Raw genomic sequence first — 144,179 nt, 5'->3', positions numbered from 1 at the left:
CTTCTGCAGTAGAGAATTCCACCCTCTGAGTGAAGAAATTTTCCTCATCTCAGTCCTAAATGGCCTGCCCCATATCCTGCGACTGTGGCCCCTGGTTCTAGACTCCCCAACCAAAGGAAACACCCTCCCTGCATCCAGTCTGTCTAACCATGTTAGAATTTTATGCGTTTCAATCAGATCCCCTCTCATTCTTCTAAACTCCGGTGAATACAGGCCCAGTTGAACCAATCTCAACTCATACGACAGTCCTGCCACCCCCAGTGTCAGCCTAGTGAACCTTCGTTGCATTCCTTCTATGGCAAGTATATCCTTTCTTAGGTAGGGAGACCAAAACTGCACCCAATACTCCAGGTGTGGTCTCACCAAGGCCTTGTAAAACTGCAGTAAGACATCCCTACTTCTAAACTCAAATTCTCTTGCAATGAAGGCAAACATACCATTTGCCTTCCTAATTGCTTGCTGCACCTGCCTATTTACTTTAATTGACTGGTGTAAAAGGACACCCAGATCCCTTTGTACATCCACATTTCCCAATATATTACCATTTAAATAATACTCTACCTTTCTGTTTTTCACACCGAAGCATGTAACTTCACATTTATCCACATTATACTGCATCTGCCATGTGTTTGCCCACACACACAACTTGTCTAAATTGCCCTGAAGCCTCCTTGCATCCTCCTCACAACTCAAAACCCCACCCAGTTTTGTGTCATCAGCAAACTTGGAAATATTGCATTTGGTTTCCTCATCCAAGTCATTTATATATATCTTGAATAGCTGGGGCCCAAGCACTGATCCCTGTGTTACACCACTAGTCACTGCCTGCCATCCGGAAAAAGACCCATTTATTCCCACTCTCTGTTTCCGGTCTGTCAACTAATTCTCAATCCATGCCAGTATATTACCCCTGATCCCATGTGTTTTAATTTTGCCTACTAGCCTCTTATGTGGGATCTTATCAAAAGCTTTCTTAAAATCCAAATATACCACATCCACTGGTTCTCCCTTATCTATTCTACTCATTACATTCTCAAAAAGCTCCAGTAGATTAGTTAAGCACGATTTCGCTTTCAGAAACCCATACTGACTTTGTCTACCCTCGTTAATGCTTTCCAAGTGTTCTGTTGCCACGTCTTTTATAATAGACTCTATCATTTTCCCCACTACTGATGTAGGGCTAACTGGTCTGTAATTCTCTGTTTTTTCTCTCCCTCCTTTTTTAAGGAGTGGGGTTACATTTGCCGCCCTCCAATCTATAGGAACTATTCCAGAGTCTATAGAATTTTGGAAGATGACCACCAATGCATGCAATATTTACAGGGCTACTTCCTTTAATACTCTGGGATGTAGATTATCAGGCCCTGGGGATTTTTCAGCCTTTAACCCCATTAATTTCTCTAGCACCATTTTTTTACTAATACTGATTTTCTTCAATTCCTCCCTCTCACTATATCGTTGGTTCCCTAACATTTCTGGGAAATTATTTGTGTCCTTTTTTGTGAAGACAGAACCAAAATATGTGTTCAATTCTTCTGCCATTTCTTTGTTCCCCATTATAATTTCCACCGTTTCTGACTGTAAGGGACCCACATTTGTCTTTGCTAATCTTTTTCTCTTCACATATTTATAGAAGCTTTTATAGTCAGTTTTTATGTTCCCTGCAAATTTACTCTCATACTCCATTTTCCCCATTTGATTCATCTTTTTGTCCACTTTTGCTGAATTCTAAACTGCTCCTAATCCTCAGGCTTGCTGCTTTTCCTGGCAATTTTACACGCCTCCTCTTTGGATCTAATACTATCCCTAATTTCTTTTGTAATCCATGGTTGAGCCACCTTTTTTGTTTTACTTTTGCGCCAGACAGGAATGAATAATTATTGTAATTCATGCAGATGTTCCTTAAATATTAGCCATTGCCTATCCACTGTCAACCCTTTTAGTAAGGTTCCCCAATTCATCATTGCCAACTCGCACCTCATACTTTCATAGTTCCCTTTATTTAGACTCAGGACCCTAGTTTCAGATTCAACTTCTTCACTCTCTATCTTAATGGACAATTCTGTTATTTTATGACCGCTCTTCCCCAAGGGACCCCGTATAACAAGGTTGTTAATTAATCCTTTCTCATTGCACAATACCTAATCTAAGATAGCCTGCTCTCTAGTTGGTTCCTCAACGCATTGGTCTAAAAAACCATAACGTACACACTCCAGGAAATCCTCCTGCACAGTATTATTGCTAGTTTAGTTTGTCCAATCTATATGTAGATTAAAGTCACCCATGATTACAGTTGTACCCTTATTGCATGTGTCTCTAATTTCCTGTTTAATGCCTTCCCTTACATCTCCATTACTGTTTGGGTTCCCCACCAATGTTTTCTGCCCCTTGGTGTTTCTTATCTCCACCCAAACAGATCCCACTTCATGATTTTCCGAGCCAATATCCTTCCTCACTATTGCATTGATTTCCTCCTTTACTAACAATGCTACCCCACCTCCTTTCCCTATTTTCTGTCCTTCCTAAATATTGAATACCTCTGGATGTTCAGTTTCCATCATTGGTCACCTTGCAGCCATGTCTCTGTAATTGCAACTATATCATAACCGTTTATATCTATTTGCGCTGTTAATTCATCTACCTTATTGTGAATGCTCCACGCATTAAGATACAATTCCTTTAGACTTGTCTTTTTAACCTTGTTAGTCATCTTAGCTTTATTTTGCACTATGACCCCATTGGTTTTTTGCCCTTGTTTTTTCTGCCTTCCACTTTTGCTTCTTACTTTTCTGTCTTTCGTTTCTATCCTTGTTTCCTACTCCTCTGTCTCCCTGCTCAGGTTCCCATCCCCCTGCCATTCTAGTTTAAGTAAAATAGAGGATATCAGAGCCTCGCCGACTCCTCAAGATAAGGATGATCTTCAAAGATGTCTAGGTGTCTTTCATTTTTTATCTCCATGCATTCCCAATTTTGCTCAAAAATCTTCATCGCAAAGGGAATTGTTCCTGTGGCATGAAAACCACCAATACCTCTTCACAGCACTGAAACAGTCATTATCAGAAGCATCAACATTACAATTTTACGATCCAAGGGAGACACCTACCCTGGAGATAAGTGCCTCACAGAAAGGCCTGGGAACATGCATAATCCAAAAAGGCAAACCGGTTACATTTGCTTCAAAATCTCTGTAATGCAATCCAACTACTCCAACATTGAGCAGGAAACATTAGCTTTAGTGTTTGAAATCATGTGTTATCATACCTATCTTTTTGGCAAAAAGCTTTGTGGTAGAGACTGACTACAAGCTACTGGAGATGATTTGGCAAAAACCGTTGACCAGTGCATCGCCAAGATTGCAACAACTCTTGATAAAGATTCAAAGTTACGACTGTGAGATTAGGTACAAGCCAGGTAACTTGATGTAACTTGATCAGATACACTTAGCAGATTGCCTAAACCAGCGAAAACATAAGATGTATCCTTGGATCTACAAATTGACTTAATTGACATCAAACTTAAAGATGTTCTCCAAATTGATCTGGTACATTTTGTGCAACACAAATACCAATAGCTATAAGAAGAAGAGGCAACAAATTCCATACTACAGAAACTGTGGAAAACCATCATTGAAGGATCGCCTGATTCAATTCAGCATGTCCACAAACACGTGAGACATTGTGGCCTCATGGGAGGAGCTAGGCATCTCCCAGGAAGTAATTTTTAAAGGCAGGCAGATCATCATACTGGAATCTTTGCAGCCCGATATTCTTCAACAACTTCATCACTCACACATGAGCGTAGATCAGATCAGAAGACTCACAAGGTAAACAGTCTGTTGGCCGGGTATGAACAATGACATTGAAGTTGTCATCAAGAAATGCGAAGCACATCAAAAGCATGTGCCAAGTTAGTATACAGAACTACTGACTCCACATGAAGTTCCTACCCATCCTTGGTCCAAAATCACATCTAACCCCTTTCATATCCATGGCGCCGACTTCATTGTCATTGTCAACCACTTTACCACGTACCCCGTTATTTGACAAATGCACAAGGCATCAAGCACAACTGTTGTGCACTCTCTACGTGCTATTTTCACTTTATTTGGTGCACCTAGAGAGATCATTACAGATAATGGCCTGCAATTTATTGGCAAACCGTTTTGAGTATGTGTGAGTTGTGGAATATTGATCACAATACTCCTTCTGCTCATTAACTTAGATCTAGAAGCCTATATGAATGAATGATTTGCACAGCGAAAATCCTTAATTCTCAAATGTAGTATGATCTACACATTACAATGTCACATCTGAGAGCAACACTTTTAAGTACAACTATTCAATCACAGGCAGAACTCATGTTCGGCAAACCAATTTACCTACTCTTAGCCATTTTACCCTCTTAGAAGCTCAGAGTAACTTTTAAAATTGCAAGAGAAGATGGATAAAGTGCACGATAAAAATGCGGGTACAGAATTGCCAAGTTTAGAGTTGGGACAATAAATTCACATCCAGGATCCCACAGAAGGTATGTGGCAACCCGTCGAGGTGACAAGGATTTATTTGGAATCAAGGTCCTATGAAGTCATTACACACAAAGGTGCAATGGTGAGATGTAACTGAGGACAAATCAGATCCATTCCAGATCCTCAAACACTGTGCAGTCCGATTGCATTGAGGATTAGATTCCAAATGCAACCAGGGACAACATCCAAGAGTGACAACTTCACAGGTCACTGTGAACAACTAAAGAAACCTCCAGACAAGGCTAACATTACAAGATCTGAGTATACTAGCAGATTATTTTATGCTTTAGAGACTCGTAGTTTCATCAGTTCTGTACACTTCTGTAATGGTAACTAAACATGAACATGCATTGTAAATAGTTATACCTCCTTGGAAGGGGGGGGAATATCTTTAAAAAGAAAAGGGGGATGTTGCAATATGCCTTTAAGGGATTTTAGCATGATATCACTAGAAAGGAAGCGTGCCATGCAATCCAGTTTTAGTTTCACTTCTGCTTTTCAGCAGCACGCAGCTCTGCTGGTGATGTGTCTGCAAGCTTTATACCTCTGTATAAATGTTCACATGCACCTAATCTTAATAAATGAATCCACAATATGTTTACCTAATTCCTTATGAGTGATTGCTGCCTTTATATCATTATAAAAACATGACATTCACCTGCACCTTGGAATGTGGACTTGCATTTTTTTAAGCAGTTTGCTCTGTCTCAGTTCAAATTGCAAAATTTCCAGTCAATTGTAAGTTGAATATTTTCAAAAATGAGGGGATATAGCCTTGTAACAATGCAGAAAGGTGCCACATTGGGTCTGAAAAATATATAATCTTGCTTCTATTTGATTGTGCACATGAGGAAAGCTGACAAGTTCTCATGACTTATTTTCACGTGAAAAAATGAGCTTTCTACTTACCTTTCAGTTATGTTTATTTATTCATTTTTTGGAAGACCAGGTATCTTCAACTTAGTGCTATACTTACAATAGACTATCAGATCTTTACTCTGGCATTCTCTCATTCTTTGGTCATCTCTGCTTTACCCCAGAATTAGCAAACAGGAACATGCACCCCAATGTGCCCAACCTTGAGCAGTACAATTTCAACTTCGTGCCTGGCTGTAATATTGGCATTGCAATTGCTTGTTACTGAATAGACCATTCAATACAAGTTAAAGCCAAGTTGTCTCTGTATATTGAATTGACAGCACAGTAATTGGCCATTTAGCCCAACTGGTCTGTGCCAGCATTTGTGCTGCACACATGCATCCTCCGACCCTTCTTCTTTTAACCCAAAAAGATGTGGTCAATCCATAATGTTAGTTTTATGTCTAGGCGACAAGATGAAAATGTACACCATAGTGTCTAAATATGCTGGATGGCTGAACACTTTGGGTAGTACTGAGCAAGTTGCTCCTGTTGGACTGCTAGTCTTCAGCTATCATTTCAAATGCCATCATGGTAAGGATTTTCTTCAAGTTAACTCAATTTAATTCACAATGCATCAGATGTAGGTGCAACTAATATGATGGTAACTGTCTGATGCACTGGAGTGTCTCAGGTGCCTGCTCCCAAGTAAATCAGGTATGAAGCTTTGAGACCTACGACACACCCAAAGTGCTCAGCGTGACCCAATGGGAGCAGTGAGCAAAACGTTGGCAGGGATCTGGGGCACAAATTGTGCAGTTAGCTCATTAGTCTCAAATAAATAAGGAACCCATCCATACTGTAGTTGAATCATCTGAGCAGTTCCTTAGTGTACAAATATCTCTATCATTTTTAGAAACAATAATCTGGGATAAAATTAACAGTCACTTGGACAACAGTCACAATACTTCCAAGCTTTATGTCATCCACAAATGTTGAAATTGTAACCCAAATGTAGGTCATTATTATGTTAGGGAGCCGCTATCTTTGCCCCACCAGCAAGGTAAATTTATTCAGTCAAACTTATTGCCAGTTTAAATCGTCAATTAAAAGAGATTTTAAATCATCATAACAGCTTAAGTCAACTATGCTAACTATTGACTTGGTCTTAAGATAAAGTATCCTCTCTCCCAGGAATAACTAGACTAAACAAAGATATCTCAGAATAAAACATGCACTTTACAGGTACATAATAACAGAAATATCTCCCTTAAAGAGTTTACCTCTCCCAGAACTTGGATTATATTCTAATAATTTTGTAAATGCAAGATAAACTAATCCATCCATGTATAAATGCAAGGTCCAAATTAAAAGTAAATGGAAGATTCAAATCTACTTAGAAGATAAAAATAGGATATTTAAACAAAAAACAACTAGTCCTTTTTATACCCACAATCAAAAGTATAACGTGTAGTTTCTGCCATCCCTGTCTCAGCCTGAGAGAAACCGCATTAGGTCTCGACTCTCTGATGGCTGTGCAAAGCCAGCTGACTTGTTTGCCTAAGTTTCTAATTTAAAGAAAATCTGTTGCCTTTAGAATAATCTAACTATTGTCTGTCCTTTTGTTAGACCCGTTTGTTTTCCAGTATGGAAAAGCCTTTTTCAAGATCTTTGCGTCTGCATGTGTGTGTCAAATTAATGTTGCCTCTCTCTGCTTTTTGCAAAGGGTTTTTAGCTGCTTTTAGCTGAGTTAAATTTTAAGCCTTTCATTGACTGGGTCAAATGGGTTAAATCCTTAACAAGTATAGGTCAAGAAAAGTAGTGGTCCTAGTACTGAACCCTGAGGTTCCCCGCTATAAAACTTCCCAGTCCAAAAAAAAGCTCACCACTACTCTGTTTTCTGTCACTCAGCCAACCTTATATCCATGCTGCCATGCTCCCTTTTATTCCATGGGCTTTAACTTTGCTGACAAACCCTTTGTGCGGCACTTTATCAAATGCTTTTTGGAAGCTCATGTACACCACATCAACTACTCTAAACTCATCTACCCTCTCTGTTACCTGATCAAAAAACTTAATCGAAACTTAATCACCATTTCCCTTTGACAAATCATAGTTGGCTTTGATTAATTTGTCCACTACGCGTTATACTTTTGATTGTGAGTATAAAAAGGACTAGTTGTTTTTTGTTTAAATATCCTATTTTTATCTTCTAAGTAGATTTGAATCTTCCATTTACTTTTAATTTGGTCCTTGCATTTATACATGGATGGATTAGTTTATCTTGCATTTACAAAATTATTAGAATATAATCCAAGTTCTGGGAGAGGTAAACTCTTTAAGGGAGATATTTCTGTTATTATGTACCTGTAAAGTGCATGTTTTATTCTGAGATATCTTTGTTTAGTCTAGTTATTCCTGGGAGAGAGGATACTTTATCTTAAGACCAAGTCAATAGTTAGCATAGTTGACTTAAGCTGTTATGATGATTTAAAATCTCTTTTAATTGACGATTTAAACTGGCAATAAGTTTGACTGAATAAATTTACCTTGCTGGTGGGGCAAAGAAAGCGGCTCACTAACATAATAATGACCTACATTTGGGTTACAATTTCAACATTTGTGGATGACATAAAGCTTGGAAGTATTGTGAACTGTGAGGAGGATGGTGATAGACTTCAGAAGGATATAGACAGGCTCGTAGAATGAGTGGACATATGGAAGATGAAATTTAAAGCAGAGAAGTGTGAAGTGATACATTTTGGTAGGAAGAGCAAGGACAGGCCCTATAAAATAAAGGGTACAAATGACTTCTTCAGTTGTGCTATGAATGGGAAAACATGAATTGGTGCTGAGCAACAGGAGGCTGTGAAAGGGAGACTTGGTTGTTTCCAGGACTGCTTTGAGTTGGTAACATTGGGGGAAGAGAGGATCATGTTGGATGTTACATGTGTGTGTTAAATGGCACCTCAGTGAACTTCACTGTAGATAGGTATCCTAGACATCTGGAGGAGAAACTTTCACTTCTGGCGGTGCGTTGCCTGCATCGTAATCCTTCTCCTCTTCTTCTTCCCCTCCTCCTTCTCTCCTCCTTATCTTCCTCTTCCTCCTTGAAAATGTCTAAACAGGCTTTGTATTCTTCACCTTGTTTCTTCCTGCAGGTGCAAAACTCAACTGCCATGCAATATTGTGCAGAACGCTGCACACCATGACCATCTGGGGACCCTGGCTAGTGATACTGAAAGGTACTTCCATGTCCAAGAATCTGAAGCAGATTTCTAGCATGCCAATGGCTTGCTCAGTGACACATCATGTGGCATTGATTGTATCACTACTGAGCCTCTTTCCTCCGGTCTCTGAGAGGTATAATCAGTCACATTTTTAAGTGTGTATTTCTTGTGTCATGACCACAGATAATAGCCCCGGATTACTTATGGACATATTGAACTTTTAAATAAGACATGTTTTTTTTTAAAACAAGGGCATACAAGCAAAAGCTGCTGAGACTGTAAAGTAACCACTTTCTGGAAAATTCCTATGTGGATTACACTTGATCAATTCATCCAGAGAACAGAATGTCGGGCCTAAAAAGGTGTCAAGGACTTCAGACAGAGACACTTTAAAGGAAAAGATGCAATGCAAATACTGAACTATAATCCCTTGCGGTTGCGGAGATAGTGAAGGCCCATTACCATCTTAGCAGAAACCATCTGCTGTGAGTTATATCTCAGACTGCGGACATGATCTGAATGGAAAACAAAGCAGATCTAGGCAAAAGCCATCTTTGTTTTTCCCTTCCAGGAACACGCAAGAAAAGGGGTTAATAAGCCAATTGCAACCCTAATTCTGTGTGCTAATCTTGGTGTTCTAGGCCTGATGTTCGAGAGTGTGCTGTCAAGGTCACAGCTGATGAACATCAACTGGACATCCCTGCACTTGCAGGTAAAAGGTCCTCTCTCTCTGATCGCTGGAAGCAAGTCACAAGTGAGCAAAGCCACAGTCGAAAAGGAAAGAGGGCAAATCCTTTCAGCTAACCTGCAGGACCAAGGATTTCCAAACCAACTGCTCAACTTGCCAAAGTCAGCTCTAACGGAATCATCCAACTTAACAGCCATAATATTTCATCATCCACTCCTCACGGACCAGCCAAAGACTGATTCGTATATCTTTTTAACTTTTATTTCTGGTCTCACTTCTCATTTCTAATCTGTGTGTATGTGTGTTACATCTTTATTATATTTTTCTCACATTTTATTAAGTAATAAACTCACTCTTTCTTTAATTCAAGAAAGCCTGATTAAGTTGGATCCTTTTAAAACATAAATACATTTGGACTGGGAAAAGGTATCCACGAGGGGAGGGATCCTTTTTATATTAACCTTGTTGTGACCAACCCTGGGGGGTTAAATAAAGAAGGGGAGCCAGTTCACCCCTCCTCACCTGGGAGCATAACAATTATAACAATTACCTTGTCCGGGATCTTAACAAATTGGGGGATCTCGCCAGGGGGCCAGTCATGACAAATGTCTCCAAGCAGGCAGCCAATAAGTCTACTTCAAGGTGTGAAGAGATCAGGAAGTGTGGTCTGCCGCAAGAGGAAAACATCATGGCAGCCCCCTGGGGATCTTGCTCACACCTACATAAACATCTGTTTGGGGCTGCCCACTAGCTGCACATCGATGGAATGGACAACCTTGTGGTTGTCTGCAGCTGATGACCCCCTGGACCTGTCCGAAGCCAGTCAGAGCTACAAACATGAGCATCCATTTATTCTGACTGGCATCAACACAGGCAAACTTGACATAATTGGTGGCCCTGGCAAAGGAGCTGTCAATCACCTATCTCACGCATTTGTGTGCTGCTGACTGTGAAATCCTACAAATGTTTCCAGAAGTGCCTTAGAAGGATCCAGAGCCGTAGAAGTTGAGGCTGTTTGTGACTTTGACAACCACCAGCGATCCCTGTCCACCAGGTCCACTAGCAGCAGGTCTTGTTCCAGCAAGCTGCAAATATCTGCCAGCACCTGACACAACACCCTGAGCCTCCTAAGACTCTGGAATTCTGACATGTAAAGAAAGCTTATCCTCTGTCTGTTGACCCTGTGTGCCAGGTATGTCCTCCCACAAGCTGCACCTCTCAGCTGACCCCTCTCTGCTGTAGAGCTGCAGGTCTGTGAGCAGCAGGCTTTCACTGGTGTAGCTCTTTCTGCTGCTCCTGCTGCTACTGCTGGTGCTGCTGCTCCTGCTGGCATTGATGCTGCCCCTCCTGCTACTGATGGTACCTCCCGTGAAGTAACCTCAACACAAGTAATGTGAACAAAACCTTTTACACAATCAGGTAGGAAAACAGCTGTGAGTACTGAGTACTTGTTAGGAAGTATTTCCCTGTCATGTCTTCAAAACCCTACATCGCTGCTGCCCTCGCCCTGTTTTCACTGGTGAGCTCCACAGTGAAAGCCTAGAAAATGCATGGGCCTAAAGTTAAACAGTAATATTGCTGTAATTGAGCCATTAACAGAAAGAAATTGACCACCTGCTTTTCCTATGGGGATTGTGCATACATAGCTTAATACACTGGGGGGAAATATGCAAGGCGATGTGTTGGAATCGGCTTCCTGATGCACTCGTCTTTTTCTAGGATTTCAACCCCACCCACAACCAATCCTATGCACTCACCGGCATTTTAAATTTCCCCCTTAGTTTCAGCGTATTTTTACTCTTGGCTTCATTTAACAGCTGCTGGTTCACTCCCCATCCTGGATGGGCAGGAAGATGGTGCAGGCCAGCTGCTGGCAGGGGTATTTGACCACCCACTAGCTTGCAACTAAATGGTAGGGAAGGGGTTTTGGGAGGGTTTCATGAGTGAGAAAAGGAGATGTTCAGGACATTGGAGGTCACAACTTTCCTTTTAGGGTGTGGAGAAGCACGTGTAAAGATGCAATGGATTCTGCGGGTCAAAGTGACAAGCTGTCATGTCTCGTTCATGCTTTGAAATTTGGTCCTCCTTGACCTCTTCAAGGAACAAAGTCATGTCAATGGATGGTGAGGCCCATCTTCTGCAGATTTTGGCTTAGCTTCTGCTGAGAACATTATATTTCCTCACCAACTCCTCCAGCTCCCTCATGATCTCTGTGTTACATCCTGACCAACACAATGTATTAGGAAATAGAGATAGCTTAAGTAAGTTATATTTGTATTTTTTGAGCGTTAGGAATTATTTTTAGCTTTATAGTTTCAGTTTGATTTGTATGTCTGTATCTGTGTGTTATGAAAGATCAAATGGAGTTTTAGATTCAATTTAAAAAGGGTGCTTGCATTTCTAATGAGGAGTTTTACAACTCCTAAAGAGAAGGTAAACATACACAGGTAGAGGCGTTGGACTGTTGCCTAGCAACAGGGGCCCAGAAAGGCAGGTCCCTCCCACAGACACACACAGAAGAAGAGGAACGATGGTTTGTTTTGGAAGCTATTGGAGTTCAGTTGGTGTGAAGACAGCTGTGAAGCAGAAGCAACCTAGAAGGGGCATATAGCCAGCTCCAAGCTAAAATTGGTTGAAAGTAGCTTCCAGGGCAAGACTGGAGCCTAGAAGGGACAGATAGCCAGTCCCAAACTAAGGAAAAGCCCAAAGTCCAGGGAAGTGGAAGAGGGAAAAAGCCCAAAGACCTTCTAGCCAAAGGAAGGACAGGAACCTAGAAAAGGTCCTGTTAATGAAGTTAAGAGTGAGGATCAAAGAGAAAGGCTCCAAGCTTGATATTTAAAGAGACAAAAGCTGCAGAAAGCAGATTTAAAGTGAGAACAGCTTGCAAGAAGGTCCAAGGAGGCAAGTGAAGGTCTGTAACTCTTTGCTATGGGCATGTGAAGCAGTGGTACTGTTGACGGCTGAGTCGATGAGAGAGAGTGTGTGCAAGACGGCTTGAATGCATGTGGTTGGGAGAAGATTCCAAGGCTGGGTTTTGGAGAGTGGAGATTTGAAATCCTCGTATGAAAGATGGAGTGCAGTAAGACCAGTTGGCTCACGGTGTGACAAGCATCTGGGGGAGTTGAGGAGAGATCCATAGCATCTGTTTGAGGTGGCATCTGTCACTTAGTTTCAGAGTGTGGTGTGTCTGACCACAGGGTGCCTATTGGTTTACATGGACTGTGTACTTACCGTGGACAATAAAGTATAAGATAGTTTTTATAACTTGTGTTATCCTTACAAATCATTATACGCCTGTAAAGGTATTGTTGTGGGTGAAGGAGTATTGTAATATAATTCATCTTCTCTTGTTTAATAAATGTTTTATTCTTTTGTTAAAAATTTATCAGCTGCCTCTGGTGACTCTGTTCAGTGGCTACTCTCCATGTATCTAAACAAACAAATAAAATTTAGGATCTGTCAAGCTGGGTTCCACTCTGGGATCAGGCTTGTCAAGGGGTAACCTCAGCTGGGGATCATAATAAATGCAATTCCCCCAGATTAAGGTATTTTAGCTATTGCATGCTAGTGAAAATGCAAGAAGCACAGAGGATGAGATCAAGAGCATTGGGGCAAAGAAACATGGGTAGGAAGTAATTGCAGGAATTCTTTGTTGAGCTTGTCCCTGAAAGTCTCTCCATCTACATCATCATCTTCTTCACCTTTATCATGCTTAAAATCTATGAGGAAGAATTTCCATTTGTCCTCACTCTGGATTCTGGAAAGGTTCCAGTGGATTGGAAAAATGCTAATATAACGCCCTTATTCAAAAAGGGGGGGAGGCAGAAAGTAGGAAACTATAGACCAGTTAGTTTAACGTCTGTCTTTGGGAAATTGTTGGAATCCATTTTTAAGGAAGTAGTAATGGGGCATTTGGAAAGTCAAAATGCAATCCATCAGAGTCAATATGATTTTATGAGGAGTAAATCATGTTTGACAAATTTGCTAGAGTTCTTTGAAGATGTGACAAGCAAAGTGGATAATGGGGATCCTGTAGATATAGTATATCTGGACGTCCAGCAAACCTTTGATAAGGTGCCGCACAAAAGATTAATACACAAGATAAGATCACACGGAGTTAGGGGTAATATACTAGCTTGGATAGAGGATTGGCTAACCAACAGAAAGCAGTAATTCTTCCATCTCCATAGAGTCGGGATAAATGGGTCTTTTTCTGGATGGCAAGCTGTAACTAATGAGATGCCACAGGGTTTGGTCCTTGGGCCACAACTATTTACAACCTATATTAATGACTTGGATTCAGGGATAGAAGGTACTATAGCTAAATTTGCAGATGACACCAAAATAGGTGGGAAAGTAAGTTGCAATTGAGAAATAAGAAATTTACAAATGGATATGGACAGGTTAGGTGAATGGGCCAAAATTTGACAGATGGAGTTTAACGTGGATAACTGTGAGGTTATCCATTTTGGTCGGAAGAATAAAAAGGCGACTTATTATTTAAATGGAGAGAAACTTCAGAATGCTTCAGTGCAGAGGGATCTGGGTGTCCTCATGCATGAATCGCTGAAAGCTAGTATGCAGGTACAGCAGGTAATAAGGAAGGCAAATGGAACTTTGGCATTTATTGTAAAAATAGGGAAGTGTTGTTGCAACTGTACAAGACATTGGTGAGACCGCACCTGGAGTACTGTGCACAGTTTTGGTCCCCTTACTTGAGGAAGGATATAGTTGCACTGAAGGCAGTTCAGAAGAGATTCACTAGATTGATTCCAGAGATGTGGGGCTTGTCTTATGAGGAGAGATCGAACAGTTTAGGCCTATACTTGCTAGAGTTTAGAAGGATGAGAGGAGATCTAATTGAGGTATATAAGATGCTAAAGGCGATAGACAAAGTAGACGTGGAGCGAATGTTTCCCCTTGTGGGGCATTCTAGAACGAGAGGCCATAGTTTTAGGCTAAGGGGTGGTAGATATAAGTCAGAAATGGAGGAATTACTTTTCTCAAAGGGTCGTGAATCTGTGGAATTCACTACCTCAGATTGCAGTGGATGGCAGGATGCTGAATAAATTCAAGGAGGAGATAGACAGATTTTTAATTAGCAACGGGTTGAAAGGTTATGGGAGAGGGCGGGAAATTGGAGTTGAAGCCAAAATGAGATCAGCCGAGATTGTAATGAATGGCGGGGCAGGCTCGAGGGGCGGAATTGCCCATGCCTGCTCCTAGTTCTTATGTTCTTATGTTCATCATCATCTTTCTCTTCCCTATCCTCTGTGTTACGATCCCCGTAGAGATGAGTAACTTTTAAAATAATATTGAATTTCCAGGTAATAGCTGAATGGATGACACAACAAGATTTCACATTTTGAGACATTTACTGTAACACAGACTAAAACACTGTTGACTAAATGCGATTTAGGTAGGCAACTTCTATTTTAAACTATAGAACATAACTTTTAACATTACTGAAAATCCACTATCAGGTAATAGTCACACTGTCTTTCAAGTGGACATTCAATTCTCCCAGAATCAGTCCAAAATTATTCTAGGCTTGAAATTTTCCCGTATTGGGCGGGCTTGGCGGGCTCGGCTGGGGGTGGTCGGGAAGCTAACCGCCACCTGTGATCGGCTCTGCACCGTGATTTCACACGGGCGGGCCAATTAAGGCTCACCCTGCGCGGATCTTGAGTGGTAGCAATGCTACCTGTGCGGGCGGGGGGAGGAGGGCCAGTGGGCCTGGCATGCAGCTCACACATGCGCACGGAAGAGCGCTTCAATCTACCTGAAGCACGGAACTGCCTCAGGGAGATTGAAGCACTTTTTGAAAAAATTAATAAATACAAGAAAAATTCAATGAAACATGTCCCCTCATGTGACTGTGTCACATGAGATGGGACATATTTTTAATTTCAAAACAAAGTTTTTATTTAATTTGCAATATCTTTATGAAACCTCACCCCGCTTGTGGATGAGGTTTCCTAAAAAATGTAAAGGCCGTTTGGCCTATTCGCCTGTTAGGTTGGACGGGCAGTGTAAACTTCAACTTAATTACCTTCTTAATGGCCTTAATAGGCCTTTCAATTATCGGTGGGCACACAGCCAACTCTGGTGCGCGGTGACGTTGGGACGCACAGCCGACATTATTGTGCGTCATTTTACGTTGCAGCATGTCAGGCGCACACCCGCACGCCAAAGGTAAAATTCTGGCCTTAGCTCTCAGCACTTTACTTCCAATCTTCTTCTTTCCCAGCCTGGAAACTTTCAACTCCAGAGCTGTCTTTCACAGTGTGGATTTTCCTGGAGACTTCTCTCTCTAGCTAAAACTGGGCAAATCTTTCAGCCTTGTTTTAACTCCCTAAAAATTTGATCTTTTCAATCTGAGCGGGAGTTCCACCTGCATTCCTGTGTGGTGAACCACAGCATCTTGCTGCCTAAAGCTGCTCTCTCTCTCTCCCTGATCCTGGCAGACCAACCTTGTCTGTAATATTCAGTGATATTTTAGGAAAGCCTGTAACCTGATATCACAATGACTTACCCAGTAACCTTCCCATCATCATGGCAATGTGAACCACATGGTCCTTGTATCCAGGTAGAGATGCTGATTATTTGTCCTTGAGAGTCCAACTCTCTTTTATCTTCAAACTAAGTGGACAGTTTAAAGCGCAATTATTTACAACCTGACATTCTCAACACTTTTATTGGACTTTGGAGACTCACAGTATAGCATACAGGCTGCTTTCATTGTCTCCATGTGTAAAAACTTTGCATCTTCTCCCCAGTAAAACAATCTGGGCCGCCTTTAATCCCTAACAATCAATCCACCCAGGCTTGCTGTGAGGCAGATTCCAAATAGAGTACATGGCCCCCTTCATTTTACCTTAAATTAAAGATACAGTCCCAAAACATAATATATATATTATAAACCTCATAATTGTAACAATTATCACCTTTTGTTTTGCTGGATCTGGATGTAAAGAGGCTACAAGCTAAGAAAGGCAAGCATTAACTCCTTGGATTGAGATAAAGAAAGGGGTTGAACCCTGTGACTGAGTTGCTTCACAGAAATGCCAACCTGACTGTGGTGGAATGTCATCACTAATCAGGTGCCACGATTATGCCTCAGACCTCACCACCTTCATAGCAAAAGCAGATTGCCTACCCATCGGTCAATTCTGCATGCATTTTTTGGTAGGCTTTCCCTCACATTTGCCCAGCCGTCTGTTCGTCCTCTATCTTATCGAGAAGGTTATAAGGCCCAATGCATCAAAGAGTGGGCTTTAGTTTTACACCTGTGTCATGTCCCTTCTCCCAGCTGCTCCTGTGATACTCATTATGTGACACTAAAGCACACGTTAAACATCCAGCCAAACTACATGTCAGCCTCAGCTAAAAACTTTGAGCATGTTTGGTGGTCACCATAGTGCCTGCCCACCCCAATCTGACTCCCAGTCGAAATTTGTTTTCCAAAAGAAGCACATAATACAGTAAAAATGTGAATTGAGAAGGAGAAGCAGAAATATGAAAAGCAAATAGGCAGAGAAGGATGATGGAAAGTAGAGAGTAGTTAAATGAAAATTTAAATTCTGTCAACTGAAATGGGTAAACAGGCATGAAAGTTACACTGTGGTAGCAATGCATCTTTGTGTATAATGTATTTTAACCTGGAATAAAATGGTCATCTGGTGTAAAATGGCATTTAGAGAAAAAAACTCCCATGTACAAGCATGAAACTGGGTGGGTGAATCTTTCAAAATGTTTGGCTTTCTGTTGAGTTATGAATTGCTATGTGATCTCTTTCACCTCATCTCTTCTTCATTATCATATACTTATTCATTGTCACAAACAGCATTTATGTTTTCCTTTTTACTGCCTGTGCTCAGTAAGTTGGTATGTAACAGGTGTGTGTTTTCTTAACCTTGGAGTGTGTTCCAATTAAGTAATACAGCAGCATGCTTTTGGAGTTTAAAATTAAAGCAGATTATTGAATATCACACACTTACTGCAAAATGATGCAATGTTTCACTCACTCATTCCTCACACACTCTCACACACACACAAAGACTGGATATAGATGAAGGTGAAATACTGTTATAGGTTATAATTATCTCAGTCTCTTTTGTGGCAGGCCGGTAGTTTCTTTGTAGTTGAAGTGACGGTCTTGTGGAGCGAAGGGTTAGCAGCAGGCTGTGAGGTCTCCTGTAGTTGAATTTCTAGGAAGTTGGTTCTCAAGTGAACTTTAAATGGAACAAGTATGGGGAGTCCTTCCCTCTCTGTTGAGATCTCCCACCTTCAAGATAATTGTTGTGAATTACCTTGGCTGCTTGATGGCTTGTAGTTAGTTCAAAGGCTTTGTGTGGAACTCTCCCTCTGCAAGCAGCTTTTGCTGATTTAAAAGCAGACAGAAAACATGGCTGTTTCATCACATGACCTTTTGCAAGTTCAAAGTCCTTTTCCAAATAAGGTGTTGTCGTTTGACACTTTGAGAGTTTGAGACAGTCAATGTCTTTGTATCTGAATGGCCCATTCAATTTGAAATTACCTTTTTGAATTATTTCAGGAAAGGGCAACATCAGTCTGGAAGATTTCTTTTGTTCCCTCTTGAGAAAGGGGTGTGGTTTCAACCCACAAAAGAGATCCTCAGGTGGCCATTTTTGCAGCCTTTTGTGGTCAGTTTTACAGTATAAAAAATAGTTTGAAGTTCAGAATATACTAGGGCATGACATTATAGAGAGAAGCCCATAACAGAATATATGTATTTCTAAAGCCAATTGTAACAGTCTAAAGTCCTTACTTGGACTGGCCAGCATAACAACAATTAAAGTAAATTATCAGGTTAATTGGACAATAATAAACAGACATACACATATCATAAGAGTTATTCTGCTGGGATTATCTTGGCACAAGGCAAAGCCAAGGCAGGCATGAAAGCAATGACTGGAATGATAAAATGACCTGACATTCAAATTCTTTCTCACTCAATATTAGCACTGCATTTTGTACAGCTTTTAAAATACTGGTCTGCATTTGTTAGCAGGCAATGATATATTCAGGGTTTGACAGATTGTCATTAAGTGTAAGAACGAAGGTCAAGGAGTTAATTAAATTCATCTCGACCCTGAGCTGTATTATTGCATTGATTACACTTCAAAATATGTTATTGTGTATAATATAGAGAAATATAGACCACAAAATCACAACATGAGCATGAAAAAGCCTTTAAAAATTGCTTTCAACTTAGGTACTGACGTGTTTAAAATAAGTGGGTCCACACTTCCATTAATCTAGGGGATAGTGGAATTTCATCTAAATACATTAAGTGTTCAAACACTAAAATCACAAAGCAACATCTTAAAGCACCGTAATTGACTGTACCTAAATATTACTTTATTTTTGATATTGCTGGCCAGGGTATCATGTCAGACAGCAATGATGACCATCTCTCACAACTGAACCATGTAACCTCACAAATGGCAGCATTGTTTGATTTGACAACAAACTTAGGCAATAGGATTTATGATTAACAGGAGAATACCATGGATACTATATATCGCAAAAGGGATTGAATTTTAAATCAAATAAATCTGATCTATTGACAAACTTTAAATCTGCTTCAGCTCTGGACAGGATGAGAGCACGACCACGAGAATGTAAAGACGATCTTCTCGGTGAATTAATGTATTTTAGAATGCCTTTACTTAAAGCATAAAATATTTTAATGCTTGCTCAGCTCTTACAGTCCAAATTTAGAAACGGTGGAAGCTGCTTCTCCGAGTTCCCTCCTGAAGAGGACGTCCAACACACTTGATGAACCCCCTTGCTTTTTTAAGCAGTGAGTGCAGAATTAGGAGTCATGAACTCTTTATGGTAACTTACAGAACAATATCTAAGAAAAATGTTGTCATTTACTCCAAATGAGAGAATGTATGAGTGTAAACCTGCATCAAAGGACTAATCAAAACAAGACAAAATACACAATGAATTTCAATGAAAATGGTGAGTTTAGAAAGTAAAAGGTGAAGATTGCCAGCAGCATAAGTAACTGCTAATAAACTGTTCAGCGAGGTAAAGGAACACTCCATGCATCTCACAATGATGATGAATTGTGCAAGTCCCAGTCAGCAAACAAAGATAGTAGCCCGCATGATAACTCCCAGCTGGAGTCCTGAGGGCAGTGGCCGATGCAGGCAGAAAACCATCTGGTCCTCTGCAGCTTGATGCCTGGGAGATTTTAGTTCCCAGGCCTCATCTGCGTTAGCCCCAACAGTCTCCGCCTGAACCTGATGTGGAGTGTTATCTGGGCTGGAGTGGGTTCTTGGACAACTGCTGGCATGAGCCCGATAGCACTTGGCTAAATGCTTCAGGGGAATCTGGAAGAGGGTCAAGGACACCTAGATCAAGTGAAGCCCACAGTTTCTTTTGCTGTGTCCATAATTCACTGAGACCCCTCTGGTCCTGGATTCGCTTGCCATCAGGTTTAACTGGTGAGTCCAGGGATGGGTGAGACTGCCACCATTTTTAATTAAAATTGTGTTGGATCATAATAGCATCATAGGACCCCGATTTTAATAAATTTGTAAGTTCCCTGTAGTTGGTCCCATGACCACTTCCAAAATGTAGGAATTGTTTGAGGGGCAAATCAGGAATGCAGATTGCTTTTCAAGCTCTATTTTAACTATCTATTAACTCTGTACCTGTCAGATGGAGGAATTAAAACCCTGTTTCTACCACATATAGAAAGTGGACAAACTTAACTCTTTCCTGCTAGGAATTTTCAGAACTATGTTGTAGGTTCAAGGAGTTTTTAGAATTTCTTAGATAATTCCTAAATTTTGCATTTATATTATGAATAAAAGAACTAAATCATGTATGTAGGCAAGCCAGTTTCAAATGAGCATTGGCAATTAGCATTTTGCACTTTCCGCCTGCATTTGTAATTCTGGCTTGAATTAAATCCTCAATATGTGTCACTGAGAATGCCACTGGGATCCAGTATCATGTTTTCTCCCTGTGTCAAGTTCCAACACTCTGCATCTTATATCAGTAATTAAATCACCACTAATATCTCCAGAGAAATGCCTTACATCCCTCATAATGGTGAGCAAATCCTTAGAATTCCACACTGGCTTCTTTTGGTTCTCGAGGTCAGTCCAGTTTGAACAAAACATCTGCAGGAACACACGACCCACGGCAATGAAACCAGCTGACAACTCCAAAGATATTTTTATTTCGTGTATTGAGAACGCCCTTCTCTTGTTGGACACTGAATAGTGCAATGGGCTAAACTGCCTGGAAATAATTTTCAGCTAATGGTGTAAAGTAAATGATGTCTGAAATATTAACATCTAATGCTAATTCTGTCTGAATTTAAATATGTTCCGAGCGCTCCTGGATAAATTTACTTGCAAAGCTATTCACAGATTCTAGTGCAGGTTTGGTCCAGTGTTGGGACATGCAAGTTTCGGTGGGTGGGGGTGATTTAGGGTGGGCAGTGGGGGTTGGGGAGCAGAAAACTGTGTGTAGATTAAACTTAAATGGATGGCAACAATTAACATGTGTGCAGAGGGAAGCAAAATTTTGAAAGGCTCAAAGGGGATTACGGCCAAGACTTTGCCAAGGCTGAAAGGGCATGGGATTAAGAAGTAGTATCCAAACGTGAAGAGAAAGGAAACCTCATGTACAGACTTGAGGTTCTGTCACTTGTGCCAGTCCTATCACACATGTTAGTAGCAGATGTCCTTAAAGTAGATGGCATAACCCTGTATTTGGCTCTATGCTGACTCAGGCCCTGTGGAGATACTTCATCACAGTTGTTGCTCCATAAGAGTAACAGTATGGGAGGAATTTCCTGGACCCCCAGCGGTGGGCATTGTGGCAGACGGGATGGGAACATTTGGAGTGCGGCCAAAAGTCAGTTTCCGACTGGCATGAAAATAGTTTGAAATTTCCCGCCTCCGACTTTCATGGCGGGTTGAGCAGCCTGCCGGACCGTGCTGGGAACTGCAATTGCGTGCATTTGAATATCATGAATACGCATTAAAAACCTAGCTCGCCGGAATCACACCTCTCCCTTCCAGGTGAAATGGCCACACTGAGGGGCAAATTAGACCAGCGTGAATCATACCTTGATATAAGTGATGTGCACCTAGCAAACTGCACTTCGCTCGAGACCTCAAGGTTTGAGTGCACAGTGCTAACCTACCTTTCACTGTGCTGTGCTCACCGCTGCTCCGAATCCATACCAAGGCTGCTCAGGCAAGACCAAGACCAGCGGAGGGGGTGGGGGGCTCTGGTAAGCAGACTGGTGGCGGGGTGATACAAGACAGAGGCAAGGGAAGGGGCTGGAAGGCAAAGGATTGCTGGGGATGGGGGAGTGTTGACTGGACCCTGGGGGAGAAGGGTGGACAGAGGTACATGACTGGGGGTAGGGGAGGGGTGGTGTGAGAGTTAATCATAGCCAGATAGCATATACTTTCCTGGGCAATTTGTGCCCAATTTAGAGGGCTCTGCTTGGCAAGCCTGTCCTGGGCCCACTCCAGGGAGGATAAGGGCCTGGCCTGTGTCATTTGTGCTCAGCATGATGTTCAGGGTGTGGTCAGTTCCTTAAACATGTCAGTCCTGGGGGTTTCTGGATTGATATTGGGCTGTAGGTGGCACAATCACAGTCAGGGGAGGCATCTGCAGCCTGTAGATGGGGAACAGGTAATATATAGAAACATAGAAACTTAGAAAATAGGAGCAGGAGTAGGCCATTCGGCCCTTTGAGCCTGCTCCACCATTCATTATGATCATGGCTGATCATCCAACTCAATAGCCTGCTCCCGCTTTCTCTCCATATCCTTTGATTCCTTTTGCCCCCAAGCGCTACATCTAACTCCTTCTTGAAAACATACAATGTTTTGGCCTCAATTACTTTCTGTGGTAGTGAATTCCACAGGCTCACCACTCTCTGGGTGAAGAAATTTCTCCTTATCTCAGCCCTAAATGGTCTACCCCATATCCTCAGACTGTGACCCCTGGTTCTGGACTCCACCACCATCAGGAACATCCTTCCTGCATCTACCCTGTCTAGTCCTGTTAGAATATATAGGTTTCTAAAAGATCCCCCTCATTCTTCTGAACTCCAGCAAATATAATCCTAACCGACTCAATCTCTCCTCATACGTCAGTCCCGCCATCCCAGGAATCAGTCTGGTAAACCTTCACTGCACTCCCTTTATAGCAAGAACATCCTTCCTCAGATAAGGAGACCAAAACTGCACACAATATTCCAAGTGTGATTTCACCAAGGGCCTCTATAATTGCAGCAAGACATCCCTGCTGCTGTACTCGAATCCTCTCGCTATGAAGGCCTACATACCATTTGCTTTCTTTCCCGCCTGCTGCACCTGCATGCTTACCTTCAGCGACTGGTGTATAAGGACACCCAGGTCTCGTTGCACATTCCCCTCTCTCAATTTATAGCCATTCAGATAATAATCTGCCTTCCTGTTTTTGCTACCAAAGTGGATAACCTCACATTTATCCACATTATATTGCATCTGCCGTGCATTTGCCCACTCACTCAGCTTGTCCAAATCACACTGAAGCAATTCTGCATCCTCCTCACAGCTCACCCTCCCACCCAGCTTTGTGTCATCTGCAAATTTGGAGATATTACATTTAGCTCCCTCATCTAAATCATTAATATATATTGTGAATAGCTGGGGTCCCAGCACCGATCCCTGCGGTACCCCACTAGTCACTGCCTGCCATTTGGAAAAAGACCCATTTATTCCTACTCTTTGTTTCCTGTCTGCCAACCAGTTTTGTATCCATCTCAATACACTACCCCCAATCCCATGTGCTTTAATTTTACAAACTAATCTCTTATGTGGGACTTTGTCAAAAGCCTCCTGAAAGTCCAAATAAACCACATCCACTGGCTCCCCCTCATCAACCCTACTAATTACGTTCTCGAAAAATTCCAGTAGATTTGTCAAGCATGATTTCCTTTTTGTAAATCTATGCTGACTCTGTCCGATTCTGCCACTGTTTTCCATATAGTGGGGGGCACTCAATTGTCTCATGGCGGGTTCTCAATACGTCACTGTGAATTGGGCCTCCAGATCAGGAGGGGCCAGGTCAACATGGGGCATTGGGGTATCAACATCAAATAGTTCATGGGGGAGGACAGGGATATCAACCACGATAATGATGGGATCCAGGATTAGAGGGGGAGGAAGGAGAAGTGATCGGATGGAGGGAAACCTGCATATTATGCTCTTCCAGCCCGATTGGAGGGGCTTCAATAGTGACGGCAGGGGTGAGGGTTGGAAGCTGGTCTCATAGGGCGATTTTCCAACCCCGTTGGTGTTGGGCATCATGGAGGGCATGGGCAGACGATATGACAGTCAAAAATCAGTTTCACTATGTCGTAAAACCAGTTTGCGATCATCCACTCTGCCCATCAATAGCAGGCCACATTTCCCTCTGCCAGACACTGGGAACATAATTGCAATACATCTGCAAGCAATTATAATTATAAGCCCTGCTTGCCAGGATCAGCCCCCCACGGTGCCTGTTTCACAGCTGTACATAAGTGACGTGTACCTGGGGAGCTGTGCTTTGCTCTGGACCTCGAGGTTTGTTTGTCATCTTGCTTCAGGCAGCACTCACAATCATCAGTGCCAGACTTCACAGGCAGAATCACATCACTTTTATGGGGGCTTACGGGCAGGTCTCTTTAAAGCTAGAAGGCTCTGAATTCTCAGAAGAGCTGTCGGAAAACCCAACTACTGAGCTCATTCAGGTTCACCTCGCGCCTGAGTCTAGTCCCACCAACAATGAAATTAAAGAGAAGACAGAGAAACGGGTCAGTGCTCCCAAGAAAAGGACGTGCAGGAAGAAAAAGAGAAATTATTGACAGTCCTCGGAAAGAAAAACAAAAAGAAATTTTCTTTTCCTTTTCCTCTTTCTCCTCATGCATCATATAGCTCATCGTATTGTTTTGTGCTTGTTGCCCTTTATCTGTTTCAGCATGGAGGGGAAGGGCAGCAGGAGTGAATGTGACTGCACCCAGAAGATGGTGAAATCATCCACTGAGGGACATCGTGGGCAACTGACTCTGAAAAGGCAGTCTCAGAAACACCAGCCGAGATTGTTGGGATACGACGCTAAACCTGTCAAAGAAGGCCTCCTGAGAGACTTGACCTGTAAGTAGTTATTGTGTAAATAGTTAATGTGTTTTAAGCTTGTTAGCTGTACTTTTAAGTAAAGGGGGAGGGATGTGGTAAAGTGAGGTACCCTGTCCGTTTAAGAGAATGCCAGTGTACTGATCATGTGACAGCACTGACGAATCATTGTACAGCGTGGGCAACTGGGAACTGTAAGTCTAGCTCTGGAGGTTTCTGAGTGAGCACGTATGATCTGATGCTCTGCCCTATGTCTCAATAAACCATTACTGTTTATTCTTACATCAGTCTTTCCCCATTACTGACTGCAAGATTGCAATTGATGAGAACATAGGAAGGCATGCAGTTAAAGTTCGGCTGGCCAACGAACTCATTTACCCAAGACATAAAATACCGTGAGACTAATAGCATAAGAGGGCAAGTTCTTGCCAGTTCAGTGATTTTTAACTAATTGCACTCTGGGAGACTTCAACAATGCACCCTATGGAGAAACGTAGAATCAATGACAGAACCGATGGTTTTCCACATTGAACTGTGTACATGGGGGCTCCAGAAGCTTCTATCAGTTTCAGAGAAACAATGATGGCAAACGCTGACAGTTTTGTCATCATTATTATCACAACATTTGGGCTCACCTTAACTGTTTTCAAACGTGACAGGGTTTGTGGGCAGTTTCACCCCAAGGTGAGTCCCCCCGCCCACCGCTGGTTGAATACCAGTGGCAATCGAATGGAGCCACTTAATTGGCACACAGGTGGGAATGCCGCCCACAAGCTTTCCCGCCCTGGACTTAATCGAAGGGAGGGAGGGAAGGTAGCAAGATCTCCTACACCCTCCCACCCGACCACATGGCCTCCCTGCCTCTGAACTCGCCCGGGGAGGGGGGCATTAAATTCTACCCAATGTGCATTAAGTACTGCCTTCATGCAAATTTGCAATTGCAAAATTTAGCCTCTCTGTTTGCTGTAGATATATCACAGAAGAAGGCAATTGTGATTGTGATCCTGGAATTCCCTTCTGATGGTATTCTTACACCACATGGACTGCAGTGGTTCAAGAAGGCACCTTCTCAAGGGCAGTTGAGGATGGGTAATAAAAATGTTGGCCTAGCCAGCACATCGCATGAGCAAATAGAACAAAAATATTGCTGAAACAGGACAGAAATGCAGAGAGTTTAAATTACATCCCTCCAAGTTGGTGCTGACGTGAAACCCATTCAGAAGTAGTTTCATTTTATGGCAGAATGATTTGGAGCACTGACTTTAATGAATTTATCCATATCATTGGAGATTAGACTTCAGCAGGTGTAGAGCTCATTGTGACCGCTCATGAACATTGCCAGTGAGATATGTGATAGTTGGATTGGTGTAAAGCAGATCCAGCCCAGAGTCAGGCCACTTTTATAGTCCTGTAGAAACATAGTTTTGATAAATGTTCCATGAGTCATGTGATAAAACCACATTGCAGATTTTTCTCCCCATAACAGCCCATGCGTGCTTAGCTAGGAATTGGATAGAAGATTCATGCAGCATTTTTAAGGCAGTTTTTAGCCTCTTTTCCCTTTTCCTTTCCCTCTTGACCATTAGGTTTACATGAACCATTGTGCCAGTTATATAATTTATGTTTTGTCAGGAGCACCATAAATAGCAATAGCATTTCCTAGATGCAAAGGAGACAAAAGCCAGACAAACTGTACTGCTCTGTGCCAAACCCACCAATTTCCACATACTCCCAATTGTAGCCAAAGGTCACCAGAACCCACTTCGGAGATTATCAGGTAGGTATGTGCAGAGGCTCCAACGTTTAAGGTCAGCTGTGACTGTAAACTGCATGGCATAGATTTATATATGTATGTAGACCTGACTAAAACATGTGCTGGATAGTTTCATTCCAAAGAATGAAACCTTGTGAATGCCTGATGGCCTTATGCGAGTGTGAATTGAGAGTGAAGAGAAGGTTGGCTTACCCTGGCAGAGCGAATGAGAGCATTCACCCTCTTCCTGCACTGGATGGCAGTCTTCTTCTGCACCACGTTGGTGCTGAGCGCACTGGCAACCTCCTGCCAGGCCTTTGTGATGAGATTGGTGGACCCCTGGCTTCCATCACGGTGAAAAAGTATCTCCCTCTGATCCTCACCAGGGTTGCCTGTTGGACTTCGAGGTTAAGCTCATTGCAGGGGCAGTGGGGGGTGGGGGGTGTTAGCAAAGGCTTCCCTACGGTTGAGGCAACTTGGGGATGGGGGAAAGGGCTGCCCTGTGGTTGATGGTAATAAACAAGCATGTGCGGAGTGGAGGGGTTGGTGGGCGAGGGAAGCAGCCACCCATTAAGGAAACCTTGTATAAAGTGACCATTCCTCTGCAGCTGAGACAGTTCAGACGCAGCCACATTGGCATGCTTGGAGTCGGGCCTCCAGCTTATCTGCCCACTCAAGCAATGCAGAGGCATGAAAGTGCCACCAAGCACTCCAGAGCTTTTCACCCCTCGGGCACAGACTGCAAATTCAGGAGCGTTTTAGTGGACTGCAGAACAGTTGGATACCTGGGAACTTTGTATAATCTCCTTGCTAAAGCTGGCCATGGAGCAGTTACTGGTGGAGGTGCTCACAGCCTCTTGCAATGTCAGCATCCCGGTTTGGACCAGTCTCCCCAATGGTTCAGGCCAACAGTACAGCTTTGCAGATCGGTTTAAGAGAATGCCTGCACCTGAGCTGAGAGCACAGCATGCAGTCCAGTGAGCAAAGCTGCTGCCAATTGGTCAGGTTGAGTGGGGTGGAGGTGGGTGGAGTTTCGGGCAGCCATGCAGCGCACTAATCTCTGGCCATCCAAGTGGTAGCCAGTTCTCTCCAGGATGCATTCAGGGGCCTTCAGACTTAACCAACAGAGGTTCTTAATACACCCAAGCTAACCCACGTGTCTCTTTCATCCTGCAGGAGCAGTACATCAGGAGCATGGAGCCTAGTGAACTAGCTGTATGCCTCATGATGTACAGAGAGTGAAGATGACAGAGAAGGGCAATGGAGGCACTTGGCAGCGCAGAGGGAGGAGCAGCACCCTCAGGAAGAAGGGGTGACTGGGGCTCCCGCACACGCCGCTGAAGAGCCACAGAGAGCCGTTGCTGGTCGGTGCCTAGCTAGACCCAGGGTCTTTGGACACTGCCTTTCATTCCTGCAGATGACCAAGAACCAGTTTCGCCGAAGACTGCACATGTCTAGGTCTGTCACATCTGCCAGCTACTGCAGGATTTGGCGCCATGGGGACATGGAGAGCATCCACTGCCTGTAACCGTGAAAGTGACTGTAGTGCTCTATTTTTACACCAGTGGCTTCTTTCAGGGCTCCACAGGTGACCTCTGTGGAATATTGCAAGCCTCCACCCACAAATTCATCGATGAAGTTACCGATGCCATCTTCACGAGGGCACACAACTTTGTGCATTTCGCCCAGGACCAGGACAGCCAGGATGCAAGAACGATTGGATTTGCCCAGATGCAGGGTGCCATTGACTGCACTCATGTGGCACTCAGATCTCCATCACAACAAGCAATCAACTATATCAATCACAAGGGTTTCCATTCGCTGAATGTGCAACTGGTGTGTAACCACCACAAATGCATCCTGCAGGTCTGCACACGGTTTCCAGGGAGTGTGCACGACTCCTACATCCTCAGTTGGTCACAGATCCCTGACATCCTCCAGGGTCCACAGAGGCTGCAGGGTTGGCTCCTCGGGGACAAGGGCTACCCGCAGAGGACATGGCTGATGACATCCGTGTGGCGGCCTCAGACTGCAGCAGAGCGATGGTATAACAAGACTCATGCTGCAACTCTTTGTGGAGCAAAGCATCAGGGTGTTGAAAATGAGGTTCCGGTGCCTGGACCGGGTCTGGTGGAGCCCTGCAATACAATCTGCAGAGGGTGTCACGCATCATCGTCACCTGCTGCTCCCTTTACAACCTGGCGCTGCAACAGGGAGAGGAGCTGGCTGAGGGGGAGATGAAAGAGCTGGAGGTCTCCTCTGATGGCAAGGACGTCGATGGTGATAAGGGTGAGGAGGCCCTTGAAGGTAATAACGGTGATCAGGCCATCGCACTGGCTAGAAGAGGCAGGCATACATGGGAGGCCCTCATAGCTGCTAGGTTTGTGGAGGATGATGATGACATGCAGTGAGGAGACACCATAGATCCTCATATTGCACCTGGGAACGTTTGACTCCAGTCTGGCGAATGGCAGCGTACATACCCTCTGTAATAATGCTCCTGTCATGGAGACGCAGTAGAGGCCCTAATAGTGGCTCGATTGCAGGAGGATGATGACAACATGCAGTGAGGACACTCCATAAATCTTCACATAGCCTCTGAGAATGTCTGATCCTGTCTGGCCAAGAGCATCTCGCTTGCACTCTGTGATTAGGACCATATCATAGAGATGCAGGCACGAAACTTAAAAAGCACCCGATCCTTTGTCCTTCAGCACCTGACCCTTTCTGGAGCACAGCATCAGTGGTCACAGATACTGAAGAGATGGTGGCCAGCTCCACCTTAAAGGTGCAGAGAACTCACAGAAAGAATGACAGGACTCTGTGACTCCTGCCCACGACATTCTGGCAGCAATGAGAAGCACCATCGAGGTGCAGGCATCAGTAATGTGTCCAGGGAGTGTGAGGCTGGACCATCACTTTGGTCTGAAGGCTGCACAAAGCACAGGGAAGTGGCGCTGGACTGGGACACCTGCCTTTATCTTGTGCAGAAAGGTTTCACATCTGCTGATCAGAACAAGGGGCCACAGGCAGGGAGACATTCTTGGGAGTTTATTTACAATAGTGAACATTAGGTACAAGTGACTAACACCCATGCCCAGGCTGTGCAGCTAATTTAATTGGTTGACTCAAAAGAGTTACATCTTCTTAACCTTACTAACCTTGCTGCTATGTCTTGGCGCTCCCTGGACGTCCGCAGCGGAGGTGGAGGCAGCTGCTGACTGCTATGCCCTGTCTGTGATGACCTTGGTGCGCGTCGTCTGGAGGGCTGAGACCTGGAGGGCCCTGGCCTGCATTTGGGGTCCTGCTCTGTGGCAGTGGCACCTTCCTCAGCCTGTGGAGCTGGAGCTGCTGGGGACACTGGAAGAGGGGGTTCAGATTAGCCAGACTCCCAGAGTCACCTGGATGGATGGCCTTGGGAGGTACAATTGCTGATCCTCCTCCCTATGGGTGCCCAAGGGCACCTGGCTGACACCTTGAAGAGAAGAGGAAGCTGGAGTGAGATCGGGCTGCTCTGCAACCTTCTTGCGTACACACTGTTGGAGGCCAACTATAGCATCAGCGATGGAGTTCAGTCCGCGCAGCAGTGCAGGAGCGACGTCCTAGATCAAGATGTCCATGGTGGCCGCCATGCTACCAGTGTTGACCTCAGGGCATTGGCATGCCGGTGCTAACAGCTCAGACTGAAGATGGACGGACTCTTCCATCATGCCTTGCAATCTGAGGAGTGCAGTGGACATCCCTTCCTGATGTTCCCAAGCTTGACTCTGCAGCTCCAGCAACTGTGACATGACTGAGTCCAGAAGATCATCATTTGTCTCAGGCTCAGCAGATTCTGGCCTCCAGCAATCCGCCGAGTGCTGGAGACCTGGAAAGTCCTTGCCATCGCCTGCTGTGGATCAGAAAGTGCAATGTACTCACCTGATTGCTATCCCGAAGCTACCCTAAAGCTTGGTCATACTGAGGTGTGTGCCTCTGCGCTGATGGAGGGTGTGGGTGAGCGCTATGATGGGACTTCAATGGGGGTTTCAGCAGGTTTCTTCGGGGCTTGAGTCGAGCACCTGGGTCATGGACTCTGTTGGCTGTTTGGCAGATGTGCCTTCAAAAGCTAGGAGAGATAACTAGCGCACGGCAGTGGCCTGTGAAACAGGACACATCATTCACAGCATGGTTGTCTGATGGATGTTGCACTGCTGGATCTTCACTTGGTAGAGCACTGCTGACCTCACCATCAATACAGGAACAGTCCAAACCCTGTTTTCAAAGTCCATGAGGACTTTGATTTCAGGCATTCCTCCATCGGTCTGCAACCTCTCTACCGTGTGCCAGCTTGTCCTGCATGAATAGAGATGGAGAGAGTGTAAGCAGGACGCCTGCCAGGCCAGATGATAAGTATGCCTGGCATGTGTGAGTGGTGAGTGGTGCCATGGATGGGATGAGGACAATGAAGATGAGTATGAAAGAGTGAATGGTGATGTCACTTGCACTGGCAGTGAGTGAGATCCCTGTGGTTGTGTGATGGGTTTGTGAGTGTGTGAGTTGAGTGCGATGAGAACAGTGATTTACCCTGGCAGAACGGAGGAGATCATTCATCCTCTTGGGGCACTGGGTGGCTGTCCTCTTTTGCAGGGCATTGGCACTGACCACCGCTGCCACCGCCTCCCAAGCCGGATTGGTGATGCTGCTGCCCCTCTTGCAGCCAGAGCGGGGATAGAGGTCATCACGATGTCCTCCACAGTGTTCAAAGAGCATTTGAGGAATGCATCTTTAAACTGGGAGGGGGCGGCTGCAGTCTTTTTGCCTTTCGGGGCCATCCTGTCTTCCAGGCAGCAGTCCTGGGCTGGAATCATTGTGAGGTGTGCACGCAGCTGCACTTTAAATATGGCGCCCGGCATGAGGAAGCGGCGAATGAGACCCTCCCCACCATCGAAACGGTACATTTCCTGGGTTTGCAAAATGAACGTGGAGGGATTGGAATGATACAGCGTGAGGAGCCGCCATTGCGACCGGTGGGTAAAACGTCGTTTTCCCTGCCCACTACCACACTTAGTGCAAATCTGGGACAAGTCTGCCCATTGTTGAACAGAACTCTGCAACGATCATCTTCCATTGCCAAGCTAGGGAGTCATTGTGAAGCCCTTGCGTTGCCCTCATTCCAGGCGTTCCATCCCCAGATCCTCCCTTGCAGCTGTTGCACAGCCTTAAAGAATACTAGACGCACTACCCCAGGCATGGCAGCACTTTCACAAAGGGGGTAGGATCTGGATGAGTGCACCCAGGCACTATGAGCCTCAGTCAGGGCACTGTCAATATGATTTCTCCTGATTGGACTAGAGCCAAACCTTGCATGAATATAATGACTGTAATCATTGAGGCATACCAAGCCCCAGCCTGTCAGCTGTGATGTGTAGAGGTCTTTGGAGCATTTTATTAAATGCTCTTTAGCCTTTGCCCCTTTACAGTTAGATCCTTGTGACCTTTGCACATTCCTATGAGAGGGACAAATGGCCATTTCAAACCCAATCAACAATTGGCCCCAAGCCACAAGGGATTCTCACAAGAATGTACACCATGAGTTAAGGCGCCCAAATCCTCCAACTGGCGTTTGAGCATTCCTAACATGTATCACCCGGGTCTTGCAGTCCATGTGCTGAGGTGGAAAGTATTAGGGTACTGTTGGATCCAGTGCCCTTGGTTTGTTGGGGCTAAAGGATCCAGGTTGCACCCTTGTATTGGGGTGACCGAGTTGGTACAGGGACAGAGAACATCAGGAGATTGTTGTTAGAATAAACACATTCTGTTTATTTACAAACTAACTCTACAACTACACTCGTGTGCTCACAACATAAAGCTCTGTCTTCACTCATCAATGACTAACTCAGGACTACTCCACAGGGAGGTAGCCCACACTACTCTGCTATTGGGTGTTAAGATCATGTGATCTTACATTACAATACTTGTCTTAAAGGTATTTTACATGTCAGATTACTATAGGTACCCCTTAAATTGGCTCAAAAGTGCAGAAGCCGACTCCTCCCACAAGTCCTCAGGCCCCTCCTCTGGTGAGAAATTCCTAGCTTAATTTTCAATTGCGTCTTTCCATCAGCTGACAAAACAGTGCTGCTCCGCTGGTGCTATGAAGCCAGCTTCCAACCACCACCTCCCCACCCCCATGACCATCCAAGTCCCTCCTATCATCCTGGAGGAGCACCCTGTGCATATTTCCCTCCCTCTGGCCACTCTCCTTCCTCCTGCTCTAACCCTGGATCCCACTGTGATTGTGGTTGATATCTCTGTACTCCCCCCTTAGCCGTTTTCTGTGAATGTCCTGATGCCCCATGTTGACCTGACCCCTCCCCATGTCGAGGCCCAATGCAGTCACCTACTGAGACCCCGCCCCCTCATGACCACATCGAGTGCCCCCCACTGTATTACCTGTTCCCAATTTCCAGCCTGCAGGTGCCTCCCCTGACTGTGACTGTGCCATCTGCAGCCCAGTGCCAAGCCACCAACTCCCAGGATCGAAGTGTGTGAGGGACTGACCACGCCCTGCACACCATGCTGTGCACTACTAACACAGGATGGACAGGCCCATCCCTTCCTAGACTGAGACCAGGACAGGCATGCAAAGTACAGCCTTGTAACATGGTGCACAATTGCCCAGGGTGGCCTCTGCTTTCTGGCCCCGACTAATTGCCTCCCACTTCAGTCATATGTCTCCGCCCACCCTCCCCCAGTCATCCCCCAGGTCATGTGTCTCTGTTCACCCCTTCTCCAGTCATTGCCCCTAGTCAAACCTTTGCCTTCCAGTCCCTTCCCTTACCTCTGTCTTGTCTCACCCCCATACCCCAGTGAAGCCTTTGCCTTCCAAGCAACTCCCACCCCCCACCCCCCTCACTTCCCACTGGCCTTGCCTGAGCAGCCTTGGCACTGAGTTGGAGCAGCCGCGATTGCAGTGCAGTGAAAGGTAAGCAAGCGCTGCACACACAAACCTGGAGATCGCGGGTGAAGTGCAGTTCACCAGGTGCACATCTGGCCGTGACTCACACCAGGCTAATTTGCCGCTGGCTTGGCCAGGTGATTTGGAGCTGGGGTTGGGGGGAGGGGTGTGGGGGTGGGGGGAGGCATGATTCCGGCCAGCTGGGTTTTTAATAAGCATTCATGATATCCAAGTGGATGCAAAAGCGATTCCCGACATGGGGCAGAGGGTTAACCGCTATGAAACTCGGAGTGGAAAACTGCAAACCGTTTTTATGCCGGCAGGACCAGCAAGATACGCCCTGAAAAACTAATTTTATATTTGTGGAAGGTCAAGCTTCTCCATCATGACAGAAAAATTCCACATGTTTTTAAAACAATATTTAAAAAACAAATGTTCATGACATTTTCAGCTTTCACCTTAAGCCCCTGTGGATGTCCCAATCAAATTCCATTAAACTAAGGCAGCCAGCATCCAGGAGATTTGGGTGCCTGCTCCGAGGGCCTGCTGGATATAACTGACAGGCTTGTGCACCTCTTGATCACATACAAGACCCAGCACAAGTGGCCTGGCTATAAACTGAAGCGAGAGAAGCAACATGTGCAGCATTTTCTTTCTCCTATTTCTCGTTATCAGTCATATTCATGGGCAGAATGTTACATCCCGCAGGCGGGCGGGCATGTGATCGACCCGATCGGGAGTAAGATAGCGCGCAATGATGTTGGGCAAGCGTCCCGACGTCATCGTGCACTCATACGATATTTCGGTCAGTGGGCACACATGAGAGTCAGCAGTGCGTCCGCCGACAATTAAGAGGCCTATTAAGGCTCCTAATCAATTAATTAAAAACAATTTTTTGCTGCCCGTCCAATATTAAGGTCGGTGGGATGAGGTTTCTAACAGTAATTAACAAAAAAGTAAAAATTTTTAAACATCATTTTTAACATGTCCCTGCTCATGCGACTGAGCCATATGTGGGGTCATTTTAAAGTCTTTATTTTTGTTTCTACAAATCTTCAGCTCTCTGAAGCAGCTCCCTGCCTTCAAGGAGCTTTCAGTGAGTGCAACTTCACGCATGCGCAGACTGCAGTGCTCTCACTCCTCCCGCCCTCCCACCCCGGCAGCGCTGGGCTTCTCGCCACGCATTGCACTCTGGCCGGCCGTTAATTGGCCAGCCAGCGTAAAATCGCGGTTGGGGGCCGATTGCGGGCAGTGGACCATTTCCCGGCTGCTTCCGGGCAAGCCCATCACACTCCCAATGACCGGAAAATCCTGCCCCATGTCACAGCAGGAGTAACTGCAAGAATGTGGGGTATGCGTGCTCATTGCTAAGCTTGTTCTTTCTTTCAGGCCCTGCCTCTTTTATTCCCACAAGCTCAGGAATCATAATGGTGTCAAGGAACATAAACACACAAGTTATCCAAAGGTACTTGGAGGCAAAAGGAATATAAATGCCAAGCCAAAGAAACAGGACTTAGGAGGGCTTGTTCACACTGAGGTGGTTTGATGAGGTGGGGGGGTTTTAGGTAGGGAATTCAAGACGTGGAACTGGGGCAGCTAAATGCACAGCTGTCCATAATGGGATTGGGTGGAAGTGACTAAAAAATAATAAGAGCCGTAAAACTTAGGCCCCAAACTCCTGCAATTTTGGCAGGAAAAAGTGACATAGGAATGTAACTCAGATATAGAATTGCCAATTTATCAGGAATGTCCTGGGGGTCTTCAGGAATTGAGGATTAATCTCCTGGACAATGCTGCAGGAAACACACGAGAACAAGCATAGAGCATTAAAAAAGTGTTGTTCATTACATTTTACTTTGCCACTTTCAGCTATTAGTTGTAAAAATACTGGAGGTGGGAATGAAAACTTGTTTAACAACAGTCAAAATAAATCCAGTTAGTTAACAAAGTGTGGAATCATCCCAGATTTGCACTAAGTGCGGCAGCGAGCATGAAAATGGATGTTTTACCCGCCGGCCACAGTGGTGGGTATTCGCGCTGTATTGTCCCCTTCCTGGCGCGCCCCACCTCATTAATAATGCATTCACAGGAAACACGCTGGATTGCTGGTGGGTGGGCTCAGAATTGCCCACCATGCTGTGAGCTCAGATATCCTCACTCCGGGCTCATATTTAAAGCGCACCAGAGCGCTGCTTACTTCACACCTACAGACCAGGACTGCTCCAGGCAACAGATGGTCCCGAAAGCCAGGAAGATAACAGCCCCCAAATTTAGTGACACCTCTCTGGGGTGCCTGCTGGATGCAGTGGAAGGCAACTGCAATGTCCTCTACCCCTGATCTAGCCGCAGGAGGTCCACCAGAGTCACTAATCCAGCCTGGGAGGCAGTGGCAGTGGTGGTCAGCACCACTGGAGCACAGAGGATGTCAGCCACCCAGTGCAGGAAGAGGATGAAAGATCTCATCCAGTCCGCCAGCATACGACAACCATCTCATCACTCTCATCTCACACTTTCCCTAACCCACCACACATCCACAGGGATCTCACAGCTCAAGGGACAACATCACTAACCCTCACACACACCCTCACATCTCCACCAGGCTCATATCCTCTGGAGCTTGTGTTCTCATCCCGTCCATGTCTCTGCTCACCACACAAACATTTTATGCAGTGCCATGTTTCCTGCTCACACTCTCTCCATCTGTTTTCATGCAGGAGAAGCTGGTTCACAACATCAGGGAGAGGTCCCAGACCAGGTTGGAGTGGCCCACATTAGGCCCCTCACTCACTTTGAGGAATGTGCCATCACGCTGACTGGTGAGGACATGGACCCTGCCTGTGGCAATGGTGAGGTCGGTGGCGAACACTCACGTGAGGATCCTGCACCACATCATCCCTCTCTCCTGTTTTTGACTCTGCTGCCATGCACTAATTTTCTCTACTTTGGTTCACAGGGAGCTCTGCCAAATGACCAAACGTCGATCCACATCCTCACCTCCAGCCAAGGCGACTCCTCCTCCATTGAAGAGCTGAAAATAAGCAACCTGGAAGACCCATCACAGCGCTTACCCAAAACCTTCACCAGTGCAGAGACACACACCTCGGTGGAACCTAGATCTAGAGATGGCCCGAGTTCACAATCTGGTGGTCACCGCATGGACACGTGTCCACAACAGGAGGAAGTAGCTTCAGCCGAGCACCCAGCACTCGGAGGACTGCTGGGAAAGAGGCATCTGTGAGGTTCGAGTCAGATGACGAGCCTCTATATTCGACCTTCCAACTCATCGTGGAGAGTCAGCAGAAGACGGGGGAACATCACGCAGAGCTTTTGGAAGACCTCGACAGATTGGCTCGTGAGTTGGAGGAGTGCGTCCGCCTCCTCTCTGATGAAGTGGTGCCCACATGTGTGTATATGGAAGTCTCATGGGGAGGATGGCAGATGCCATGGAGACCCTGGTCCACCAGAACGCGGAGATGTGTGCAGACCTGCGTTCTATCAGGGGAGACATGGATGAGTTCCTGCAGTGGCAACACAAGAGGGAATCGAGGCACCTTGACGTCCCTCCAGGTGCTCCTTCCCTCAATGAGTCAGGCCGGAGCCCTCAGGCACCCAAAGGGAGGAGGAGTGGAAGCTGGACACCCCTGTGTCATCCACTCAGGAATCTGAGAGGCTGTCCTCTCCCTCTGAGTCCCCTTTGCCTGTGACCCCCTCAACCTTGTCCTCTGTCACCACAGAGAGAGCAGCTGGTCCACAGCAGGACAGCCAAAGCAAGCCGAGGCCCCCAAGGCCTCAGCTCACCAGGGGGTGCACACCAAAATCATCAGAGGCAATGGGGCAACCATTGCACAGGCTGGCTCCACACCTGCTCTGGATTTCAGGGTAGCACCTAGAAGAAGTGGTAGGCCTAGAAAAGTTAAGAAATTCTGATCACAAGTGGTTGCACGGGTGAACACATTTTCTCACTTTAAAATCTGAAAATATATTCACTTTCACTGAATAATGTGTATTGTTGTCTTTCAGCTTCATTGACAGGCTTCTTGAGTCCTCCCATTGCATCCCTGCCTGACCAGCTGTTCAGCTGCTCACAGCTGGACCATGAGTGATTCTGTAGGGAGTAGTGCGTGTGTGGCAGGGCCTTTCAGAGCCTCATACAAGTACTCTCCCACATGGAGCCTTCACGTATCACACTCATCTCAGTGTCTTGAGCATTTTCAATGCTGCCTGCTGGGGTTCACTTTCAATTTTCCATCTGAGCTGCATCTCCGCCCACCCACTGATCACACTCCCATGCTGCACCTGTGCCCGTCCAACATGAGGCTCTGTTCACTTTCGATTTCAACAATATGAAGTTAGTGAAGTTTTGGATCAGCTCTCCCATCCTTTCCCCTACCCCAGTCACCCATTTCCTTTCCCCCTTCACTGTCGACCCCCCTGGCATCACCTTCCACCTCCCCACTGTCACCTACTAAACCAAACCCTTGCCTTTCCGATTGAATATTCACATTCCCTACCTTCCTGAGAATCCCACCCTCATCCACATTGACCTCCCAATGTTCTCCTTCCCACCCCCAGGGTCCGTGTCTGTCTCCAAGTCCCCACCAACCACTCTCACCATCTTTTCTACTGCTACCATTGTACCCTCAGCCTCCCACCCTATCGGCTCCCTCTGCCCCCTCTCACACTCACCATTCCCTCCTACTATGCCCACCCTCAGTTCACTCCCCAGGAGGCAGTAATTGACTCCACAGGACCCTCCATTGCATATACACCTAGACATCCCCATGCATAATCCCTCCGCCACCCTTGCTCCCTCCTCCCCCGGGATACCTACCTCCTCCGAACTACCTCCTCCGAACTCCCTCCTCCCCCTGGACACCTTCCTCCCTCTGAACTCCCTCCCTTAGACCTTGCTCCCCACTTACACCTACCTCCCTACTTGCTGCATTCTCCTCCATTACATCCTCCTCCCCCCTAACTCCCTGTTCCCCCTTCCCAACCTCACCTCCCTGACACCTTAGTTTCCCACCCCCACTGACACATTAGTTTCCCCCTCCTTCCCAATTTCACTCCCCCGACACCTTCTTCCCCCCCATTCCAATCTCACCCTTCCCCAGTACAGCTTCCTCTCCTAGTCACGCCTAGACCTTCCTTTCCCACCCTCTCACTACACCTTCCTCCCACACTCACAGCTAGACCTTCCTCTCCCCCCCACTTTGCCGATCATCCAAAGCAATCCATGGCCAAGACCGTGACGTTCCGAAGCAGACCCGAGACATCAATGGAGACCTCCTACCTTCTGCGAGCTGCTTTGCGGCGGAGCCATGCCCATGAGGATCCACCCAGCATACGATGCACGTGTTCCTGCAGAGTCTGGTAGCTGTAGGGCATCAACATCCTCTGCTTCTCGGATGTCCGCGATCTGAGCAAAGCCTTAATGGTAAGTCCCAACTTCTGCAGTCATACTTGCCCAGACGTGTTCTGGCCCATGTGTTTTCCCGCCAGTGTGATGGTAAATCTGGTCTGCGGGGATGATTCCGGTCAGGCCTTACTTTGCATCCTGTCACCGGGATGCAAATCAGGTTCACACCGGCCTCCAGCAGGATTTGCGTTCCACCATGGCAGACACCATCAGATGATCCCCCTGTGATTTCACGCCGTGAAACCCATTTCTGTGCCCCCTGCTGAATTACGCCCCACCCGCCATGATGCCCTCTGTCAACGGAACTGGATGATTTCGCCCAAAGAGTCTGTTCCCCATGAAGGCAATGGCCTGGAGAATGGACCAATGGCGCCTATATGCGAATGATAGAATAATAAAGGCCAGGAATTATGCCATTTATGCTAGAATTACACATGATTTAAGTTAAATCTGTAGAAAAGAGGAATATATTGCCTGTATGACTTCTCAAACAGAGAAAGGGTTGATAGTCATTGACTTTCCACAATTCATGCCTGAAATATCAGTTCTGAATGAAGAGATTCAAAAAAAGTCTTCCTTCTTTCTGCTGTGAAAAAGGATTCTGAAAAATCTCTTGCAGTGGTTTCAAGCAGGGAAACCTTTTGTGTTCTGATCTGTAGTTGTGCAGCTCTTGTCATGACCCTGCTATAACTATTCCCATATGTGTCCTTATTAAAGCTGCCAATCCTCCAGGATTGCCATGGAGTCGCCAGGATTTTAAAAAAAAGAATCACCAGTACACTGCTGTATGCAACCCAGCAGTAAAATCATAGCGACAATAAAAACAATTCCATCTTTTTCATAATTACGTTCATTAGTTTTGAAAATTTTAGACTGTGGCAGGGGCTGGGGGTGTGGCAGTAAAGACTAATGATTTACAGTGAAGAATCGTCCAATCGGCTAATGAAGATTGCACTCACTTTAAAATTGATCTAAGAATGTGAAGCATTATGTGGGTGGACATGGTAGGTGGCTAATGGTGGGAGTGTGGGGTCAAGGCAGCTTGATGTCAGAGGACATTTGATGAACCCTCTTGGAATATGTCCAGCCAGGGTTGGCTACTCTAGTCCTTAGATGGAGGCATAATAGGGGCAGGAGTAAGAGGTAATAAAATAGGCAACACCATAGGAGTCTCAGTTGAATAGAAAGGGTAGATCTCATGCACTGGACCAGAAGCGGCATGTAACAGGACATTCAGCAGCACTGTGACTGGTTAGGGGGCATAAAGAAAGAGGAGGCAACAAAACAATCGCTATTAAGCCACCCAGAGTCTCTTGCAAGAAGGTGACGCTTTTGGCTGCTCCTGATAATTTTAAAGTTTAAAGCTGACTAATGCTCTCAATGCACCATGACTAAAGGCTGTCATGGAATGGATGTGTTCTTGTAATTTTTCAAGTTTAACCCCTTGTTAGTGTTTCTCGATTTTGCTGGCAGGATAAGGTGGCAGCATCATGAGAGGGGTGACTCTGCAGCACTTGGCAATGACAGGAGGTAAAGCCTCCGCCAGGGGCCTCACCTTCTTCAGGGGGCAAGCTATCTCCATCCAAGAACACCCAACCCTAAAGGTGATAAGGGATAGTGAAGAAAGAGAACGAGTACTAGTAAAACGTTAGTGTCCCAAAGCTTCCTGTAGAACTTTGAACTGTAACATCCCACTTAAATAGAACTAAAGCTATGGGGCAGGTTTTTTTGTTCTGGGGTTGGGAGCCGATGTTGAGACCATTTGCAGATTCTGACCCCGCACCGGGTTGGTGTGACGAACACGCCGCAATCTTGAAAACATTCGTCAATTAATGGCCAGAGGGCGTGCTCACTGTCCAAGTAAGGATGGTGGGCAAACTCCAGATGTAGGAGGTCCAATGGGAGCCCCATGAGCAGTGAAGGAGCTGCAGACTGCCTCTGCAGGGAGGCACTTTCTCAGCACCTTTAAATGCTCTGAAAATAAAAAATGGTCGCAGCTGTGGCCAAGTTTCTGCATAGGCCATGTGGGATGGGGCTTAAATGTTCATCCAGAACACTGTCACCCTGCTCCTTCCCGCCCCCCACCCCCATGTCTCCCTCTGGAAGGCCGCCTCCATCCATTAGCCGGGTTCCAGCCACTGCCTATGGGGCTGCCACTGAAAACTCCAGTCTGAGTGGGAGACAGTCTTAATAGGCTTTCCGCCGCTGACCCCGCCTCCTTAAAAATGGCCTGGAGGTGGGGAGACGCTGGTAAATTGGCACACGGCTCTCCTATGGCAATCTTTATCCCAGACCACCTCTGGCCCATGATGCCCAACAAATGCAGAGTAGTATTCAACAAAACCAAAGCAGTTGAATATGAGTCAGAAGGAGTTGTAATCAAACTCTATGTACCCTGTGCAGATCACACGTTGACTTCCACCAGTTGATTCACTGCTTGCAGTTCAAGGTATTGAAAGACCACAGAGATGTTCAAGCATTGGAATCACGCAGAGAAGAGCCATGAGGTTGATCCCCAGCATCAAGTGTCTGAATTTTGAGGAAAGCTGGGATTAATCTGGGCTTTTCAATACAAAAATAAGTGGGTAATTTTAACACCGAGGGTGTGTAATTGGGGGGGATGGGAGTGGGAATGGTTAAAATTTCAAAACTGGTCACCTGACTCCCACCCCCTTAACACACAAGCTTTTGGTTCCATCAGAGGAGGGTTGGAGAGCAGCCCAATAACCTGTACTCTGGAGTGGGGGTGGGAACCTAATTTTAAAATGTTAGTGCTCGAGGCAGCATGCCACTAATTTTAGTTGGATTTCTGTTTTAACACTTCCTACCCCATGATTGGCTCCCCCTTCATGACCTCTCCAAACTCTGAAAGTCAACCGACGTCGCACCCCCACGTCCCCCCCTTCACAACTGATCTCTCCAGACAAACCCCACCCAGATATCTACCCACAACCCAAGCTCTTCTTTCCTCCTCTCCACACCTTGGCTTTTCTCAGCACCCTCCCAGTCAGGCCTTTGCCACAGACCTTCCCCCGCTAACAGCTTACCCTTCTCTCAATCTGGCTGGCTGTGGCTAGGAAACAGAGTTCAAAAATTTAAATCAAGTCCTGCCATTAAATCCTAGGAAATCCATAATTCTGTTGCTGACTGTTAACAGTTGCACCCCCTTCCCCCCACCCCGCTCCCTCACCACCTCCCCGAAATATCAAGGCCAAACTGCCTGAGAGGTTTACTTAGGGTCCTAGTCTCTCCTACTAATGGAAACATCTTCCCCACGTCCACTCTATCCAGACCTTTCAGTATTCTGTAAGTTTCAATCAGATCCCCCCTCATCCTTCTAAACTCCATTGAGTATAGACCCAGAGTCCTCAAATGTTCCTCATATGTTAAGCCTTTCATTCCTGGGATCGTTCTCGTGAACCTCCTCTGGACCCTCTCCAGGGCCAGCACATCCTTCCTGAGATACGGGGCCCAAAATTGCTCACAATATTCTAAATGTGGTCTGACCAGAGCCTTATAAAGCCTCAGCAGCACATCCCTGCTTTTATATTCTAGTTCTCTCAAAATAAATGCCAACATTGCATTTGCCTTCCTAACTACCGACTCAACCTGCAAGTTAACCTTAAGAGAATCCTGGACTAGGACTCCCAAGTCCCTTTGCACTCCAGATTTCTGAATTCTCTCCCCATTTAGAAAATAGTCTATGCCTCTATTCTTCCTACCAAAGTACATGACCTCACACTTCCCCACGTTGTATTCCATCTGCCACTTCTTTGCCCATTCTCCTAACCTGTCCAAATCCTTCTGCAGCCTCCCCACCTCCTCAATACTACCTGTCCCTCCACCTATTATTGTATCATCTGCAAACTTAGCCAGTATGCCCTCAGTTCCTTCATCTAGATCATTAATGTATAAAGTGAAAAGTTGTGGTCCCAACACTGACCCCTGCGGAACTCCACTAGTCACCGGCCGCCATCCTGAGAAGGACTCCCTTATCCCCACTCTCTGCCTTCTGCCAGTCAGCCAATCTTCTATCCACGCTAGTACCTTGCCTCTAACACCATTGGCTCTTATCTTACTGAGCAGCCTCATGTGCGGCACCTTGTTACAGGCCTTCTGGAAGTCCAAGTAGATAACATCCATTGGCTCTCCTTTGTCTAACCTACTCGTTACCTTCTCAAAGAATTCTAACAGATTTGTCAGGCATGACCTCCCCTTGATGAAACCATGCTGACTTTGCCCTATTTTACCATGCACTTCCAAGTATTCTGAAATCTCATCCTTAATAATGGACTCTAAAATCTTACCAACAACTGAGGTCAGGCTAATCGGCCTGTAATTTCCCATCTTTTGCCTCAATCCCTTCTTAAACAGGGGCGTTTAATTAGCGATTTTCCAGTCCTCTGGGACCCTCCCTGACTCCAGTGATTCCTGACCACTAGCTCTTCAGCTATCTCCTTCAGATCTCTGGGGTGTAATCCATCTGGTCCAAGTGATTTATCCACCTTCAGACCTTTCAGTTTTCCTAGCACCTTCTCCTTGGTAATGGCCGCCATACTTATCTCTGCCCCCCGACTCTCTTGAACTTTGGGGATGTTACTCGTGTCTTCCACCGTGAAAACTGACACTAAGTACCTATTCAGTTACTCTGCCATTTCTTTGTTCCCCACTACTACTTCTCCAGCATCATTTTCCAGCGGCCCAATGTCCACTTTTGCCTCTCTCTTACCCTTTATATATCTAAAAATGCCATGGGTGGGACGGGAAAATCCCAGCCGAAGTTCATGCTGCTTAACAATTACAATTAAGTGGACACATTAAGAGACATTTGAACACTGGAGCGATTTTCCTTGCGCAATTACAAAGCCTTTATTTTCTTTTTTCTATTACTCTGATGTGGTGCTACCCCTGCACTTTCAGCTGACCTGGAGGCAGACTGCTCTTTTCCCTTGCTCCAACTGCTCAGGTGCTCTTGGCCAGCACCCTCTGGGTTCTGGAGCCTGTGAGGACCCTGCCAAAGACTGTCCCAACTGCATCTGCAGACTTAGTCATCGGGACTTAGGTGTGGAGGGTGGTGGGGTCAAGGGGAAAGGAGTGGAAGTGACTTGAATAGAGTCCCCACCTTCATGTGCCCTTTCTCCATCTTCCCTCTTGTCTCCCCGTTAACTAAAAGCTGGAGTTCGATGGGGTCTGTCCACTGCTTTCCCTGTCTCCAGCACCTTCTCCTGCTCATGTGTGTTGCATAACTCACCATGTGACAATGTAGCCAACTGTCTTAGGGTCCCCACTGAGGACGTGTGTAGCTGAGCTGGTGGAAGGTGTGCATGAGTTGTCTGATGGTGGTTTCTAAGAGGGGGAAACCTCCTCTGAGGCCTCCTTGGCCTCCATCCACTCCAGCTCCTGTGGGAGATGAAAGACATGAATTAGAACCGACAAAGAGAAAGGGTCAAAAGTCATTGTTGTGCTGATGTTTCAAGTACAGGTGAGAGCATGTCAACAAGAGTGAATGTGATGTGCCAAGTGGGAATGAAATATCTAATTCTCTCACCAATTATCTGGGAGACTCCCATCTTTCCATCTCCTATGGACAGGCACTATTTAATCACCCATAAATGTTATTCTGTATTTTACTCATTTCATAGATTAGCCTACAAGCCTCTTCCTCCCAGCTGCTGGGAATAAAGCATCTCTGCATGTCCTTATTGCCTACAGCACTACCTCCAGGGATAAATCCGAGAACGGGGCGAGGGAGTCGGGGGATGCAAACTTCCCACCTCAGCGCTCCATCACTAAAGTTCCTGCCTGTGTACTAACACTTGAAGAATGGATGGATTGGAACCTCTGGCAGGGTCCCTTTAAATAGAAATCCTTTAACAGACAGGTTCAAGTCATCATCATGCCTGCCGCTCTGACTGGTTGGAAAACCTGGATGCGCGATGCTAATGATGTGGCTGAGTTAAAACAAACCACAGAAAGCCTGCAGCTAGATGAAAGATATGTGGTTATGAGAGGCACTATATAAATGCAAGTATTTCTTTCTTTTAATGGAGATGATTGGGCTCACAATCTGGTGGTCACCGCATGGACACATGTCCGCAGCAGGAGGAGGCAGGTTCAGCCAAGCTCCTCGGCATTCAGAGGACTGCTGGGGAAGAGGCATCTGTGAGGTCCGATCAGATGACTAGCCTCTACATTCGGTCTTCCAACTCACCGTGGAGAGTCAGCAGAAGGCGGGAGAACATCACACAGAGCTGTTGGATGCCCTCAGCAGATTGGCACGTGAGTGGGAGGAGTGCATCCGCCTGCTCTCTGATGAAGTGGTGCCCACATGTGGTGCATGGAGGTCTCCATAGGGAGGATGGTGGACGCCATGGAGACCCTGGTCCAGCAGAATGCAGATATGTGCACAGACCTACACTCCATCGAGGTAGCCATGGGTGAATTCCTGCAGTGGCAATGTGAGAGGGAAACGAGGCACTTCAACTTCCCTCCAGGTGCTCCTTCCCCTCTCATACTCACTATTCCTTCCTAACTCTCCCACCCTCAGTTCACTACCCAGGAGGCAGTCAATGACTCCACAGACCCCTCCCTTCCATGTTCACCTGGACATAATCCCCCCATTACTCCCTCCTCCACCCCTAATCCCTCCTGCACCCTTACTCCCTCCTTTCCCGGACACCTTATTCCCTCCAACTCCTCCTCCCCCTGGACACTTTCCTCCCTCATAACTCCTTCCTCTCCCTGGACACTTTCTCCCCTCCGAACTCCTTCCCCCCTGAACTCCCTCCCTTACACCTTCCTCCCCCCTTACACCTACTCCCCCACTTACTGCATTCTTGCCCGTTACACCCTCTTCCCCGTACTCCCCCCTCCCAACCTCACACCCCGTACTCCCCCCTCATTCCCAACCTCACCTTCCCCACTCACAGCTTTGTCCCCCCCCCTCCCCACCTCACCCCTCCCTAGTACACATTCCTCTCCCACACACAGCTAGACCTTTCTCTCCCCTACTTCGCTGATCATCTGTATCAGCCCATGGCCAAGACCATGATGTTCTAAAGCAGACCTGAAGCATCATCGGAGACCTTACACCTTCCATGAGTTGCTTCGTGACAGAGCCATGTGCATGAGGATCCACCCAGCAGGCAATGCACGTGTTCCTCCAGGGTCCAGTAGCTGTAGGGCTCCAGCGTCATCTTCTCCTCGGATGTCCGCGATCTGAGCAAGGCCCTGACAGTAAGTCCCGACTTCTGCATGTCACACTTGTCGAGATGTGTTCTGGGCCATCGTGTTTTCTTGCAAGCGTAATGGTAAATCTAGCATGGGGGGACGATTCCCGTCAGGCCTTACATTGCATCCCATTAGCAGGATGCACCTTGAGTTCACACCGGCCTCCAGTGGGATTCGCGTTCTGCCATAGTGAACATCATTGGATGATCCCGCTGCACTTTCACACTGGCGTGAGCTGATTTTTGGCCTTCTCGTCATATTGTTCCCCCCTGCCATGAGTCCTGACAGGACCGGACGATTCTGCCCACTACATCCACTGGTTCCCCTTTATCTACGCAGCTAGTTACACCCTCAAACAGCTCTAAAATATTTGTCAAAAACCATTTCTCTTCCAATCTTCCTCTGCCCTGATATCACATGTTTAATAATGGATTCTGGCATTTTCCCAGAATCTTGGGAATTTTGGTAGGATTACATCCAATGCATCTATTATCTCCACAGCCACCTTTTTTAGAATTCTAGACATTAGGTCCAGGGGATTTAGTCAACGTTTAATCCTATTATTTTCTCCACTAATATAAATTACTTTAAGTTACACACTCTCGTAAGACCCTTGGTTCTCCATTATTTCTGGTATGATTTTTTTCTGTCTTCTGCTGTGAAAGCATATACAACAAACTTGTTTAATATCTCTGCCGTTTCCTTATTCTCCACTATAATTTCATCTGTCTCAGCCTCTAAGGGACACATGTTTACTCTCGCTAATCTCTTCCTTTTTACAACATTTTAGAAGTTCTTCCTCATTTTAACCATCTTTAGTTTGATGATTAGGGAATAGGAAGAGAAATCAGGGTTGACTGGGAAGATTTTCTTTGTATGGGTAGTAGGATGGAGCTTAATGTGTATGGAAATGGGGAACATTGATCCCTATCCTTTGTTATTACAGTGTGTGATGGTGATTTTGGGGAAGGCGAGTCAACAGGTCAAAAGTAAAGATATCTGTTGACAAACGCAGAGTAAATCTTTATGATAACAGTGACTAAGTGAAACTGCTGGTAGCTATTGTGCCAGATTGTCCGACATATTCTTTTTTCTGAATTGAGCTCTTTGCTGTATCAGGAAATCTGAGTGCGCAGGTCTGCGACACTCACTGGCAAACAATCATACACTTTACATTCATGCACCTTTCTCAGGCTTCCAATCATTCTTGCACTCATGGGGCAGAATTTTTAGCTTGGTGTGCGGGTGCGTGCCCGACCTGCTTGAGCGTAAAATAGCATGTGATGTCATCCCACGCTCATGCAATATTTCGGTCAGCGGGCACGTGCAAAAGTCGGAAGCGTGCCAGCTGATAATTAAGAGGGCAATTAAGTGCATTAAAGTTCAAATTGTCCCCAAATTTTTGTGGTCCCTACAACCTTACAGTTGGCGGACGGGCGAATCTGCCAGGCGGACTTTGCATTTTTGATGAAACCTCATCCAAGGGCGGGATGAGGTTTCCATTATTAAATAAAAAAATTAAAATGTATGGACAGAATTTTCATTATGTGTATGTTCAGGTGATTGATTCTGATGCGTGGACATTTTTTTCCGGGGGATTTTAAAATCTTTATTTATTGCTTTTAAATTCTTCAGCTCCCTGAGGCAGCTCTCTGCCTTCAGGGAGCTTTCATTCCGTGCTCCCCTGCGCTTACGTCAGCACCCGCTCTCCTCCCACCCCCACCCCGGCAGTGCTGAGCATTTCAGCACGCGTTTCACACTGTCTGGCCGCTAATTGGCTAGCCAGTGTGAAATCGGGTTCGTGGGCCGATCGCAGGCCCCAGATGCTCCCGGACCCAACGATCACACCCACACACCGACCTAAAAATCTTCCCCATGATTATACAGTACAACCATAATCAGGGGGTGTCGTGGTAATGTGACTGGACTAGTAATCCAGAGGCCCAGGCTGATGCCCTGGAGACAGAGATTCAAATCACACCATGGCAACCAGTGGAATTTAAATTCAATTAATTATAACCTAGTTTCAGCAATGGTGAAACTACCATGATTGCCGTAAAAACTTATCTGGTTCACTAATGCCCTTTAATGAAGAAAATCTGCCATCCTTACCTACATGTGACTTTAGACTCACAACAATGTGGTTGTCTCTTATCTGCCCTCTGAATGGCCTAGCAAGACATTCAGTTGTGAAAATTAGGAATGGGCAGTGATGGCCATATCCCATGCAAGAATATTTTAAAAACTCATCTTTGGTGCCCAGATGCTAACCATACACGGCCAACTTGTATCAGGTTCTAAGTCAGAAGGGTTAGTATAAAAGAAATGGTCAAATGTGGCTTTTGTACTCTCTTTCTCTCTCTGTGGCTTACCTTAGTCTGAATGTTTCCTGACAGTCTATGCTTTATGCCTGGAGCACAGGCAGAGGGAGCTGCTGTTTACAGCTACCTTATTCTTGAATTCATGGTTAAGAAAGTGGCATCTGTTTCTATGGTGATCTCTGTAGGTGTCAAATCTGCCCAGCCTTTCTAACTTTGGAAAGTCCCCAGAACCATCTTATATTTTGATGTGGGATACTCCCTGTGTTGCTTCAGTGATCACTCGATTCTGAAAAGCGCGAGTTTAAAAAATAATACCTTTCTCTAGCTTGGTTCTGGATCATTCTAGTTCCTATCCGACATGTCTTCCTCAATGAAATGCTGTAGTCTAGGCCAACAGTTTACAGTTACTAAGTCAAATTCTAGTTTTGCTCGGTGGGAATTTAGGATGTTAACCGCTGTTTTGGAGATCACATTCTGGGTTCTATCGACAGTCTGAAAATGATTTGGATAAGTTAATGTTATACAACTTTATCAGCTGTTCCTACATTGACTGTACCCCTACCGAGAACTTCTTTATTAGTATAATATCCTTAATACACTCTGACAGAAATGCCGCCTAATGATCAGAAAAATGTACAATCTTACACTATGCAACCAAACAGAGTAACCCTAATATTTACAGCACAACTCACACAACTTTCACTTCCAGACAGCATCTGATTGATGGGCTCCTTCTCCCCCTGCCCAACACACCACCCCCCCACCACCCGCCCCCTACCAAAGCAACTCAGGCCAGGAATCGGACAGTCTGCCCAAATGACAAGTGTAATTTTTGTTGGACCTCCCAAGCTCTAACTAAACTGGAGATTCATCTCTTAAAGCAAGATTCCATGGTTTTATTTTCTCCCAAACAACCGGGGAGAACGTTGTGGCAACACGAGTCAAAGGAATTCTCTTTCTTTAACCCCCACCCAGCCCCCGCCCTCCTGCCTCTGTTTTTGTTGATGCGAATCAAGAGGTTCAAGGATCTCACTAGAGTAGTTCTTTACCTCTCTCAGCAGCACTTGTCAAAAATTCCCTCATTCCCCACCTCCATCAGTCACCAAATAACCTTTTCCCACTACACACCAACACCATCGTCTTCTCACATGTTAGCACTTGCACAATAATCAAACCCCCCGAGCATTCCTGCCTCACTTCACATTCCACACACTTGGCTTTACATTCGCCATCTCCTCATCCTGACTCCATTTTGCTTCTTTCTCCACGAACTATAAGCACAAACCTGAGGCATCTCTGCATAAATTTTCAACAACCGCTCATTAACTCTCAGCCTCTTTTCTGCAAGAGAAGATGGCACATAACAGGGAACGAACCAAGCTTGCCGGGGGAGGAATATCCAATAATATAACCTTCACTAAGGCAGATGCAGAAGTCTTGGAGATCAGCAACCCAAGCCGAAATACAAGTGTCAGGGAAGGACAGGCTGCTGATTTATCTCAGTAGGGTGCCACCCTTTATTTCACCTGGTAAATATTCAGCAGGCTTTACAACTTCAAGTTGCATTTTGAAGACGATCACCTGTAAATATCTAGCCTAACACTTCAATCTTAAAATCCTTGGGGACGATTTTCCCCTCATCGGGTGGGCTTTACGGGCCCAGCGGGCTGGGCAGGAGTGGCCGGGAAGCCGACCACCACCACAAGCGATCGGGATCAGACCATGATATCACGCTGGTGGGCCAATTAAGGCCCTCCAGCGTGAGGCACTGAGCTGCCTCAGGGAGATGAACAGTTTAAAACATTAAAAATAAAGATTTTTAAAATGTTATAAAACATGCCCCCTCATATGACTCTGTCACATGAGCAGGGACCATGTGATAAATGGAATATTAAAATTTTTATTTTTATTTGCTGTTGTACACCTCATCCCGCCCGTGGATGAGGTTTCCTAAAAAATTCAAAGGCCGCTTAGCATTTTTGCCTGCCCGCCAACTGTAAGGTTGGATGGGCAGCGAAAAATTTCTTTCAATCATAACTTTAATGGCCTTAATAAGTCTTTCAATTGTCGGCGGGCGTGCTGCTGACACTGGTGTGCCCCCGCCGACCGAAATATCGCGCAAGGGATGTTGGGACACTCGCCTGACATTATCGTGCATCATTTTATGCTCAAGTGGGTCAGGCGCACGCCTGCCCAACGAGCTAAAAATTCTGGCCCTTCTCTCTTTCCTCTAGGTCCTCAGCAGCGAAGGCTTCTCAAAGAAGATATGTCGGAGGAGGACAATCCTTCTGAGGATTGAGCACCAAAGTTCCATCCTTCCCAGGCACCAGTTCAAGCCTTGGCATTCTGTGTGTTTTTACGCAGTGATGCAGGATGGGTTTGCACAAGGACCCAACACAAGTGAATAGCAGCAGGTACCAGTGGCATGGGCAGCTGAGGAGAAAATTCAGGTTCCTCTGCTGAGCAGGGCAGAGGTGAGGATTTCAAGAGCTCAGCTTTGAAAAGAAACCAGCTAGCACTAAAAGTTCCCTTCTTATGTACACATTTATAATAGAAACTGGCAATGTAAACAAATCACTCTCTAATTACACCCTTAGTTCTAGTGCCTCAGTTTTGCATCTCTCAACTTTCAGAAGTGTGCTGCAGAGAAATTCCTCTGCTCCAGACAACTGTACTTTCTCTGTTTCCTAATTTAGATAATTACAAATAATAATATCAAATCAAATTAATATAACACAAAGGACAGAATCTAATCACATTCAGATGAGGACTGAATTACATTCTCACACTGTGGTCCATGGGAAACTGGCTAATTTTAAGCATAATTTTTGGCTGAGCAATAACATGAACAGTTTATATTTTAATCTCTCCTTCCTGGCGGAAGTCAGGTTGGGAATTTATCAACACCTGGAAGAAAGATCAATATCTGCGACCTTCTCACGTGGCAGGAAGGAATGGGTTTAATTAGTTAGCAGGATATTCTTCATCCTGTATTAGAAGCTTATAAAAACATTAACAGCATCATGTTTCTTATGATAAAATAATCACATCCTCTGTTCACAAGCTGGAACAGATAACAAAGGTATACCTCCTCTGGGGGTTGGAGAAGCTGGAGCGTTTAAAAAAGATTTCATCAAAAAACGTACAGGAATCACTTTTATGTAGCTAAATAAGAAAGAAACCACCTTCAGAAATAATCAATCTGGTGCAGCAGCCAGCCCAGGTTGCATTGCATCACTTCCTAAAAAGATCATTCAAAAGCAGCTCCTGGAGAAATATTAAGAGTCAGAAACATTTACAGGAAACAGGAAATGGTGACGCTTCTTTGAGTAAGAGAGGATATCAGAGCACAATAAAATTGTATGCACACTCTCTGTAAAGGTAACATGAACCAGCGGAATGCAAGGCTGTATTTGATTCTGTCGGTGACCTTATTTTCTGGCAACAGTAAGTGTCAATGTCAAATGTTATATTGAACCTGGCTGAAAACTCCTGTATTGCCTACCATGCAGCCTCTGACTTACTTCAGTGAATGGTTACACCCAGATGTTTGAGGAATGTGACAGCAATATGCTTTAATATTTAAGTGCACTTTAGAACAAGTATGTATCTTTCAGGCTTCTCAGTGGGACCTGGCGTCTGCTATAATTTTTCTCTTGACAGATTAATTGGTTGGAGACTGATTTACACAGTTATTTGAAAATTTCTACACTTTCAAACCTGTTTGCACAGACTATGGCATTAATCTGTTCTTCGATTTGTCCCTACCCACTTGTGAAATCCACTAAATGGTCAGATAAGGAACTGTAAAAGGACCTAGCACTCTAAAATTTATAGCTTGCACATATTACAAAAGGCAATTCATTTTGATTTAAAGTGTAACCTATTTTGATATTTGTAACTCTAATCATACTCCTGTCAATCATAAATGTAGAGTGACACATTCTAAAGTTGACTGGTGAATCATTATATCCAGTTAATTATGTGCAGAAAGTGCATATTTTTTAAAATTCCAATTCACTTATTAATTGTTGAGCCTCCCTCCGGTATAATCTTCATGAGTTACTGAGGAGTTGTTCTAGCTCTGTTTCCTAAATGTCACATTTTAAACAACCTCACTTTCACTATCACTCACATCCTGTAGACAGAATGGCTGTGCTGCAAGGTTACATGAAATTTGCTGCTACTCCCATACTGCACATGGGGTTATGGAACCTGGAGGAACACAGGAGAAAGTTTTAAAATAACTTATTTTTTCTTAAAATTGGCTTTCAACGATGACTGCTGCAGCTGTGACAAATCCTGAGTGGGGCAGGTCCTGGGATCTAATACATTTAAGGGACCTAATGCCTGTTAAAGGTGGTTGACCTAAAAAAGTGGCTGATCCAATTTCACAGAAATCCCCAAAATTGGAAATTTGTTATATGCCTGATTTACACTCAAATCACATACAAGCCCATATTCTATGCTTATGAGAATCCTAGTAATAAGGAAAAGGGAGAAAACAATTTTTAATAAGGAAAGAAAACTGGAAATGAAGGTAAAACTTGTCTGAACTGGTCTTGTTTACCTCAAAACAGAACTCCAGTATTACTGGTGCCAGTATTATTGATTTGAAAATTTTGGATTGATTTTTCCTTCTGGGAGCATTTTTCACAATGACCAGATGTCTCAAAGTGTTTTATGGCCAAATGAGGCACTTTTTGAAGTGTAGTCACTATTGTAATGTAGGAAACACAGCAGCCAATAGGCGCACAGCAAACTCCCAAAACAGCAATGTGATAAATTGACCGAATATCTGTTCTTCTGATGCAGATTGAGGGATAAACATTGGCCAGGATACCCTTCTTTTCTTTAAAATAGTGCCTTGGGATCTTTTACATTGATCCAAGAAGGTAGATAGGGCTTCATCTGAAAGATGGCACCTTCGTCAGTGCAGTGGTCCTGTAGCACTGCATTGGAATATCGGCCTTGATTTTTGTATTCATGCCTTGGATTGGGACTTGAAACCAGAACCTTGTGACTCAGAGGATGGAATGCCATCCACTGAGTAAACATAAACCGCTGAATGAATTTGATCTATGACTAGGGTAACATGTGGCTACCTATCAAGGGAAGGTGAGAAATGGGAAATCTGACAGGGTCCCAACAGCTCAACCACGATGGCTGATCATGAAATGGTGTTGACGGCAAATGTGGCAAAGTTTTTGCTCATTCAGTCCTCCTTGCCAGGGAAGGAGGCTGGAAAGTGAAAGAAAGCAGTGAGAAACTAAAAGGGAAAAAAAAATCAACAAAAATAATTTAGCTTTTGTCATTTATAACTTTTGAGCTTTTTTCCATTGTTCTTCATATTTAAAAATATTCATTGTTCAATAAAGAGTGGAAATGTTTGGCTGCCTTAAAAGTGCACAATGGGTTAAAAAAAGGGTTTAAAAACCTAAACTTATTCTCATTCATATGGAGATTCTTTTCTCAAGATTCTGTTTTGAATCCTCTTTTGAGTTGGATGATATTGAGAAAAGATTTCTGATGTAAAACGAATGCAAAATCCTAAGCTGCTCAAAACAAAAGCACAAAAAAAAATCATTTGTAGTGCTGTAACATTTTGGGAATAATTAATTTATTTCCCAGGTTGATGAATCTCTCTTGTTATTTGCTTTGTTTTTTTTTATTCTACTTCACCTACGCACTGAAATTTTTGGTTGAGAAACAAATTAGCTTGTTCAACTTGTATTCGACCCGTGGCATATGTTCTGAAGAAGAGTATTTTTCTCCGCGGGAGATAAATTAACTTCATGTGATGTGATGTGATGGTGAAGTCATGCCTTTCATTCCACTATACATCCTTCTCCCTGTGTAATTATTTAAATCACCTTATGTGTTTTTGTTTTAATCTTCTTATCGGAGCAATCTTAAAAAATAGATCCCCAGTAGTAACACAGGTTAAAAGCTGGGGGTGCAGAGGCCAAAGTAGGCAGCAAGATTTTAACTTCCACTCCTCATTGGAATGCCTGACTCAGACTGCACCTGGAACCAGTAGGAATGACATCAGTGCTGGTGGGTTGGAATGCAAATCTGTGGGAAGGTCGGGTCCCCACCAGGAATCCACACAAACAGTCCATGGCAAAGCGAGAAAGGGGCAGAGTTGATAAATTCATAATCAGAGAAGGACAGGGGTATATTTTTGGGGCCAGGAGTAGGATTTATCTTGAGGACAGGGTGCTGCCTACTGGCAGCAGGAGCTGACGAGTCTGAAACTGTATGATCCTTAGCTGTCCTGGAATTAAAATAGCATGTGTTCCCTGATTATATCATTGGATGGCAACTTTATTATTTAAATGAGGCCCCAACCCCTCAAGTAGGAAATCTCCCTGTGCTTGATTGTGGGGGTGAGGGCAGGAACGCATTGAGAATGTGGCACAGACCCCCTCACCATCTTAACCCTCTGCCTGTGTTGTTCCCGATGGACCAGGGCATAGGGAGTTAAAGCAACCCCTTAGTTTTGAGTTTTGAGTTTGTGGTTCAGGTGCTTTGCCTTTGAAAACTAGAGAGATCTTCACTTTGCATCTGGCCTATGCTATAGTAACAGCTTCCATTTTTACAGTGCCAATTAAGTAATAGAACATTCAAGGTGCTTCACAAAGGGCAGATGGCTCGCCGAGCAGCAGTAAGAGAGCTAGATGACCAAAAATAACCTTTTCAGGGGCAGAGAGAAGTAGCTGAATGAAAAGTGTTAGGAAGAGAGTTCCAAAGATGTTAGTGGCTGGAGGCTGCAAAATTGAACAAGGCCTGAAAATAGAGGAAAAGTGCAATACATAATTAACCCATGCCCACTGTTTCCGAAGTAGGCAGGATGCAAACTTTGTGTGGCTTGCTGATTTGCATGATAGCTGCAAGTAGCCAGCCCTGAATATGCTGCTGAGTAGCTGCACACCATAGCAGAGGGTCCAGGTTTGTGCAACACTAGCACCACTTACAGCTAGCCTGCATTTCTTAAAGCCAGACTGCACCTCTTAAAAGCGTTAGGAGGGGAGGGGTGGGGTTGTACATTCTGGCTGCAACACGGACTGGAATTGGTTGCAGAAGAGAGTCCAAGCAAGAAGAACTTTGAATTATGGCAAAACAGGGCAGGGAAAATGCTTCAAGAATTTCTGGTGCTGTGCTGAATGTCTGGTGCAGGAGGTGGTCAGGAGGAGAAAGATCCTCATGAAGTCCTCCCAGCACACAGGAAGATGGCAGTGGGAACTGAGAGCTGTGGTAGTCAATGCCAGAGGGGTCCAACCTTGAGGATCTGGATGCAGTGCCACAAGAAGTTCAATGACCTCACATAAGCGGTCAAGGTCAGTGAATATATCTTTAAATTCCATATCCCACCAAATGCACCACACCCCGATCATTCAATCTCTATCAATCATGGAATGTATATCACATTCATAGCTTCACCTTACTCTCATTCACTTAGCACTACTGCCAGTTGCACACTCACACCTCACAGCTTGCATGCAATGCTGGATTTTCAACCATGACAGCCACATCATCCAGGGTGCATCACACATTCACTGACATACTTCCCTCTCTCTTACAGGCCAAGCTGGTGCATAATTGGAGATAGCAGCACCTAACCTACAAGGTGCAGGCACGGCTGCATACCCTCAACCTGATGGAGGAAATGGTGGTGGCCATTGTTGGAACAACTATGACTGCGGCCATAGCCAGCAGTGGGACTGAAACCATTTAGGATGATAATATCTTCATACCTAATATTCTTTATCAAATTCCATGTCCCACTCATCCCACAATCTCTTCTGACTTCTAAATTGCAGATGGTGTAAGCATGCGCCCCCTGCTTTCCCACCTCTCCCCTCACCACAACCCTAGCATTATACATTTCTCCTTTCAGATACCCAAGCAGTGCAACTTGTCCAGTTAGTGCTGATGGGGAAAGGGCTGGAAGAGGAGGAAGACAGTGATAAAGAAGAAACACCATCACTTTCTCCCCCACTCGGAGCCACCTGTTCAGTTACTGACACTGCGCATACTTTAGAGGGTAGCTTAGAGCTGGGATCAGCATGTGGTGAGTCACTGGACATGAGTAGCCTGTAGTCAGGGCAGAGGGTAAGGGTAGCAGAAGTGCCAGCTCACTGGAGGGCAAGTTTGCACATAAGTTCTGCTGCAGAGGATTCAGATGAGGACTTTGATGGGGCGGTGTCCAGAAACAGACTGACAATGTTTGGTGCATTGCAAGGCCTGGCAGAAAGCCTGTGGTCAATGCCACAGAGCATGGAGGAGTCCTGCACCAACTTGGCACAGGATTTTGCACAAAACTTGCAGCCCATCCTTCCCAGCATGGAAATGGAAGCCAACTCCATTACCGCACTTGTAGACCCAACCATGAGGCAGTGTCTGATAGCAAGGTCTCAGTTACTATTACAGGACAAGCAGAAGCCACCCAACAACTGAGTGCTGCAGTTGGAACTCGGAGTGATGTCATACAGGCTCAGACAGCTGCCATCATGGTTGCAAATACCAATGTTCAAAGAGGCTTGCAGGCTCTCACAGAAGTCCAAAATTCTGTTCTTCAACACATTGCTGGGACTGCTGAGGCCCTGCCTCAGGGGGAGTGCCAATGGTTTCATGGAGGCTAAACCTGCTGCCCTCTATTTAGATGACAATATTCATGCATTTATCTTTCCACCGGCCACCACCACCCCCCAAGCACCGTTAAGGTTGCCTGTCACCCAGAAACTCACCAAGGCTCCTTCGACAGCACCTTCCAAATCCACAATCTCCACCACCTAGAAGGACAAGGGCAGCAGATAGATGGGGACACCACCACCAGCAAATTTCCCTCCAAGCCACTCACCATCCTGACTTGGAAATATATCAGCATTCCTTCACTGTCGCTGGGTCAAAATCCTGGAGCTCCCTCCCTAACAGCACTGTGCGTGTACCCACACCACATGGACTGCAGCGGTTCAAGAAGGCAGATCACCACCACCTTCTCAAGGGCAACTGGGGACGGGAAACAAATGCTGACCTTTAGTTATCCTTTGGCTTGCCATGGTGACTCATTGCAGATGGCACAGTGGGTTGATGCAGAATGAAGGCTGCCAGGATACTGGGTATTGACCTGCAGGATACACTGCATATGGTTGAACATCAGCTGGATGTTGAGTGAGTGAATCCCATTCAATTGGGGTATATCGCAGAACTGAAATGTGAGCCCACAAAGCAACCTGTATGCACCCTGCACCTTGGGATCATGATCACAGCATCCCTGAGTTCACCTGGCATGTGTTCTCCTTCCCAGATGAGAGATATGAGGTTGTGCAGCCATGCTGGGAGAGTATCTCCTCATGTTTGAGAATTTCAGCAGCGATTGCTGTGATGCTGTGATCATGACTGTATTCAAGAAGGGAGCCAAGTCTGATTGTGGTAACCACTGTCTGTCACAGGGAAGATCATTGCAAGGATCCTCCTCAACTGTCTCCTTCTAGTGGCCAAAGAGCTCCTTCTAGAGTCACAGTGAGGTTTTCAGCCATTAAGAGGCACCACAGGCATGACCTGCACGGCAAATTTGAGAAAAATGCAAAGTACAGCACCAACCGCTGCACATGGCCTTTTTCGACCTCAAGAAAGCCTCAAGAAATTGATTGAATTTTTCGAGGAGGTGGCTAGTTGTGTAGATGAGGGTAGTGTAGTTGATGTAGTCTACATGGACCTCAGTAAGGCCTTTGACAAGGTTCCGCATGGGAGAATGGCCAAGAAGGTAAGAGCCCATGGGATCCAGGGCAATTTGGCAAATTGGGTCCAAAATTGGCTTACTGGCAGGAGGCAGAGGGTGATGATCGAAGGTTGTTTTTGAAATTGGAAGCCCTATGATGAGTGGTGTGCTACAGGGATCGGTGCTGGGACCCTTGCTGTTTGTAGTGTACACTAATGATTTCAACGTGAATATAGGAGGTACGATCAGTAAATTTGCAGATGACACGAAAATTGGTGGTGTCGTAAATAGTGAGGAGCAAAGCCTTAGATTACAGGGTGATATAGATGGGCTGGTAAGATGGGCAGAGCAGTGGCAAATGAATTTAATCCTGAGAAGTGTGATGTGATGCATTTTGGGAGGACTAACAGAGCAAGGGAGTACACAATGAATGGTAGGACCCTAGGAAGCACAGAGGATCAGAGGGACCTTGGTGTACCTGTCCATAGGTCCTTGAAGGCAGCAGCACAGGTAGATAAGGTGGTTAAGAAGGCATATGGGATACTTGCATTTATTGACCAAGGCATTGAATATAAGAGTAGGGAGGTTATGCTGGAGCTGTATAAAATGCTGGTTAGACCACAACTGGAGTACTGTGTACAGGTCTGGTCGCCACACTTTAGGAAGGATGTGATTGCACTGGAGAGGGTCCAGAGGAGGTTTACCAGGATGTTGCCCAGGATGGAGCGTTTCAGCTATGAAGAGAGACTAGATAGGCTGGGGTTGTTCTTCTTAGAGCAGAGAAGGCTGAGGGAGAACCTGATAGAGGTGTACAAAATTATGAGGGGCATAGAGAGGGCAGATAGAAAGAAACTTTTCCCCTTAGCGGAGGTGTCAATAATCAGGGGGCATAGATTTAAGGTAAGAGGCAGGAGGTTTAGAGGGGAATTAAGGAAAACTTTTTTCACCCAGAGGGTGGTTGGAATCTGGAACACGTTGCCTGAGGGGGTGGTAGAGGCAGGAACCCTCACAACATTTAAGAAATATTTAGATGAGCACTTGAAACACCATAGCATACAGGGCTATGGGCCAAGTGCTGGAAAATGGGATTAGCATAGATAGGTGCTTGATGGCCAGTACAGACACGATGGGCTGAAGGGCCTTTTTCTGTGCTGTATAACTCTATGACTCTATAAAGCCTTTGGCTCTGTTAACCATGAAAGCTTATGGAGTATCCTCAAGTTTGGCTGCCCTCAGAAATTTGTCACCATTCTCCGCCTACCCAATGATGATATGCAGCTGTTATCCTCACCAACAGAACCACCACAAACTCTATATCAGTAAAAACTGCAGTCAAACAAGACTATATCATTGGAGCAACCTCCTTCTCCAATTTTCTCATTGCAATACAGCACCACATCTCGAGAAAATTATCCACAGGCGTGGAGATGATCAGAACAAAAGGAAATACGTTCAACCTACACCGCCCTCAACGCAAAACCAAAATCATTCCAAACTCAGTCATTGAGCTTCAGTACGGACATGATGCCTGTGCACTTACTCAGAAGCTGAGCTCCAGGTCATTGTTGACTCCTTCCCTGAAGTATATGAAAAAATGGGCCTTTCGCTAAACACCTGGAAAAGTAAGGTCCTCTTCCAATCAGCTCCCACAGCAAAACACCTCCCCTCATCAATTAAGATCAAGAGTGAAATCCTGGAAAAGGTGGACCATTTTCTGTACTTTGGGAGCCTCCTTTCGATGAAGGCAGACAGAGATGATGAAATTTATCAGCGCCTCCAACGTACCAGCTCAGCCTTTAGCGAACTGAGGAAAAGAGTATTTGAAGATGAGGGTCTCAAACCCAAGACTGAGGTCAGGATTTACCAGGCAGCAGTGATCCCATGCTCCTACATGCTTCACAGACTTGGACAACCTACAGCAGCATCTCAAAGCACGGGAGAAGAGCCACCAGCAGTGCCTGCACAAGATCCTCCAAATCCAGTGGCAAGAAAGACAGTCTAACAGCAATGTCCTCTTCCAAGCTAAGTTGCCCAGCATCGAAGTGGTAATCACTCAAAACCAGCTCCGCTGGATGGGACATGTCACTCGTATGTCTGACACCAGGCTCCTGAAGCAACTGCTCTACTCAGAACTCGGTCAAGGTAAGAAACTCCTAGGAGGACAGCGGAAACTCTTTAGGGATGTTCCTTAGAGCATCCCTGAGGTCAAACATCCCTGCCGACTCATCTGAGTCTCCAAACCAACCAAAATGGAAAAGGCTAATCTGGGAAGGCACCGAACACATTGAGATACTTCCTCAGAACATGCAAGGCAAAGTCGAGGCATCGGAGGGAGTGCACAAACCACCAAACAACCCAGCTACTTAACCCTTCAAGACCATCTGCCCCAGATATTGTAAGGTCTGCATTAGACTTATGAGCCTGCTCAGAACTCATTGAACCAGAGTAGAAGCAAGTCATCCTCGATCTTGAAGGACTGTCTAAGAAGGTGGAAGGCACCTTGGGAAAGCCTGAAATCCTTGTTAAGTCTGGTGCTTGGTCCGCCTGCTTATCTTTGGCAAGATTGTATAAAATGTATTCAGCCCAATGTATAAAAGTTCATAGGATGGTTACCTTCACAGCTACTGGCGATATCATCCTTACCCTGCTCTGAGGCTACAGTTGGTGGCAGATTTCATTAAGGACATCCTAAGTGAAGCAGAGGTGTTTGAAACATTGATCCTCACTAAGGTTCAGGTAGGAGAATTGCTCCCTGAACACCCTGGATGGATGATGCCTCCTGCTGAGAACCTGCATCCTCCTCCTCCCTCTTCCATGAGCTTGTCCTGCTCTGTTGTAACCTTTTCCCATTCTCCCTGTCATGCTTTATTTGAAGGTGGTTACAAACTATTGCACCCATGTCTGAGAGCAAATGACCTGTGCAGAATTCTGAAGTCAGGACCAGTCCCTTTAGATTTCAGCAACTTTAAGCAACTCTGGAAACAACCAAACACTTCTACAATTGCACCAAGAGCCATTAGAAATCAATCAGCAACTAAGCTGAAAGAAATTGATGATTCTTTTAAATTATACTGGTGGGGATGGGTGTCCTTGCTGCTGTGGAGTGTTGTGGGGCTACGCAAATTTAAGAGAGGGCATTAGCTAAGTATCGAACTCAAGATGCCAGTGTGGCTTTAAATTAGCATTACATACATATTGATGTCTCGATCTCCCTACTCTTGCCAGACACTCCTTGTATCCATGCTAACACACTCACCAAAATGGCAGCTGGCCAGAACCAGAAGTATATATGTGCCATGGACACCATGAACCATTGGAAAATCGAGCATTATGGAACCAAATTTCACGCCCGTGTTTCTAGTGGAGGAGCATTGGGAGGGGGAATGCACAGAAGGCCAGAGCTGGAGGATCAAAGGGTCTGGAATGGGCCTGAAGTTGCAGAGGTAGGCTGCAGTGAGACCTTAAAAAGAGAAGAATTTTGACCTCATTGCATTGAAGAAAAGGGAGCTGCTGGGGGTCAGGGGGAACAAGGGTAACAGAGCTTTGAGTGTAGACAGCAGCATTTTAGGGTGGTAAGCAGATAGTATGGGGTGGAGCTAGGGATTTTAGCAAAACTTTTGACAAGGTCCTGCATAGCAGTCTGGTCAGGACAGTAAGGGCCCATGGAATCCAAGGGCAAGTGGCAAGTAGGAGCCAAAATTGGCTCAGTCACAAGAAACAAAGTGCAATGGTCAACAGGTGTTTTTATGGCTGTAAGGCTGTTTTCAGTTGGGTTCCTTAGGGCTCAGTTTCATGGTGTACAGCAATGATATAGACTTAAATGTAAGGGGCATGATTAAGAAGTTTGATGATAGAACAACTCATCATGTGGTTAATAGTGAGGAGGAAAGCTTAAACTGCAGGAAGATACCAATAGATTGGTCGGGCGGGCAGAAAAGTGGCAAATAGAATTCAACCTAGGAAGTGTGAAGTAATATACTTAGGGAGGGCAAACAACACAAGGGAATACACACGAAATGGTAGGATACTGAGAAGTGTAGAAGAATGGAGGAACCTCATGGTGCATATCCACAGATCCCTTGAGGCAAGACAAATAGATTAACAAGGCAAAAACAAAAAACTACTGCGGATGCTGGAAATCCAAAACAAAAACAGAATTACCTGGAAAAACTCAGCAGGTCTGGCAGCATCGGTGGAGAAGAAAAGAGTTGACGTTTCGGGTCCACACGACCCTCCAACAGAACTGAAGTATAGTTAGGAGAGGGGTGAAATATAAGCTGGTTTAAGGTGGGGGGGCGGGAGGAGAGAAGTTGAGGGTGCAGTGGTTGTAGGGACAAGCAAGCAGTGATAGGAGCAGATAATCAAAATATGTCACAGACAAAAGGATCAAAGAGGTGTTGAAGGTGGTGATATTATCTAAGAAAAGTGCTAATTGAGAATGGATGGCAGGACACTCAAGGTACAGCTCTAGTGGGGGTGGGGTGGAAAGATTGACAAGGTATTATTTGTAGATTTAAAAATAATGGAAATCGGTGGGAAAAGAAAAATCTATATAAATTATTGAAAACAAAAAAAAAACAAACAAACAAACAAAAGGGAGGGGGAGGAAACAGGGTGGGGATGGGGGGAGGGGGAGTTTAAGATCTAAAGTTGTTGAATTCAATATTCAGCCCAGAAGGCTGTAAAGTGCCTAGTCGGAAGATGAGGTGCTGATCCTCCAGTTTGCATTGGGCTTCACTGGAACAATGCAGCAAGCCAAGGACAGACATGTGGGCAAGAGAGCAGGGTGGAGTGTCAAAATGGCAAGCAACAGGGAGGTTTGGGTCTTTCTTGCGGACAGACCACAGGTGTTCTGCAAAGCGGTCGCCCAATTTGCGTTTGGTCTCTCCAATGTAGAGGAGACCGCATTGGGAGCAACGAATGCAGTAGATTAAGTTAAGGGAAATGCAAGTGAAATGCTGCTTCACTTGAAAGGAGTGTTTGGGCCCTTGGACGGTGAGGAGAGAGGAAGTGAAGGGGCAGGTGTTGCATCTTCTGCGTGGGCATGGGGAGGTGCCATAAGTGGGGATTGAGGAGTAGGGGGTGACGGAGGAGTGGACCAGGGTGTCCCGGAGGGAATGATCCCTATGGAATGCCGCCGGGGGGGTGGTGAAGGGAAGATGTGTTTGGTGGTGGCATCATGCTGGAGTTGGCGGAAATGGCGGAGGATGATCCTTTGAATGCGGAGGCTGGTGGGGTGATAAGTGAGGACAAGGGGGACCCTATCATGTTTCTGGGAGGGAGGAGAAGGCGTGAGGGCGGATGCGCGGGAGATGGGCCAGACACGGTTGAGGGCCCTGTCAACGACAGTGGGTGGAAAACCTCGGTTAAGGAAGAAGGAGGACGTGTCAGTGAAACTGTTTTTGAAGGTACTGTCATCAGAACAGATGCAACGGAGGCGAAGGAACTGAGAGAATGGGATGGAGTCCTTACAGGAAGTGGGGTGCGAGGAGCTGTAGTCGAGGTAGCTGTGGGAGTCGGTAGGCTTGTAATGGATATTGGTGGACAGTCTATCATCAGAAATTGAGACAGAGAGGTCAAGGAAGGGAAGAGAAGTGTCAGAGACGGACCATGTGAAAATGATGGAGGGGTGGAGATTCGAAGCAAAATTAATACATTTTTCCAGGTCCCGACGAGAGCATGAAGCAGCACCGAAGTAATCATCGATGTACGGGAGAAAGAGTTGTGGGAGGGGCCGGAGTAGGATTGGAACAAGGAATGTTCCACATGCCCCATAAAGAGACAGGCATAGCTGGGGCCCATGCGGGTACCCATAGCCACACCTTTTATTTGGAGGAAATGAGAGGAGTTAAAGGAGAAATTGTTCAGTGTGAGAACAAGTTCAGCCAGACGGAGGAGAGTAGAGGTGGATGTGGATTGTTCGGGCCTCTGTTCAAGGAAGAAGCTAAGGGACCTCAGACCATCCTGGTGGGGGATGGAGGTGTAGAGGGATTGGACATCCATGGTGAAGAGGAAGCGGTTGGGGCCAGGGAACTGGAAATTGTTGATGTGATGTAAGGTGTCAGAGGAATCACGGATGTAGGTGGGAAGGGACTGGACAAGGGGAGAGAGAAGGGAGTCAACATAACGAGAAATGAGTTCCGTGGGGCAGGAACAGGCTGACACAATCAGTCTGCCAGGACAGTTCCGTTTGTGGATTTTGGGTAGGAGGTAGAAGCGGGCTGTCCGAGGTTGGGTGACTATCAGGTTGGAAGCTGTGGGAGGAAGATCTCCAGAGGAGATGAGGTCAGTGACAGTCCTGGAAACAATGGCTTGATGTTCCGTGGTGGGGTCATGGTCCAGGGAGAGGTAGGAGGAAGTGTCTGCGAGTTGACGCTCAGCCTCCGCGAGGTAGAGGTCAGTGCGCCAGACAACAACAGCACCACCCTTGTAATTTATATAGATTTTTCTTTTCCCACCGATTTCCATTATTTTTAAATCTACAAATAATACCTTGTCAATCTTTCCACCCCACCCCCACTAGAGCTGTACCTTGAGTGTCCTGCCATCCATTCTTAATTAGCACTTTTCTTAGATAATATCACCACCTTCAACACCTCTTTGATCCTTTTGTCTGTGACATCTTTTGATTATCTGCTCCTATCACTGCTTGCTTGTCCCTACAACCACCCCACCCTCAACTTCTCTCCTCCCGCCCCTCCACCTTAAACCAGCTTATATTTCACCCCTCTCCTAACTATACTTCAGTTCTGTTGAAGGGTCGTGTGGACCCGAAACATCAACTCTTTTCTTCTCCACCGATGCTGCCAGACCTGCTGAGTTTTTCCAGGTAATTCTGTTTTTGTTTTAGATTAACAAGGCATATGGGATGCTTTCCTTACAAGAGCAGGGAAGGTATAATAGAACTGTATAAAACATGAATCAAGCCACAGCTAGAGTATTATGTACAGTTCTGGTCACTGCATTACAGGAAAGATGTGATTGCACTAGAGTGGGTACTGAGAATATTTAAGAGATGCTGCCAGGGAGGAAACATTTTGGCAATGAGGAAACATTGGATAGGCTTAGATTATTTTCTTTGGAACAGTAGAGGATGAGCGGAGATTTAATTGAGATGTATAAAATTATAAGGGATGATTGAGTGAATAGGAAGAAGCCATTTTTGTTAGAGAGGTCAATAACCAGGGAGCAGAGGCTGAACAAGGATTTAACAGCGTCTCCCCCCAGGGGATGCGGTGAGCCAGTTAAATCTCCATTCAGGTCGGCGGGTCTGTAATAACCCATTGAATGGGAGGGGCCATAAAATACTGGCTAAAGTGATTGGTAGAAGGATTAAAAATGTTTTCACTCAGAGGTAAGGGTCTGAAAATCACTGCCTAAAAAGATGGTTGAGGCAGAAACCCTCAAAGCATCTTTTAAATTCTTGGATTGTCCTTGGAGATGCTTATCCTTGAGGTTATCAAAACCATAGTTAAGGTTTTTAATGATGGTGGCTGAGCCATGTTCAGAGGTGGGCAATATTTTGGAGGTTGAAGTAAGCAGTCCTGGGGCTCAGATGATGAAGGGTTTGGAAGCTCACCTCCCGCTAGAATAGGACATGTAGGTTGTGCTCTGTCCTCTTCAGCCTGAACAATTGCTCGGAGGGGATTGATGGGGCAAGGGTCCAATAGTTTTGGTGAGAGCTGAATGAAATGAGTTCAATTTTCCAAAAGTGCAGCTGGGGAAACTTATGTCTCATCCACAACTTTAGGTTGGATTGGCTGTTTGATAAAACAGAGACTGCATTTTGGGATTGTAAGCAGATAATATAGGGTGAAGCTAAGGATTTTAGCAAGGCTTTTGACAAGGTCCCACATGGCAGACTGGTCAGAAAAATAGGAGCCCATGGAATTCAAGGGCAAGTGGCAATCAAGAATCAAAACTTTATTGTTCACATTTTAAGTCCCTTTCATCCACCAGTCCTGTTCTTGTGACCTACATTGTCTCTCGGTCCAGCAATGGCTTGATCTTATAATTCTCATCCTTGTTTTCAAATCCCTCCATGGCCTCACCCCCAACACATCCCTATCCCTGTTATCTCTTCTAGCTGCATAACCCTTCCAGATCTCTGTGTTCATCCAATTGTGGCCTCTTGCCATATCTGATTTTTAGCATTTCCCCCATTGGTGGTCCAACTTCAGCTGCCTAGTCCCTATGCTCTGGAATTCCCTCCCTAAATCTTTCCACCTCTACACCTCTCTTTCCAAGCTATTCTAACATCTCTGCTCGATGTCAAATTATATTTGATAATGTTTCCATAGAACGTACTTGGGACATTTTACTATATTAATGATGCTATATAACTGTAAAGTTGTTGTTGTTATCAAGATACACGCATCGCGTAAATAAGGAAAAAGACCACTCCAAAGGTCACTGTGTGTGTTGAGACATGAAGATAATCTATTGCTGGGGATAGTTCTACTGGGACTGGTAGGAATGAAAATATTTAAGGAGAAAGGCAGTGGAAAGAAGTTGCAGTGGTCGACTGCCATCACAAGTTGTAACTCCTTCAAGCTTCTCCTTTATCCTAACCTATATTAAGTCCTGTACCATGCTCCCTATCTAACTACACATACATTTTAAAATTATTGTCCTCTACAAATCACTCTATGGCCTCGCTGCTCCCCACTTCTGCAATCTTAGTCAACTCTTTGTTCCTGTGGTTGTAGAAGAAACAAATGAAATATTTTTAATAAGAGCAGTGGGTGTTTCCTTGGCGTTCTGGCAATACCTATCGCTTGACCAACATCACTAAAATAGGTGATCTGGTCATTACCTCATTGCTCTTTGTGAGAGCTTGCTGCGTACAAATTGGTTGCCACATTTCCTACATTACAACAGTGACTGCACTTCAAAAGTACTCCACTGGTTGTGAAGTGATTGGGATGTCCTGAGATCAGGGAAGGTGCTATACATCTTCAAGTCTTTTGTTTCACTGCACTTGTGCCAGCAAAATAGTTCCCCCAGGAACTTTTAGGACAGGCTACTCAAATGGCTGCTAATTTGCTCCAGGAGCAGAAACTGTGGCACGTACCGTGATCAAGAGTTTCTGATGTTCCCTGCAGTAATGACATAGATTCTGCTCTTGGAGCATAGCAATAGTGTCATATCGGAACTGGAACTGGGCTCAACAGTGAAAGAAGCCTAAGGAAGTAGAGAGCCTATTTATGAATTGGGGGGGCGGGGGAGGGGAAGAACACAAGAACACAAGAATTCAGAGCAGGAGTAGACCGTTCGGCCCCTCAAATCTGTTCCATCATTCAATAAGACCATGGCTGATCTGATTGTGACCTCAACTCCAGTCTCCTGTCTGTCCCCATAACCCTTGACTCCCTTGTCAATGAAAAATATATCTAACTCAGCCATGAATATATTCAATGACCCATCCTCCACTCCTCTCTGGGGAAGAGAATTCCACAGTCTAATGGCACCCTGAGAGGGAAAAAAATCTCCTCATCCTCACCTCAGTCTTAAATGTGGGACTCCTAATATTTAAACTGTGTGCCCTAGTTCTAAACTCCCCCACAAGGAATAATATGCTCTTAGCATTCACCTTGTCACGATCTCTAGATCTTAGATGTTTCAATAAGATCGCCTCTCATTCTTCTAAACTTCATTGGTACAGACCCAACCTGCTCAACCTTTCCTCATTAGATACCCTCTTCATCCCAGGAATGAGTTGAGTGAACCTTCTCTAAAATGCTTCCAAAGCAATTATATCCTTTCCTAAGGAAGGATATAAAATTGTACACAGTACTCCAGATGTGGTCTCACTATGGCCATTGTGAACAGGGTGGGATTAGCAACAGAATATGAACCACAGAATAGTGGCATTGTGAATAGGAATGGGGCTTTGGCCTGTAAACTAGAGTAGTGGCTCTTAAATATTTTTGATTGAAGGGCACATTCTCAAATGGATTATTAATCATGGCCCCCTCCCATTTAAATTATATATTCTAAAGTACTTATAAAAGTGTTGTATATAAAGTGTCTTAATAATGCTTTTAAGAAAACAAATATAATTTAAACAAAAGCTTGGCAGTTAACTGTTCCCTGGTGCATTCTCCATGGCAATGCCTCTACCAATCATTTTGCCAGCTAATCAGCACCCTCTTCTCGTGCAATATAAATTGTTGTTCCCTTTGAAATTTGGTATTCTTGCATCTGTCCTGATGAGTGAGAGATGAAAAGCTTCAATGGCAAGTTTCTTTTCCAGCAATACTCAAGTTCTGTACTACCAAATGACTGTAAAAGATATTTACATTCATGCCGCTATCAGTGTTCCTCCATGCGCATTCCCCTCATAGGTGAGACAACTAGCCCATTCTACACTACACATGTGATGACAGAGCTTCGCTCCCGTTTCCCAGCTTGCACTTTCACATTATTTCACAGATCCACTGGAAAGTGCCCATGGACTCCAGTTTGAGAGCCACTGAACTGGAGAACATTGCATCTCAGAACCTTGGGGGTGGGGGTAGAGGCATTGCCATGGAGAATGCACCAGGGAACAGTTAACTGCCAAGCTTTTGTTTAAATTATATTTGTTTTCTTAAAAGCATTATTAAGACACTTTATATACAACACTTTTATAAGTACTTTAGAATATATAATTTAAATGGGAGGGAGCCATGATTAATAATCCATTTGAGAATGTGCCCTTCAATCAAAAATATTTAAGAGCCACTGCTCTAGTTTACAGGCCAAAGCCCCATTCCTATTCACAATGCCACTATTCTGTGGTTCAAATTTTGTTGCTAATATGCCTCTGTGAATGAGAAGGAAATGTAGAAGAGTATTTCATGATAGTACAGAACTTGAATATTGCTGAAAAGAGAGACATGTTGCTGAAGCCTTTCAGCTTGTTCTCACCAGGACAAATGCTTAAATGCCAAATTTTTTAAAAATCACAAAATTTATAGTACAGGAGATTGGCCAAAAATGATAAACATTTTTTTAATAAAGCATTGTCTCCTCAGTTGCTGTCAGCAGTGCTGAGGAAATGAACCTTTAATTCCTAGAGATTCCAGGACAATCCTGGAAGGTTAGCAAACCTAAATTACTGAGCCATACATTGCAGAAAGGTTCCACGTTGTGCCTTTAATCTTAATCCAGGCAGTGATGGGATCATTAAATTTCATTGAGTGTTGTCCAGATAGAAAATGGAAAATTAGCTAGGAATTCTTGTACAAATATGTGGGGGGCATCATTCCGGTTCTTAAGCAGTTTTGCTCTTTCAATCACAAAACTATTTTTCCTTTTCAACTACTCCTGATAGTGTTATGACCGGGTGAGAAGGGGTGAACTGGCTCCCCTCTATTCAACCTCCTTGGCTGGTAATAACAAAGGTTTAAGTTTCTTTTTTACGAGGATATGCCTCTTTCAAATCAGAATGTATTTAACTATTTAAACTATGAGCAATAAGAAGCCAATCAAACAAGACTTTCTTGAGTGAAAAAAAGAGCCAATATATTAACTACTAAGCCTGAAAAAAATAACAAAAATGAGACGTCAAACATTCAGCCCTCATGCAATCATTCACACACACAGACACACACACACACACAGACACACATACACACAGACACACATACACACACACGGACACACACACATACATACAGACACACACACAGACACACATACACACACACACACAGACACACATACATACAGACACACATACATACAGACACACACACACAGACATACACACACACACACACAGACACACACACACACAGACACACACACACACACCGCACACATACACACAAACATATATACACACACACATATACACGCACACACATATATATACACACACACACACACATATACACACACACACATATACACACACACATATACAGGTATCAGAAATAAGGGGAGTTAGAATCCAATAAAAAAACAGGGCCAGAATCTTCTGGTCGGCGCGTGGGAGCAGGCCCCACTCGCTGACGCGTAAAATGATGCGCGGTGACATCAGGCATGCATCCCGACATCACCGGGCGTCATTCAGATCTTCAGTTTGGCGGGCACGCACCGGAGTCGGCTGCATGCCCGCCAAACTGTCAAAGGCCTATTAAGGCCTTTTAAAAACTAATTAAAATAACTAAAGGAGCTGCCCGTCCAACCTTATGGTTGGCGGGCAGGTGAAGAGCCCAGGCGGCTTTTGCATTTATCATGAAACCTCATCCATGGGCGGGATGAAGTTTCATGAAGGATTTATAATTCAAATAAATTTTTCAATTAAAATTCATTGACATGTCTGAAATTTTTTTTCTCTCTTTATTCAAATGTTTCAAAATGTAGTTAAACTCCCTGAGGCAGCTCCTTGCCTCAGGGAGATTTCTGTGCTCTTTTGCGCACATGCATGAAGGAGCGCAGGTCCCGACTCAGCCTACTCCCCCCGCCCACACAGAGTGCTCAGCGCTTCTGGGTGTGCGTCACGTAAAATGGTGGCGTGCAGCTGATTGCGGGCGGAATCGGCTGCGCGCTTGCCCGCGCCCGCTCCCCTAAGCCCCCCCGACAGGGAGAAAATTCTCCCCCAGGTAAAAGAATGTACGGTTAAGTGTCCTTTGATTGTCCTTCAGATGTAGACTTTAAATGTTGTGGCCGTTTCAGATTAGCTGATTTCTTGGATGTGATCAGATGTAGAAGATATCGCTGGTAGGTTTCTGGCAGAGTTGGCTCCTTGAACCGGGCGACACTCTTATTCCAAAAGAGAGAGAGGGAGAGAGCAGCCCTCAACTTGATTCGTAAGATTTTCTTGATACCATCTGTGTCACTTGCAAGCTCTCTCTAGTGGTTGGCAGCCTTTCCTTGAAATACTTCATCCATTGTTTATCTCCAAGAGGTTTTGGATGTGTCTGTCTGTGGCAGCCATTGTTTCAATATCTAGTACTTTGCATTTTCAATGTCTCTTCCTTCGACAGTTGAGTGTTTGGATTATAGGAAATGTCGCTCTCTTCACATTCCCCTGAGGGTGATTTGTTGATTTCTCACCTTCACCTTGGAATGTGGCCTTGCATTTTAAGCAGTTTGCTCTGTCTCAGTACATATTGCAAAATTCCTAGTCAGTTGAAAGTTTAAAATCATGTTTTCAAAAATAAATGGGCACAGCCTTGTAACAATAGCCATTCAGTGGTTTCTCCTGGACATGCACTTGTTGTGCAAAGACGGGATTGAATATACCTACGATGTGCCATAACTCCACACACAGCAGTGAGTCACTACATCAGAGGCATAAAGGGCATTTTCAAACAGTTAAAAGTTGCAAACAGGTCATTCTGCTCACAATAGTGTGGGCCTTAAAAGGGATTCTAATTGCTCACCAGAGCTAATTTTATGTTGGAATTAGAAAATAATCATATTAGCCCAATATAAGAGATTCTGAGGAATCGTCATTAAAAAAAGAAAAGTTTGCTGCAGTGGACTCAATTAATTAATTTATCCATTTATTGTGCAGCCAAATAAATTTCTCTGTTGTTTTAACATGAGAAGTGATGGTTAGATAAATGGAAAAGATTAAACTTATCATCATATTTTGTGGACCAACCATTATCAGTATTAATATCTGGTGTGAACATACACCGAGAAAGGGGAAGTGCTGACACAGAAACACGCGATGTCGTGTTTCTGTTTTCTTTCTTGCGTATTTCCTGTTGAATTTCAAAAACTAATGTTTATTTATCAGACGATGGAGAATTGGCAACCCATTTCACACTCTAGTTCAATATGCTTTCCCGTTGAAGTAAAATGGTCTTCCAGTTCACCAACACTCACTTTGTGCTATAGCGTGAGTCTACCAGGTAGCATCAATAGGCAATACTGCCCCGCCATTCAATACGATCATGGCTGATCTCATTTCGGCCTCAACTCCAATTTCCCGCTCTCTCCCAATAACCTTTCAACCCGTTACTAATTAAAAATCTGTCTATCTCCTCCTTAAATTTATTCAGCATCCCGGCATCCACTGCACTCTGAGGTAGTGAATTCCACAGATTCACGACCCTTTGAGAAAAGCCATTCCTCCTCATCTCTGATTTAAATCTACCACCCCTTACCCTAAAACTATGGCCTCTCGCTCTAGAATGCCCCACACGGGGAAACATCCGCTCCACGTCTACTTTGTCTATCCCCTTTAGCATCTTATATATCTCAGTTAGATCTCCTTTCATCCTTCTAAGCTCTAGCGAGTATAGGTCTAAACTCTCAATCTCTCCCCATAAGACAAGCCTCACATCTCTGGAATCAATCTAGTGAACCTCCTCTGAACCACCTCCAATGCAACTACATCCTTCCTCAAGTAAGGGGACCAAAACTGTGCACAGTACTCCAGGTGCGGTCTCACCAATGCCTTGTACAGTTGCAACAACACTTCCCTATTTTTATACTCTATTCCTTTAGCAATAAATGCCAAAATTCCATTCACCTTCCTTATAACCTGCTGTACCTGCATGCTAGCTTCCAGCGATTCATGTAGGAAGATACCCAGATCCCTCTGCACTGAAGCGTTTTGAAGTTCCTCTTCGCTTAAATAATAAGTCGCTTTTTTATTCTTCTGACCAAAATGGATAACCTCACACTTATCCACGTTAAACTCAATCTGCCAAATTTTGGACCATTCATCTAACCTGTCCATATCCGTTTGTAAGTTTCTTATTTCTTCATTGCAAGTTACTTTCCCACCTATTTTGGTGTCACCTGCAAATTTAGCTATAGTACCTTTTATCCCTGAATCCAAGTCATTAATATAGATTGTAAATAGCTGGGGCCCAAGGACCAAACCCTGTGGCACCCCACTAGTTACAGCTTGCCATCCATAAAAAGACCCATTTATCCTGACTCACTGCTTTCTGTTGGTTAGCCAATCCTCTATCCAAGCTAATATATTACCCCTAGCTCCGTGTGATCTTATCTTGTGCATTAATCTTTTGTGCGGCACCTTATCAAAGGCCTCCTGGAAGTCCAGATATATTACACCTACAGGATCCCCATTATCCACTTTGCTTGTCACATCTTCAAAGAACTCTAGCAAATTAGTCAAACACGATTTACTCTTCATAAATCCATGCTGACTCTGATAGGTTGCACTTTAACTTTCCAAATGCCCCATTACTACTTCCTTAATAATGGTTCCAAAAATTTTCCAACAACAGACATTAAACTAACTGGTCTATAGTTTCCTACTTTCTGCCTCCCCCCTTTTTGAATAAGGGCATTATATTAGCATTTTTCCAATCCACTGGAACCTTTCCAGAATCCAGGGAATTTTGGAATATTATAGCCAATGTTTCCACTATCTCCACTGCCACTTCCTTTAAGACCCTGGGATGTAGGCCATCAGGTCCTGGGGACTTGTCACCCTTTAATCCCAATAGTTTGCTCAGTACTTTTTCTCTAGTGATGGTGATTGTTTTAAGTTCCTCCTTCTCTATACCCTCTGCATTACCTGTTACTATTGGGGTGGTACTAGTGTCCTCCACCGTGAAAACTGAGGCAAAATATTGATTAACTATCTCTGCCATTTCTGCGTTCCTCACTATTAACTCCCCAGTATCATCCTCCAAGGGACCAACATTCACTTTAGCTACCCTCTTTCCTTTTATATACTTGTAGAAGCTTTTGCTATCAGTTTTTACATTTTGCGCTAGTTTTCTTTCATAATTTACCTTTGCTCTTTTTATTATTTTTTTAGTAACTCTTTGTTGATCTTTAAAAGTTTCCCAATCTTCCAGCCTGCCACTGACCTTTGCAATTTGGTATGCCTTAATTTTTGTCTTTATGTTATCTTTAACTTCCTTCCAATCACACTGTCCAGCAGCGAACGCCAAGATAGTACTCTGACTCAGAATCCCAAACGCCTGCTCCCTCATTGCCCATTGCTACTCTGCCTGAAATCATTTATCTTAGAATGAACCAAGACGCCCCATTCCCCTCAGGATGCCTGGGTCCTTTTTGATCTGTACTTAGAACTGCAAGGTGCAGACCCACTGATTCATCGGTGAATTAGGTCAATAGATGGAAGGCAATAGCAATAGCAACGTTTTTAAAAAAGGAATGTGATTAAAAGGCCATAGGAAAACCTTACTAAATCCATCCAATTTTTGATGTTTATTATTGAGCCTTAGTCCTGGGCACTGTACCTCAAAGAGGATATCTTGATCTTGGAGAGGGTGCAGCACAGATTCAGCACATTGATACTGTGGCTAAGAGGTTTAAATTATGAGGACAGGTTACTTAGGCAAAGCTTGTATTCCCTTGAGTACAGAGGATTAAGTGGTGAGGATTTGATAGGGTGGGCAGAGATAAACCATTACCTCTGGTGGGGAAGTGCAGAACAAAATTAGAGTTAAGTTTTCAGGAGTGGTGGCAGGAAGTCATTTTTCTAAAAAAAAAACTAGTGGAAATTTGGAACACTCTCCCCCAAAAAGCTACTGAGGCTAAAATCAGGGCAAAATACTGCAGATGCTGGAGATCTGAAATAAAAGCTGTAAGCGCTGGAGGAACTCAGCAGGCCTGGAAGCATCTGTGGAGAGAGGAACAGAGTTAATGTTTTGAGCCCAGTACGACTCTTCTTCACTGTGATTGATAGATTTTTGTTAGGCGAGGGTATTAAGGATTATTAAACCATGGTGGGTAAATGGAGTTTAGACTCAGATCAGCCATGACCTATTTGAATGGCAGAGTGGGCATGGAGGGTTGAATGTCTGCTCTTGCACCTATGTTTCTATGCTCCTCTGAGCCTCTGCCTCTTTCCCACTGGGCAGCTAAAGTAGTTGCCTACAACTAAAACGGTAGTTGTTTACTGCTCCAAAAGATAGATTTTCTAAAACACATTCACAATACATGAGGTATCTCACCAAAAAGTGGCAACTCAGAAAATTTGTCTTTGTATTATGTCTGTTGTGTGTAAAAATCAGTCATCGAAAAACTTATATGTTGTTGAAGGACAGAACCAATGCACTGTTGTCAATACATTTCCCAGTTAAAAATAATTCTTTGGAGATCCACTATTTTCAGAGCTTAAAAATCTGAATACCACCACCAACTAATTTAAAGATTCTAAATGACCTCTGAGGAAAACAGATACTTTCTCGACTTTCCCCTTGTGGTAATCTCTACCACCAGAAAATTACCACCAGAATGCATTCTCATTTTTGCAGTTATGGGAATGTTCTTACAATCTCATTATGGCCTTCCAAAGGAACAGGATTGTTAATATCACAGTCCTGTCACAATGATAAATCAACAACTTTTGAAAGAATCTTATTTTTATTCATTTTAAATAAAGTAACACTTTTTCTGATGTGGGTGGCTGCCTGTTATTATCTGTTCCTGCACTTCTGTAACCTAATACTGTTTCACAGGCAGCCTGTGGTGGGCTGACAGACACTAATGCTCCATTGCTGCTCATGTAAATTCACATGATTCTAAAGTGAGACCAGAGCAACTTGGGGGAGGGGTGAACATGGGTGGTACCAACTGTCAACTGTTCCTCCTCCAGAGCGAGAAGAGTATATTTTATTCATATTTTATAAAAGTGCTTAAAAAATTGCATCCATTACACCCGAACAAAATATTTGTTAAATTTTGACAGAAACAGAAAGAATGGAGCCAGAAATGAAGGACTTTAGTTATGCAGAGAGAATGGAGAAGCTGAGATTGTTCTCCCTAGGGCAGAGAAGGAGATTTCACAGACGTGTTTAAAGTTTTGAAGGATTTTGATGTTGTAGTTAGGGAGAAAATGATCCTTAATGGCAGAAGGAACAATAGCCAGAAGGTACAGATTTAAGATAATTGGCAAAAGAATTGGGGGGAAGATGAGGAGAATTTTTTTTATGCAGTGAATTGTCATGACCTAGAATTCACTGCCTAAAAATATGGTGGAAACAGATTCAATAATAACTTTCAAAATGGAATTGGATAGCACTTGAAAAAGGAAAAAGGAAATTTTCGGAGAAAGAAGTGTGTAACTAATTGGACAGCTCTTACAAAGAGCTGGGACCAACATGATGGGTCAAATGACCTTCTTCTGTGATGCCTACCACCAACTCCACTAAAGTTCACAGGGTTTGAGGGTGGTTCCTTATTTACCATGGCAATAGTGAGCACCAGCATCACTAGTGACATAGCTAAGGTGGCAGCCATAATTAACCATAAGACCATAAGACATAGGAGCAGAAATTAGGCCATTCGGCCCATCAAGTCTGCTCTGCCATTCAGTCATGGCTGAAGTTTCTCAACCCCATTCTTCTGCCTTCTCCCCGTAACCTTTGATCCCCTTACCAATCAAGAACCTATCTATCTCGGTCTTAAATACACTCAATGACCTGGCCTCCACAGCCTTCTGTGGCAATGGATTCCATAGATTCACCACTCTCTGGCTAAAGAACTTTCTCCTCATCTCTGTTCTAAAAGGTCTTCCCTTTACTCTGAGGCTGTGCCATCGGGTCCTAGTCTCTCCTACTAATGTCCCACGTCCACTCTATCCAGGCCTTTCAGTATTCTGTAAGTTTCAATCAGATACCCCCTCATCCTTCTAAACTCCATTGAGTATAGATCCAGAGTCTTCAAACGTTCCTCATATGTTAAGCCTTTCATTCCTGGGATCATTCTTGTGACCTCCTCTGGACCCTCTCCAGGGCCAGCACATCCTTCCTGAGATACGGGGCCGAAAATTGCTCACAATATTCTAAATGTGGTCTGACCAGAGCCTTATAAAGCCCCAGCAGCACATCCCTGCTTTTATATTCTAGTCCTCTCGAAATAAATGCCAACATTGCATTAAGTTTCTGTCCACCCATCCTCCAATATTTTAGAAGAGGGAAGATAAAAGGAGAATTGCAAAGCAAGTTTTACATTCTCCAGAGGAGTTGAGACTTGCACCAGGTTCATACATAATGCAAACTAAATTGGTTTTTAATCCTCTGATTTATTTCAACAGGCTATTCAACAGAAAAAAATGAAACAACCACATCAATGATTCATACAACCCAGTCAGTTCATACCAAAAATGACACATTTGTTCCATTATCTACAGCTATCACACATCATGATCTCTGTACCAACAACTGCCTCACATTACAAGCAAGTAAACAAGCGTCACCAGCAATTTCCCAATATACATCAGCAACAATGATTCTGGAAGGTGTCCACAAAGGAAATGTTACAAGTACCAAGGCCACCGTTGAACACCTGCGGAACAGATCCGGGAATTCCATATACGTGTTGACCTCTTCACCAGCTCCCAAAAATATTTCAAAGACGCCCTCAAATAACAACAAAGTCATTTTGATGATTGTGCTTCCAATTCTGGGTCTTGCTCTGACTGGTTTACTGATTGCCTTCCTGATAAATCATACTCATAGGAACAAGCAACGTAAGCAATAATATTTTGTTCTGTTAATTTGCTTAAACAGGCTCAGTGCAAAGTAGTATTATATTTAAAAGAAGAGATAACAGAAAGGAACCAAACTGGTTGGCCTATGAAGAACAAAGTGCTGGTAAGGAGTGTTGTTCTGAGTTTGGCATTAAGGCACGACGGAGGTAATTGATTTTACTTCCCATTGAAGTCAATGGATAGTAAACCTGGGCAGCGAGTACGGGCAGCTGATCCACCCCCTTGGCCAGGATTTTTAGGGTGGTGGTGTTTCCCGAACTGCCATCCAAAGGGTCGGCAGGGAACACATCACTGTCGACACTGTCTGCCCTGCAGTGATTTCAACCCCCAAAGAGCATTACTTGGCTGCAGGCAGGACTTCCGTCCCTCACTCAGGAGGAAGACCCAGCTTAGAGAGCTGCCAACCAATCAGATTGGCCAGCAGCTCTCTACATCCCGCAATGCCAGAAGCTGCAGTGGAATGGACTGGGACTGCAATCAGTCCCCAGATCCCAAGTCCTGCCATTCCAGGAAGGAGTAAGTTTTGAGGGTCTTACGGCAGGAAGTGTAGAGAAGGCCTGGGGAGCTGCATAGTGGGGGATTGGGTGTTGGAGGAGAGGCAAATTGGGGAAAGGAGGCGCTGTAGTTATGGAACCTTAAGGGGAGGGGGCGCCCGAAGTTAAAAGTTAGCTTCTTATGGCGGCACCACGCCTTGCCCCATCCCACCCGAGGCCTAAACCTAATTATTTCCGGGCTTCCCCCAAACCTGGGAACTCCTCCCACCAGCCTAACAATTGAGACTGGTTGGAAAACAGACCTTAAGTGGTCAATAATTGGCCTCAACTGGGGCAAGGGCGGGCGGCCCATCCGAGGCCTCGCCCGCCTCAGCGTAAAATTGCAGCGAGGTCAGGGCAGCGCAAACCCATTGGGAAGCCCATCCAAGGAATTTTACGCTCACCCACCCCCACTCCGCCTACAAACCCGGCAGCTGGGGACACGTAAAATTCAGGTCCATCTGTTCCCAGACCTGCATGTTTGGTTAAAATTACCCCCCAGCTCTGGGGAAGAGTGGATGCAACTTTATTCACACCACTCCTTTCACATGCTCCACCTGTAAGGAATTTCATGGGAGATCTATTAGAATGGACAAACAAAGATAATCACATTTTGATTTATTTGTTTGAACAAACTCGGTATAATAGCATTTTTTAAATACGAGTTTTGAAAGCTTATGCACATATTAGTAGTAATAGCTTTTCCTTTTTAGCTGCAATGCCCTACAAGTACACATCAAACCCCAATTTTAACCAGGAAGCAAGGATGAGTGAGGGGCCAACAGTGCGAGGCTCACCGAGGCACAGGCCATTTTTACCTTTCGGGGTTAATTTAAATACTCCAGGGCCACTTCCTACCCAAACCCAGTGTCAATGGTGTCAGGCCCAGCGAGCAAGCATAGCAAAAGTCTTGGGCCAGGAACCTGTGGTAACGGTTCCCTGGATTCAGATGTGTTGCAGGAGGTATTCGATCACACACTGGGAAGGGAAGCCTAGGGCTCTAGATTTACTTGTGGGGCCCAGAGGAGCACTGCTGCTCAGCAAAGCAAATTAAAATAACACATTGCTCACTTTTTTGGCCCTCTTCTGGGCCTACTGCTTCATCCCTGCTGCTTCTAATGAGGTTGGCATTGGACACCAACACAACTGTTCCCTGTTAAAATATAGCCAAGATCAACAGACCTTGACTGTTGAATGTCAAAGTGGCCCTCGCTTGTCTGATGCAGGGCATTTGCTGATGGGCCAGTATGTGCTTGTTAAAATGGTGCATGGCACATGGTCAGCAAGGATCAGGTGAGTAGATCTCCATAAAGGCTTTAACCCCAGCACATCCTGTTCCTGTCAGGCGTGAAGGGTTAAATTGGGGCTATATAACTTTAAACAATAGATGAAAGACTAACTTGTTGCAATGGGAACTGTTGTTAAGATTTTTTTCAAATCTCTGAGGATGCAGTTGTTTATAACAATTCGTAGAATATACAATACTCATTAAATATTACACAATTCACAATTATTTAGCAGTCAGAAGAAAACAACACATTATGGAAAGTTCTCAAAGGGATTGAGAGTGAAATATATAACAAGCTCTTGATAAAGAGACACCTGGGGGCCTCAACAGTCAATCTGTTTCAGATCATTATTTATTAAGAAAGGTTTTAACCAACAATCGCGACAGTTTGCAGTTTTTTGTTCTTGAAGCTGAAAATAATTCTCTCCAGTTTTCAATCTACATCTCTCTCCAGTCATGGGGCTGAATTTTCCCCCCGATTGGAGGCGCAGCACCATCTTACGTGGGCGGGCCAATTAAGGCCCACCCAGTGTGACGTCCTCATAGAAGCGCTATGCACTTTCTGCGAGGGCGGGGGAGGATTCCCAAAGTCAAGGGTGCGCTTTTTCGCACATGCGCACGAAAGAGCACACTCATTTCCCTGAGGCTAAGTGCAGCCTCAGGGAGATCGGCTGTATATATATAAAAAATTAAAATAGAAAAATAAAATTTCCCTTACATGTCCCATCATGTGACACAGTCACATGAGTTGGGATGTTTTTAAATTTATGAAAATTTATTTATTTATTTATTGAAAAGTTCAGGAAACCTCATCCCGCCTGTGGATGAGGTTTCCTGAAAAACACGAAGGTCGCTCGGGCTTTTCGCCTGCCCGCCAACCTTAAGGTTGGACGGGCAGCATTCTTAAGTGCTTTAATTAATTTCTCAATGGCCTTAATAGGCTGTTGACATTTTGGCAGGTGCACAGCCAACTCTGGCGCGCTCCTGCCGAACAAAATATCGCGATCACATCGGGATGCACGCCCGACATCATCGCGCATCATTTTACGTGTCGGCGTGTCGGGCCCACCCCCGCATGCCGACCGGAAGATTCTGCCCCAGGAGACCAAGAACTGCATTTGTTTGTTATATTCTACAGCCTCCTCCAAGACACAATTCCATGGATAAATGGGAATATAAATTTTGGAGACCTTTGGTGAAAGAGTCGATGACTGATCTGAATACGCCCTATATCCTGCAAATATCCTGCAGCATATAACTGCTTTATCAACTGCCAGTTATTCCCAAGCTTGTTATCCTCTCCCTATGTATAACAAAGCCAAATTTTATAGAATTACATAGAATCAGAAACAGGTCATTTAGAAGAACCAGTCCATGCCAGCATTTATGCTCCACTCGAGCCTTCTCCCATCCTTCTTCACCTAACTCCATCTCCACAACCCTCTATTTCTTTCTCCCTCATATGTTTAACTAGCTTCCCCTTAAATACTTCTATTCTAATCGCTTCAACTCCCATGGTAGTAAGGTCCACATTCTTACCGATCTCTGGGAAGAGAAGTTTCTTCTGAATGTTCTATTTGATTTCTTGGTAACTATCTTATATTGATACCCTCTAGTTTTGCCCTTCCATCCCCATTTCTTTAATTGAATTATTACAGACTGTCCCACTTATTCCATTATGAACATTTTGTCATCTCATACTGCCCAGTTCCATATGAAAGCATTTTTCTCTTAACTGCTTCTGAATGTCACTAGACAATTGACAGTTACCAGATTAGAAAGCTGAGGTGTGACATTGTATTGCCTGCTTAACCAGCTGGGGGACCCACTTTTGCAATCCACCTAGCCGCAACTGAGATTTGAATTCAATCTTCCCTCAGACTCTGATTTGCTGATTGTGCATGAATTGGGCCAACACTGAGTATTTGGTAAAGTAGAAAGCCAATAGAGCAGAGAAGATTCAGTGAGAGGTCAGACTTTGAATGAATTTCCGCAATGCTTACCAACAGAGGAATTTTCATCCCATCAGTCTGGGCTAGATTTATACCCAGGTGAAATGACAGCGTAGTCCACTCACTGTACTAGCTATGTCCCCCGCTTTTTAAAAACAAAACACAAAGATCCCTAACTTATTCCACAAACTAATTAGGATAAATCAGTTTGCATCAATCATATCCTAACGGATTCATGCATAGTTGCTTGTAACCATGACTACCTCAGAATATGCAGATTGTTCATGAAACAAGTAAAGAAATGAAATGTGCCTGGATTGCCAATATGAAATAGCAGGGATATTAAAGTCTTTTCCAAATGGCTTAGCATCCTCATATCATACTTGCAGTCCTACCTAAGCCATCCTAGAACAAACACTTCTGTTTACTAACAGGCTGACACAGGATCCCTAATTGAATATGGTCATATAAGGGATCATTTTATGAATCATATTTCTGACAGAGAGCTTTGCCTACGTGAAACATATATCAGGAATTAATTTTAACAGATGGAAAAGCGTGTGCATGAATTCCGATATGCACTCCCAATGATTGACACTTTCAGCCCAGAGGTTAAAAGTTACTCTAAACTCATTTTAAGGCATTGATTTTCATTCTATTTAAAGGAATGTTCCACCAATTTTCTCCCTTCCTAACTTGAAGGCACTCATTATTATTGACATATAATTCTGCAACTGCCTGTAGTCCTTTTACACTTCACATAAATGGGTGAGCAGGCAAACAATGTCGGTAGCTTAATCAACTGCAGGTTTGGAAATTGCAGCTAAGATTCATCTGACATCAACATAAATGCCCTGATTTCAAACTCCTGCATGCAACAAAAACAGGGAAGGCAGCGGATTAAAATAGGGGTGGTGTACTTACATCGACCTCGCTATCATGCTCCTTTTTGTTGCCAATATAACCCGCACGTTTCAGGAGCTGTTGGAGATTATCTCTGCGGGTAAGCGAGAGTCTAACACATCTGCAAAAGTAGGGATCTTATATTAAGCAAACGCATGATTTTAATTTGTAGTTGCTCCAGGCACAGCCAGTGCCAGAGCCGCCAGAGAAACCTGACAGCTAACACGATTGGGGCCAGAGAAAGCACAAAAAGGTCATTTATTTTTATATGGGTTCCTTGTAGACCAGGAGGAGCAGAAGTGACCCCAGCAGTCCATTTACTTTTGTCGCCAGAATCAAACAGTGAAGCCCCTTCAGGGGCAGTATTTTTCGCTCGTTGGGCAGGAGTACGCCCAACCCGAACGAGCGTAAAAAGACGTGCGATGATGTCGGTCAAGCGTCCTGACATCATCGCGCACTCGCGCGATATTTCAGTTGGTGGGCGCGCGTGGGAGTTGGCAGTGGCCCGCTGTCGATTAAAAAGCCTAGAAAGGCAATTAACAATCCAATTGAATTAAATTTGTCGAAGCCCGTCCAAACTTACAGTTGGCGGCAGGCGAAAAGAACAAGCGACCTTTGCATTTCTTGCAAAATCTCATCCTCGAGCAGGATGAGGTTTCGATCCATCATTAAAAAAGAATTTAAAATTTTCATGCTAATTTCTAACATGTCCTTGCTCATGTGACAGAGTCACATGAGGGGACATGTCTTTTAACATCTAAAAATACTTTATTTTTAATTTTTAAATCTTCATCTCCCTGAGGCAGCTCTGTGTCCCAGGGAGTTTTTCCTGTGTGAAGTTTCCCACTCGCCCTCTTCCCACACACCCACCCCACCCCACCCACCCCCTACCAGCTGCAGCATGTGTTTCACGCTGGGTGGACCTTAATTCACCCGCAAGCGTAAAATTGTGGTCCGGCCCTGATCATGGGCAGCGGGCGGCTTCCCGACCACTCCCACCTGCCTCCACCGAGCCCACCCAATGAGGGCAAGATTCTGCCCCAAGGGTTTTGCACTGTCACCATGTTATTTATTATAACTATGTGGACTACCTCTTCCAAGTAGTTTTTCAGAAATAAACACTTCACCATATTTACTAGTGTAGCGAAGATGCTACAAGAGCTGGAGCACTACAGTTCCAAACATGTTCACAATTAGAAACAGTCTTGGGGAGGAGTGGGAATGAGACAGTGGGGGACAAGCAATTTGCATCAGTAGGAAAATAAATATATTGCTAAATTTGCTTTATGGGATACAGAACCTACAAAAACTCCATGACTCAATTGTAATAAGGGACAAAATGCATAATAATTTCATTTTCAACAAATCAGAGTCTATTTAAGAGCTCAATTTTAATTCCTGAGAATATCAATAATAACAGAACTAGTTTACATTTTGGCTTCATTATTTTCTAAATTAACCTTCCTCATTCTACAGGTGACAACTATCTCCCAGTCAAAGTATGTAAAAACAATATAAATCTGAAGACAAGCGTGCCAGCCATGGCTCAGTTTGTAGCACTATTGCCTCTGAGATAGAAGGATTCAGGCTCAAGTCCCACCCCAGGATTTAGACATAAAAATCAAGGCCGAGGCAGTTCTGCACCATTGGAGGCGCTGTTTTTCAGATAAGAAGTTAAAGCTAAATCAGATAGATATAAAAGATCCCATGGCACTATTTTGGTGAAGACTGGGGCGTTATCCCTGGTGTCCTGGCCAATATTTATCCCTTTTTTAAGTGTATCTTCACAGCCACTTTTTTCCCTTTGGTGAATAGTGGGGAGGTAGTGGAAGTCAACAGGTGGGATTTTCCGGCCCTGTCAATTGTCTTTTGGCCGCTCTCCAAGTTTTCCCATCCTGCCTGCGATGACGCCTGCTGCTGGCAGGACTGGAAAATCCCTCCCTACATCCCAAAAACAGATTATCAGGTCATTATGGCCTTTTATGTCTAACCGATTTAGCCTTAATTTAACTTCTTACCTGAAAAGCAGCACCTCCAATGGTGCTGTTTGTTGGAGCTTGTGGGTGCAAATTGGTTGCTGTGTTTCCCACATTACGACAGTGACTACGCTGCAAAAGTACCTTCACTGACTTGTGAAGCACTTTGAGGCGTCCGATGGTCACTATATAAACACAAGTCTTTTTCTTTAGAAAATCTGCTTGAAAGTGTATTTGAACTAAACATGTATAAACTTTGGTTTTTCAGCTCTAAACAAAGACGTTGACAGTGAAAATCCTGCCAGGTACGGTGTTTAAAACATTTAACATTTTATATAGGCTGCATAAAGTGAAACTTCATTAAGCTGACAGGAGTAGTTTATCAGAGGCTGGTAGCTAAAATATTCAAAGTGTCAGTTTCATCTTGTTGTAAATGATTCCTTGATTCTGGTGTTTTCTGTTATACAGTCACTGATGGGTGTAGGTGTTACTGCACTTGTGATCTGTGGGACCTATCTGCCCACTTCATATTATTACACCTGGATAATTACTGCCAATGAGAAACAACTAAAGGCTTGTGAGAGCAATGCATCCAGTTGGAAGAACCCACCAATAAAACAAAGAAGACAATAAATCGGTCAAATCACTCATTATTCTGGGTTCCATTCCACTGTAAGGTTTCCAAACCTTGCCCTGCCTCAGTGCTTCCAAACTGCCCTCCCAAATCCCTCTTGTAACGCCCCAGGACATGCCCTCCAAAAACGACTGTCAAGCACTTTGGGCCCCCCACAAGGTCATCCAAAATGTTAGATAAATGCAAGTCTTTCTATCTTTCTTTCTTTCTTGTTTGCTTTCTTTCTTCACCCATCAGATTCAGACATCCTCCCAGTTTTTAAAAACTGCTTGATGATTCTGTCAGTGCTCCCATTCCATGGGACCACTTCCAGTGCTCCTGCACACCACTCCCTGAAAGCCTCTAAGATTCAGAAAAGGTACTCTTTTCCTCATACATTTTCTACCAGACCTAGCAATCCAGGGGAAGCTGTACTGATGGTTAAACAGCATTTGGCCCCACCAGAGATTGCAGGCTCAATAGGAGGACTCCTGATGTGTATGTGGGAAGCTGGTGTCCGCGCCAGTACAAACACCTGCTCGCCCGAGGCCCGAAAACCCCTCAAGCTGTCTGCATTGTTGGGGTGGGGAACAGAACGTCCTGCAAGCCCCTATATTCAGGAAGGATGGAGAGAGAGAGAGAGAGAGAGAGGGTGGGGGGGGGGGTGGCAGAGTGCAATCTAGATTTCTACAAAAAATACTTCCCTTCAGGAGTCTATACTGCAGCCCTCGCCTAGACCTGCTGCTGTCTGTCACGTGCTCATTTGGAGGCCAGTAATCCTCGTCTGTCTTGGTATATCCATGTCCATCCAACAATGGCCTTTGAATTGAACTGGAAAAGCAGGAACTCCCAATAGGAATACCTGCCCTACACTTCTCTTTTGGAGCTACTCCCATTCCACCATTGGCATGTAACAGGCAGACAGAGGTTCCTCTTCTTAAAGGCCAACCAGAAAATCCAAGACATGTTAAGGACCATGTAACCAAGTTTCTGCCACATTTTGCTGGGTTCTGCTGAGGTCTTACTAAAGTTTCAGGAGTCGCAGAACTTAAGGGGAAATTTTGGAACAATACTAAATGTTTTTTGTTACAGAATTATATAATTTGTTGCATAATACTTTTCTGCAGTTCATTTATATCCTATTTTTCTATGGCCTAAATTTTTCAGTCAGTGGGCGAGCTCGGCGGGAGTGGGTGGGGGTGGCCGTGGAGCTGACCGCTGCCCGCGATTGGTTCCGTGCCGCTGTTTTACACGGGCAGGCCAATTAAGGCCCGCCCAGCATAAGACACGAGCGGTAGCACTGAGCGCTACCTGTGCGGGAGGTGGGAGGACGGAGAGTCGGGGCCAGCACTCTTTAGCGCATGTGGGCGAAAGAGCACTTCAATCTCCCTGAGGCATGGAGCTGCCTCAGGGAAATTGAAGCGCTTTTGAAATAAATAACAAAATGGATTAAAGATTTAATTAAACATGTCCCCTCATGTGACTGTGTCACATGAGATGGGACATGTTTTTATATTTCAGAAAAAAATTTTATTTAATTTTTTAGGTTTCCTAAAAAATGTAAAGGCCGCTTGGCCTTTTCACCTGCCCGCCAACTGTAAGGTTGAACAGGCAGCGTAAAGTTGAACTTAATTACTTCCTTAATGGCCTTAATAGGCCATTTAAATATCGGCGGGCGCGTAGCCGACTCCGGCGCGTGCCTGCCGAACAAAACATCATGAGACAGCGCAATGAAATCAGGACACACGCCCGACATCATCCCGCATCATTTTACGCATCGGTGTGTTGGGCCCGTCCACACACACTGACTGAAAAATTCAGGCCTTTTATACTCCAGCTATAAATTGAGATATATTCCACATTTGTAGCTGATTGTGCAAGTGGTATCCAATACAGAGCAGGGTCGGCAGTCATATATCCCCATGCACATTAATCAAATGTATTGGATTCAAATGGCTGCTATTAAGCATCTCAATTGAAACCTAAACTGTTTGTGTTTGACATGTCAGTGCATGCACTAGACAGGTAACTGATCATCAAGACTCATGCCAGAGATTAGAGTATATATGGCCTCCGGCCTGAAACAAATGTTTGTTTTTAATTGTCCATCAGGCTCCAAGTTGATTGGTACAAAATTCAGAATTCAGCCCATGAACTTTGTTATTTTATACCATGGGTAGAATTTTCCCGTTGGCGTGTGGGGGCGGGACCCGCACACTGATGCGTAAAATGATGCGCGGTGACGTCAGGCGAGCGTCCCGCCATCACCGCGCGCCATCACGATATTTCAGTGGGCGGGCACGCGATGATCTCAGATGCATGTCTGCCATTAATTAACAGGCCACTTAAGGCCCTTGAGGCACCAATTGACGGGGATTTTTTGAGGCCCGTGTGATCTTCAGGTCGTCGCACAGGCGCAACGGGCAGGCAGATAGGAGACATTTGTATAAACCTCATCCACAGGCGGGATAGGAGGGGCGAGTCGGGTCGCAAATAAACTCAGTCAGATATTTAATTTGGAAAGTTACTGATACTTGCCTGTGTGAGCAGAAATACTTCAAAACGCACACCAGCTGCTTGGTCTGGACTCACAACCTTCAGGTCAGCACTCTGCAATGAGGAATCTTTTTTGGGCCTGCAGGTTTCAGGAAGCCTTCGCTTAGCCTGGGAATGGGAGCTGAACTGTCCACTGGAGGCACCTCCTCTGAGGAGGCAGGGAGGGCTAGAAGGGGGAGGAGGCCAGAAGTACACATTCAGCCTCCAGGGGAGCCATCTTTGGGAGGAGAGGCGCAGGCACAAGGGGTGCAGGGCCAAGAGGTAGTCCAAGGCGGAAGGGGCCGCAGAAGACACCACTATCCTGCTGCCAGGGTTTACAGGCGGCAAAGCAGCTACTTCAATACGTCTGAGGTGCAGTGCCGAAGGAGGCTCCATCTGTCAAGGCAGTCAGTCACCTCCGTCTGTCAGATGATTGAGCCTGAGATCTCCGCCAACTGTGTGGGTGGACATCCCATGCCAGTCCCCCGCATCCAGGGTACAATAGACTGTACACACGTGGCCATCAAGACGCCAGCAGGTGAGCCCAGTGCCTTTGTCAACAGGAAGGGCTTCCACTCCATGAACGTGCAGATAGTGTGTGACCACAGGATGCTGATTCTGCAAGTCTGTGCAAGGTATCCAGGCAGCTCCCACAATGCCTACATCCTCAGACACTCCCAGGTGCCGAGACTTTTCAGTGCTCTGGCCCGGCTGGATGGTTGGCTGCTGGGTGACAAGGGTTATCCCCTCAAAAGGTGGCTCATGACACCGCTCTGCCATCCAAGAACAGAAGCTGAGCAGCGGTACAATAGGAGCCAGGCCTCCACAAGGGTTGCAGTGGAGAGAACCATCGGTCTTCTCAAGATGCGCTTCCGATGCCTGGAGTGTTCAGGGGGCGCACTCCAGTACCCCCCAGATTGTGTGTCGGTGATAGTGGTTGCATGCTGCATTCTCCATAATCTTACGCTGGAAAGGGGGGACACAGTGGACGATGAAGGCGTCGACGCAGTGGCTGTGGCTGCACACGATGAGTCCAGCAGTGAGTCCGAGGATGAGCACACATAGGGAAATGTTGAGGGGATAGACACTGACCCGGGACTACTCCAGGGAGGCAGGGACACCCGGGAGGCTTTAATCGAATGAACCTTCAGCTAGAACACCACAGATGGACCTCCAACAAAAGCCTGTGCTGCAGGCTCCATACTTGATACCTGAGTGCAAAATCTGTCTGGATAGGAACATTAACTAAGAGCTCAATGTGACACAACTCACTCATAACAACATGGGTAATCATCAACCTGCAGAGGAAAAGAGGCACCCTCAGCCATGGTCACATGTCTAAATTTAACAATATAACAAAATGAACTCAAGGAAACAAAATGACAAAGGTGTTAAACAGCACACCAACTAATTATGACCTCATTGTGGAGCAACACAAAAGTACCAGGAGAAACCCGTGGTGTGCCTAAGGTGCCTTAATTTATGCTTACAGGTGCTACGTCTTGGTGATGTCCCCTCACTGGCACTGGCATCTGAGGCAGCCTGCTCACTGTGCTGTCCTGTTGGCCTCGATGACCTTGGCGGCTGTCCTCTGGCCCGTGGAGCCTGTGCTGGCCCCGCCTGGGAGGGATCTGCCAATTCCACAGCTGGCATCTCCCCAGTCACTGCAGCCTCATTGGATGCAACAGTCACTGGCAGAGGGATGGAGCAGCTGCTGCCCTCACCCAGAGCGCCCTGAGAGGAGCCCGCAGAGACGACATGCAGACGCTGCACCAACGTGAGGTCACTTCAGACCTCCCTGCTCACTGTGGATGGATGGGCACCGAGCTGGGGAACTTGGTGCCCAGACCATCTCCCACACTGGCACTGACCAGCTGAGGTCAATGCCGATGTGAGGGCTTGCTGGTCAGAGCACATCCCCAGGAAGCCCTGATTGTTCTCCTGGAGGAGCCTCTCCACGAGAGTCGCCACTCTCTCCATGGAGGATGCATGACGCTCGGCCATGAGGCTCATTGCATCGGCGATGGTCCGTGTGGACTCCTCCAGCATGGAAACCATGCCAAGTATAGCCTCATGGATCTCCCCCAGATCCTCCCGCACACCCTGCTGGACTTCCAGTGTTTTCTGCCTCATGGACAACTCCAGAGGCTCATCATCAGCCATCGACTGAGCATGTGCGTGATTCCCTGCAGTCCTCCGACTGCTGGCGCCGTGGGCATTCTCTGTCTCTGCCAGCTCCTCCAGCGACTGTGAGATGCCCTCACCGCTGTGCCCCGGGACACTAGCCGATGATCTAATTCCCACCGAGGTGCTAGTATCTGTGCTGGTGCCTGCCTGGCAGAGGTGGTTTGACGTTGGTGGGTCAGAGACTTCAGGGCCCTCAGGTGTGAGAGGGGGCCCCTGTGCCTCTTCCCCCTGCCCTGCTCCGGTGATGCTGAAAGGAAGAACAAGGACATTTGATTAGTTGACGTGGAGACAACGTCAATGTGTATCCCTGTCCCCCGGATCATTATGCGTTCATCCTTCCATAAGCAATGGTCAAACCATGTTGCAAACTTCAATCACTGAACATTCAGCATTCCCATGGCTGCTGGGACACTAATGGTGACCTCAGTGCTGGGCAAACATACCTGCCCGTGGCACCCCAGCCTCACCAACACCGGTGGACCTGGGCACATGGCACCTCTCCAGATTGAGGGCCTCCTGCTCGAACCTGGTAATGATGGCCAACTGGGCCGGCCCTCCACCAGTCCTCACCTGCTTGGCAGCATTATGAGCATTCTTCTCCTGAAAAGGAGAGAAGAGCATTGATTAGTGCAACTTGTACCCAGAATCTCTTCACTGCCATCCCACCCCAACCAGAGTGGGACATTGCAGGGCTCCAGTGCCTCCTCACCCCGCAGCTGCCGCACACTCACACAAAGATGCCAGGCCTGTCCCCCCACCTTGGCCAAATGCAACCTACAACACATTTGGCACCACACAGTCCAACCTTGCAAAGCAAGGAGGCGCAAGCACGTGGAACGCAAAGGGCAGCAGATGGATCAGTGCCCCGCCACCTGGAAGCTCCCCTCCCAGCATGTCAGCACCCTGACTTTGACATGTCCTGGAGTTCCAGCACTGCTCCCAGGTGCAGATCCTCCAGGTTTTCCCCATAACAGTAATGTGGGTGTCACTGTACCACATGCTGAGGGTGCGGAACCCATCTCATTACCACCCTCTTAGGGTGACATTGGCATGGGCAATATCTGCTGGCCCACCCAGCGAAGGACACATGCCGTCAATGATTAATGCAGTCACTACACTCAGAGTTGGAGGATGTGGTGGCTAGGCGGGAAGCCTACTTGCTGGGTTAAGTGACCAATGCCAACATGCTACTCACCTTTCCAGAGCGCAGAAGGTCATTGAAACTCTTGCGGCACTGGATCCAGGTACATCGCACCATGTTGTGGGAGCTCACTATCTCCGTCACCTCTTCCCAGGCACGTTTGGTCATGTTGGGGGCCTCCTCCTCCTGTCCCTGAGAACGAGGATCTCCGGCCCTGCTGCCACCTCCTCAAGGATGGCAGCAAGGTAATCGTCTGAGAAACGAGGGACACAGTGCCCCGCTGCCCTACCCTCCTACCTGGCCTGCTCACCAGCAGCGCTCTGGGGAGCCCTCTGCTGGCCATGTTTATTGCAAGGCTGCCAGAGCACTTATAAACAGGTCGCCATTGGACCCGGTGGTCATAGCAGCCCCGCCGCTGCATGCCCACTCCTGCTGTCCTCGGGAGCTGCATTTCATGCCCACCCGGGTAAAATGGCGGTACGGCCCCAATCGCAGGCAGCGGTCGGGTCCACGCCCGCCTATGCTCGGTCCTGCACGGCCTGCCTGACAGGCAGAATATTCTGCGCCATGGGTATTGATGTAGTTTAAATGTTCATTTTACCCAGAAGCTAAAATCATTTGATTTCCCATCTTTGATCTCTAACATCTGACTAAGGGAAAGGTGGGGAGGAGGGGATAGCAGGGGTGGTATTCCAGGCACTAGCTGGATACTGTTAAGGAGTTCACTGTCGGCCGCAGTGTTGACATGAATCAGCTGTCGTGCAGCTGGATTGAAGAACACAGCAGATGGGCCGTTCTTATAGATGTAAATATTGAAGAGAGAGAGCGAGAGACCCAGCCAGAGGCTTAAAAGAGCTTCAGACTGTGGTCCGATCGCATTCAATGAGAAATCAAAGTCACAGGGAAAAAGGTAAGTGAATATTTTTCTTATTTATCATACAATTTATTGGTAGTTGTAAGGTATTAGTAGTGGTAGTAAGGTTCACTAGCAGTAGTAAACCTTATTGGGAGTAGTAGGATTTATTAATTAAGAAAAATAATAAATTAATTAATACATAATAAAGATGGTAGAACAGGGGATGTGTTGTGCATGCAGAATGTGGGAGATCCTGGGACCAGTGAGATCCAGGGCAAACACATCTGCATTAAGTGTCTATGGCTTGAGGAGCTCTGGCTCAGAGTTGTTGAGCTGGAGGCCGAGCTGTGGACTGATGCATTAGGGAGTGGGAATTCCTGGACTTTTTATTCCAGGAAGCAGTCATACCCCTTAGTTTAGGCAGAGATTTAGAGTTGGTCAATGGGGTCAGGGACAGGAGGGTGTGACTGTGAATCAGGTAGGTATGGGGAAACCAGCATGTAATGATGGAGGAGCCTCAGTCCCTGGTATAAGGTGCATGCAGCCTGTGCGGAAGAGGAAAAAGACTGCAAGGTGTATCAGCGAACTGACCATGGCACCATGGTGAAGGATGCCATTCAAGTAGGGGGAGCAAAAGGAAGTGTGGTAGTAATAGTAGACAGGATAGTCAGGGAGATAGATCCCGTTCTCTGCAGCCGACACTGGGAGCTCCGAAGGTTGTGTTGCCTGCCTGGTGCCAGGGTTAAGGACATTTCCTCATGGCTAGAGAGAAACTTGGAGTGAGAGGGGGAGGATCCAGTTATCATGGTCCATGTGGGAACCAACGACATAGGTGGAACCAGGAATGATGATCTTCTAAGGGAATTTGAGGAGTTAGGATCTAAATTAAAATGATGAACATCGAAAGTAATCATCTCTGGGTTGTTACCTGAGTCACATGCAAATTGGCACAGGGTCAAGCAGATTAGAGAATTAAAAGTGTGGTGTGGGAAGAAGAGGTTTCGATTCATGGGGCACTGGCCTCAGTTCTTAGGGTAGGCTGAGCGATTCCATTGGGATGGGTTCCACATGAACTGGGCTGAGACCAGTGCCCTGGCCAATCGTATGACTAGGGATGTGGACAGCACTTTAAACTAACTGAGGGTAGGGGGGCGGGGGGTTGGGGTGTGGGCTCAGGTGAAAAGAGATTTAGAAATCCAAAGAGAAAGGTTGAGGCATCGAAACAGTATAGTGATGTGGGTAAAGACAAGCAGAGGGAAACAGGAAGGAACAGAGAGTTTAACAAAAATTGTACATCAGCGAATAAGGTCATCGCAGGAAATATAAATAAAAATAATGAAATTAAAGGTGCTTTATCTGAATGCACAAAGCAAGTGCAATAAGATAGATGAACTAGAGGCATGAATAGAGGAAAATTATTTCGATCTAATCGCCGCTAGAGACATGGGCCTGAATTTTAAGCTCGGGGTGTGCCTGAAGTTGGCATGGCTGGAAGCAGATGTAAAAGCCTCTCCCGGCCGAGATCGCACGGTGAATGCAATATTACGCTGGGTGGCCAATTAAAGGCGAAATGTGTGAAATGCAACCGCCTATTGTTTTTTCCACGCATGGGGTGGGGAGGCGCTGGGCGCCTGATCCAATGGAGACCCAGTGGGATGTTGAAAAACAGAAGAGGCAGCTCCCTGAAAGCTGCCAGGAGTTATGGGGGAGACTGAGGGAGCTGTCTGGAAGCTGTTCAAGAAGTGCCCTGGTGTGCAGTCATGGTCTCAGCACTTGGTGTTCATGGAAGGCAGGAGGGTGGGCACTCTGCCCCCCCATTTCTCAGATGAGTGCCTGGCAGTGTTGGTCAAGGTGGTCAGTGCCAGGCAGCATATTTTAATGCCCAGGGATGGCAAGAGAAGGCCACCCCACCTGACCAAAAAGACCTGGACAGAGGTCGCCGCCCAGGTTAGTGCGCACAACATGGTGTGCCGCACGTGGCTTCAGTGCCACAAAAGGTACAATGATCTTTTGCAGTCAGCAAGGGTAAGTGAAGAGATGGCATGGACCTGTGCGGAGAACTTTACTTGGGTGCCTGTTGCTCGGAATGTTCAGGGGTCTAAGGGTGTGTATGCCAACTGGCACTGAGACCTGCCCTGCCAAGGCTGGGATGTCAGCACAATTTGCCTCAGTGCATTGCAGGGTGAGATGTGCCACAATGACAGGGCCCGCCTAATGCCCAAGTGGGAGAGCGGGCAGGATGAGTCCATGCTGAGCATGAGTTCTTCATTGACCCATAACACCGAGCGCACAGTGCCTCCTCCATGGAGAGAGTGGTGACTCTTACGGAGAGGCAGCTTCAGGACCAGACTCAGGGGTTCCCAAGATTGCGCTTGGACCTGCAAGCCCTCACACAGGCAATGACCTCAGGAGGTCACTGCCATTGTGAGAGATGGATGAGGCACCTATTCTCTCTGCTGTGTGCCCACCCATCAATGGTGAGCAGGGAGGTGCAAACACACTTCACATTGGCGGACAAGCTGCCTGTCGTCTCTGTGGGCTCCTCTCAGAACGCTCCGGACGAGGGCACGAGCTCCTCTGCCCCTTTGCCAGTGGCCGCTGCATCTGATGATGCCGCAGTGACTGAGGTGTGCCTACTCCCAGGTGGAGCCTGCTTAGGCTTTGCTGGCCAGAGGACAACCACCAAGGTCATCAAGGCCACCGGAACAGACCAGTCAGCAGGCTGCCTCCAATGCCAATGACAGCGAAGTGGGGGGTGGGCACCAAGACGCAGCCCCCGCAGGCATAAGTTGAAGGCACCTTGCGCACAGCAGGGGCGTGTCATGGGTGACATTAGTTTCATTAATTATTTTGATGTTTTTGTTCGGGATGGACACTTTGTTGTTTCTTTGCACGTTCATGTGAAGTAACATAAACGTTTACTTGACTGAGTTGGGGCTGAGTTGGCTGGATGGTTTGAGTTGGTGCCAGATGCAGCACAGTCTTTTGTAAAAGTGTGGCTTTGTGTGGAGCTGGTGTACTGGGTTGGGTTCCCATTTATTGATTGTTAGCAAATGAGACCGTGCCATTGGCTGGACGAGGCATCAATGCCTTGGATGCCGAGCTCACGGTTCGTTGGATCAAAGAATCCCTGGTCTTCCTGCCTCCTTGAAGGTCCCTATCTTCTGCCTCAATATCCTCACCTTCCCCCCTCCTCAGGCTCTTCCTCTGAGCCATCACTTGAGTCATCCTGTGAAGCTGCCTCGCTTTCCTCAGCCTCCAGTAGATTCCCCCTTGCCAGAGCCAGGTTGTGCAGGGTGCAGCATGCGATGACTCTGGGGGAGGCAGGCTCTGAAGGATGCTGCAATGATCCATCTGATCGGTCCAGGCATCTGATGCGCATCTTCAGCAGCCTGATGGTTCCCTCCACTACTGCCCTTGTGGAGGCATGAATCCTGTTGTATTTTTCTTCAGCCTCAGTTCTTGGGTGACGGAGTGGGGTCAACAGGCAGCTCTTCAAGGGATAGCCCATGTCACCCAGGAGCCACCCATCTGCTCGTGCAAGAGCCGTGAACAGCCTTGGTACCTGTGAGTGCCACAAGACATAAGCATTGTGTGAGCTCCCAGGGTAACGGGCACAAACTTGGAGAACCTTTGGTCACAGACGATCTGGACATTCATTGAGTGGAACCCTTTTCTGTTTACAAACGCTCCTGGCTCACCTGCTGGTGCCTTGATGGCCACATTAGTGCAATCGATTACACCCTGAACGCGGGGGAACCCAACCATCGCAGCGAAGTTTTGTGCTATATCTGCCTGGCTCGCCTTGTCTGTCCAGAAATGGATGAACGTGCGGATGTGTCTAAAGATAGCATCAGTCGTGAGCTTGGCACAACTGTGTGCAGCTGATTGAGAAATGCACAGATCCCCCACTGAGCCCTGAAAAGAACCAGAAGTAGAGAAGTTGAGGGCCACTGTGACCTTCAAAGCCACCAGCATGGGGTGTCCGCCCACACAGTTGGAGGCGATTTCCGGATCTATCATGTGACATATTGCTGTCACTACGTCCCTGGAGAGGCAGAACCTCCTGCGGCACTGGATCTCGGACATCTGGAGTTAGTTGGAGTGCTGCCTGAACACTCTAGCCGCTGATCAGAGGAGCCTTCAATGTGCCCTCTTACCTTGGCCTCCCTGCTGGCCCTGCACCAACTGAGTCCATGCCACTCTTCTTAAAGCGCTGTCCCTAGGACATTGCCCGCACTCACCTGGCCTCCTTTCCCTCCTGCCCCTCTCTTCTTCAGAGGAGGAGGTTCCACCAATGGAATACACTATCCCCATTAGATGGGATGCAGAGGGGCAGTGCCTTGCAAATGAGGGATCACTGTGCTGCATTGCTGAGGGGAGCCTTCCAGAGAAGATGAGGGCCTGAGATGCTGAAAGGCAGGCTTGACAATCAAACAAGATGCCAAGAAACTCTGAGACAACTCTGTACTCACACAGCAAAGAACTGCAAATGGCAAACGGTTTGCTGCTGCTCTGAGGGCCTTTTATCCCATCCGTGGATAAGGAAATGATTAAAATGTGATTTTCGCCCACCGGTTTCGCCCGTGTGAAGAGCTAAAAATCGTACAGGCAGCATCAAATCGCTGTCTATTGTTTTGTTAATGGCCTTAATTGTCTCTTTAAATACCGGCAGGATGGATCCAACTCGCACACGCGCGCGGCCGACCGTGAAATTGAGCGGATGCACGGTGACATCAGGAAGCACGCCTGATGTCATTTGACGATATTTTACGTTTGGTCGGGTCGAGCAGGTGCTGAACCCCCGAACGTAAAATTCTCGCCATGAAGAAATGAAGCAGAACCAGTATAGGTCAGAAAATACCGGTGGGAGTAGTTTATAGGCCCCTAACAGTAGTTATACCGTTGGGCCGAGCATCAAATAAGAAATTATTGGAGCTTGTAACAAAGGAAATATAATAAATGTGGGGGACTTTAATCTTCATGTGTTGACTGGGACAATCAAATTGGCAAGAATGGTTCTGAAGATGAGTTTGTAGAGTGTTTTTGTGACAGTTTCTTGAAGCAAAACATTGTGGAATCAACTAGAGATAAAGCTATCTTAGATCTAGTATTGTGTAATGAAGCAGGGTTAATCAGCAATGTCATAGTAAAAGATTCACTGGGAAATAGTGATCGTAAAGCCTTCCAATTCCATGTTAAGCTTGAACGTGAAATATTCCAATCACAAACAAGTACCTTAAACTTAAACAAAACCAATTACATAGATATGAGGGGAGAAGTGGTCAAGGTGAATTGGGTAAATAGACTAAAAGATATAGAAGTAAATGAACAGTGGGAAACATTTTAAAGGAACGATTCAAAATGTTCAACAGAAATACATTCCAATACTCAGCAAGAAAGACCCATCCGTAGCTCACTCAGGAAGTTAAAGATAGTATTAGATTAAAAGAAGAGGTCTTTGTTGCAAAAAAAAAGTAGCAAGTCTGAGGATTGGGAGTGTTTTAGAAACAAACAAAGGGCAACCAAAACATTGATAAAAAGGGTAAAAATAGAATGAGAGTAAACTAGCCAGAAATATATAAACAGATTGTAAGAGCTTTTGTAAGTATATATAAAGAGTAGCTAAAGTAAACATTGGTCCCTTAGGTGCAGCGACAGGAGAAATTATCATGGGGCAGGATTTTGAGTTTGGAGGGCGCCCGTGATCGGCGGGCCTGGGAGCAGCTGGGGAACGGACCCCTGACCACGATCAGCCCCCAACTGCGATTTCACTGTGGCTGACCAGCCAGTGTGAAAGACGCACTGAAAGGTTCGGCACTGCTGGGGTGGGGACGGGAGGAGGGTGAGCGCTGAAGTAAGCGCGGGTGCAGGGGAGCGTGGAAGGAAAGCTCCCTGAAGGCAGAGAGCTGCCTCAGGGAGCTGAAGAATTTAAATGCAAAAAATAAAGATTTTAAGAACCGGGAAAAAATGCCTACACATCACAATCAGTCACCGGAACACATACCTGATGAAAGTTCTGTCCAAACGTTTTAATCTTATTTTTAATTAATGTCGGAAACCTCATCCCGCTCTTGGATGAGGTTTCCTCAAAAAGGCAAAGGCCACCCGGCTGATGCGCCCGCCCGCCAGGACAGGCAGTGAAAAATCACTCCCAATTACTACATTAATGGCCTTAATACACCTCTTAATTGTTGGTGGGCGTGCTGCCGACTCACCGACCGAAATATCGCCCAAGTACGCGATGATGTTGGGACGCTCACCTGACGTCGTTGCATGCTATTTTACGCTCGAGCATGTCGGGCATGTGCCCACACACCGAATGAAAAATTCTGCCCACGGAGATTGAGGAAATGGTAGAGGCTTTGAACAAATATTTTGTGTCTGTCTTCACAGTAGAAGTCACACATTTCATACCAGAAACAGATGGCAGCCTAGGGGCTAAAAAGAGCGGGGAAATTAATATCAGCAAAGAAAAGGTTTTAGAAAAAATTAAAGAGACTAAATTCCAACAAATCCATGGGACCTGATGGCCTACACCTTCAGGTTATAAAAGAGATAACTGCAGAGATAGTGAATGTGTTAGCTATGATTTTCCAAAATTTGTAAGGTTCAGGAACGCTCCCACTAGATTGGAAATTGGCAATGCTGCAATGCTTTTCAAAAAAGGGTAGAGGGAGAAAACAGTGAACTACAGGCCAGCTAACCTAACATCAGTTGTTGGGAAAATGCTGGAATCTATTATTAAGGAAGTCTTAACAATGCACTTAGAAAAGCATAGTATGATTAGAACAAGTCAACATGGTTTCACTAAAGGGAAATCCTGTTTAACAAATTTATTAGAGTTTTTTGAGGATGTAACTAGTTGGTTAGATAAAGGGGAACAGTAGATGTAGTATACCTGGATTTCCAAAAGGCATTTGATAAGGTGTCACACAAAAGATTCATAGGCAAGATAAGGGCTCATGGAGTTGGGGGCAATATTTTAGCATGGATAGAGGGTTGATTAATGGATAGAAAGCAGAGAGTGGGCATAAATGGGGCTTTTTCAAGTTGGCAGACAGTGAATAGTGGAGTGCTGCAAGGATCAGTGCTGGGGCCTCAGCTATTTACAATTGATATTAATGACTTAGCTGAAGAGGCAGAGACTAATGTATCAAAGTTTGCTGATGATACCAAGCTAGATGGAAAGGTAAGCTCTGGGGAGGACACAGAGAGGCTGCAAAGAGATATGGACAGGTTAGGTGAATGGGCAACAAGATGGCAGATAGAGTATAACGTAGGAAAATGTGAGGTTATTCACTTTGGACATAAGAATAGAAAAGCAGAATATTTTTTAGAAGATGTGAAACTCGTAATTGTTGATGTTCAAAAAGACTTGGGTGTGCTCGTACAAGGAACGTGGAAAGTTAACATGTGGGTGCAGTAAGCAATTAGGAAGGCAAGTGGCATTGTGGCCTTTATTACAAGGGGATTGGGATACACCGATAAAGAAATCTTGCTACAGTTGTACAGGGTTTTGGTGAGACCACATCTGGAATACTGCGTGTGGTGTTGTTTTAAGGAAGGAAGTACTTTCATTGGAGGCGGGACAGTGAAGATTCACTAGATTCGTCTCTGGCATGAGGGGGTTGTGCTATGATGAGAGGCTGAGTGAATTGGGTTTATATTTCCCAGAGTTTAGGAGAATGAGAGGCAATCTCATTGAAACCTACGAAATTCTAATGGAGCTCGATAGGTAGATGATGAGAGATTGTTTCCGCTGGTCAGGGAGTCTAAAACATGGGGGCACAGTCTCAGGATAAGGGGCCAATCATTTAGGACTGAGATGAGGAGAAATTACTTCACACAAAGGGCTGTGAATCTTTGGAATTCTCTACGCCAAAAGGTTGTGGGTGCTCCATCGTTGATTATATTTAAGGCTGGAATAGACAGATTTTTGGTCTCTCAGGAAGTTAAGGGGTATGGGAAGCAGACAGGAAAATGGAGTTGAAGCCCAAGATCAACCATGATTGTATTGAATGACAGAACAGGCTTGATGGGCCATGTGGTCTATTCTTGCTCCTATTTCTTGTGTTCTTGTATTAGATCTTGTGTATTTTAAAGTTTTGTATCACCTTTTTGGGCTCCATTCTGCTGGTCTCCATTAAATTTAAGCAGAACATAGAGGCAAAGCAATCCAGTGGCATTGAAACTTGTTCCAAATGTAAACATAATACAAACTGCTTGAGTGATGTCAATTCCTTATGCTGTGATCAATCATTTCTTTGATCTGTGGTAAAATGAGGTACCGTGTCCCTTTAAGAAAATGCAGTTGTACTGATCATGTTACAGCACTGATGAATCACCATACAGTGCGGGCAACTGGATACTGTAAGTTTAGTTTTGGAGGTTTCTGAGTGAGCATGTATGATACGGTGTTCTGCCCTATGTGTCAATAAAGCATCCCTGTTTATTCTTATATCAATCTCTCCCCATTATTGACTGCAAGCAGCAATTGAGGAGAAGATAGGAAGGCATGCAGCTAGAGTTTGGTTGGCCAACGAACTCATTGACTCAAGACATAAAAGATCAATAAGATCAATTCTATGGATTGGATTGATCTAACAGGATTTTGCTAGCTAGTCAATGTTTGGTGCCCTTTAGGTAAAAAAAAAATTAAAGGAATCATATTGCTCTATTTGTTGGTGTTAGTGCATGTGCTGACTATGTGCTAAAATATAGCAATTTTGTGTGTTTAAGTATTAACAGAGCAGCTACAAACTTTAATCCATGTCCCTAAAATTACATTCACTGGCATTATATAACTAGAACATGCTTTATGTGCCCAACATTGATGTTTTTCCATTCATTTAAGAGTTGTTCAGAAATTGTATAAAGTTACTCAGTAATACATTAAATACACCAGCTGAAGAGTTAATGTTCGAGCAATTGTAGGAATAGGAAGGTACATAAAGTGGTTTGAAGCAGACAGACAACATATTGGATTGTGGTGAGTCCTGGAAAAATCTAGGTTAAATGCAAAGAACGGCTAGAAGACTGCACAAAACCACAGACTAACCAAATGTAAAAGTGCTGCACTTGCTGCCAATATCCCATATGGATGCCATGGGCTATGTGCTACTATTGATTACAAGTCTATCAGTAATGTTTCTGCAATACTGCAGACATAGCTTAGCTGGCTGAAAAATCATACCAGACAATTTCTTATGTTTCAAATCTCTTCAGCTCTGAATCTGTCACCATACTTTGTCAGGGCAGTGCTTCTAGTTTCTGGGTTCAGGGACTTATTCACATATAGTATTGGATGTTTGCAGCTGGGGTGTTGGTTCAGGTAATGAATGAATACTCACTGTGGCTTCCTGCCACAGTGAACAGTGGGCTGGCTTGGTGAAAGGTTTTCAAAGTTCAAAAAACAGACCAGTTTATTTACTGAAGTTAACCACTCTAAAAAAGGATGCCATAGGGAAAGCAGCCTTCTAAATCTGAAATGCCACCCTTAGCAACTGAAGACACCGGGGATGCAGTCACAAATGTAGAAATTAGGCCTCAGCCCCTCTACTTGCACTGGCCTGCGCCTGGCCATTTATAGGTGGGAGGATTATGTCCCTGTCCCAAAGGTAGTTTTGATGTGCAGAAAAAAGGGGGAGGGAACCTGGCCGAACTGAGGCATTTCACCAAATTCTGCCTCTGCCTGTCCTGAATATGAAGACCTCATGCCCAAACAATGAGGCGATTTGATGCTTTTGTATTGTGAATGATCGTATATACTGGTTCATCAAGTATAAAGAGGCAGGCACTACCACTTCCAGTTAATTTTTAAAAATTCTTATATGGGATGTGGGCATCACTGGCAGGGCCAGCATTTGTTGCCCATCCCTAATTGCCCTTGAACTGAGTGGCTTGCTTGGCCACTTCAGAGGGCAGTTAAGAGTCAACCACACTGCTGTGGGTCTGGAGTCACATGTAGGCCAGACCAGGTGAGGACGGCAGATTTCCTTCCCTAAAGGGCATTAGTGAACCAGTGGGTTTTTTTCCAACAATCAATAATGGTTTCATGGTCATCATTACTGAGCTTTACATTTCAGATTTACTAACTGAATTCAAATTCCACCAGCTACAGAATGCATTCATGACTTGTCGTTTTATGTTTCTTCCAAAGTGAAAAAACAAGTTCATCAATGTCATGATTATGTATCTGAGCTTATAAGGAACATGAAATGTGACAGCTGAGTATGCATTCAAAATTAAATGCTACTCTTGTATTGGGTATCTCCTCTTGAGGACTGTTCCATCTTCATAGCTCCGGCTAACCTTTGACCTGTTCCAGGAGCAAGTGGATATAGATATCTTGAAAAAAAAATCAGGAAATGCATGTCAGACAGTATCTGTGGAAAGAGAAACAGATATAATGGCCTGGATTTTCGTTACCGAGATGGGTAGCAGAAGTCAGGGAAATTACCAGCTCTGCCCCCCGCAGCCCCCCACTCCCCCGCCCCCCACCTCGGGTGCCCACAAAGACAAGATCTTCATTCTCAGGGAGCAGTTGTGGGCCGCACTCAGGCTGACCCATGAAATAGGTTGGAGCCAGTCACAAGAGCTGCTGGGTGCAGAGGCAGGCTGCTTAAAAGGCCTCAATGCTGTGAGACTTCATCCCAGTAAGAATAACAACAAAACGGCCCTCCACCCCTCACCCTTTACACACTCCCCGTGCCCCATTGTGCCAAGCTATGTCTGTGCACCCATCCCCATAGCCCTTCATGCCCATAATGCCAATCTATGGCACATCCATGCCCATTCACCCACTATACGCAGTGTAGAACAAATGAACCCTATAGTGTCAATAGTATGTGTAAAGAAAAGCTTTAAAAAACAGTCATTCATTCAATACTTTGCAAAAAGTCCTTTCACACAGCCCAATGAAAGTGTCAATCATCAAGGTCATTTAAAGTATTAATAACAGAAACTGCAAGCAATTGAAAGCTCTTAAGGTTGTGTAGATAAACATTGTGAAATTGTCAGCAGAGTTCAGAAAACCAGAACTGTTAACCAATCTAAACCTCATTATGTATTGTTGGTTGAGAGCCCAGATGCTCATTACTCTGATGCCACACTTAAGCCACAGGGAAAACATTGCTTGATTGACAGCTTGTTGGCGTGAGGGGCCAGAGAGGATGGGTGGAAAGGCATAGTTTGACATGGGACGCATGAGGAGGACCTTTTGAACTTACATTTTAAAAGACTCCCTCATGCAGACTATGGTTGACAACACCTTTGAGTTCCCATGAAACCCAATTTTTAAAAAATCTGGCCCAACTCCGTGAAAATTGCAGAGGAGAAGGATATGCCTATCTCCGCAATGGAGCCGGCTAGCTCAGGAGTGCCTGCACCCTTAGAAGGCCCTGTTGAAAATTGGAAGCTCCAGGAATCGGGTTGGGACTCCCGGAATCAGGACCCGCCCTCCATTTTTAAAGGACTCCTGAGTCATCCCTACTCAGTGAAAATCCAGGCCAACGTTCCAAGGCTCTGACCTTTCATCAAAACTGGGAAAATTTAGAAATGTAATAGGGTTGAAGTAAGTACAGTGGGAAGGAAATATGTGAAGGGAGGAAAGAACAAAAGGGAAGGTTTGTGATAATGTGGAAGATAGGAGAGATTAAATAACGAAAGAGATGATGGGCAGGACCGAAGGACATGACAATGCTATAAGTAAAGAAACAAAAGATGTGTTTCAAGGAGGTGTAAGTGGGAATAGCAGAATCATTACCAGCAACTGTTTTCCAAAAATAGATGTGGTTTTCATCTGAAATTGTTGAACTCAATATTAAGTCCAGAAGGTTGTAAAGTGCCTAATCAAAAGATTAGGACAGGATTCAAAACTTAGATTGAGCTTTATTGAAACAATGTAGAAGGCTGAGGTCAGAGAAGGAATGGGGAGGAGGTATAAGTGACAGTTGAGTGGAAGCTTGGTGTTATGCTTGTGAACTGAATGGAGGTGTTCTACGAAGCGATCAACAAGCTGCATTTAGTCTTCTCAAAGTAGAGCAAACAGCATCGTGAGCAGTGAATACACTTGACCACACTGAAAAGAGTAAAAGTAAATCATTGCTTCACTTGGAAGGACAGCAACAATAGAGAAGGAAAAGGGTAGGAGTAGCATCTCCTTACCTTGCAGGAGAAAATGCCATGTGAAGGCGAGAGGGGTGTTGGAGGTAACTGAGGAGTGGACCAAGATATCACAGAGGGAATGGTCCCTTCGGGATGCTGGAAAGGGAGGAGAGGGGTGAGGAAAATGGGTAAATGGTTCAAGAGGAGGTCAGAGGAGTTGTTAGGTGGTTGGTGTTCTGCCTCTGCAAAGCACACCAACAACAAAGTTCGCTGATTGCACACTGTTCAGCATCATTCGCAGCTCCTCAGATACTGAAGCAGTCCATGTTTAAATGCAGCAAGACCTGAACAACATTCAGGCTTGGGCTGATAACTGACAAGTAACATTTGCACCACGCAAGTGCCAGGAAATGACCACCACCAACAAGAGAGAAACTAACCACCTCCCCTTGACATTCAGTGGCATTACCATCCCTGAATCCGCCACCATCAACATCCTGGAGTTACCATTGACCAGAAACTGAGCTGGACTAGCCATATAAATACTGTGGCAACAAGAGCAGGTAAGAGGCTGGGAATTCTGCAATGAGTAACTCACCTCCTGACTCCCCAAAGCCTGTCCACCATCTACAAGGCACAAGTCGGGAGTGTGATGGAATACTCTCCACTTGCTTGGATGAATGCAACTCCTACAACACTGAAGTTCATAAGGTCATGGCCTGAATATTGCCGTTGGTGTGCGGGGGCGGACCCGACATGCCGACGCGCAAAATAACAAGAGATGACGTTGGGCGCGCGTCCCGGCGTCATCGTGTGTCATTTAGATCTTTCGTTCAGTGCATCCGCCAAACTGTCAAAGGCCATTAGGGAAGTAATTTAGATAATTAACAACACTGCCCACCCAACCTTAAGGTTGATGGGCAGGCAAAAAGCCCAAGCGGGCTTCACGTTTTTCAGGAAACCTCATCAATGGGCGGGATGAGGTTTCCTGAAGCTTTTATAAAATTATTAATTAATTTTTGCACAATTCACAAACATGTCCCAGCTCATGTGACACTGTCACATGAGGGGACATCTCTAAATAATTTTTAACTTTATTATTTATAAACTTTTATTATGTGCTTAATCTCCTGGAGTCAGCTCCATGCCTCAGGGAGACTGCTGCGCTCTTATGCGCGCATGTGCGAAAGAGCGCAGGCCCCAACTCTCCCTCCTCCCCCAGCCCACACAGGTAGTGCTGAGCACTACTGGCCATGTGTCACGCTGGGCGGGCCTTAATTGGCCCACCCACGTAAAATGACGGCACGCAGCTGATCACGGGCGGCGATCGGCTCTGCCCCCACCCCTGTCCACTCCCGTCCAGCCCGCCCGACACAAGTAAGTTTCTGGTCCATAAATAATAGGAGCAGGAATAGGTTATTCACCCACTCAAGCCTGCTCTGCCATTCAATAGGATCATGGCAAATCTGACTGTGGCCTTAACTCCACTTTCCAGCCTGACCCTTATAAATTTTGACTCCCTTGTAGATCAAAAACCTGTCTAACTCAGCCTTGAATATATTCAATGATCCAGCCTCTACTGCTTCCTTTGGAAGAGAATTCCAAAGACTAACGACCCTTTGAGAAAAGTAAATGCTCCTCATCTCTGTTTTAAATGGAAGACTCCTTATTTTTTCCAACTGTGCCCTGTAGTTCTAGATTCCCCTACAAAGGGAAACTTCCTCTCAGCATCTAACATGGCAAGCCCTCTCAGAATCTTACACATTTCAATAAGATCATCTCTCAGAAGATCCCCTCCAAGTCTCGCACAATTTTCTGTCTTGCAAATGTATCGCTGTTCCGTCGCTGTCGCTGGGTCAAAATCCTGGAACTCCCTTCCTAACAGCACTGTGGGTGTACCTACACCACATGGACTGCAGCGGTTCAAGAAGGCAGCTCACCACCACCTTCTCAAGGAGCACCAGGGATGGGAAACAAATGCTGACCTTGCCTGTGAAGCTCAAATTCCATGGAAAAATAAAAGAGTAAACTACACCGTCTTTGTCAGCATGTTTAATGACAGTGTCAGTGTTGGACCTGAGACAACAGACTGCCGCAAACTCAGAGGAAGATAAGTGAGTGGTCAGTGGGTAGAAAAGTTAAGACAAACTGATGTCACCCCCGTAAATCCTGAACAAATTGTGTAGAGAGGTTAGGAGTCCAGAGGGAGGGGTCAGGTGGAATGAGAATTCTGAAGGCAGGGGAAAGGGTCCAGTGCCTGGGGGAAGGCTCCTGACCTGAGAAATGGGCGCAGAGGCAGAACAGATGGAAGAAGGGCTCAGTATCATGCTGAACTGGAAATTCATTGAGGTGGGGGAGTGAGGGGTAAAACTGAAGCCTTTATTGAGGACTGATGGTTCAGAGTCAGAGGAGGGATTGTTAAAGTGGATGGCGAAAACACAGCAAATGGTGAGATTGGAAGGAGGTATATGTCAGAGATAAATGAAGAGGAAGGTGAATCTGACAGGGCCCTCATGTGTAAAAGTTGTTGAAGCCAATACCTGAATGGAAGAAAAAAGGTGGAAATGCCGATCAGGGCAGCTTTGAGGTACAGAGAGTCAGTGCTGCTGAATACAGAGGTCAAGAGGGTGCATGTGGATTTGGCATTGAGCATGGATTTTAGGATACAAAAAGAGCAATGGTTCGAAGAATGCTGAGTATCTTTGTGATAGTTGTAATCAGGATCAGTGCTGCAACCTCAGCTTTTTACATTTTATATGACTTGGATGAATGGACCAAAAGAATGGTTGCTAAGTTTGCTGATGACACAAAGATAGGTAGGAAAGTAAATATTGAAGAGGATGTCAGGAGGCTACAGCATGACATAGATATGTTAAGTGAGTGGGAAAAGGTCTGGCAAATGAAGTATAATGTGGGCAAATGTGAAATTGTTCATTTAGGCAGGAAGAATAAAAAATAAGATTATTATATAAATGGTGGGAGATTGCAGAGCTCTGAGATTCACTGGGTGTCCTAGTGCATGAATCACAAAAGGTTTGTATGCAGGTACAGCAGGTAATTAGGAAAGCTAATTGAATGTTATCATTTATTGTGAGGGGAATTGATTACAAAAGTAGGAAGGTTATGCTTCGGTTGCACAAGGCATTGGTGAGACCACATCTGGAGTACTGTGTACAGAATTGGTCTCCTTATTTAATATGCAAATGCATTAGAAGCAGTTCAGAGAAGGTTTACTGGACTAATACTAGGATCGGGCAGGTTGTCTTATGAGGAAAGGCTGGACAGGCTAGGCTTGTATCTAGGTTTAGAAGAGTAAGAGGCGACTTGATTGAAACCATTAAGACCCTAAGGGGTCTTGACAGAGTGGATATGGAGAGGATGTTTCCTCTTGGGGGAGAATCTAGAACTAGGGGTCATTGTTCAAAAATAAGGGGTTGCTCATTTAATACAGAGATGAGGAGAAATTCTTTTCTCTCAGAGTGTTATCAGTCTTTGGAACTCTCTTCCTGAAAAGATGGTGGAAGCAGAGTCTTTGAATATTTTTAAGGCAGAGATGGATAGATTCTTGATTAACAAGGGGGTGAAAAGTTATCAGGGTAGGCAGGAATGTGCCTTTGCAAAGAAGGTTACAATCAGATTTGCCATGATCTTATTGAATAGCGGAGCAGGCTCAAGGGGCCGAGTGGCCTACTCCTGCTCCTAATTCGTATATTTGTATGTAGGACAGATCTGAAACATGAAGGATAGAATTTCAGTTGGAATCCATGTGGAATATGTCAGAGCTGGAGGCAGTTGCAGAAGAAAAGGATATGGATGTAAAAAGATGTTTTGGTATGTGCTTGATCAGACACAAGAAGTCGCTCAGCTATTCCCATTTACACCTCCTCTAGACCCATCTTTTGTTTAGTTACTTGTTGCATTATTACCCTTTTGCCTTGCATCATTATTCCTCTTGTCCTTCCATCACCTATACCTTCCCCCTATCAGAGACAGCTTGCCTGCTAATTTATTTTGGAGTGGGCAGGTGATTTATTTAAGTGCGTGGTCCCTTTAAATTATTATGTGGTAACTTGAAGGACCTGACTTGTGTGCAGCCTGTGTGGCTGACAAGGATCAATGATTGAACACCTTCCCCTTTTGTTCTTTTCCTCCCCCCTCCCTTTCCCTGCCCCTGGACTCGCTTAAAACCTGTTACACCTGTAACATTTTCCAGTCTGATGAAAGGTCAGCGACCAGAACTGTCAATTCTGCTTCTCTCTCCACAGATGCTGTCTCACCTGCTGAGTATTTCCAGCAATTTTTATTTCAGATTTCCAGCATTGGCAGGATTTTGCTTTTGTACAAATATCTTGCAGTTGTTGATAAACCATAAACTGGGCATGTCCCAGCAAACAACAATTTTACCACAGGTTACATTTTTTTCTTTGAATAAAGCAGAATAGTTCCTATTATAGGCATGAGCTCATTCAGAGCCTGCAGGGTAGATTGGACTTTCCACACATTTACCTGAATCAAGCAGAACCAAACTCGCTCAAGACATACCCCCCTCTTCAGCATTGGCCAGTATTTGCAGGTATGCAGGGTGAAGTGTGTTGGCAGCTGTGCTGAGCGGCTGATTGCAGCTTCCTGCTACAGTGTGAGTGAGTGAGCTGGCTGAAGGTATTGGCAGCTCCAAGAAAATCAGCCTGACACAACAGCATCACTGCAGGGGTGTTCAGTTGCATGTTAGCTCTTTCAGAAAGCTCCAGAAAGTTGTTACCTGAGAAACCACAATAGAGAAAAAATAGTTTCGCCACTAGTTACAGCATCCTGTTGTGCTAATCATAACTCCAACCCACGAGTGAGTGGTCGGGGCCGAATATCCTTGCCCCTTCTGCCACACTCCTGCTATAGATCCAACAGAAAGGCTGCAACATAACTGGAAGCTGTCAACCACCCTGAACTAGTAAGGAAGTTCCCAATGGCCTTGTTTTGTATTAGACCTTCCACCTTCTCTACTTAAGCCTATTGAAATGGGCAAGGCAGGAGGCGGGACTGCTCATGCCGAAAGTTCCACATCCCTGTCATCACAGAAGCCCGGTGGAGCTCCTGAGGCTTGGGAAAGGAAGAGGCCTAGTTGTCTCTGCAGTGACAGCTGTGGGCCAACCTGACTTGTGGCCTGGGCCTTCAAAGACTTGGCAAGTAAAAATGTTTTCTTGTTTTTAATCATTGACCATAAAATCACCTTTGGGGACCTAGCGGCCCCTCCAACTGGCAATGGATGGGCCTATGCAGGGAGGTGTCAGAGAATCGCTCCCAAATAGGGGAGTGGGGACTTGTCGGATGTATGCGAATGACTGGACTTTCCTCTGGTCATTCAGCACCAGAGGTTCCCAGTGTGTGTGGTCGGGGTGTTTGAGTGATGTGTGTCTTGTTGGGATTGTGCTCTGAGAATTTTCAGCCCTAATAATTTTGATAATGCGTACTTTTTGATAGATGAGATGTGATGCTCTGATTTTTAAAACTGAGTAGTAACACTCACGACTAGTAATTATTTCCCTTTATAAGCCCTATTTTTGAGGAAGATGTAGCTTCGGTGATGGAAGTCGAAATGGACGAACTTGACAGATGGATGGGCAGCATGAAAAAGATGCGTAAGTGCACAATCATAAAAGACATAATCTCTCAATACGGTCAACTCCTCCCCTTTTAATAATTTTAATAAGTTATCCACGAAGGAGACTGTAGGGCATTGGGATGGCAGGTGGAAGCCATAGTTTTGAATCTGGTCCAGATTGACATTATAAAACTCTCTCTACCTGGCTTTGCCTCTCCCTTCTCTCTCTCTCTCTTTCTAACGGCCCTCTCCCTCTCCCTCTCCCTCTATTTCTCCCTCTTCCCTCTCCCCTCACTCCATCATCATTATATTCTTTATAAATTTACCTAAATGACATATTTTAGATTCTAGTGCAGAAACATTGGGCTGAATTTTACAACAAGGCCGCAGGTCCCGGCAGTGACACTGGACATGGGTCCAGTGTCGCTGCCGGCCGGGTATTTAATGGCCGGCCACACACTATCTCAGGGCAGCCGACCAATTAACTCAGGGGAGGCCTGGGGGCCAACAAATGAACAATGGAGGCAAGAAGCAATGCTGTGAAGGTGGCAGCTGGTGATGCTGGCCTTGCATTCATTGCTGCCCGCGTTCTTAAAGAGCCTCTGTCTGACTGCTCCCCGCGTTCTTAAAGAGCCTCTGTCTGACTGCTGCCCGCGTTCTTAAAGAGCCTCTGTCTGACTGCTCCCCACGTTCTTAAAGAGCCTCTGTCTGACTGCTGCCCGCGTTCTTAAAGAGCCTCTGTCTGACTGCTGCCCGCGTTCTTAAAGAGCCTCTGTCTGACTGCTGCCCGCGTTCTTAAAGAGCCTCTGTCTGACTGCTGCCCGCGTTCTTAAAGAGCCTCTGTCTGACTGCTGCCTGCTGGGAGGAGCCTCTGTCTGACTGCTGCCTGCTGGAAGGAGCCTCTGTCTGACTGTTGTCTGCTGGAAGGAGCCTCTGTATGACTGTTGTCTGCTGGAAGGAGCCTCTGTCTGACTGCTGTCTGCTGGAAGGAGCCTCTGTCTGATTGCTGTCAGCTGGAAGGAGCCTCTGTCTGATTGCTGTCAGCTGGAAGGAGCCTCTGTCTGACTGCTCTCTGCTGGAAGGAGCCTCTGTCTGACTGCTGCCTGCTGGATGGAGCCTCTGTCTGACTGCTGTCTGCTGGAAGGAGCCTCTGTCTGACTGCTGTCTGTTGGAAGGAGCCTCTGTCTGACTGCTGCAGCCAGAAAGGCAGAAGAAAGGGAGGGCCATGGTTCACCTCTCTACAGCTTCTCCAGCCTGCAGGACCTAGGCGGGGGTCTTCTTCCTCAGGGACGAGAGGAGGAGACTGGGCTGCTCAAGCCTGGATGGAGACTGCAGAGAGGGTCAGCAGCCGTGGGATCGCCCGGAGAACTTGGATTCCATGCCACCAGTGCATCAAAGACCTTCAGTCTGCCAAGGTGAGTTCTCTATACATATTTCCCCTTGGGGCCTTGCATGGGGGTCAAGAAGCAGCATATCATATCATGGCTGCATCTCAGTGAGAGGCACCTGTCTCTCACTGGTGACCCTCCCTCCCCACATTGTCCCTCAAGAGCAACCACTTGTAGGAGGCATTCATGAGCACCCAACATGGGCCACCAACATTCGTGATTCTGCAAGACTCTTAACCACAGGGTCTCACTACCCTCTAAGTTCCTCACCCTGTACTTTGGTATCAACAGCATGAAACAAACTATGGATACAATTTCCACTTCATGTGGAAAACTTTTATCAACCAGCAAAGCAATAGTATATACTTACAACACCAGTTGCTTAGTAAGACCCATGTGCAGGAGTTCATTCCTGGGGGGTTAGACTGCTGGACAAATTCTCCCACACAGCTTCCCTGACTGATCAAGTCACACTTCCTGGCTGCAGCAGCAATATCCTTGGGAGCTGTGGCTTTATCCCCTTACTGACCCTGGTCTCTCGGCATATAAGGTAATGTCTTAAATCAAGTCATCCAAATGGGTTGTCAATCCCACCCTGGCCTTGCAAAGACCACCTGCTGGCAGTCATTTCCTGCTCTCAGTAGGGGGTGTCTCCAGGTACCTGCCAGCAATGGATATGATTTCTGTATCTTGGTAAGGCAGGAAGAAACTCATTCACACATCCCCGAGAGACCATTGTCTTGGTCAGTTTCTGTAATCAGAGTGTCTGCTGGTAAGCCACTGCCCCAGTGACACGACCTGACACGCCTGTGTCTGTGAATATATCCTCGTTCAGTCTTTATTTTTAAAAAGCTCCGTATAAGCCTCAGCATTGATGTCCTCAGTCAGAATTTTTCTCTCTTTGTCTGACATCCTCCACACTCCATGTTCCTACCACCCGGTGTTGGCTCAGGATGTTGGTCCACCTCACAACTGGTTACATTTTAACACAAGTATACAGATTAAACAAATGGAAAAGAAACAAAGAAAGGCCTTGCAGCATGACAGAAATACACAAAATATCAAAATGCCTAACATCTCCATGGGGAAACCAATGGAAACTTCTTTCTTGTACTTGCAGGAGAAGACAGCACACAACAGCAAGGAAAGGCCAAGAGCATTGGAGGGGAGCTATATCTGCACATCCCAGCCCTCCGGGAGGGGGAGGCCTTGGAAGTGGCAGAGCACCAGGGCAGCCACGTCATTGCTGATGATAAGGCAGGAGTGCCAACCCACAGGGCGAGTGAACGAGTGAGGGGCACACGAGGCATAGTGCTCATATGTCCTCCGATGGACACATGGAGCCCCACAGCAAGAGTAGTTAGGAAGAGGAAATGTGAAGCCTTTAGCGTTTCAATGTATCTACTCATGCAGATCAGAGTCAGACCAAAGCGTAGAGAGCTGGAGAGACCAGGGGACCCCCCTCTGAAGAGAAGGAGAGGGGGATCAGAGTATGCACAGTCACACCATCCCCCTGCACCATCAACCAGCACAGATACACTCATGTCAGTGGACATGTGTTCACAATTAGATTAAGGGTTACAACCTTGTGAGCACATCATAGACACGCCTGAACAGCTGATGGATACTGTGACAGCTGAGACCCCTGACTGTTGGAGGACAGTGGGAGGCGAGGCCCATGCTGAGCCCCAGGCTGATGATGGGTCGTTGGCAACACTCCAAATGTTGCAGCTGCAGCGTAAAGTAAGGGAACATCTGGCGGAGCTGCCAGACACTTTGCACACCCATGCAAGGACGATGGAGGAGCCCATCCATGCCATGAGTGCTGCCATGCCTCAGGTGTGTGTGCACATAGCACCCTCCATCAAGAGGCTGGCAGCCCTCATGGAGAGCCTGATCAAGAGACCACTCAGTGGATGCCAGAGATACACGCAGAACTGCATACCATTGCCTTTTTCATGAGCTAAACACAGCAGTGGCAAGGTGAGAGGGGAACAAGGCAACTGGAGTGCCCATCACCTCCACTGACAGGGAGGCTCAAGTGTGCCTTGAAAGGGAGGAGGAACAGATGGCTTCTGCTTCTGGGTCTTCTCTCAGGGGCTCCGAGTGTGAACAACAGCTCCTCAGCCCCTCTGCCAGTGACCCCAACACCTGCAGTAGCCACGGCTACAGCAAAGGGCCCTGCATGACAGGGCCTTCCGGAATTCAGGCAGCCAGAGGGCGAGCATAAAGGATACGCCAAGCCATAGGGCAGCACGATCAACAGCCTGGCTCCACATCAGCTGTAGGTGCAGGAGGAGTTCCTGGTGAATTAAGAAAAGTGCCTAGCTGGGTTTCACAAGTAAACGGGATATGTCGATGTCAAGTTTCGCATTTGTTGTGTCATTCTATAAAGGGTTTACGTACTAGTGTTACTTCTCCTTCCAATTCTTGCTGCCCTTTGAGATCTTATCTACAACCTTGTTCCCTCAATGGGCTGGAAGCGATGGAGTAAGCTGTGGTTGATGAACTCCTCGACCTTGCCATTGTTCTCTGTGCACTTTGGCACTGGGCAATAGAGTGCAAAATGAAGGAGGTGACAGCAGAACTGCATAAAGGTAAGGCTTTATGGAAATGTTTCTGCAAGGGCCTGAGGGTCACAAAAAAAATCTCTGTATTAGTGCCTCCCAAACCTCCCTGCACAAGCCTCATTGGCTTTGCCTGTGGCCCCTCATCTTGATTCACCTGGTCAGCAGCCTCCTCTGTATCCTCATCGTCGGAGGAGGCATCGCAATCCACGAGATCCTCATTGACCAATGCCTCGCCCCTCTGCAGTGCTAGGGTGTACAGTCCTCCACGATGCACAAGACCCTTGCTGGGGCATACTGGATTGGTCTAGGCACTGGAATTGCATCTTCAGAAGACCAATGGCCTGCCCGATGGTCACTCGGGTTGACCCATGGCAGATGTTGTCCCTCCCCTCTGCATCCATGCATGGAATCCTCACTGGCCTGAGCATCTATGTCTTTAGTGAGTTGCTCTTGTGATCCAGTCTCTATTCCTGGAGTCACACAGGGGGCCAGGAAAGCTGCAGCAGCTGGGACTGCCGAAGTATGTATGCACGTGCCTGTTTCCCAGGAACCGGACACACACCTGAAGAATCCATCCCCAGTGGCCACCGACCAGTTGGACATTCAGTGACTGGAAACTTTTCTTCCTGAAGGCCACTGGCTGGTCAGTGGAAAGCTTGATGGACACACGCGGGCAGTCAATGACACATTGCACCTGGGGGAACCGAGTGATGGCCCCGTAGCTGGTGGACCACTCCGACTGACTATCAGGGTTGGTCCTTGAACAAGGCTTAGCTCACCTCCTTGATGCAATGATGGGCTTCAGACTGGGAGATTCCACACATATCCTCTGTAGAACTTTGGGAACAGTTGGAGGTGTAGTTGAGAGCGCTGGTGGTCTTCAGCATTGGGTGTCCACATGGTTCTTTGTACATCCTGCAGCATGGGACAGAGATCAGTGACTGCTCTCTGGAGATCTGGAGAGTTGCAGTCTTCACTGACGCTGCTGCTCAGACATCTGGAGACAGTTCAGCCTCGGACAGTAGACTGTCTCGTGGGAATAGCCTCTTTTGTGGCAGGAGGCTGTTGGTGTGCCCCTCTATGTCCTTTTCTGGTGTGCCCACCCCAGGGCTGGCCCTCTGATTTGTCCTGAGATTGCTGATGTCCCACTGCCCGGGTCTCTCTCCCTCTTTGCTGCTGTGCCTCCTCCTCAATGGGGGTCCCCAAATCCTGGGTGTATGAGGCCCATGACAGGTGGTCCCTCTCCTTGTGGAAGGCCACTCTCCTTGGTGCCACTGCCCCAATGGAACCCTGGCAGCATGTCCCTGCAGTGCTGCCACCTTTCCCCACTCCTGCCTTCAGTTTTCAGTGCTCGCATTTCTCCACCCTCCCTGGCCCCCATCCTGATCCTCCTAATGGCTGGCTGAAAGAGCCAGCACCGAGTTCCTGCTTGCTCACTGTCTTCATTAACCAGGCCTGAAGCCACATGGTCAGTAAAATCAGAAATGTGCCATAAAATTCCAGTTAATCAGCTTTTTAAATACTTTAATTGCAATCCCGCTGTGTTGATGCGTGAAATATTTGCAAGTTTTTGCACTAGTAAAATCTGGAAACATGTACAGACATCGGACTTCCAGTTCAATGTGTTCTGTGTGGATTTTATGCACCCTAACCGCCAAACGTGTCCTAAATGGTCCCGTAAATTCCAGCCAGTATTTTAGTTTTCAGAAAAGCCTCACAGGTGCACAAACTACAGGTACCCCTGTTCTCCAGAGTCAAACTCCATGTGGCATTTGATGTGTTGCTGTGTTTCACTTCCTAATACACTCCTAAATCATTTCAGCTCAACAGGAATGTTCAGCAGATATCAACGAGGACAAAAACCTGAAACCTAACTCAAGGTATGTGATAGAGAGAGAGAGAAAGAGCGAGAGAGAAGGAACCTTAAGTTTTGTAATTCTGATAGAAAATGTATCTACCTGTATTTAACTCCATGTAGTACATCCATGACTATATAACATTTAAACAAATCATGCATAGATTTTTTAAAATTATGCTTGTCACAGGTTAATTGAATCTCTTCGTTATTTGACACCAATCAAGTTTATATTAGATTGTATTTCACCACATAGTCGACTGGAAAGCCATAATCACACGCACTGTGGCACGTCACGGCAAGAGCTAACAGGAAGTGGTCTTGAGTAAAGTGGCAGCACTAGCACAGAGCAGAGTAAATCACCAGAGGCAACAATTAACTCAGGAAGACAGAGCTCTGAGCAACAGAAGGATGATTCATTGCACTTGGAAATGAGAATTAAAAGAAATATTGAGATTTCATTTGGTATTAACAAGGACTTTAGCACTGCCATATCCTGACATGTTGACACTTTAAGAATGCAAATGGCATTCATCGTCATCGATATTTGAAACGTTCTGACATAATAAAAGACAATGTACGCACAAGCTTTATCATTACTAAAACTATATACATCAAGCATGCATAGGGCTCCATGACAAAACATTTTGATGTTAGAATTCTCCTTTCAAAACTATGAAGGATTGTGGTCAAGGTTTCTGGGTGTGAAATTCAGTTGCTGTTTTTTGATCCTGCACAGCACTGCCAGCAGCTTCTGGCGAGGCCTGTTCAAAACACTGCCCACATGGGCATTCCCAGTGGGTGCAGAAGCCCATGAAGCAGCACTATCCTAAGCAGCTGATACAATGCCAAGATCCCAAATTTGGGCAACACTAGTCCTGGCGATTAATTTGTTCACCACTCTACAAAGGTCAGGCATGAGGCTTCAAGATGGGCCATGCTCGAGTGTTTCTTAAACGGACACACACCCAAACTGCCAGGAAGGGAATTTTTGACAACATTTTCCATTGTAAAGTACCTGGAAGCACTCTGGGGTGTTTTTGGAAGTTGTTTGTGAGTTCCTGGATTTGGCAGGGTGTGTTGCTGCATCCTCGCAAGGAGGGCAGAGGACCAGGCTACCTGCTCACGCAAAGGCTGAAACAGGTAGCGGGACAGCAGTGACAGTGCCTCTGGGTTTGTAGTATGACAGGGAGATGGAACAGAGGCTGTGGAGTGAGCAAGCTCCCGAAGGCTGTCCAGTCAACCAGGCTTGCCCGCAGCCTCATAGGGAGGATCCCCTGTTGACAGGCACTCAGTGCCTGATCACAGGACCCCACATCAGGAAGAGGGGAGGCAGCTGAAAGCCAACACCCCCTTGCCTCCAACACCATTCCCCCACTTCCGGCAATTGCCTCCCTGTGACTCCCACCCCATTCCACTCAATGTCTCCAGGGATTGAGCGTCCAATCACTGGGTAGGCCCTGGAGTAGTCACTGCTCCTGGTGACACTGCCTCTGCTTGGCTGGCAGCTGTCGGGGACAGGATTTCCACCCTCGATCCCATGGGAGGCACAATGTTGGCAGAGACAACGCAGGGCTCCCATCAGATCTCCAACCGGTGGGGTGGGGGTGGTGGGGGGAGTACTGCTGTCACAGGAACTACATCCCAGGCCTAGTAACAACACATAAGCTCCTTCACGTCATAAAACCAATTCATCAGCGGAATTCAATGTTCCCAATGCAGGTCCCACCCACCAGTTAGAGAGCCAGTAGGAAATCCACATCATTTCAGTGGGGGAGGCCCGACCAGACTAAGTGCCTCTCTTGTAGTATAAGGGTATTTAGTTTAGTAAGGGTTAAGGTGGGGCTGGGGAAACAGTATCACCCCCATTATGATGCAGAGAGTCACATGAAGGTAGACTGTGTGTAGACAGTCTGAGAGAAGTCAGCATGAAGATAACACCTAGTTAGGGCTATACCTTGGAGATATGAATATAGTTGTGTGTTAACAATAAGCAGTTTATGTTCCATTGCACAAGCCTCCAGACCTCTTAGTGAGATACCAAACAAACTTACATCATGGTGACAACCAATGAACGAACCCAGAACCAAAAAAACAGGTAAAGAAAGTAAAGAAACGATAGTATGACCTGAGCAAAGTGCACCTAATCCTCAGAGACAGCTGGAGAGCAACTAAAAAAAAGCTCTGTTGGAGATGTGGAGACAGAAGGGCAGAAGAGAGATCCACTGTGCAGCGTAAAAAGACGCCACCAGAGCATGTGGGGGTCCATTGCCAGACCTGCATGCAGAGTTAAAGGACTCTGTCAGATCACAAAAGGGTGAGCTAAGGCCAAACCTGACCAGACGCAGAATCAACAGATCTAGACAGATCACAAAAAGTGTGAGCAAAATTCACTATAAGGCTGAACCAACCTTTTAAAAAGAATCAAGACACTAATCAGGCAGAGCATACTGATTGTTTAACCAGCACAGCTGGAGAATGCTGCAGCTGGGTCTAGCGCCAATGCCATACCAAATGGCAGCCCAGCTCTAATGAACGGGAAAAAAAATCAAAATCAAAGGCAGAGAAAAACAAATCGCCTTCAAATTGATTTCCCAAGCTCAGAGAAACAAATCATTGGCCAAAACTGATCATTTAAAAGGTTTCATGCAGAATCACAAAGTTTTAAATACGGCTCTGTAATTGCAACAGTTGCTGAAACCCAGTAAATGTGGGAAGATGAGAAGAAAATGGTGACTGCAGTTCCATCTTGAAAAGAAAATTAAAGCTGTACTCCCCTGTTCTGGAAAACAGCCACGGATAGTAAATTAAAACTACCTGACCAATTTCAGCTCATGCAAGGGCTAAACCAGATGCAAAATTGGGTGGCTTGGATAAGAAAATGTTTAGATTACAGGGATACATCAGGATTAAGTAGAAAATCAGTGAAAGGGTATGTTAATACATTCTTGTGCTTGTTTAGTGAAATTGCCAGCAATGTAATCATAAAACAAGATATAAATGAATCTTCAACCACATTTGAGATACTAAAAGCTTTTGACAAGTATTTTAAACTCTAAGTCATGGAGAGCGAAGATCCCCAATAAAGTGCCAAAAGGGCAAAGAGACACCAGAGCAAGGTAGACAATACCCAAGCAAAACACAGGATGGTCATAGGCCATGTCTGTGCAATGAAATGCAGGAGCTGAAGAATTTAGTGCAGAGGAAAGAAGATGATGAGAAGCAGCCAAAAGATTTAAAAATAGAGCCTTTTGAAAATGCCGAAACAGTACCCAAACTGTAACAGCAGCTGGCAGGTGGCTGTGAATGAAGGAAAGTTACCTGATGTAACCCTAAAGCAACAAAGCCTGCCAAAAGAAAATGAAGCTATTCGACAGAAAAATACTTGTATTAGAGCTGAGTTGGAAGAACTCAACCAGAAGTATAACCAAGCACAGCAACAGGCAGAACAAATACTCAAAGAAGTCACTGCCCTGAAAGACTTTTTGAAAAATCAATACTTGGTCCTGGAAAAACATGAAGAGTTAAAAAAGGTGTTGAATACTTTTTCAGAAAAAGCTGCATTAGAACTATCAGCAGTGAAAAAGCAATGCACTGAAGTGCAGCATGAGTTGGCAAGAGATCAACAAGAAAATAAACAGTTGAAAGAACAACTAATTGTCTTTTAAGATCAAATGCAAAAGGTTAATACAACCCTTTAACAGCATGAAGAAATGAAGACTGCCTTGAACAGCAGAAAAAAGTTGAGAAGACTGTTGAATTACAAGAAAGCTCGAGATGAAGCAACTGAGCTTCACAAAGAAAAGGAAAACCTGTTGAAGGAACTTTGCACACTACAAGGATCATTCAGGTCAAAGTTTGTTCCTCTGGAAGATTATGAAGAGAAGCAAAGTAAATTTAATGTCACTCTGAAAGAACTGAAGAACCAGTTGGTAGAGAAGAGTCAACAATTTTCAATATTCCAAGCGGAAGCCAAGAGGTACAAGAAAGAGACTGCAGAGCTGAAGAAAATTGTTGGACACTTGGAAGAAAACTTGGAACAACATTACATTTCCAAAGATATATATTAAGAGATAGAAAGCAAGTTGTTAATGATATGGGTGAAAAGGATAAGTGTGTGGAAAAAGTGATGAGGAAGTATGCAGAGGTCGAACTACAAAGTGAAAGACTGCAGGAGGAAAAGGAAATGATGAAGAATTCTTGTGTACAGGTGCAACATAAAGTAGAAAACTTGCAGCTCCAGTTCGACAGTGAGAAAAAGAGCTCTCTACCACTGTTGCAGCATACCCAATTGAAAGTGAAGATGAATATGGATATTGTTAAGCTGAAGAACTAGCTGAGTGGAAAAGAGGAGGCATTGAAAGGAAAAGCTATAAAGCTTTGCAAGTTGCAAGTGGATAATGAAGCCATGAGTAGCACAATTACAGAACTTAAACAAGTTAAGACTTTGCCAGAGACAGACCTACCTAACAGTGAAACCAAAATGAAGCACAAGGATAGCTCTGCTGCAGGCAGAGAAAGGAAGGATAGAAATAAGATCAGAAAATGTAAATCCGATGCTGAAGACCAAGGAACAAGAAGGAAAGGCACTGGATGCTTCAAACTTACTGAGAACCATTGGGTTGTTGAAAGATGACATGGCTAAAGTGAAAGTCAAGAACCTAGAAAGTCAAGAAAAACTGGAACAGTTCCAAGAGAAAGTAGGAATTCTCACAAAAGAGTGTGAAGAGTCTCAGGAACAACTAGCAGAAGTAAAATTTAAAATGTTAGCTTGAAGAAAAAACTGTTCAGTGAAGGGAACCAACTTTCACGTGCAGAAGATGAGTTTGTTAATGACAAATTAGAACTTGATAAAATTCAAGTATCAGAAGCCTCTATTAAGTATCGTGATAAATGCCTAGAACAGGAAAAGGAATTAATAATGAATCAGAACAGTTGGTTGCATGCAGAATTAACAACCAAAACTGATGAAATGTTGGAACTTCATCGTGAAAGGAGCAATGAAATTCTTGAACTTCGATCAAATCTGAAGAACATGAAAGATGAGATGTGCAGTATGAAACAACAAATCCAGAATTTAAAAGCAAATAAGGAAAATTCTAAGGAACAGATTGAAGATCTAATGGGTGGAGGAGTCAAAGGAGCAGTTAGTGACCATGGAAGAAAGATTCTGAAAGGAACTAAATGCCCAGGTGATGTTGTTAAGCTTATATAAGAGATCAACAGGTAACTCTGAAACAAAGACAACTGAACTTACCAGATTAGTTGCTGAGCTGAAGGAAAAGATTAATAGGCTTGAAAAAGAATTGGAAAATAAGAGAGAGTAAACAAATAATTTGCTGAAATTGTGAAACAAGTGGAAATGAAGGTTCCATTTTTAAAACATCAACTTCCGGAAGAACATAGACTCCTTGGAAAAAGAAAATCCAAGTCTACTCTATGAGTGAACAGAGTGAACATTCCCTCCACAAGGAATGGGATAAGTCAACGGTACCTGGTCAAAGAAGGCGGATTGTCAACAAAGAACATAACACTAAAGAGCACAAGATGAGAACCAGATGTTGAAACCCGAGCGTTTGAAATACTATGCTACAATTTCAACTCTGAAACAACAAGGTCAGCCTGAAGCAACTGAGACTACCACTCCTCTGAATGGGAAGAGAATGAGATTTGGAAAAGTCATAAAATTGAGAGACTTGGGGAGAGAAGTGGTAACATGAAAATATTGTAAATATATTGGGTAAGTGTTTTGGGGGGAGATGTAACATAAGGGTATTTGGGTTAGTAAGGGTTATGGGAGACTGGGGAAACAGTACCGCCCACATTATGATGCAGAGAGTCACATGATAGTAGACTGAGTATAGAGAGAATCTGAGAGAAGTCAGAATGAAGATAGCACCTTGCAAGGGCTATAGCTTGGAGATATGTATATACTTGTGCATTAACAATAAACGGTTTATGTCCAACCACACAAGACTGACAGTGAGACAGCAAATAATCTTACAACATCTCTGGCACTTAACTGGCCAGCATAGGGCCTTCCCCAGGATTTAGGACCCCGGGAGTGGAAATCCCGTCCGCCGGCCAATCAATGGCTGGCAGCTCAGCATGACAGGCAGCATCACTGGGGGCAGTGCTGTTGCCAGTAATTCAGTGAGAGTTTCACTAGGGATCATCACGGGATCCCTGGAGAGAAGTGAATGGGGTGGGTTGGGGGTCACAGGGAGGTTGTTGCCATTGAGGAAGGGAGGGTGCTCAGATGCAAGAGCAGGAGTTGCCTTTCAGCATATCCTCTTCCCAAAGCTGGGTCCCTCGATTGGACATGACATGCCTTTGAAAGAGGGATCTTCCTGAGACGCTGCTGGCACACCTGGCAAGGTTTGCTGGGTGACCATCAGTAGGTGTGTGAAACGCATGTGAGTTCGGGAGAATCCCTCAGATACCACTAAATCCAGGTGGGCTCGGGGATAATGTCCTTCAAGTGGCTGAACAATGAGCCTAATTAGCAAGGATGATGAAGGAAATAGAAATTAAGATGAAGCAGAAAAAGGGTGCGTATGACAGGTGTTGGTTTGATAATACAAGTGAGAATGAGACTGCATATGGAAAGTTCAGAGAAGAAGTGACAAAAGGAATGCTATTTTTAGCAAACATTGGGTTTTCTATCAATGCTGCATTTACTTGGTCAAACAGAACTTTTTGTGAATGGTGGTGTGGGGGTGAAGGGGTACATTATTTCTTTATGATCTGTGCAAGCTCCTTTGTGTCTGATAACTGTTTTTACAAATTCTTTTATAGTGACCCTGAATTATGAAACCTTTCTAAAGGTAATTGACAAAGACTGATTCCTATCATCGAACAGAACAGTTCATTTGCACAACAGCATGTCTGCAATGGTTCTGCTTTCATAATGCCTATAGATCAAAATTTCACAATTTTCTTAAACAGAGTTTGTTTTTAGTTTGTTGACCAACATTTTTAATAAAAGATAAAAAGGATAAAAACTGCAAAAGCTGAAAATATGAAATTAAAAGAATAAAATGATGGAAATGAACAGAAGGTCTATAAACATATGAAAGAGTGAATTGATGAAGGGGCTCTACCTGAAATGTTAACACGTCTTTTTTTCTCTTCTCCTGCTGGCAGAGTTGTTTATTCCTAGAATTTTCTGTTTTTATTTTACATGTAACTGTCCTCTAAAGATAGATTTGTTCATTATTAATGATTCCTGCAGAAATGTATTTAACTTCCTAAGCTTTACTCAGATTCTGTTTTGAGGATGTAGCCTGTTCGATAAGATAAAGGATGATGAAACAAGAAATGAAACAAACGTTAGATAGAGAGGGATAAATAACATATAGCATTCCAGCCAATCCTTTACACTTGTTAAAGCAGTGCTATTGGATCTAAAAATGTAGAGGCAGTAGGTACTTGTGGAAGTAAATAATATTTCCAAGATGTTGACTCACTCTGTTCACTCCCTTTTTATCACAACAGTCTGTAAAGGCACTCCACCTGAGCCCCTGTCCTAACTCCATACTCCCTTCACACACCCAACTACACCTGCTTCAATACACACAGAGGGTCTCTGAACGTCTTGCTAACAAAGGTTGAGGATGAATAATGTAAGATCTATGATTAGGTGGATATTCATATAGACTTAATACAGTTTGTGCAAGAAATGGGCTCCTTGGAAAAGATGGTCTTTTCTTGCTGCGTGCTTGCTTATGTTATAATTCTTATGAAATCTAACTCCAGTGCATAAAACCACTCAAACCTTTTAGGAATGGTGGAGGTCTAAAGAGATATAAGAGTCCATATGCACAAATCACTAAAGTGTAATAGTCAGGTACAGAAAATAATCAAAAAGGTGAATTGTATGATAGCCTTTTTAAATATAGGGCTAGAATGTAAAGGGGGGAGAGTTTTGCTACATTTATTAAAAAAAAACCCTGGCTGGACCCCTCTGGAATACTCTGTACAGTTCTGGGCACCACATTCCACACTTGGAAGAAGTGCAGCACATATTCACCAGAATGTTACCAGGACTCCAAGCATTAGATTTTGAGGAGATTACATAAACTAGGCTTGTATTCCCTGGAATATAGAAGGGTGAGGGGCAATTTGATTGAGGTGTTTAGGATCTTGAAAAGAATTGATGGGGCAGGTTGAGAGAATTTTTTTCCACTGTTTAAGAAGCTGTCGTGACCTCAAAATCAGAGCCAGAACATTTTGTTGAGAAGTTAGGGAACACTTCTTCATGCAATGCCTGACCAGATTTTCTGTCATGCCTAAGTTATTTTTTTTTCACAGTTTGATATGAAGTCCAGAAGTATAGGAGAACTCCTCCCAACTCCAAGTACTCTTGAGGGGCAGTCCCCTTTCATTGCCCTTTCAACCCCCTCCCCTAGGACTTATCTGAGAGCCATTCCTGACAAGATAAGCAACCTGAAATGTGTCTTGTTAAAGTGAGTGAGCTGTCCCTTGTGGCACAGCAGGCGCCGGTAGCTCGCTCAGGTTATTGAAATGAGACTCGAGGTCATTGTCTAAGTGGCATACCAAATTCTATCCCAGGGAATGAGGGAATGAGAAATGCTGTGGGTAGGCCTGAGAGTAGGAGGCAAAAATAATTCAAGCATATCCTAATTCTTACTGCACTTTGCACTGTTTGTTGCATTTATGGGTATATTATTTAACCAACACACTGACTTTATCCAATTGTATTAATTCTGGAAGAAAATATACCCGCAAATTCTTTAGTTTAAGTTAACAGCATCTTTAAATTAGGTGCATCAGTAGTAAATGAATATATGTTTTTATTTGCTTTATATAATACTACAATGCCAAAGTTTTTGTATTTTTGCACATTCAGTAAAGCCGATACTTCATTTTATAATAAAAGTTATTTCCATTCTTCAAACTTAGAAATACTAAATAAACAATTTTTAAAAGGATCATTCTTATTTAACACCTTTAGTGTTTTGGCTTTATTGAAGTTTGCATATCCTAACTGGACTAAGAAAGTATGTCAGCATCAAACTTAGCATTCAGATGTTCTGATTTTTGCCAATTTCAATTCGTGCCGTAACTTCAACCTGTGTACAGCAACGCTTTTACAACAAAAACCAACATGACAGACGGAAATAGAAAGGATAACTTTAATCCATTCCCTCACCACTGGGCTTGGAGGTGGGCGGTTGGGGAGTGGGGGGGGCAGGGGGGAGTAAATTGATAAAAATGTGAAACCTGGTCCCTACCCATTATGTATGCACCTTTCAGTTGTGACCATGGCAGGGTTGGTGGCGTTGAATCATCTGCTCTGGAGAGGGCATCAGTGATTTTAATATTTAGATGAGGCTCTGTTCCTCACATTTCAGGATGATTTGAAATTAATAGCTGCAGGCCGCATTTTCTAGAGGTCAGGAAACCCAGCCACTAAGGAGAGGCTGCCACAGATAATTGCTATTTGGAACACTGTTTGTAGACTAGGAGGAAGAGAATAACTTCCCCAGGCAGCTCCTTAAGCAAACCTGCCGTAACCTAACTCCCCCAGCATTCTTCAGGCTGCTCCGATAATCTAGAGACACCCTCTACCCCGAGCAGGCCCTGATCTTTCCCTCCCTTCTCGCTACAGAAATCCCCCAACTCACCTCCTCAAAATGCCCTGATGGGTTCCAATTGCTAGGAACTGTTCCCAGCTACAGCATTCAATTAAATTGGTTTTCCCACCCAGAAGCCAGCTAGGTGCCTGGCAGCCACCCAGCCTCTCCATCTGGCTGGCTGGCTGCTGGTGAGAAATGGAATAAAGAAATGCTAATGAGGTCCTGTTGTTAAATTTGACAGGACCTTCCGTGTTCCCAATGCTTCCGGGTTTCCCAGCAACAAACATGTGACCCTAATCCCGCCCCATCTCCTTGTAAATATGATGCCCAATCACTCCAAGACTGCCTGTTTTGCGTTCATGGAAGGGGAATTGACATCCCACTGTCTTTGTTGCTGAGTTTCTAGGCTGTCAGCAAAATTGATCATATATGCTTAAAATCATATTTTTAAAATTTGCAATTAAATAATCTCAAATGTATTTCATAGCAGAATCATTCGGGAGGGGAAAACATATCACTCAGAGTTATTTGGCAGTAAAGAGGATTGATTTACAAATCAACAAAGCAGAAGGATGCAATATAATGTCCTGTCTGTAATTCCTCACAAAGTGGGTCTCCAAGCACAAGTTAGATTGCCATCGGCCAACAGCAAGCAGAGTTCAGATGATTTTCAGAGTGCATTTATTTGTACTACAACTGTACCACTTTTTAAAAATTCACCCTCAGTTGTCCTTAACTGTAGCAGTGCGGTTGCTGCTTGTATCATAAATATACAGTACCCGAAATCCAGAGACAGGTCTAACCAAACCAAGGGAAAGAATACAAGAAAGATTTGCATTTGTAGCATCTTTCCCTACCTCAGGATGTCCCGTACTGCTTTACAGCAGAGGGAGAATAAAGGTCCCATCACACTGCTCCGGAGTCAGACTTGGCCCTAACACTAGACTTACACTAAACAAATTTATTGCCAACGTGAAGCCAAATAATTTACAGCGTCAATGTACTCTTACAGTAATATTCACAACCCTCCCAGAATGAAGGGAATCTCTCAAAATCAGGGGTTCCGCCCTGAGTTCTGCCTCCAGCAATCCACGAGTTTAGCAATTTATCCTGCAAGTCCCCTTCTTTTGCCCTTTTTCCAGTCTCCTGGGTGAGAATTTTCCTCCCGTCGGGGGGCGGGGTTGTGCAGGGGCGGGCGTGGATGGGCACGGACCCAATCAATGCCCCCGATCAGGTCCCTACTGCCATTTTACGTGGGCGGCCAATTAAGGCCCGCCTAGCGTGACATGCGCCCGGAAGCGCTGAGCGCTCCCTGTGCAGGCGGGTGGGATTCCCTGAGTCAGGGCTGTGCTCTTTCATGCATGCGCGCAAAAGAACGCAGAAATCTCCCTGAGGCACCTCTGTGATTAGCTTAAGTTTTAAACATCTAAATAAAGAAAATAAACAATTTTAAGACCTGTCCCCTCATGTGACAGTGTCACACGAGCTGGGACATGTCAATGAATTTTTAAAAAAAATTTTATTCCATTTTTAAACACTCATGAAACCTCATCCTGCCCGTGGATGAGGTTCCATGAAAAATGCAAAGGCTGCCTGGGCTCTTCGCCTGCCCACCAACCTTAAGGTTGGATGGGCAGCTCAGTTTATTAGTTAAATTAGTTTTTAAATGGCCTTAACAGGCCTTTGACAGTTCAGTGGGCACACAGCCGAGTCGGCTGCACGCCCGCCGAACTGAAAATCTAAATGATGCGTGGTGACTGCACGCCCAACGTTATCCCGCATCATTTTACGCCTTGGCGAGCGGGCCCTGCCCCCGCTCGCCAAGCAGAAAATCCTGGTCCTAATCTCCAATCCCTTAATCTCTCATCTCTCATCTCCCTTTCTCTCTAAGAGCCCATTCCCTGTCTCTACCTCTCTCCCTAAGCCCCCATTCCACCTTTTCCATCTCTTCCCCTCTGAGCCCCATTTCCCAGTCATTTGTTTTACCCTCATTGCCCATTCCCTCTCACCTCCTGAGCCTCATTCCCCAGTCTCCATCTCCCCCTGCTGAGCCCCCATTCCCTAGTGCAGGATCAGGAGATTGAACATTAAGGAAGAAATGGGGATAGGGGAATAGGGAGAGAAGGGGACTGGGGTCAGGGGTGTGAGCTGGCGAAGGGACAAGCATTTCCTACAAAGCTGGTATCAACAGCAACATAAATGGTGAGAGAAAAACTGAGAGGAGCAGCCAGTAAAGGCATGAGTGAAGCGTGGGGACCTTAGTGCAAGACAATTTCCACTGGTGGGCAAATAGGGAACTAGGGAACAGAGGCCAAGGATTCTCATAAGAAGAACCGAGGAAGAAAATGGGAGGAATGTTCTTGAATTGAGAGCTATCACACCATGGGATCCTTCACTACATGTGGTTTGTGGTCAAATTTAATTTTAAAAAGGGAGGAGATAAATTTTTGAAAAGGAGGAATACAAAAGGATTTGAGATGAATGGAGTGAGTGCCAGCACTGGGGGCCAAATGTCCTCCTCCTGTCCTGTATTTTCTATAGCCTGTGAAAACTCTCTTTTCTCAAGACTGAACCCAGGAAGTGGTTTAGAAATGTTGATGCTGAGCCCTGTGAGAAGAGTATTCATGCCATCTCTCACTCTGGCTCAGGTCAGTCTGTGTCAGCCAGTTTTGATGTGTGAAGTCCATGAATAAGAGGTTTCCAGTTCATAGTTGTCATCTTCACTCAGAACTGGAAATCAAGGAGACAGGTAAATGGATGGGGTCAATTAGTGGCATCAGCTGGGAGCTTGACAGCACCTTATCCTGGGCTATCTAGAACATGGAGGGACAGTTTCAGGATCATTTAGGACTATGTCAGGCCCAGTAAAGGCACGTCATATTCATAACTTTTAAAACAAACTGCACTCAGTGTGGAAACTTCTGGAACTGACATTTCTTTATAAAATTGACAATGATGGGCTGCTAAAGATAGCCACCGAGGGTCACCGGACTCTTGGTCTCTGGATTCAAAAACTGCCACAGTGTCTCAAAAGGGCAAAAGGACACATTCCAAACAAGAGGCCTCACTACCCATCTCCTGAAACCATCCAAAAAGCTATTTCCTGACTTGAATGGATCATTCTGAAACCAAGACAGTGATTGTCTCAAATCCCCAGGGTGAATGTCTGTAAACAATAATCCAGGTTATGGCTGATCAACTTAAGCCCAACACCACACTTAGGGAGCTGTGAAAAACCATATGGTAAGGCAGCCTCGTTGGTCTCCATATTTTGAATCTTTAAGTGCTGTCCGCAAAAAGGCGCACAACAACTGCAGAAACAGCAGCAGCAGCAAGGGCAGCAACACCAGTGCCTTAAGAGCTGGAGATCGTAACATTGTAAGGTCTTCATGTCAGTTCCCTTTCAAATCCACTAATACAGCAAACTGATCTCCTGATAACAAGACTACAAGTAACTAACTCCGTGACCTGCAAAAAGTCCATCTCTTCGATAGAATCCGGCAGCGACTCTGGTGTATGACTTTGGCTATTGAGTTCACCTAGACTACACTTCAGGAGTGAAAATGTCCTCTTCATCAGGCCTTCAATGTGTGTTTTCCAAGACAAGCTAATCATGTGAATTATAAACTATTATTTTTTATTGTATTTTCCTTGTATGTGAATGTGTTTGTTTTTAAGTGTTTTGGGGGGTGGTGGGTGATGGTTGAGTGAGTGACGAAATGTTAGATGTTCAGGTGAATGCATGAATAAACAATCCAGTTTACTTTAAACCCACAAAAAGCTTGCTGCTGGTTATTCAAGTCCACACATACTCAGGGGTTAAGAAACACACACCTCTTCCTTTTCAAAACACCTCCTGATTACGGACAGTAAGGGAAGGAAACAGGGGTTTCAGTTCTCTCTCATCCCGACCTGTAACAGCTGAGATAAGGAGAAACTTCTTAACTCAGAGGGTTGTAAATCTTTGGAATTCTCTACTCCAGAGAGCTGTTCAATATATACTCCATTGTTCAATGTATTTAAGGCTGAGACAGGCATATTTTTGATCTCTCGGGGAATCAAGGCATATGGGGGGCAGCAGGAAAGCGGAGTTGAAGCCCAAGATCAGCCATGATGGTATTTAATGGCGGACCAGGCACGACAGGCTGTATCACCTACTCCTGCTCTAATTTCTTATCTCTTTATGTGGTTATAAATTTTCTGTCTGCGGTTTCGGGATAAATTTCAGTGGGTTATTGGACTTCTACTAGTCACAGGTAGGATATCAGGGTATTGTAAATATTAGTACCAGTGAGTTATAACATTACTGTTGGCTATTAGGAGAATCTGACTATTATTAGTATTGCTGTCAGTTATCAGAGCAATTTATGTGAATTATAATTAGCTATTGGTGGAATCGAAGTTAGTCCCTCCTCTGATTTCCTCTCTGTAAATCATTCCCTCACCTTCGATTTCCGCTCTTTGCCTGCTCACCAATGGCTTCCTGGCCCTTAGAAGATCTCGAACATATGAACATACGGAATAGGAGTAGGAGTAGGCCATTCGGCCCCTTGAGCTTGCTCCGCCATTCAATAAGATCACGGCTGATCTGTTTGTGTTTCAAATTCCACGTTGTCATCTATCCCCGATAACATTTGATCCCATTGCTTAACAAGAATCTATCTACCTCTGCCTTAAAAATATTCAGTGACTCCGCCTCCATTGCCTCCTGAGGTGGAGAGTTCCAAAGCCGCACAACCCTCAGAGAAAAAATTTCTCCTAATCTCTGCCCTAAAAGGGCACCCCTAATTTTAGAACAGTGCCCCCTAGTTCTGAACTTACCCATAAGAGGAAACATCCTTTCCACGTCCACCTTGTCAAGGCCATTCTGGATCTTGTATACTTCAATCAAATCACCCCTCACTCTTCTAAACTCCAGCAGAAACAAGCCCAGTCTGTCTAACCTTTCCTCATAAGACAACCCACTCATTCCAGGTATCAATCTAGTAAACCCAGTATTCAAGATGTGGTCTCACCAATGCCCTGTATAACTGAAGCATAACATCCTTACTTTTATGTTCAATTCCACTCATAATTAAGGATTGCATTCCACGAGCTTCTTAATTACTTGCTGTACCTGCATACTAACTTTTTGTGACTCATGTACTAGGACACATAGATTACTTTGCACCTCGGAAATCCGCAGCTGTTCTCCATTGAAGTGATACTCTGCTTTTTCATTACTCTTGCCAAAGTGAACAACTTCACATTTTCCCACATTATATTCCGTCTGCCAATTTTTGCCCACTCACTCAACCTATATCCAACTGTAACCTCCTTACGTCCTCTTCATAACATACTTTCCTACCTCTCTTTGTGTCATACATAGTTTCCTACCTATCTCACTCAACAGCTGCTGGTGTGAAACCGCGAGCAAAGAATTTCACTCTGGGGATCCAATTTTTATAAGGTAAAAGGAATAGTATTTGTAGAAGTCATGTGATCAGATGTCACATGATCAGGTGTTATATGGTCAGACATTACATAATTAAAACCTCCAGCCCTTTAACCAGAGTTGGCAACCCTACAATATAGATGAAGACAGTTAGAAGAGGGATTAGTAAAACATTTTTCGCAAATAATTCTTTGCATCTTATGTATGAAGCTGTGTGCACAATCCTTTGATCAGCAAATGGGATGTGGCAAAAGGAACCAAGGACAGATGTAATTCTGACCCCCTTCCCTGCCCAGGGATTGGGCTGGAAGATGGAGGGGCTGTAGCATCAGGAGGAAAAGCAGGGGTTGAAAGCCTTCCTGACTGCCCCCAATTAATTCGGCGGGGAGGGGAGGGGGTGGTTGGGGGGAAGATCAAAACTGGCTTCCTGCCCAGAGGCCAATTAAGATCTTTAAGTGGCCAATTATTGGCCACCTAAGGACCTCATCCTGTTGTTGCTGGTATTCTACCAGCAGCAGAGGGGCGGGAGGCAAGGTCATATGAGGAGGCTGCCCAGTAAAAGCTGGGGCCACCTTGCGGGCTCAGGGGAGGGAGGGCCTCCCTGATCGAGCACCCTGTTGCCCACATAGCACCCCCAACAATGGCAAGGAACACCCCTGCTGAAAGACCCCTCTGCCTTGCCCTCATAACCAACTGCACCCACCCCCCACTCCCACCTTGCAGTTAAGCTGCCTGACTGGTCCGAGCAAGCTCAACCAACTTACCTGCACTCCAGAGCCTCCTCTATGCTGGCTGCTCAAGGCTTCCAGCCGTGGCCACCGCTCCCAGTGGTGCTGCTGGGACTGAAGAGTTACCTGCCATCCGATTGACTGGCAGCTCTCAGAGGCGGAGCCTCCAGCCTTAAAGGCACAGAAACCCCGATGGCAAGCAGTTTACTGCCTGATTGACATTGAATTCCGTCAGCATCTTCTATAACGGACATGGTGGGTCTGCCCTCCTGCTTCCATCCGGTGGACAGGCACCACCTCCAAGGCCATTAAATTCAGGCCCAAGAATACAACCAAATATCTCTTAAGAATTAAGAGCTACTTAGAAATCTATGTTTTCAAAAATCTGGGAGATGTCGGTAAAGACAGGCTGCAATACTGGATAGGGCCCAAAAACAGGCATGGGGATTACATTGCATAATTAATCCATACCCATTACTTCTGATGCATGCAGCAGAGAAACTTTGCTCTGCCTACTGATTTGCATGATAGCTAAACACGCTGTTGTGTGGCTGCACACGCAGGGACAGAAATTTAACCAGTGATAGCACTACTTAAAGCCAGCCTGCATTTCATAAAGCCAAACTGCACCTCTTAAAGGGCCAGTGCATTCTAGCTCGAGCAGGTGCTAGAATTGATTGCCGAAGAAAATGTGAGCTTGAAGAACACTCAACGATGGCACAACAGGACAGACAAAATATGCCAAGGTCTCTGTCCTGTGCTCGCACCCTCGTAGGGGTGGCGGTTAGGAGGAAAGGAGTCCGCTATCCAGAAGGAGCCAGGTGGCCCTCCAGAAACGGTGGTCAATGCCAGGAATCTAGCCTGAGGACCTGCATGCAATGCCGCAAGAAGACCAATTATCTGAAAACGAATGGTCAAGGTCAGTGAATTCATCCTCAAATGCCATCTCCCACCAACTGTACCACTAGCCTCATGCTCAGTGCACCACACTCCCATCACTCATCTACCAATAACCTCTATCAACACCAAGAATACATAATATTCATAGCTTCACCTCACCCTCAAAACTTAGCACTGTCTAGGTCAATATAAAAATTAATAAGGGTAATGGACCCAGTGGAAACACCACTCCAAACCACCTCTTCATCTGAAAAACATCCCTATTCTTAACAAGCCTTCTGCATGTCACATTTTCCATATGTTTCCCAGAAGTTGAGATATATAACATCTGCTTGGTTACCTTGATCCATCTTCTCTGTTACCTTATCAAAGAATTCAGTGAAGCTACTAAGACTAACAAATCCATGAAAGCTCTCATTGACTAACCTGTGCCTTTCGAAATGAAAATTTATTTTGTCCCTGATAATAGTTTCTAATAACTCCCCCTCCACCAATGTTAGGTTGACCGGCCTGTAGTTTCTTGGTTTACCCTTCTTCCCTTTCTTGAATAATTAGCAACCCTCCAGTCCTCCAACACTGCTCCTGTATCTAATGAAGGTTGAAAGATATATCTCAAACACAAAGACCTCTGTTAATTCAAAAAACTGGTTATTATATAATTAAATAGAACCTACAGCACAGAAACAGTCCATCTGGCCTACTGGTCTATGTCAGTGTTTACACTCCTACCACACTAATAACCTGTTCCTACTCTACCTCATAATCTCCTTCATGTAGGTCTGCAGTATCCCCTTAAATACATCAATGCTCTGCTTCAAAAACTCCATCTGACCGTGAGTTCCACATTGTCACTCAGTAATTTATGAAATTCCCCTAAATTCCTTGTTTCTCTATTAGTGGCTATATTGTATTTATGTCCCCTTGTTCTTGACTCACCCACAAAAGGGAACAATGTGGGCTGAATTTTACAGGCCACCGTGGTTGGGAAAGCAGGCAGGTGGACCTGTAAGTTAGGGCGCTGTGCCATCAGTAGCATGCCCGCCACCTGCCCTTCCGCTCCACCCCACTGCGATCTTACGAGTGTCAGGCGAAGCATTGAATGGGTCACTCATCCATGACCCAGTCGAGACATTTAAGTGGGCAATTAATGGGCAATCATCCTGCCAATGCTCTGCTTTCATGGGCAGTGGAAGAGGCCCATCGTCAACGTGCAGCCTAGCAGGTTTAACCCAGTGGGCTGCTGGTCAGTGAAAGAGGAGGGGTGCCCCTTTCTGGAATTGCCAATTGGAGGTCCTGCCCCACAGTTCTCCCTCCAGAGTTTTGCCTCCCCACGTCCACACTCCCTCACTGCCCTCTCCAACATGCCCCCCACCTCCCCATCCTTCACCTGTCAGCCTGGCCCCAGCAAGGTCTCGGACATCTGAATGTCCAGGTCCGTTGCTGAACCGCACCTCCTTGGCCTACCCGCCTCATACTAATTAAAGGTCCGTCACCTGAACAATTAAAGCAGGCCAGCCAGCTAAACAGAGTTAATAAACTGGTTATTATATAGATGTATGATGTAGAGAGTCACATGATAGTGGACTGCGTATAGTAGAGCCTTTCCTTTCTAGTAGAAAGTGTATCCCCCTGCTTGTTCCTTCAGCAGCCCCTCCTCACCCCTGACATTTACACTGTAGTATAAGCGTGTTCGGCATAGGAAGGGTTAATGTGGGATTGGGGAGAACAGTACTACCCACAGTATGATGTAGAGAGTCACATGATGGTGGACTGTGTATAGTAGAGCCTAGCAGAAGCCAACATGGAGATAGTACCTAGTTAGGGCTATAGCCTAGAGATGTATAGAGTTAAGTGTTAACAATAAACACTTAATGTTTAACTACACAACCTCCAGACCCCTTAGTGAGACACAGAACAAACCTTTACAACAGACACCATTTGCAGCCACTGCTCCGTTTTCCCAATGGTTCCTCTCCAGACATCAGAGTCACAGCCAACCCTGGCATTAAAGTCCCCCAAAAGGGTGATCTTATCTTCTTTAGTGTTGGCCATGAAAACTTCATCAAGGTCCGAACAGAATTTTTCCTTAACATCTTCATCAGAGTCATGGGCCAGGGCATAAGCACTGATGACGGTGGCATATTGGTTACAACAAAACTGCAAGTAAAGTGTCGAGAGTCTTTCATTTATACAATTGGGGAATTCCGACAGTCTATTTTGGATGCCAAAATCAACTTCATGGGCATGAGGGTCACTGTCAGCCTTTCCTTTCTGGTAGACAGTGTATCCCGCTGCAAAAGGTGACTGTTGTAAAGGTTTGTTCTGTGTCTCACGAAGGGGTCTGGAGCTTGTGTAGTTGAACATTAATTGTTTATTGTTAACACTTAACTCTATACATCTCTAGGGTACCAGACAACTATAAATTAGGACATCCGCTCTGGCAAGTACAGGAGAGCTCCTCCAGAGTGACCGTGGCAGAGGAACCTCTGCCCCAACTGTCTTCTTGTGGCAATGTGGCTCTCATTAAATGAATCCCGGCCACAAGTAGTTTGGTTGCAGAGAGGAGCCATCAGCCAGATGTGGAGTGGATAGTCCTAATCATTGAGCACTCACCCTCTGGTTTGATATGGTGGCTGAAAGGCTGCTGGAACATGGACTGGCACAGGATGAACGCACCATGAATGCTGCCAGGTTAGCAGGCATTCACCAGCCTGATGTGCTGCGTGAGGTTGCACACCATCTGCACGTTCAGTGAATGGTAACCTTTGCTTTTGTAGTACATCTCTGCATTGAGATTCAGCGCCTGCAAAGCTACATGTGCAGGAGGTGGTGCCCTGTGCCATGGGGAAACCTGCTATCTGCCAGAGCTATGTGACCACTCCACCTGCCTGTCTCTGTACAGAGAGGGCACCGTGAAGGCAGCTCTGTTGACAGAGTCTCTGTCACCTTTCAGTTGCAGCAATGGATGGTGGTTTTAGATATGACAGCTTTTCCAGCCTGGAAGGGTCCCAATGGTCACCTTCACAGCCACTGGCAGTGCCACCCTCACCCTGCAACAAAGCTGCAGGTCTGGTTGCAAGAGAAGGCAGAGTCCAGTGAGCACCTCGTTCATGAATTGCAGGTGGTGCGTACACAGCTCCTGGCCCAGATGGTGGTCAGAAAAATGCTTCCAGAAGACCCTAAATGGATAAGGCCTCCTTTTGGGGGCTCTCCTGCCCCTACTCTTTCTCGCCCTGTGAATAAGCTGCCTTCTTGCTGCCTCAGCACCATCTTCCCCTCTTGCTGCAGCCCAAGGGCCATTGCTACTATAGACTGGGAGCAATTGGTGTGTCCAGAGCTCTTGCAATCACAAGGAATGCCTTCTCCAAGTGCAGCACCACTCCCTGCAGTCTTCAACTGGAATAAACTCCTCCAAGCACCCAGCACGTACATAAATTCAAACAGAACCAACAGGAAACTAACCTGCTAGTTGAATGGTGATGCTATTAAATAGTGTAGGTTTGGGGCTTTTCCTGCTGCTGAGCAGATGTTCAGCTGTGTTTAAAAGGGAGCATTAGCAGAAGCAGCGAGGTCACAAATAGCAGCACTGGCATCAAATCTGCATTGGAAGTTGACTGACGTCACAGTTGCCTACACAGCTTGTTTTCGGTGCACGCTCATAATATCCGTGCTAACACCCTCACCAAGATGGCACGCGGCGCAGGTCGTACTGGGAGTGAACAGAAATGGCACAGATGACATTTTGGTACTAAAATGTCACCTGTAGCATCAAAAATACAGGCAAAATGGAACCGAATTTTGCAGTCCCTATTACTGTATTTTGGTGCAGTCCTACACATATTTGGCTTTTCCCCAATTTGGTATCAACTGCAAATTTCAACACCATACTGCCAATTCCTGGGTCCAAATCATCTATGTATATGGTGGACAAGAGTGGCCCCAGCACAAATTCCGGGGGTCACCAGCACCCACTTTACTCCAGTCTGAGAAAATGGAACTAACTCCTCCTCTCTTCCTGATCATTTTGCATTTGGACAGTTTCTGACCAATCTGCTTCCTGGCCCCCTGACTCCAAACATACTGGCATTTTATGAGCCTCTCATGTGACACATTTTGAAGATCATTTGAAAATCCATGTACAGCCCATTCATTGCATTGCCCTTTCCGGTACCTCTTCAAAGAGATCGATAAGATTGGTTAAACATGAATGTCCTTTTAGAAATCCATGGTAATTTTTATTATATTGCTCATCCTAAGATGTTTCTTAACTAACCTTGTAGCAGATTCTAGTATCTTTCCCACCACTGACATTAAATTAACTGGACTATAGTTTCCTGAGTTAGTGATATCTTCCTCTTTGAAGATAGGAAGGATGGGAGAGCCAGTTATCTGCACTGTTCTTTTATCTATCATATTTTTGTATATTGATACGAATGCTTCTGCTGTCTCCTCCCTAGTTTATTGAGAATCCTCCTCTTATGACCTCTCTCGCACCTGTTCCAAGCACCCACTTCTTGCTCTCTCCCTCCCATGATAGCCACTCTCTTAGCCCCTCCCCGCCAAGCCTTGATCTCTCACTTTCTCCCTCATGCGATAGCCTCTTTTCACCATCTCAGGCCCCAACCCCTTGCTCCCTACTCCCCATCTGATTGCCATAGGCCATGCCCAAAGGTCCACTGCCATTGGTTTTCCAACTAGCCAGTCTCCATTTGGCCAGCTGTCGGCAGGAAATAGAAAAAGGAATTACGTCATTAAATGATAACTTCGAGGAGTGGCAAAAATCCATCATAAAAAATGTTGGGCAGAATTTTTAGGTCAGCGGGCGGGCGCGATTGGCAGGTCCAGGATCGGTCAGGGAATGGATCGCTGACAGCGATCAACCCCCGACCGCCATTTCATGCTGGCTGGCCAATCAACAGCCAGCCAGCGTGAAGTGCGCGCTGAAATGCTCAGCGCTGCCAGGGTGGGGGTGGGCGCTGATGTAAGTGCGGGTGCGGGCAAGCGCTGAATGAAAGCTCTCTGAAGGCAGAGAGCAGCCTCAAGGAGCTGAAGGAGTTGAAAACAATTGAATAAAGATTTTAAAATCAGGAGAAAAGTATCCAAGCATCACAATCAGTCACTTGAATATATACATGATAAAAATACTGTCCATAGATTCTGATTTATTTTTATTTAATAACGGAAACCTCATCCCGCCCTTGGATGAGGTTTCATGAAAATGCAAAGTGCCCCTGGCCGAGTTGCCTGTCCGCTAACTGTAATGTTGGACGGACCACGAAAAATCGGAGACGATTGCAACTTTAATTACACTAACTGGCCTGTTAATTGTCAGCAGACGTGCTTCCGACCTTTGCACGCGCCCATCGACCGAAATATCGTGCGAGTGCGGGATGGCGTCTGGACGCTCGCCCAATGTCGTCTTGCACGATTGCGCATCCGATTGGGTCGGGCACAGGGCTGCACTCCGACCTAAAGCTTCTGCCCATTATGTTCCAAATCAGAGTCAGAACCGCTGCGTCTGACGCTGATCAGACAGAAAGCTGCCCACTTACCTGAATAGTTTTAAAAAAGCCAAACTTTTGATTCAGGATCCAGTAGAAATCCATCAGTGTAGGAAACAATGGAGAGACTAGTGAAGAGAATCAGTGCAGAGGACACGCTCCCTTTTCACGACATCAGCTGCTGTCATGTTTAAAGGTCCCAAAGCTTTTCAGTGCGTTAAAGAAAGAGTGTACGAGTGAACGGGTGAGTGAATGGGTGAGTGTGTGAGGTGGGTAGGTGGGTGAATGGGCGAGGCAGGTAGGTGGGTAGGTGGATGAGTAGATAGTCAGGTCAGGGGGGTAGTTGGATGGTCGGGGGAATAGTCGGGTCTGGTTGGGGAGATAGCCAGGTGGTCAGGAGGGTAATCGGGTGGTTGTGGGGGATAGCCGGGTGATCGAAGGGTTAGCTGGGTCTGGTCGGGGAGATAGTTGGGTGGTCAGAGAGATAGTCAGATGGTTGGCGGGGGGGGGGATAGTCAGGTCTGGTTGGGGAGATAATTAGGTGGTCAGGGTGGTAACTGGGTGATTGGAGGGATATTTGGACCCGGTTGGGGAGATAGTTGGGTGATCGAGGGAATTGGCAGGTGGTCAGGGGGGTAGTCGGGTGATCGGGGGATAGTTGTATGGTCAGGGGCATAATCAGGTGGTCAGCGGGATAGTCGGGTGGTCAGGGGGATATTCAGGTGGTCCTGACAATGGTGTATAGGAGGGGTGTAGTGCCAAATTTTGAGGTGCAGGAGCTCTAAGAAAATGTGTTGGCCATATCATTTCTATATCTACTTTGATATTATTTCCCTACTTATTAATCATTTGAGTCCCCAAACATCAGTAAAACTAAGCTTTTTAAGTGAAAAATATTAGTGCCAGTAGGCATTTTATTTCGAACCAAGTGGTATTAGTCTTTAGCATGGCTAGAATTTCATTATGCAACAGTTTAATTATTTAATTCAAGCCTATTAAAAACATGAATTACAGAAAACTTACTCACTTCTGACTGGGGGATGATATGTAAAGGGGCCACTGCTTGTCTTGATTTATATTAATCTAGGTGCACAGGGCACAATTTTAAAATTTGAAGATAATGCAAGACTTGGAATTGTTGTGAACTGTGAGGAGGATAGTGATAGACTTCAGGAGGATATAGACAGGCTGGTGGAATGGGCAGATACATGGCAGGTGAAATTTAATGTAGAGAAATGTAAAATGATACCTTTTGATCAGAAGAATGAGGAGAGGTGACTAAGATAAAGGGTTCAATTCTAAAGAAAATGTGGAGCAGAGGGACCTGGGTGTATATGTGCATAAATCATTGAAGGTGGCAGCGCAGGTTGAGAGAGCAGCTAATAAATTATACTGAATCTTTGGTTTTATAAATAGGGGTACAGAGTACAAAAGCAAGTTATGGACCTTCATAAAACACTGGTTCAGCCTCAATGGGAAGGATGTGAATGTTTTAGAAAGGGTGTAGAAAAGATTTACAAGAATGGTTTCGAGGATGAGAGACCTCAGTTATGTGCATAGATTAGTGAAGCTGGGGCTGTTCTCCTTGGAGAAGTGAAGGTGAGAGGAAATTTGTTAGAACGTGTTCAAAATCATGAGGGGTCTGGATAGCGTAAATGGGGAGGAACTGTTCCCATCAAGAACTCTAAGCTGATTAACAAAAGAACCAGAAGCAACATGAGGAGAAACTTCTTTTTGCAGCAAGTGGTTTGGATCTGGAATGCACTGCCCGAGCATGTGATGGATACAGATTCAATTGCGGTTTTCAAAAGGGAACTAGATAATTATCTGAAGAGAAAAGATTTTACAGGGCTACGGGGAAAAGATGGAGGAGTGGGACTAGCTGAGTTGCTGCTGCAGAGAAATGACACAAAGACAATATGCTGAATGGCCTCCTTCTATGCTGTAACCATTCTATGATTCTAGTATAGTTACATTCAAGGAACTTGATAAACACATGAGGAAGAAAGAAGCTGAAGGTTATCCTGATAGTGTGATCAAGAAGGGTGGGAGGAGGTTTGTGTGGAACATAAACACCAACATGGAGGAGGTGGACCAAATGACCTGTTTCTGTGCTGTAAATTCCATGTACAGCTGCTAGTGAGGAGTACACACACTATACTGTGTTTCATAACCTCACGCCACCACAGCCAAGGAATTAATGTTCAGTAGGCAAACTCAGTAGGGTGTTTGGGGATTTTGATGCTGCTTTAGATCCCAGGAACCTTGAGCTTCAAAGACCCTGAAATGCCTGTTTATGAGAAAGCTGTGTGCAAGGAGTTGTAAGGTCCGTATTTTTTACTGTCAGGGAGCTGTACAGGAGGGTTACTGCTGCTGCTGCTGCTGCACATTGACTCAGAGACATTCAGCAGCAGCAGCATGAGGCCTGGACCCTGGACCTGGGCTTCTCTCAGCCACCTCTTAACATCCCCAGGCTCCAGGTTAACAGTCACATCATGAGCTCCGGACATTCCTGCCAACTTTTACCATCTGGCCTGAACTCAAACTCCAGGAACTCATGGCCAAACTTGCCTGTGTGCCCCATGTAGGGCGGAATTTTCCATGCCCATTGGCATCGGGTGTGCTTGGTAGCGTGAGTGGACAATATGCCAAGAAGGCCAAAAATTGGTTTCACGACGTCATGAAACCAGGTTGCAATTGTCTGCTCGGCCCATCAATGGCGGGCCACGTTTCCCGCCGTTGTACATCAGGAACTTCATTATAATACATCTATCATTATAAGCCCAACTCACCGGAATTGTCCCCCCACGCTGGATTATCTGAGCACATCTGCGGGAAAACACGCCAGTGCAGAACACGTCTTGACAAGTCTGATGTGCAGAAGTCGTGACTTACAATCAGGGTCTTGCTCACATTACAGACATCCGAGGAGCAGAAGATGCCGGAACTCGACAGCAATGGGACCCTGGAGGAATGTCCATCACATGCTGGGTAGATTCTAATGGACATGGCTCCAACATTCATGGAAGAGAGTCACCATTGAGGGTCTGCTCAGTGTCTTGGCCATGGTCTGCAACGTATGATCATCGAGGGGGTGGAGAGGAAGGTCCAGCTGTGTTTGGGAGAGGAAGTGGACACAGGGTGTGGGACTGTTATGAGACAGCCTTTTGGTAAAGCTGAGTTATTTAAAAATCCCAGAGGGGTACTTTACACGACTGTCATAACTTATATTTTTAAGTGGTATGTTTGAGATGCAACTCTAAATTCAGGAATCAGACCACCAGTCCTCGAGAGGTTTTTATATTAAACTAAATGAAACATTTTATTAAGTTACGACACATTAAAGACATGCACATGGCTACAAATTACTACTATCATAACTTTTAACAAATTCCCAAACTAATCTCCATTAAGGCAACAGCAACCTATAGACTTTAAGTAGACACCAGGCAAAGCATTTTCACCTGACAAATTCAAAATGAGGTTCCTTTCACTTTGGTTCCTGTGGAGACAGATGTAGGCTTACAGCTGCTTTGATCTTACATTGGTCTCTGCTCTGTACACGAAAACTGCTATCCTTATACCTAGCACAGCTCATTGAATGTAAATTCCCATTGTATCACCAGCCTCTTCTAACAATAAAATCCCTTTCATAGTACTAATTTTATTAGTAATATAAACACATTGCTTGGTCTCTGTTAGCTAGGTGCCAGATTTCACTTGCCTTCTTGAATGCTGTATTCAAAAAATGCAAATGCATCCTACCTCTCGTACACCTCAAAACTAGTACACATCAAAGCACCCAGACTAGCTGGCTTTAATCCAATTAAGACATACCCACAGACTAAACCTCTATTTTAAAATAATTTTTCCCCCCAATAATATTATATACATTAATAGCTTCATGACAGGGAGAAGAAGGTCTATGTTCGACTGGGAGAGGAAGGCAGATCGGGGGGGTGGGGGGCGGGGTGGGGGTGCACTGGGGGTTGATGTTGGTAGGGGGGATTGAAGGTGCCGGGGGAGGGTGGAGGGTGAGGTTGGGAGGAGATGAACACAGTACGGAGGGAGGACGGGTTAATGGGGGCAAATATGGCAATAGGGGAGGTAGGTGTAAGGGGGGGAGGAAGGTGTAAGGGAAGGAGTTCAGAGTGGGGGAGGAGTCTGGAAAGAGGCAGAAATCCGGAGGGGGAATAAGTCCAGAGGGAGGAAGGAGTCCAGAGGGAGGAAAGAGTCTGGAGAATGGAAGGAATCCAGAGAGGAGAAGGAGTCCAGAGAGGGGAAGAAGTCTGGAGTGGGGAAGGAGTAAGAATGGAGGAAGGAGTCAGGAGAGGTATAAGAGTGAGGGTGGAGGAAGGAGGAAGGAAGGGAGAAGGACAATGAGGGGGAAGTAGTCTGGTGCGGGGGGAAGGAGTCTGGTGGGGGGGGAGGAAGGAGTCCGGGGAGGAGGAGTCAAGGGGGGAAGGAGTCCGGATGGAGGAATGTCCAGTGAATGTGCAAGGGAGGAGGCCTGTAGAGTCCATGACTGCCTCCTGGGGAGCAAAATGAGGGTGGGTATGGTATGAGGGAATGGTGCGAATGACCGAGGGCAGAGTGAGGCAGTGGGCTGGGAGGGTGAGGGTGTGACGGTATTGGTAGCAGGGATGGCGAGAATGGTTGGTGGGGACTTGGAGGCAGACACGGACCCTGAGGGTGGGAGGATGAGATTGGGGAGGTTAACATGGATGGGGGTGTGGTTCTCGGGAAGGTAGGGAGTGTGCACGTTCTCCTGGACATCCCCGAAAGAAAAGGATTGTGGCTGGTAGGTGACGGTGGAGAGGTAGAAGGTGATGCTGTGAGGGGCATTGACAGTGATGGGGGGGCAGGAAATGGGTAACTGGGGGAAGGGGAAGGGACAGGGGACCTCAAGAAAAACTGTACCACTGCCCTGCTTGATAAATCGAAAGTGAACCAAGACTCATGTTGGACAGGAACAGTAGCTGCATGGGAGTGTGAGCAGTGGGTGGGCGGGCGGAGATTCAGGTCAGCTCAGATGGACAACTGAAAGTGAACCCCAGCAGGCAGCATTCAAAATGCTCAGGACATTGAGATGAGTGTGATAGGGAAGGATCTGCGTGGGAGAGTGCTTGTATGCGGCTCTGAAAGGCCTTGCCACACACACACTTCCCCCTCCAGAATCACTCATGGAACAGCTGTGAGCAGCCTAACTGCTAGTTAGGGGGGGGCGGGGAGGGAGGGGATGCAGCTGGCTAACTCACAAAGCCTGGAAATGAAACCGAAACACAACATTACACATTATTCAGTGAAAGTGAATATATTTTCAGGTTGTAAAGTGAAAAATGTGTTTAGCCATGCAGCCAACTATAATCAGAAATTCTTAACTTTTCTACGCCTTAGACTTTTAGGTGCGACCCTGACATCTGCAGCAGGGGTGGAGACATCCTTGGTGCCTCTGATGACTTCGATGTGGGTCTTCTGGAGTGCCGAGTACTTGGGGGCCCTGGCTTGCTTTGGCTGTCCTCCTGTGGGCCAGCTGCTCCCTCTGCGCTGACAGCGGACAAGGTTCAGGGGGTCAAAGGCAAAAGGGACTCAGAGGGAGAGGTTAGCCTCTGAGAATCCTGGATGACCCAGGGGTGTCCAGCTGTTGCTCCTCCTGCCTTTGGGTGCCCAGTGGCCCCAGCCTGACTCCTTGAGGGGAAGGAGCAGCTGGAGGGAAGTTGAGGCGCCTCGATTCCCTCTCATGTTGCCACTGTAGGAACTCACCCATGACTACCATGATGGAGTGCATGTCTGCGTGCATCGCCGCGTTCTGCTGCACCAGGGTCTTCATGGTGGCCGCCATCTTCCCTATGGAGACCTCCATACACGCACATGTGGGCACCACTTCATTAGAGAGCAGGCGGATGCAATCTTCCGACTTGCATGCCACATTTCCAACAGCTCTGCATGACGTTCCCCACCTTCTGCTGACTCTCCACAATGAGGTGGAAGGCCAAATCCAGAGGCTCGTCATTGGACTCGGACCTCACAGATGCCTCTTCCCCAGCAGTCCACCAAGTGCTGGGGAGCTCGGCTAAACCTGTCTCCTCCTGCTGCAGATACATGTCCGTGCAGTGACCATCAGGTTGTGAACCCAAGCCTGCTCTAGATCTAGGTCCCACCAAGGTATGTGTCTCTGCACTGGTGGAGGGTGTGGGTAAGCGCTGTGACGGGTTTTCCAGGCTGCTTATTTCCAGCTCTTCAATGGAGGAGGTGTCCTCTTGGCTGGAGATGGTGTCCTGGATGGAGCTGAGGGACTGGCTGGCTGAGGGTGTCGGTCGCTTGGCAGAGCTCCCTGTGAACCACAGTAGAGATAATTAGAGCATGGCAGCAGAGTCAAAAACAGGAGGGAGAGCACTCACAATTGCCTTGAGAGAGGGATGATGTGGTGCAGGATCCTCACGTGGGTGTTCGCCGCTGACCTCACCATCGTCGCAGGCACGGTTCACGTCCTCACCAGTCAGCGTGATGGCACACTCCTCAAAGTGGGTGAGAGGCCTAATGTGGGCCACTTCACCACCACCACCCCCCTGCCGCCCCCAGTCTGGGACCTCCCCCTGCTGTTGTGAGCCAGCTTCTTCTGCATGAAAACAGATGGAGAGAGTGTGAGCAGGACACATGGCACTGCGTGGAATGTTTGTGTGGTGAGCAGAGACATGGACAGGATGAGGACGCAAGTTCCAGAGGTTATGAGCCTGGGAGATATGAGGTGAGAGTTAGTGGTGCTGTCCCTTGAGGAGTGAGATCCCTGTGGATGTGTGATGGGTTTGTGAGTGTGTGAGTTGAGAGTAATGAGAAGAGTGACTTACCCTGCCAGAACAGATGAGGCCATTCATCCGCTTTTGGCACTGGGTGGCTGTCCTTTTTGGCAGGGCATTGATGCTGACCACCGTTGCCACCATGTTCCATGCTGGATTGGTGACCTTGCTTGCTGGTCTTCGCCCAGAGTGGTGGTAGAGGACATGACGGCGGGCCTCCACTGCATCCAAAAGGCGCTTGATTGGCACATTATTAAAACAGGCGGAGGGGGGGTGGGGTGGGGCTGCAGTTTTTTTGCCTTTCAGGGCCATGTCTTCTTTGCATCAGTCCTGGGCTGGAAGCACTGAGAGGTGTGCGCGTGGCTGCACTTTAAATATGGCACCCGGCGTGATGAAATGGTGAGGTAATGG

The 144,179-nt window shown here is 45.5% G+C and overlaps 1 protein-coding gene across 7 annotated transcripts; it reads left to right on the top strand.

Moving 5' to 3' along the window:
• Positions 1 to 51,448: 51,448 nt before the first annotated feature.
• On the top strand, positions 51,449 to 123,760 carry tmem154 (transmembrane protein 154). Of its 7 annotated transcripts, none has more exons than XM_078541395.1 (6): positions 51,449 to 51,581; positions 76,850 to 77,284; positions 84,226 to 84,262; positions 108,945 to 109,030; positions 114,774 to 114,831; positions 121,605 to 123,760. In XM_078541395.1, exons 1-6 carry the CDS (start codon positions 51,497 to 51,499, stop codon positions 121,618 to 121,620), a joined length of 717 nt encoding a protein of 238 aa, XP_078397521.1. In that variant the 5' UTR covers positions 51,449 to 51,496; the 3' UTR covers positions 121,621 to 123,760. The 7 variants fall into 7 exon arrangements, with proteins under 7 accessions (XP_078397521.1, XP_078397509.1, XP_078397515.1 ...); XM_078541383.1 differs by lacking the exon at positions 121,605 to 123,760 and adding an exon at positions 115,063 to 115,393; XM_078541389.1 differs by lacking the exon at positions 121,605 to 123,760 and adding an exon at positions 115,044 to 115,393.
• The last annotated feature ends 20,419 nt before the right edge of the window (positions 123,761 to 144,179 follow it).

Source organism: Cetorhinus maximus, chromosome 1 (genome assembly GCF_964194155.1).
Source record: "Cetorhinus maximus chromosome 1, sCetMax3.hap1.1, whole genome shotgun sequence".
NCBI lineage: Eukaryota > Metazoa > Chordata > Chondrichthyes > Lamniformes > Cetorhinidae > Cetorhinus > Cetorhinus maximus.
This window is presented reverse-complemented; position numbering and strand designations above follow the sequence as displayed.

What these genes read in the sequence shown, in the direction of transcription:
- tmem154 (XM_078541377.1), top strand. Translation starts at nt 51,497, where the DNA reads ATGCACACTCTCTGTAAAGGTAACATGAACCAGCGGAATGCAAGGCTG. An exon ending in GACCTTATTTTCTGGCAACA is followed by an intron (nt 51,582 to 76,849) that starts GTAAGTGTCAAT and finishes TTATTTCAACAG; the next exon opens with GCTATTCAACAGAAAAAAAT. An exon ending in GACAGTGAAAATCCTGCCAG is followed by an intron (nt 84,263 to 108,944) that starts GTACGGTGTTTA and finishes TCCCTTTATAAG; the next exon opens with CCCTATTTTTGAGGAAGATG.